A 144,179-nucleotide genomic window follows, 5' to 3' on the forward strand; every position below is an offset into this window, starting at 1 on the left:
ATATTTAATAAAGTTCTGCCATCAATAAAATATGAAGAACCTTTTCAACAGAGTGGCCTATTTTTGTAGCATCTTAAAAAATGAATTCTTGAAAAGTTTGAAACCCATTGCTTGTTAGTAGAAGCAATTTTGGCTGGTCTCTCACATTCTGTCTGGATCAGCTGAAGATCTTTACATTCCCACGCAATAATTTTTTTCTCCAGTGCAAAACATCTGCCATTTGTTCTAAGCTGAAAGCATTTTTTTCCCTAGTCTTAAAAGATGATGAAAACTAGCAAACAAAAAGATTTAGTGCATGGTGCTGGTGATAACGTGTTGCCCACAGTCCCTGTGGGGACTCTGTAGTGATGGTAATGGATAATCTATGAGTTCCAGACTGCTTGAACAGTTTTCATCTGAGTGCCATTGCTGCAAGTGCAGGCATGTGCACTGGTGTATTGATCCAATATCAACAAACAAGTGCAGACATCTACCAGCATCACAGATGAAATATTCAGCACACACCACCAGGGCTGCATTTACAAATTGAAATTTCAGCCCTCTTAATTACTCTGATAGGCCTCAAAATGTCAATCAGTATCCAGGAGGTTTTTGGAGTCTCAAGGCAAAGAGACAGCAGACCTGAGAAGAATGTTTTCTTCATCTGAATTAGCCAAGCAACTCTGAAAGGCTTTAAGACAAAGCTAGACAAGCTACTGCACACTAATACCCTTAAATCTAAGTGCACTAATGAAGTGCATGTATTATTCCAGGCATTGATTAGCTGGTTTACCTACATGAGGTTGCAAGATGTCATCTGGAAAGTAACTGCAAGGACTTTAGCAAAACCATTAGTGTTGATGAACTTGGGGATGAAAAAAACCTTGAGGATAAAGAAAAGACTTTATTATTTTTTTCACTAATTAAGATATAAACAACCTGATGTGTTTTATAGTGTCAGCTAAGCTACCTGTTTGGAAAGCTAGTTGCAAGGGTTTGAGGTCCCTTTATAATGTGGTCCAGAATCAAAGGCAATTGTGTACAGGAAGTTCTAGTACATCATGAGTCACTTCAGGCTGGGGTTTCAAATGTGTTTCACACCTGCAGGAATGCTTTGTGGCATTTGGAAAAATTTATGCAGATATCCAAGTAAAGGATGCCAAGAGGGCACCAGTTAAGCAGCTGGATAACTCTGTTGGCTGTGAATTCTCAAGGTTGGGATTGAAGGCACTTGAGACAGTAGTTCATGTTCCGACTCAGGTGTTTATTATTTCTTATCAGTGAAAAGCCTCACAACCATGAGTTCTGCAGCCTTTCATTAGCAAGGCACAAAATGGCTAACTATCTCTTGTTATAAGGTCTTTTAAGACTAAACTATCTAATTAAGAAAGGACACTTAGATTATTTTCCCTTTTAACCCAATAAATGATCTTTGGAAGCCTGCAATGCAGACTTCTCTCTCCAATTACAAAATACTACCCAAACCCATGAAAAAGGAAGAAGGTAAAGAAGAACAAACTGCCTTCACCCTAAAACCTCCATCTTGCTTTATCTTTATTTCTATATTCTAAAACCCCAAACTTTAAGTTTTCCACCCTGTGATAGTACACACTTCTAACCAACTACACACCTGTAATCCCAGTGCTATTAATCAATTTTGGAAGCCTTCTCCATAGCCTCAGGTCAATTACAGTGTTCTCTTGTGTGCCTTTAAGCACAGAAAGTTTAAAATTCTCAGCATCCAGGGTTCCAACAATTGGCCTCACTTTCTACATTTCTATGACTGAAATAATGCTGATCTGCATCTCATGGGAATGGAAAGTTTGCTGCAACTGATTATTAACAAACAAAAATCTATATACGTTTCACTGCAGAGAAAACTCCTATGGAGTTATCAAACTTTTCCACATCTCTCCTTTCACATGTCCAAAATTATCAGATTGAATTTCAGGACTGACTACAGCTGTGAGTTGATGGGAGACACAAAAGTATGCAGAAAATAAATCTGATTCTAATATCTTCAAATAATAGTTCAACAGTTTTAAGTTAAACTACTGAAAAAAATACAATAGCAATTATTCTTACTTACAGTATAAGCACATTTTGGTATGGTTAATATTCAGCAAGGATTAAAATGAAATTTTGTCTTCTCCATTAGAAGTTTTTTTTTGCTTCCTCTCAGAAAGGGTGTTGAGTCGCAGCCTGTGATTAAACCCCAAGGCTACACCTCGATGCTGAGTAAAATGCTGCCATCTTTTGGCTGCACTCGACGGGAACAGGTAGGAAAATTGCTACAAGATTTTACCTTCAGAAAGATAAGAAACCATTGCTACTTCTGCAGCAGTTGCTCCCAAGGGCATTGTTCATGGTCGCTGTCATGGTCTGTAACTTCATAGGTGCTGAACAAAAAGTGTGCCTTTTTCCTAGATAATGAAAAAAACCTGAAGAAACAATGCAAAAGAAAAACCCCATTAAAAAAAAACCCCAAAACAAACAGATAATGAGGGCAGGGGGGACAGATTCATGGGAGAGTTCATCTAATGGCAGAACACCCTAGGATATAAGGAAAAACACAAGGCTGTGTTTCCTCTCTTTACATTCTGGAATCCAACATCTATTACTTTTATGTTAAGTAAGTCTTTTCTATTGCGCACTATGTCACCTCTCTCTCAGAGATCTGCAGCATGCTACAGCAAAAATATGTTTTCAGAACTCAGTAATCCATAAATCCAGGGGATATTTAAGCACTACCATTTGAATATTTGTTATCCTTTTGCAAAGGAGTGGATAGAAAAAAAATTTAATTGTCCACATTTTGTTAAAATGTAATTGTCAGTTGTAAACTCAGCAGCAGTTAACACCACCCCAGCACATAAATATTTCTCAACCCTCCTTTTACATTCTAATACTGTCAAGGGACTCACTCTGTCAGAAAAACTAAAGCCTATGCTTTGCAAGGATCACTGCTCATTAGGTTAAGGATTATTCCACATGCATATATCTGTATCTGAGGGTCTTGTAGAATTTAGTTTGCTAGTGGTTGGGTTGAATGCATCAGGATTTGACAAATTATCACTGATGAGCCTCCTGAAAGCATTTAGGGATCCTGTAAGGTAAGTTGATATATTTTGAGACAGACTCAGAATAACACTCATCTAGAAAATGTATTCCTTTTAGATATACATAGCTCAGATTTAAACAGGTATTATTCCATGAGTATATCTTGGCCTTGTTCATATTTTTACCAAACATAGCCTAATCTTGGTCATAAAGGCTAAAGTCTACCTTTCCTACTACTGAATCTATAAGTCAGCAAGAGATGTTCCCTCTCAACCCATTTGAGTAGCTATATCCAAAGAACACCCTGTGCCAGGAGGGAATAGATACTGTGCTATGCTTCCATACTCCTGGCAGAAACCTGGCTGAGAGAAGATGTTCTTCCTTCCAGCCCCAGAGCCCAATCCCACTTCCTCCCCTAGCACAGCTCAGTTTCTAGGATAACCACAAAGATGAGATAAATTTCTCTTTTAATATAATGAGTCTAAACCAAACCTCAAATAAATCCATTCTCTTTGATGCTCAAAGTCCAAAGACACCGACATTGTAGTGCTCTGCTGCACTCAAGTCATGGAATCGAAATGAATGGCAGAAGTTGTGGTGTTTGGCACAGTAGTAATACCTGCCTCTGGCACAGTCCTGTTCTCTCAAGTCCCAACAGCCCATCAGGTGACAGGAGTTAAGTTCCATCACTGGTGGAAGTCAAGAAAGCAATATAAGCAGCGCTGAATTTCAGAAACCTCAGAGTCCCAGTCAAGGTGCTTGAGTACCTATTAGTATTTGCAATTTGGGTCATTACTCTGGATTCATCTGAGGACATCCTGAAACATCAGAGCAAACTTGCCATCGCACCTTGTACAGATCCCAGTGCAAGGGACGTGTGTCCTGGCCTTCCACTGGGTCACTGAGGAGACAAGGAGGGAAACATTGGGCATTTCACATGGTGTTAGCCACACAGGTGATCAGGTGGCTGGTTTCCTCAACCAGCCATTTCTACTGTGGATTTGCTGGTTACTGTTAAAGTTATGACACAGGCTTGGCAGACATTTGACAGAGATGTCTGTTCTCATTTTCAGAAAGCGACAATACTAACTATGGAACATGACAAGTATTCAGCAAATTGGTTTTTGCAGAATGTGAATGTGGATCTCATTCAATTATGTTTTTGGCCAGGATTGTCATAAAGCCTCCTAAGTATTCTCTTAGGGATTTGTGATCACTAATGCCAAGAAAAAACAGCTGTCATCCTGCTAAAAAATCTACTGAATTTCGTAAGAAACCTTTGTCTTACGTAACATGGCTGCTCCTGTTGGCAGTGAGAATTACATCTGCTGCAAAACCTTGTTCTACAATTAGATCTAAAGGGAAATAGAAAGCAAATAAATGTTTTACAAATGATGCCTGCTTAAAACATGCTTCTGAATGTGTAACACTCTGAAATGCTGTAACATGGTTATTATGTTTTTTTTCTGTAAATTAAGCATAAATTATGCCTTGGCTACATCTGAGAGATAGATGTGAACTGTGTGGGCAAATGCTGATAGACAATTTGTGTCAAAAGATGAACTTGATGCATAGATATATTTTTCATGAAGAATGAAAGCTAGTGCTAGTTTTATAGGTATTTAATGAAATTGTGGGAGACTGTATATTTCTAATTTTGGAATCAGAGAAATAGCAGCTCTCTCAATTTCTCATAGAGCAAAATGCATGCTTAGCATTGACCAATTAAAACTCACTTTTAATTTAATAAAAATAAAGAGACCATTAGTTTCACTGCTCATCATGTCTTCACTTGTTTGTGACCAGCTGCAACAGGTTTGTGACCACCTACTACAGCTTCACAAACAAGTGATTCAGAAATAAGACAGCTATTGTTTTTCCTGAGTGGTAGAAAATGTCATGGAACTGATGATTTTGTAGGACATAATCTGATGCATTTTTTTCTGAGAGAAATATTCTGAGACTGAAACCATCTTTGTCCTCCATTTCCACCAACTTTATATTTTTATCACTAAACTTTCAGAGGAAAAAAAATTATTTTATTTAGCTAAACTGAAATTTTATCCTGAAAATTGAAAGTCAAGGTTTAGTCCCACTCCATCATGACAGGCTTATAAGATTTGAGATTTTACCTGAAGAAGGATAACACAGAAAGAATAAGGAAAAAAAGTTTGGGAGAGACCTTAGGAGAAAAAAAAGGCAGTGGTAAAGCAACCAAAAGACATATGAGAGATGCATTTTCAAATTCCACTTATAATTTTGACAAGAATGAAATCTTGGACATATTTTTCTAGCAGAGAAGCATTTTGTTGCAGGGAATTGTAAGCAAGGGAGGAATATTTCCATAAGGAGTTCCTTTTTATTTTTTTCCGTAAGGATAGACTGGAGTGCTAAGTACATGAACTGGAAGTGATCAGAATAATGACAATTATGGAGCTGAAAATATTCTTTTTAAATTCTCTGAGATACCAGCTCATAAGGAGTTCAGTTTGTGTTGCACTGGAAATCTTGTTACTATGCTTTGACCGACTGTGCTTTGCTTGAAAACAGATGGAAATAATTTTCATCCTCCAGAAAGCAGAATGTGTTGATGGAAAAACTACCCCTTCAGGACCAAATGCTAAGAAAGAGACAAGAATGGGACAGCCCTTTAGAAAAATTGATTCTGCTCCTGACTTATATAGGAAAATTTACTAGCTGGTAATTTTGAGTCCCTAGCCAGATTTTTAAATATTAATGAAATTCTCAGAATGACATAAAATGTGTCTTTTTATGTGTGTATAAATCAAATGTGTATATCCACTGTTGGGCTTGTTGCACATTGTTCCATTTTAAAACCTATAGTTACTTCAAATTCATTTAACTTCTGAGGCTTCCAGATATACAGAATTTGATTTTCTCTTTATTTAGCTTTTTTTTTTAAAAAGCATCTTATACACAAACAGTAATTTTGAAGCTCTTTTTCTCAACTTTTCATGCCAATTTTAACTGGTTTCGTGCTTGAAGCATCTTTAAATAATTAAAAGCTTTTATAAATGAAAATTTTGATTGTCACAGAACAAAATTAAGCTGGACACTAGAGATTTAGGTAATAAAATGAAAGGAAGAAAAAGGCCCAACACTAAATATCTCCTTTTACTAAGGAAATAATGATAAAAGACTACAGTACTCATCATCAAGAATGCAACCATTAACATTTCCAGAGCACAGGCAATAACAGCTGCTGATAAATTCTAAGGGACAGATCATAAAACATTTGTGCCCTTTATCCCACCATCTCTATGGCTACTCAGTCATGGTATTGACTTGCCTCAGTCCATATCTCAGCCAGTCACTGCTTGCCTTGTGGCTTCTGGATGTCCAGCCCAGGGATATGGAGGGGGTAATTCAGGACAAGAAGCTGATTTTTATGCTTAGTTCTCCTTCCAAACCAAGGTACAGGAGAAGGCAGGAATTGTGAGCTGAGATCTTGTATGGATATTAAGCAAGGTTTATACCCTTGGACCTGACAGCATGGAAGGTGTCTGTGGGTCTGTAGTTTAGACAAATCCAGTGTCCTATACATGTGAGAAAACCTACTGAAATTGAACAGAGCAGCTGTCTGCTCTAAAATGTACCTTAGAGAAATAACAGAACTGTCTTTAAGAGCACAGCATAGGTACCTTCAGCAGTGAAAATATAGCGTCATATATTTCAGAGTTGTACAGAACCAGCATGGCCCAGATAGTTGGTGCCCAAATCAGTGTCTCTTACAAAAAGCTGCTACCAAGAATGCCCAGGAACAAGAGGAAGTATCCACAGGGTACAACTGAGTTTCCCACTCTAATACAAACATTACTTTCCAGCTACCAGATAACCATACTGTGAAACAAATTGAAGACTCTTGCCAGTCTTTCAATACATGTAATTTCATCCTCCTCTGTGATGACCTCTCCCTGATGTGATCTCCTGATCCTTTTCTGCACCCTACTCTATTCTTCTGTGCATCTGATCTTGGTGGGCTCAACACCTGCCTCCTTGCTTTTGCTGAAAACAGTCTGCCAGTTAAAGGAACCAAGTGTCACATCCAGTATGAAATGCATCTACTGAAAAAAAAAAAATTATCTTTGATTCAAAGTAACAGCTAAGCAATTGCAAAGAAAATGAAGATGTAGCACTGCGGCAAGAACATGTTCAGAAATACAAAACAGCACAGAGCTCTACCTTCTCCCTGTGGCAGATCTGACATTTGTGTGCATTGCTAGCTTCAACTGACAAATTGCTCAGTATTTTCCATTAATATTCCTGCTGGCTTGTGTCATAAGTAGGGAGATAACAGATTTCAGCTGAGCTGGAAATAATGCTAGAAAGCAAACTACCTCAGCTCTCTACCAAATTAATGACAAGCTCTGACTGGTACCCAGTTGTCTCAACCACTGGTGGAGGGTAGGATGGCCAGACAGAACAAAGCTAGAGAAAATTAGTGCTTTGCCTTCCTCATCTCAAGGAATGGTTTCTGAATAAGAATCAGGAAACTCACAAGTTTTGTTCCCTTTCTATTGCCCAGGAGAAAACTTTTCCCCAAAGAAAAATCAGATCAGAAAATTTTTCAGGGGTGAATTGGTGTCTTAGGCTTCTGCAGCCTTTTGGGCTTTGATGAGATGAAAGCAAAATTCCTCAAGGTGCAAGAGGGACTGACACAAGAATTTGGGAAGTAGACATGGTTGATGAAAACAACTGTTGGGTTATAGTATGACTATAAAGAAGCAGACATAGTAGAGGCTGTTAAGGAGGCTGTATACTGTTTGGCAATGATTCCTGGGCACACAGTGAACAGATGTGTTTGCAAGAGTTAAATATGCAATGGCAAGCACCACAAATATTCCTCTCTGTTTCTGCCACTCACATGCTTACTCAGACAGACACCTGAAGGTGTGGTGTCCCAGCAGGGCAATGCAAACTGAAACCTGGCTTAAATAACCAGGCCTTCAAAAAGTCCATTTTTTGGACTTGATGATTTTTAGTCTTGATGATTTGGCATACTGTAAAATAACATTCCAAAATCATTCTTGTCTCTGAGCCACCTTTATTGTGTCCAGGCAGTGAAGGAAACAGAAGGTGCCTCTGGGCAACGCTGTGGCCCTCCTGTTTTCCAGTGTGAGTACTGGAAATGGGGGTGCTGACAGAGGGAGGAGGAAGAGAGAAGTGCCTGTAATGTTTTTCTAGGGTATGTGCAGGCAATGAGGCAGGATGGAGAAGATCTCTGGGGGACTTCTGCTGGGGAAGGGGGCTCTCCCAGACAAATCCAAATATGAGGAGTGCAAATGTGCCAGACCTGTCTTTGAGCTTTTTTCCTCTGCTCTTTTATTTTCAATCAGTGTCTGCACTGAATATCTGTATTCTGAGGACCAATGTCAGCAATGTATGCTGTGCCTTCTCTTGGCTTCCATGGGAAAGCATGAGAGATGCCAGCAGTGGTTTGGGGGATGAAACCTGTGCTATACACCAGGCTGTGAAGCATTCCCATCCCTGGTCTGGCTCTGGTCAGCCCTGTTCTTTCTGGATGACAGCAGGTCAGAGAAACACATGATCTCCAGAGGGAACAACAATGTAAGTTTGCTTCCATCTTGCATAAATGTAAGGTACATTGGGTAAAGCCCTAATAGCAAACTGAGCTTCCTCCATAGATCCTTCATAGGTCTTTCTGAACAAGTTCCCTTTGCTGCCTCAGTTTCCCCTTTGCTGCAGCTAAGAATGATGTTCTTTGTACATCCCCCATTACAAAGGGGAAATTAGGCACACATCTGTTACCTGGAGTCTCTTGCCTTCTGGAGTAACTTCTAACCATGTCTGGATTTCTGAGAGCTTTCCTGTGCTGATGGCAGAAGACTCTGGGCATGAGTTGTGCATAGAAAAACATAAAATCTTATTTGACAACTTCAAAATAATCTCTACTAAGCATTTATTCATAGAATTGTTAAGGTTGGAAAGGACCTCTAAGATAATCAAATCCAACTACTAACCCAGCACTGTTACATCCACCACTAAACTACGTCCCCAGGTGCTACATCCACACACCATTTGAATGCTCCAGGGATGGTAATTCCATCAAATTCCATCAGTTCCCTGAGCAGCCTATTCCAATGCCTTTCACCTATTCAGTGAAGGAATTTTTTCTAACATCCAATTTAAACCTCCCCTGGCACAACTTGAGACCGTTTTCTCTTGTCCTGTTGTTGGCTGCCGGAGAGAAGAGGCCAACCCACACCTGGCTAAAGTGTCCTTTCAGGTTGTAGAGAGTGAAAGGGTCACCCCTGACCCTCTGTTTCTCCAGGCCAAACATCCCCTCAGAGGCCTTGTGCTCCAGACCCTTCCCCAGCCCCACTGCCCTTCTCCAGCACCTCAATGTCCTTCTTGTAGTGAAGGGCCCAAAACTCAACACAGAACTTGAGGTGTGGCCTCACCAGTGCTGAGTACAAGGGGACAATCCCTGCCCTGCTCCTGCTGGCCACACTATTGCTGGTCCCAACCAGGATGCCACTGGATTTCTTGGCTGGCAGCTCTGCCAACTCACACTCATCTGGCTGTTGACCAGAAGTTGGCAAAGCAAAGCTACAGGAAGAATAGTTTACATTTACAATAACCCTCAGAAAGAAAGCTAACATAAAGATAAACATTCTAGTCTTACCTAGATATTCTGTGTGGTACCTGGACTTTGGGGTAACTCTCAGCCACATTGAGGGTGAGAGCAATAAAATTGGTTAGAGAAAGAGGAAAGGACATGACCACAACTATTGTTCACACACTGTGAAGTCAGAGAGAAGGTGGATCTATTGTCTAGATCCAGACTCTGCAAAATACTTCTCTGTCTCACAAATTAGATGCCTCTTTGGAATCTTTAGGTAAATTAAATACAAGCTGATCATGATTAGAAACTCAGAGGATGTCCAAAAATGAGAAAGAAGCTCAGGTAGTCATTTCAGAGCCTCATAGAAGCCTGGGAAAAATCATCTCCCAGAAATAAGACATCAACTGAAAGAGCTGGTTCACTGAATGGTCACATTGCTCTTGCTGTGATAGTAAAAAGGCATGTAAGGCAAACTTTCAACACAAAATTTCTAGCGTCTTTTATTAGGCCAGATAATATACTTGGAAAAATAGATAAGCCTTATGTACAGCTTCTAGCCTCTATTACAAATAATATCTTCTATTAGACTGCATTTTGGAGACCCACACTCCTCTGGCTTATCTCCTCTTAGAAAAGAGTTGGATGGGATTTTAAGGACGTCTCAAACACATTAGATATCTCTGTGTGGGTAACTGAACCTAAAAATTGTTTGAAGGTGAAGAAATTTGGCTTTGACTCACAAATTCTTCCTTAGTTTATATGAAATTAAAATGATCTTCTTCCACACTGTTCTGAAGGCATTTCAGAATCTTTTAATAGTGATTTTAGTATGATGTAACATGTTCTTATCTTAATTCCAAAAAAAGAATGATTGCATTTTTATGTATAATCCTAAATTTTAGTGGCTGCTTTCAGTCTTGACTTCATATGATTTCTGCAGAATAAGGAGATTATGAGCAATTTCAATCTTGGGCTCACATCTAGTGTTCTCTCTCCAAATTCACAAACTGTGGAATCTGTGCCATCCAAAACATCTAAATATGTAAGCCAGGCCAATGCATTTGTCATCAGCTGCCATTCTTTATAAGCAATCAATGAGTTGATTTCCTAGGCATAGGCTGTGGGATACTGTGATAAAGCTGAGGATACTTTGGTTTTGCTTCATTGTCAAATGCCATCACATTACTGTGATTATTTTGAGAATTATTAGTGCTTGCAGCTGTGGACAGGCAGAAAAGAAGAGTTTCCCTCCCTTTCCCTACGTTTTCTTCTTATTTTGTTACTGTCATGCAAAACAAAATTATTCCGATGTTATCATGGCAGCTACTTGGCAAAACCATGGAATGCACTCCCACTCTTTAGCATCTTGGGTATGCACAGCATGTCACTGAGCCCAGGAACTGCCCTACAGCATATATTGAGCCAATGAAACCATGATGGCTGATGTCTTTCTTGTAAAAGTAAGGAAAGAATCAGGAACCTTTTTTTCTTTTTAGAATTCCAGAACAGAGGTTACCCCTAATGCTAGGCTGGACTAACTGGGTCTTTTTCAAAGAGCAAAGTTAGAGAGATTATAAATGAGGATACTAAAAGCAGTTCCCACAGAAACATAAGAAAGTAACTTCAAGAACTCTAACATGCTTTCAGGCAACTGGTATCTGGACATAATCTCAACTTCCCTCGTGTTGTACAGATGTAGGTGAACACAACAGCAGATGTTCTCAGTACTGCTCCCCACTTGATTAATTTGCTGTCCCTTCTACTGTATGATATTTGAGACTTCACTAAAAGTCACAATATTTGTTTGAAAGCAAGAGGTAAGCAGGAAATTTATGGAAGATGCTGGAATTTGCTATTTTTTTTAATTAAACCAAAGCAGGAATTAAAATCAAATGCTCATGCTTAATTTCTGAAGCACCACCAGGATGTCAGAATTACAACGCAAATGGACACCATCCAGAGCATGGCAACTCTTCACTGACACACCCTGGCAGTTAGTAACACTGCCAAACTGCTCTGAATCTGTGGCACAAAAGGAGATTCAATGAATGTAAACTGCCTGACAATTTTTTTGTATTGACAAGGTTTTTATTTTGCTGCTACAATCCACTTTTTAAATTCTTCCAAGCTCATAGCAGGTAAGTGAATTTCAAAATAATTTTTATAGTATTTTTAGTAAGCAGTTTTGTCCAACTTTGCACCAGTTAATGAAGTTTACGTTAACACCACATATTTTCATGCTGTTGAAAAATTATTATAAACACGTGCAACCAGTGACTGTGTTTGTTTTTGTCACTAGATACCATAATGGAGAATTTCAGAGGTAGACATTTTACAAGTGATATTTTAAAAAATGAACACTCTTAATTTTAATTTTAAGGCAGCGTCTCTAAAGGAGATACACTCCTGGTCTCTCTCTGAATGTGACATTTGCACAATATTTTTAACTTGGTTGTTTTTGGGTTTTTTTTGTTCTGGGAGAAGCAGTTCTTAGTTTACAGTAGAATTCTAATCAGCAAAATTGTGATACAGGGTGTTTTATGAAAATGATGGTACTAAGTATTTTCCTGATTTATTTCTTCAGAAAATTCTTATTTTATTTAATGAAATAGTTTTATTTAGGCTGTGGAACTGTGGAACAAAATATTAATATTATTATAACTTATGAGGTCTGCTTAGACTTCACTGGGGAAAGATTATATGACTAAACTTCACAGCACTTTTTTTTTTTTTCTGGATTGTTTTTCTATAACAATAGGTGCATTGGCTGGTCTGTCTTGAAGCCAGAGATGGTAAAAAAGCCGCAAGTGTGATCAGATAAGAGGTTAAATCTAGGTGGACTAATATGACTATGATGTTCACTTTACAGGCTTTAACTGTGATCTACAGATTTAAAAGACTCATTAGAACTTCAGCAAGAACCAGAGCTAAGAGACGTTCAACAAAGCAAAGTATACTCTAGCATGTTTTTCTCTCGGCAGTTTTATCCAGCAATTCATTCCCCATGGGCACTTTTTTTTTCCCTCTGTAGAAAGACCAGAGCAGTATGTCTCAAAGAGCAGTATAGTAGTAGGCAGTAGTAGTGACAGGAAGACCTAAACACTACATAGCTTTTCAAGCCACATACTATTTCTGTGATAAACAGACATATTTCTGAAAACATTGGTTTCAGCACACAGCAACCACAGTGCTTGCTCAGTCTGGAAATGCTTAAAATGTAAAGATTTCTGGAAAACACAGACAAAGCAGATGACAAGTTACACTTAAGATATGTCTGGTTTTAGTTTTGTTAAGTCAAACCCGCCACATTTTGACACGTGTTTAAACGGCATTCCTGACCACTGCCGAGCAGGTGCTTATACCTGCTTGCTTAACAAAACCAAAAAAAGTGTTTTCCAGCAGTAAGTGTGAAAAGAGCGCCCAGCCCAAGCTCGCTGCGTGCTGGGTACGGATCGCTGGGCACTGGGTGCCCGCTGTGCCGGGCGCTGGGCGCGGACCGGGAGCGCTGGGTGCGGATCGCGGGGCGCTGGGTGAGGACCGGGGGGCGCTGGGTGCGGACCGGGGGCTCTGGGTGCGGACCGGGGGCGCTGGGTGCCCGTCGTGCCGGGCGCTGGGTGCGGACCGGGAGCGCTGGGTGCGGATCGCGGGGCGCTGGGTGCGGACCGGGGGGCGCTGGGTGCGGACCGGGGGCGCTGGGTGCGGACCGGGGTCGCCGGGTGCCCGTCGTGCCGGGCGCTGGGTGCGGACCGGGGCCGCTGGGTGCCCGCCGTGCCGGGCGCTGGGTGCGGATCGCGGGGCGCTGGGTGCGGACCGGGGGGCGCTGAGTGCGGACCGGGGGGCGCTGGGTGCCCGCCGTGCCGGGCGCTGGGTGCGGACCGGGGGGCGCTGGGTGCGGACCGGGGGCGCTGGGTGCGGACCGGGGGCGCTGGGTGCCCGTCGTACCGGGCGCTGGGTGCGGACCGGGGGGCGCTGGGTGCGGACCGGGGTCGCCGGGTGCCCGTCGTGCCGGGCGCTCGGGCTGCGGCACCGCCCCGGCGCGGGCGGAGCTTGGGGGCCTGCGCCGAGAGCCGCGGGCGGGAGCGGGACAAGATGCGCCTGGCTCCTATTCTTTAACTTAGCAAAGCCATCTGTTCACTCTCCCCCGCCCTCTCGAAGCTGGGTGTCCTCGCAGCCCGCCGGGGAGGGGAGAAGGAGAAGGATGTGTGCGGGCAGGGCGAGCCTGCCGCCTCCATCCCGCGCAGCGTGAGCGCCCTGCGGCTCCGCTCCCGCCTGCCGGCCCCCACCGCCCGGGAAGGCAGCCCGGGTACCGGGGCTCCTGGTGCCGCCGCTCGAGACTTGTTTGCCGCAGACTTGGGTGCGCGTTTTCCCTTTGGGTTGCTGTGGATGAAAGATACAGGTGGGTTCTTCTTCCAGCGTACTGTGCCACCCTCCCCTCCCAAAGAAGTGTAAAAAAGTTAGTGAAGGACGCGGAGGTTGGCTGGAGGGGTTTTTGCTTGGTGCGGTGTTTAGAAGCCTGGGGTGAACCCGGGCATTCGGGAGGTGCTTTCAGTCCTCGCTGCCGCCACGGTCCCGGCTCGGGTTCTGGGACGCTTCTGATGGCTTCAGCCCAGCTCAGGAGTGGGTCTGTCTCATCTACGCGTACCGTAGACGTTTCTGTGCATAAACTTCCTCTTCGTACGTAAGAGGGGTTGCCTTAACTTTCAAAATACTAAATGAAAGTAACTTTTTTTTCAAAAGCATGGGTTTGCCACACTTAGATTTTCCCCTTGAGTAAATAGTACGGCATTCAAACGTGTGAACTTCATCGCACGTGTTCTGTACTTACGTTGTTCTCATTTCCATGTCTGTCTCTGTCGTGAACGTGAACTGCTGAAAGTAAGTCTGCTGATCTCTGTACAGGAGATTCTTGCACAGACAGGAGGTTTTGGGAGCTGGGAGATACCCAAATTTCTGAACCATAGAACCTCCTCTCAGTCTTTTAGCTTAGCTCTAAAGATCTCTCTGGATCTCTTGAAATCTTGCAGTGTGGCTTGGAGCATGGAAAAATAGTCCAGAACAGATGGGAATTCTGACTTCAGTGTTGTGAAGGCCCATGAAGACCCCCATCTTTCAGCTGTGTTTTAAAACAATTGTTTCAGATGTTACCTCTGGTTTTGGATGTTTTCTGTTAAAAACAATTCAGTTTCTCATCTGGAACACAAGGTTAAATGTATGTCAACTTAAAAATACACTACTGCTGTCATAATTCTGTTAGCAGGTCAAAAAAGTGATTCTTCATAAAATTTCATCTGGAATTGTCTTTGAAATGTTATGTAGAGGGGTTTGTTCGAATGTTTTTTCTGTTTGTTTTTTAATTTAACTTTTCATTAGAAATACAAGTTCTTAAATGAAGGAAAACAACTATTTTAAAATTGATTTTTATATGAAGTGAGCAATGAGTTGATTTAGATTATGTGGATGTGTAAACATAAGAGGGTTTTTTATAGCTCCTTTATATCCCAAGAGAACAATGTAGATATGATGGAAAAGGATAAGGTTTTTTACTAATATGAAGTTTGATTTTATTTATTTTATGCCTTTTCTTCAGATTTTAAATATTTAAAGTGAATTAAGCATCATCTTTGGCATGTTGCACAATGTTGCAAGAGAAGATGGTAAAGAATCTCCCAGCTGGAAACCCGTGAAGCTAATGTGTTCAATAAGTTATTTGGTAGAAAAGTGAGAAAGGAGACAAACCAGATTCACTGCCCAAACTAATGCATGGTGTCAAGTGTGAAAAGAAGCCTCTCATTCTCAGTATTAAAGCCTGTGCTCCTAGAAGCTGATCTAACATCTTCTGAAACCTTATTTTTTTCCAACAGACTACTTCAGAGAATATACAAGCAGTGATGGGTATCTGTTTTGCTGTATCTTTAGACTTTTACTGTCAGAACCAGTCAACAGATGCAGGATTTAATTTGTGGTGACATTAAACAAACTTTTGGCCCATTTCACCTGGCCATATGTTTTGTATCACTTTGGGTATGTTTTCCATTCCCTGTCAACTCAGACAAATTCAAGGGGACAAACTGGATGCTCATTTACTTGCCTTGGATGGAATTGTCAGTTTTATTGTTTTGGGGTTCTTAAACATTTTTTGAGAAGCAGAATTGGCAATTTTGCAAGCTCCTAGCATCCTGCTAAGAACTGGGAGGGTTCAGGCTGTCCTTCTAGGTGATGGAGCCCTGGGGAGTGCAGAGTGTCACCTGTAAGACAGGGTTTATAGAGTTCCAGAGTAACCTTTATTAAACCAAGCTATCTCTCTGGAGGAAAAAAAAAAAAAAAAGAAAATCAAATGAACAAAAAAGCTTTGAACACAAAACTCATCTACAAGTGTTTTTCAACAATAATGTGTATTTTTCAGTTAAATGCTAACATTAAGTAAGCTTGGACCCATTCTTCAAGGGATTAGTTATGGGAGTTTAGAAGCTTTTTTGAAATCTGAATTTAGTTTTTTCCTCATCCATAAGTGTAAAAAACTTAGCACTTTATACATGAGCTCCTAAAAAGAGACTGACTCATACATAGCCCAGATCTTCAGATGTCTTCCTCTGCAGACCTTTGTCTCTTAAATTCACCCAAAACTTCTTGAAGCACATCTTTGTGCATTGTGTTTGTCATCTTTTGATATCAAGTAATATTGTTTTAAAATGTGTCTTACACTGAACTTTCAGGACCTGCTCATCTTGCCTGTGCATTAAAGTATAATTTCCCAACACACCAGAGCAGAACTTGCCAAGCTAAAGCTGTGTGAGTGGTGGCCAGTGGAGAAATGACCTGGACACTGGGCTGGACCTGCACACCTGGTGTCACACTGCTAAATTGTAATCAGCTGAGTCCCATCCAGGAGTAAATGTCCTTTTATAAGCACTAAAAATATGAACTCTTGATATGTTTTTAAGAATGCGGGATGACTGTATAATAGACCTATTTATTATTTATATTTTGAGCTGAATTTTTAATCATGGGATCATTTGTGTTGGAACAGACATTTAAAGGTCATCTAGTATAACCCTCCTACAATAAGCAAGGACATCTTCAACTCAATCAGGGTGTTCAGAGCCCTGTCCAACCTTACCTTCAACACTTCCAGGGATGAGCATCTAATATTTCTCTGGGCAACCTGTTCCAGCGTTTCACCTCACCCTGTCATAAAATACTTCTTCATTATTGACCCTAATTTAACCAGTTTTAAACCCTTACCCCTTTGCTACAGGCTCTGCTAAGAAGTTTCTCCCCATTTTTCTCAAATCCCCTTTAAGTACTGAAAGGCTGCAACGAGGTCACTCCAGAGCTTTCTCTTCTCCAGGCTGAACAGTCCCAACTATCTCAGGCTGTTTGCATGGGAGAAATGCTCAGAAGAGTGTTTTTAAGATTTGGTTTTTGTTCCACTAAATTTTCACTCTATTTTTTTAAACACTATATACAATTTTGGGTATATTGATGGTTAGGCCCAGTTAGTTTCCTTCTATAACCTGCAACCAGAATTGGGTAGGAGATTTTTTTTTTTTTTTTTCAAAATTGCAGGAAGAGGACTTAGAAAAGTCCTTTCTCTTACATATGCTACCTGGGACCCTTTCCAACATAAATTATCATGTACCTCCTAAAGGGGAAGGAAAAAAATCAGAAAGCATCAGTGTTTCAGATTCTCAATGACCAAACAGTAGATCTGTGAAGTGTACATAATTTACTCACCAGAAAAAAACCTTAAGACAGTTTGTATATGTTAGACTTTAAAATCACTGTAACATTTAGCACAGTGAATTTGTGAAAGTAGAGAAATAGAAAGACAAAATACTTATTCTAAATTCTTATCATGACACAAAGATATAAAAGAAAAAAGCAAGCAACCTCTGAATCTTCAGTAAACTGAACTCACAATTTTCCAGTTGCTAAATACATGTTTTTCTATGAGACAGTTTCCAGGAAACAACAGTTAGGAGTAATATAGGAGATGCTCCATTTTAACATGTGTGCAATCACTCTAGGAGTACATGACACATGAAAGTGAAGCTTTCAAATTTTTTTAGTCCAGCAAGCTATGAGTATCATAGATTTTGCACTGAGGTGTGGAAATTCATATATATATATATATATATATATATATATATATATATATACACACATACACACACATCTCCATTTTTATGGAAAATTCTGTGCAGGATTTGCCTGCAACCACAGAGAAGGTAGGCTATGTAGTTGTGAATCCATACTAAACACTATTGTTTCACAAAGCACACAAGCAATGTGTTCACTCCATGTGGGTAAAATTTATGCCTGTGATAGGAGAGATGTGAGCCTTTGGGTGTCTGGCTGCTTTGTAAATAATAAAGGAAGACATCTGTTCACTGGTAAATGTGGGAGGAGAGATATTGTTATCACAGATCAGCAAACCTTTGTGTGCACATGAGAGCTTGAGGGACTGCATTTAATATTTTTCTTTCTGGGTAAAGAAATACCTTCTCCTCCTAAATTTGTCATCATTTTAATTAAGGTCAAGCCCAGAATGAAACTTCACTTGGTGTAGATTGACTTAATGTGAAGGAAGATAGAGCTCTCCTCTGGGAAGCTGATGCAAAAGATAAGTTTCAGCATGCATTTGCTCACATGAGGAACTTTGCTAGGAAGGTGCAAACAACCTTCTCCATGCTAAACTGTGAGCTAGGGAAAAATTGGTTAAAACATCCAAGGAAATGTAAACAAACTGATGTTTCTGTTAAAAATCAGAGTAAAAACTGAAAAGAATTTGTTCCAGTTCAAAACAGGAGGAGCTGTTAATAAATTATGTACTTATTTTTTGGTTTTTGTGTGGAAGGAGTTGTTTGGTTTTAACTATTTGTTTTTTCTGTGTTTTCAGAAGGACACCCACTGTCAGAAGGAAGGAGGGTAGCTGCCATTGATAGGGCTGTCCATCTGCTCTGAAGGAGGAAACCATGCTGAAGCATCTTTTTAAGATACCTTCCATTTTGAACATCAAAAAAGATCATCTACTATTATCCTAGGTTTAAGCAAGGAAGATGAATTTGAGGTGATTTTTCACTTGGTTCTGTTGCCCTGGAGTTACTGCAGAGCAGACCCCTGGAAAGACACAGTGCAGGAAAATAGTCCTGTGCTGCAATACAGTGTTTCACACCTGCATAACCATCTAAGAGATATCTCATCTGAGCAAAGATGACAGGGCTTCTGAGAGGATTTAATCTGTGATGGATTGACTTCTGGGAAACTGCTTCAGCAAAGGGCACCCAGCATCTCTGTCCTTACTGATCCATGACAAAGTCCAAAATGAACCACACTTGGATGTATAACCTGAGCTTTGGTGCACCTGCACATCCTCTTGAGCCAAGGGCTGGACTCTCACGAAGTGGGCACACAGTAGTGGCTGTTTTTCTTGGATTAATCTTGTTTTTTGGTTTCTTGAATAACTTGATTGTCCTCATCCTCTTCTGCAAGTTTAAAACGCTGCGTAACCCAGTCAACATGCTTCTCCTGAACATCAGCGTCAGTGACATGTTAGTGTGCATCTCAGGCACTACCCTCAGTTTTGGATCCAACATCCGTGGCAAATGGATCGGAGGGGACCATGCTTGTAGGTGGTATGGCTTTGTCAATTCCTGCTTTGGTAAGAGTTCAATGATTCTTTACTATTCTTTTTAGCACTGATGCACTAAGCAACATGATTAGGGAGCTAAATGCTCTTCTGTGGTGAACAGAAGGATAGTCTTCTGGTCAAGTGACCTGCATAGTTTAAAACATTTTCAAAAAAGACTTTATGAAAGAGTAGCATAGATCTAATAAATATTTCCTAACATATCTCATTCTTCAAAATTACTTATTTCCTAAGAGCTAAAAATGGAATCTAAAAAAAGGCAAGCCACTGGAGAGAGTTTGATTAAGTGTATGAACATTTATAATGCTTCCTTTTTTTTCAGGAAGATCTGTGCCATTGCTGAACTGCAGGTCCTTCAGTGCAGTTTCTGTCATGAACAAAGTCTCCTGAAAGTACTATATTTACCATTTTTAATTATCTCTCAATCTGTAATATGAATTACTCGTGTCCCAGATAGTGAGTTCTTATCATCAGATGATTTCTGTTCTGCAAAGCAAAATATTTGGCTTGCAGCTTCAGTAGAAGATTAAGTTGCAAGAATAGATTTGTCAGAAGTGATGGGAAAAGTATTCGGTATTGTTCTCCTGTCCAGACAAAATGTTTCTGCAACCATCTTTTGCACTGCTAGATGTCAGTGCTGTAACTGGACATTTTTTTAATTATTAAAAGACGATAAAGGACAATGAACAGTCAGAGGGCAGCCTTCATCCCTCCAAGGATGAGGCCTGTTGCATCACCAAGCAGTGACCCTTTCTTCATTTATTCCTACATTCATAAAAAGATCCACTAAAGCATGAACTGGCCTGTGGGTGCATGTCTAGGTGTGACCCTTATCTAACCCAGACCAGGGGATTTGGCACAGCTCCCTCTTGCTCTGCATCCTTGCTTTGGTGCCTCCAGGCCACGAGAGCAGGACAAACGCATTCCTGGCTCTTCTCCAACCCTGGTTTGCAGCACATCTTGTGTAGGCCCTTTGACCCAAGAAGCGCTCCCACAGCTCTTGATGTAAAATCAGGTGCTGAATTCAAACGCATGTTCTCTACCTGAATTATAAACTCTTTGCTACTTCCAATGTTGTGTCTCTGGTACCTGTCCTTTCCTCATATGTGTGCTCCACTCATGACCATTAATTCATCCTGGCAGCTTCCTCTGGGAAACTGCTGCTTTGAACAAAGTGAAGTGTCAGGAGTTAGGAATGCTTGTAATATAAGAGCACTTTGGCCATCCAAAAATAGGCTTTATGGTCAATAGTACCTTGGCTTGTTTTGGTAGGTTGTTTTCAATTTGGTCTGTGCTGAGCAGAATGACATGTCTTTTTCCATGTTTCATTTCCATTTGTGTGTGTTTTATATATTCCAGTATTTCTGTAAGTAGTTTTCTCAGGCAGAAAGAAGCCAGGATGGTTTTTTTTTTCTCCATACTTTGAGCTTTCTTCTTATTATTTACCAGTGGGAGGGAGGAATGACATTTGAAGAGAGGGAAAAAAAGAGGTAGGTGTTCAAGGGCTTAGAAAAAAAGGTATGTTGAAGGTGCCCTTTTGAGCTTGCTGGAACCTGTCTGAATACATGTGAGTTACCATCCCACTGACTGTGGAATTAAACCTGCAAATGGGTAAGTTTCTTCCAGGGTGTTTGTTTGTGGAACAATTCTTCAAAGTCAGATCTACATGAATTGGATGCATGGCAGGAGTGCAGATTTCTGTGCTATTGTGATATCTGTTTTCATGTGATAGGTTCTGCTGTGATTCTTAAAATTGATTAGATCATCAAGGACCACGCAAGCAAACAAAACAGCAAAACCTGGAATGCCAAAGGTGACCTCAGCTCCTCTGAGTGATGTTGTTGCTGTCACTGGGGTATCCTGGGAAGCTGAGGCAGCCTAAATGCAAGTAGTTATTAAACTGTTCATAGTTCATGTGAAAGTCTTGCAGCACTCACATGTGTTCTTTCATTAGTGTGTATAAAGGGCATAATGAAGAAGTTTGCTTGCAGAGTTATAAATAAAAAATATTGATTAGGATATAGCATGAGTAAAAGCAAATAACAATAGAAGATTGCTTAATATTTATGTGTCTTTACAAACAAATTTTATCTGCTAATAAATACAATTATTCATTCTTTAGCTATTCCTAAAAAATCTCATACATTTATTAGCTAAAAAATTGGCTTTCCGTCCTCGATACCTCATGTCTGATTTTGGCCCATCGAAGATAAGAGAAAGGGCACTAAGATCCAGAAAAGAGAAGTGTAATAGGAAAGGTAATTAAGATGAACTGAAGTTCGGCATCAAGGTTGGTAAGAGTAAATGCTTCAAAATTCTTATCTGTTTGGGGTTATTTTTGTAATAGGGTAGATGATCCTTCTAGGATAAATAACAGTATAGGAACATACTGTTAATGATGTTAAGTGTTAATGATGTTAAGTGTTTAGGGATATGGTTTTGGGGTAATGATGGTGGTGCTGGGTTGCTGGTTGGACTAGATAATCTTGAAGGTCTCTTACAATCTTGATGGTTCTGTGATGCTCTAAGTTCAGTGGCCCCACTAGAATTGCACTTTCTTGTACTAAATGAAGATAATGAAGATACGCACCGTTTTTTGGGGTTTTTTTTTTCTAACTGCAGTGTTTTTCTAAATCATGAAGAAACTTTAGGCGGGCAACTAATCTTCATGACTTGGTGATTATTTCATGATCTGTAAGACACACCTAAGCCAAATTCAAACTGTTAAAATATTTATAAATGCACTTCATTCTTGCAAATCTTCTAGCAGGACTGTACTTTTAAGGTAATTTTCCCCCCCATCCCACTTTTTTTATGATACAGTGAAAGCCTCCTTTGTGTTTTAAACCAAATAGAGAGTGAAGGTGTTATCCTTCAGGTCTGTTGGATGAAACCTGAGGGAGTGAAAGTAGAAAGCTGAGATTTGTTTCAAATGTGAACGCAAGATGAGAGATCACTTTTTTAAAAAATCACATGCCTGGGAGGTGATCTGGAGAACACCTCTGATTCCCCTCCCAGCAGTATTGACAGTGCCATGTACGTTGATGTCACTTGGTGGGAAATTGAGTAAGCTGTTTACCAGGCAATCCATTGTCTATCCCAGACACTGAAAAACCATGACCCAAGAATGACCACCAGGAGAAAAAATGATGGACAAAGTGTAGTTTTTTGGTTTAATTACTTGCTGCTATCCCTATATCTGCTTTCTGATTTCAAACCATATGTGGAAAGCATAAGATTTGGAAGCTAATGGGAAGTGCAGATGCTGATCAATAAGCATGTAATGGGGATTTTAAGGAGAAAATCAAATACTGTGAGATCTGCTTTGGAAGTATAAGCTGTTGGGTCTTGATTTGGGGAAGCACCAGGAATGGAGCTAGAGGAGAAACAGCATGGTCTGTTCCCAGAGTAAATGGTTTTACCCTGGTGCTCGTCCTTGATTGCAGCTCTGTTAAGTAGGTCACTGCAGTGGAAATTGCACATCACTGACTTGGGGAAACTGATAGATTTTTAAAATTTGCTGCCATTACACACCACTTCATCATGGTTCGACAGGCTCATGGTTATACATTTAAGCAAACATGGAAAGTGACACAGGGACAGGATCTATTTTCACAGCTGAACTCTCAGTAAACTTTGCAGGCAAGGTGAAAAAAATGTTTAAATATATCATGAAATGACTAAGACTTAGATTTTAATTTAGGAAAAAAATGTAATATTTTTAAGGCATTCCCATAGAGACCACATACACAGGAAGTGATATGCCATCCTAAGATTAGGTTTGTCTTGCAGTTTTGACCATCTCACATGTAATCTCTGCACACTGCCTTATTAAACATTTCAAATCTCTGGACAGATGCAAACTTTCAAAAAAAAATTTCATTTCTCAAGATACTCGGACTAATGTAAACTTTCCAAACATGTAGGACAGGCAGAATTCGAGAATTTGAGAATTTGAACTCCTGGAGTTCATTTTTAGAACCACTACTCTATGCCATGTCATATCAGGATTAAATATTAAGTAGATTGATACATATGAGAAAGACAAAGCTCTCTCTGGCTACAGAAATCCAACACTAGATTCTAATGCTGGAAAAGTTCCAAGGCACATTACTAGCAGGGAAATTTTTGAGCCTGTTGAACTCTTATCTCTTGTTTTTGGATGGTTGTTTTTCTCTTTCTTAACCTTCATGGTGGTTAAAATACCTGGCAGCTTGGCTGAAAAGTTTTTTTCCAATATTTCATCGTAAAAAATGAATTCTGATTAGTGTTGTGTAAAAGAACATCACCATTCTAGAGGAGCCAGAGATGCCTATGTCATACAAAAGCTGTGTGACTTGATGTCTGTGTCTTCCCACAGAGCATCCTGTCAGTCCTGGGTGCAGCAGAGGGTTACAGTCCTCTTTGAACTGAAGTAAGGCATGTAGATGTGTCCTAATGTCCATTGATAACTCAAGGTCATACCTAAATGAGGACTTTAATCTTTTTAGAAACCCTGTACTCAACTCAGTGGCTAGATAATCTTTTCAGTCATATTAAAGCAGTTATCGATTTATTCCCTTGTAAAGTGCCGGAGAGCACAATGAATGAGAAATGGAGCTGCTCATGATTTTGCTTTAAAGTTCAGCTGCCTCGTGACCTTAAACAAATAATTTTTCTTCTTAGTATTTTACCTTGATTTTATATGCTGTGTCTTAGACTCACTGCCTTAAACTAAGGTACTTACATTTAGAGCATAAACTTCCAACATACTGGAAACTCTCTGTTTATGGGATGCAGCTGAGATCTCAGATGTAATAAACAACTCTTCTGTGAAAAGATACGTTTTTTTCCACATAAAAGACACCATCTCACTTGGCTTGATCCTGCAAGAGCTCATCTGATGGTTTCTGAGCTTTGATGCAGCAAGTACTCATCTCCCAGTGCAAAACCACTCTCAGCATCTCCTCACCTGCCCACTCATCGATTGCTCCTTTCCCAGTGGGCTTGGGATGGCATTAAAGGTGATACTTCTATATATGAAGCTGGTAGCAAACACAACTAATCAGTATTGCTTAGGAAAACAGTTCTGCAACAGACCCTGAAAACATTCTCTGTTTGAAGTGCACAGACTCTGTTATGCCTGCAGTCATTGTGACCCATGCAAGCTTTCCTCAGTAGTTGGTCAGTATCAGAAATAATCTGCTGGTTCAAACAGAGAGGGGGAAAAACCAGTGCCTGACTCATGGAAATAAGTCAAAGTATTTACAATCTCTTTATCTAAAAAAAAAAGGAGAAATGCTGTCATGACCTAGGGGGATTTAGTTATTTTAATACAGTGTAACAATTGACGGTTTAGCCTGAATTTTTCTTTGTAATTTCCAGCACTTGATATGTATTTGATTTTTATAGTAATCAAAAATACAAAAGTAGTTATTAAGAAGATATGTGATCTGAATTACTCTTTTGGCATCTCCTCTTTAGAAAAAACGAAGTTAGCCTGCTATACTTTTTTATTTAAATAACTAATCAATGAGGTAAGTGTATATTATTAAATACACTTCTCAGGGCAATACTTACTTGGAAAAAATGAAATGCTTAACCCCTTAGAGACAGATGGGAATTGTCTGACTAAAACTAGACATTTTCCAATCCCCAAGGCTTTTTATAATCAATAGAAAACCAGATCTGTACTGCCAGCATGCACACTGTTCAACACATCTGAGATGTTCTCTTCAGGGAGACATAAGATGTGTCCTCCATGCACTCATTATCTCCATGGACTATGAAAGGAACCCAAGCTCAGGGGTGGATACCTGCTCTGTACCTCTCTGAAGCCATGAGATGACCGTCACAAATGGGGTGTTTATTACTTCTTTTTTCTTTCTCTAATTTTCTTACTTTTGCTTATAGTTCCCTCCCCACTTCAGTTCCCTCCCCACATCCTCTTCCAGGATGTTTCCAGTAATTTCTGTTTCCTACATGCATTAAACACTGTACAAAGTTGAAATTGCCTTGAATAGTTGTGCAAGAGTGAGCATTTTTAAGATGTCTGCTGTGTTTCCATGAAGAGTTGTCCTAGTCCTCTTACCAATTTTACAATCCCAAATTCATAATGTAGGGAAAATGCTGTCAGCTCTTTCTGCAGGAAATTTGTAGAGCATGAGTACTGGACTTCTGCATTCAATTTACATGCTTAAAGTGGGGAGACAACTTGGGCAAAACTTTTGGAAAACGTGATAAAGAAGGAATCATGCCTTGAAGAAGAAAGTGAAAATGGAAGACCTAAAGTCCTACTCTGAATGCTATTTCTAAAATCAGAGACTTCCCTCTGGTATGCACTTTAACGTCTTCTTGAGGTAAGAGAAGGTTTTGCCTTGGTTACAGCAGAGTATCACCCAAGATGTGTGCTGGGCTGGAGGTGAAGCACTGTGCAGCCCCTTGCTCAAGCCCTCCTCTCTTCTCCCTGTGGAATGGGGAGGAGAATCAAAGCAAAAATTTTTGTTGAGATAAGAACAGTTTAATAATTGAAGATAAATAATAATAATGGTAAACAATAACAATGATGACAATATAAGAGGGGAAAAAATTGGTGCACAATGCAGTTTCTCACCACCTGCTGATCAATGTCAGACCCTTACCAGCTGCCTTTCTGGGTAACTCCTCTCAGCTTATATATTGGGCATGTTGTTCTGTGGTCTGAAATATCCTTTTGGTTAGGTCACCTGTTCCAGCTATGCTCCCTCACAGTTTCATTTGTGTGCCTCCTCACTGGCAGACCACGAGACAAGGAAAAAAAACATAGGATAAACATGATTCAGCAAAAACCCCCAAAATATCAGTGTGTTATCAACACCATTCTCATTCTGAATAGAAAACATAGTACTATGAGAGCTATTGAGAAGAAATTAACTCTACCCTAGCTGAAAAGCAGGGCAGTGTCATTCAATGTACCCATTTACAGGGTGTTACAGACTACAACTGTTGATGCTAATGGCATTAAGATCCTGTGGTTAAAAACCCCCAGACTTCTGTCCTCCTCCCCTCTCTCATCTTTCATCGCTGCAGAAATTCAAGCAATGGCTCAAACAGGAGCTGGAGAGTGCTCCAAAAACATCCTCAGGTACCCTCTATTTGCACCAGCAGCCACATGTAGATGGAAACATTTTCTCCTTTAGCTACCATTCTTAATGTTTTCTGACATGTTTTGTTGTATTACCAAATGGAATCTAGAGTCTGTTTTCCTAATGCCTATACAAAAGAAAACAGCAAAAACCATGCAGAAATAATAACAGTGAAGGATGGACAACAGTTTGTGTATGTGTGTCCCTGAAAAGAGGGACAGAAGAACAGAAGAGTTCTGTAAGGAAATCGATCACCCCTTTGGCATTTTTTGTGTACAGATGTCAGTTGTCAGTGCAAAAAAAGTGTTCTGCTTGTGCCCAAGGTCTGTTTCTGTGCATGTGCAAGTGACTACAGATTTCTGCCAGTGTTTGATCCTTTCCAATTGGGGAGTCATCCTGCAGCCCAGTCACATACTTTTGGTTCTATGTTATGGGCACACATAGCAGAATGCTGGAGACTTTATGCAAAGAAATATACAAACAACATCAGTTCACATGGACACCTCAAACAAGAGTTTAAAGGCAAAGACCATGTTGGATTTCTTGCAGAATTATCCTGATGGTGAATTGAGTCTAAAAGGTCATGGCTATAAGCCCTGCTGGAGATGATGAAACAGCATTTCTGTCAGAGTTCAAGTTTAATCATTGATATTCCCAGGCCCTTTTCCCTAATCCTGGGTCATGGCATTAACCCAGACAAGGCTATGCCTGATGCTGGCTTTCTTTTAATTTAGGAAAAGGCAGAAACCAGCTCTGTTGGTAGTCAGGTCACATACATGTGAAAAAATATGTCATTAAAATGTAGCTGGCTTTTTGGTCCCTCGGTGGGTATAATGACATAAAATAGAGGCCAGTAAATAAGCAATATTCAGTCAAAACCACATTAGAGAGCAATGGACTTTGCTTGTGAAGGGCTATTAAATCATATTTTTTAACTATGTGTTTAATAGTGTTTAATAATCTCTAGTGTTTAATAGTGTTTAATAATCTCTAGGAACTGTTAAGACCATCCAAATGCTGACACATCTGAACAGAATTCGGTATTTTTGGAAAACTTTTAAGCTTCCTTTGTAGCCCCTGAAGTATGCCAGAGAGAGTATATTATCTTTGGCTGTTCACATCCAAGTTACACACCTAGTGACCATTTCCTAACTCAAGACATTAATTTTCTATATCTTTTTCCTTTTAGGAAGCATTTAAGCAGAATCTTCCAGTCCAGTAAGCAAATGAAATTCACAGTCTTTTCAGTGATAAAAAGGATACAGAACCATTGGCATAGTTCCAATAATGACATAATAATAGGTGATAGCTATAAAGTTCTTTTTTCCCCTCAGCTGTGGCAAATACTTCATACTTAAAAGTAATTATTAGGGTTTGTATTCTTTTTCCTATTGTTTGGGGCTTTTTTATGTTAGTGTTTCTGCTATGTTTCTAATTTTAAAAGTGCATTAAGTGAGAAAATAATTTTGTTAAATTAGTGTGCTGACACTAAAAAAGAAAAATAAATTTATTTGAAAGCTGAAAGTATTCTGTTTACATTTGTGATTTTCTACATATCAACACTAGCTGAGAAACTGCTTCTGAAATGAAAGATTCAGTAATGTCAATAAACTACATCTCTACTGAGTCACTGGCCACTTAATTGCTTCTGTGGATTTCTCAGCTAACATGATTCACTTCTTAAATAATCCAAATGCCTCCCAATACTGGGAGATTTGTGGATTTGGTTTTGTTATGGGTTGTTTGGGCTTTTTTAAAACTAACTCAAAATTACCTCTGTCTGCTATAGACTTTCCCATAATTGATACAGGCAGGAGGAACATTTGGAATCTGCAGACAGTAAATGCAACGAGTACCACTCTGAGTAGGCATTTCACCCCCATGACATGCCCCCATCCCATTTCTGTGAGATGTCCCTGTGCTTTCCCTCCTGAGCAGTGTGGGACCTGTTTGCCCCTCTCTCCCCTCCATGCTGCGCTGGCCCAGTGAGGATCAGGGGATGCAGTCGGGATCACCCCATGCACAGGTGAAACCTCAGGCTCCTGGGGCTGCTTGACTCCCCAGGCATCTCTCCATGGTCTGGATGGTAATGCCTCAAATCAAGGTCACCTGGGTACCATCTTTTCTACCATTATACCTGACTTCACCTGCTTCAGCTGAAGGTTTCTTGTGCCAGCTATCAGCATCAGGCTCAATTGCTCTGGGCTATTTCAGCCAACAAGTCTTCCCAGCATGTTGTAAAATTATGTTACTTCTCCTGTTTGTAGTTTCTTAAGCCTATTTCAAAGATTCCAGTATGATGAAGTACAATCTTGTCCTGTGGTCAGATACAAACTTCAGCTGTTCCTTAAGAAAGTATAGCAGCCACAAAGCAGGAGGATAGGGACTCACTGGGCTAAGCTGGCAATCCTTACATCTATTTCTCAGTGTTTTATTGGAGGCAGACATACTAATTTTCTAGTGTTGTTTTTCAATTATGTCTTCAATTGTTTCTTTCCCCTGCTCCTATTCTTTGTTTCTGTTGGTTTCACTAATGCAATTAAGAGCAGAAATAGTAGATAACTATGGCAAGAAGGAACCAAGGTCAACAGGCTTCAGATGAATCAAAAGGAGACTTCTTTGTGTTGAATTATTTTTGTAGAGATTTATAACAGTAGAAATTTGTTCAGGACCAAGTGACGATCAGAAAACAAGGTAACAAACAGAAGACTTGATTGTAAAAAAATTTCATAAGGAATAGATCATCTTTACAAATCAAAAGCTATGTAAAACTTTGCTTAGATTAGGACTTTGGTAATTTCTAAAATTCAAAACCATTAGTTATTCACATATATGGCATTTTATTGCTTAATATCTAAGAATTGTCTGAGTCTAGCACAGACCTCTGAGTACTGGAATAGCACGTTAACATCTGGCAAGATTTGCTTTCAGCTAAGAAATGGTATGAATTTTACAAAACCATAGATAATCCCATTGAATTTGACCTTAGGAGAATTTTAGGACACACAACGGTTAGACTTAATCCTTATGTGCATGTGTACACTGAAGCATTATTGTTTGCCAGATTTACAGTTTGGGGGTTGCGTTCTGTGTTCAGGCTGTTTGTGGAGTTACCAGGGGACCTCTTTAGAGTGACTGTTTAATCACCCTAATGAAATTAGGCAAGCTGTTTGGGCACTGCCCAGCAGGCAGCCCAAGGCAGAGCAGGGTGGGTGCTGCTCTCCCCTCCACTGCTGGCAGCAGAGCAGGGCACTGCATGGGAGGCTGATGGCCATCCCTGTCTGCTCAGTGTGAGCTCAGCAGGAGTTAATTAGAAACAGTTCTAGGGTAGGAGTTAATATGGCAGTGAGGACAAGTTACAAATTCTGTCTCTCAGTGAAAGAGTGGAGTATGTACGTGGCATTTGTGTATATATTTTCAATATGTTCTGTACACTGACTATGGTGCACCAAGTAACTCTTCTCCATGTAATTCTTTATAACAAATCACAGCAGTTTGCTCTAATTTATCAAAATGTTGAAATTTTACACTGTTTTTAATTTTACACTGCTCAATTTTCAGAGAAAAAATGTGTGGCAGTGCAAGAGGGCCAAGGTCCAGTAGTGGCTGCATGATTTTGCTGAGGATTGCTTTACTATGTGTACTTCTCAAAATTGAAAATGTATTTCTATTTAATATCCTTGAGAGAGGCAAAGACCACATCACAGGAGTAGGATGAAAGGGTGCCAGATAAATATGTCAGTCAGAATTTAAATAGACTTTTTCTAATGGGTAGAAAGCAGGTTATGAGGCAAGATAAAGCCTTAGCTTAATGTACACTGAGATAAGAGCAGTAGATAGTAGCATATCACCATCTGGTTTGCTTCATGGAGCAATTTCTCTCTATAGGTCAGTGCACCAAGTGGTGTTTAACAAGGAATTTGAGAATGAGTAAGAATTTTACAAATCAATATCTTTTCTAGGGTTGTGGGCACTCAGACCTTTGGAAAATAAATACTGATATCAGATACAAGTAGGTATTAGCCTCTTACTGTGCTGTAATTGTTTTTTCTTATCATTTCAATAAGTTATGCCTTGCAAAGTGTTTTTTGTATAGATATCAAGTATATGCCATTCAAAGTACTTTGCTTAGCTATTCTTCTAGAATACTAAACTTAAAGCTGGGATGATTTTCAGCATCCAATGATATTTTTCCAATATATAGTACCACAGCCTGTGATTTGTGGTGTAGGGACACCTATCTTCCCTGAAGCAGTACTTCTGAATCTAACAGTCTTGCTGTGTTTATCTCCCATTCCCTTGCTCTCAGGAAACCTGCAAAATTTTGGTATGCACAATATAATATATAAAGGAATTCTACTTATTAACTATGTACTAACTATGTACTATGCAAAGAGAAGTACCTTCTCCAGTTTGTTTATTCTGAGTCTGCAACCTGATGATTTAATTTGAAAACCTACTTATTTTACGAAACACTAAATAATCTTTCCCTGTCCACCTTTTCTTTCTTTTCTCTGTTTTCCAGTTCTAATAAGTCCTGATGTTTGCTTTTCTAAAAGTTGCTGAGCATTGCTGCTTAGTGGAAGTGGTTTGTCTGAAGTTCTCTGTCATAATTCTCTTTGCAGAACACTAAGTTAGAAACAATTGCTGTGTATTTAAAGCCAGGTCTGTTTTCTTCCATATATGGCTGTTTACATCAGTACTGCAAATCATCTGCTCCATGGCTCCATTTCATGTGGCTGTGCTGCAGTACTTCACAGTCAGTTTTTGTTGATTTTGAGTAATTCTGTGTAGTACGATCAGAAAACTTGTCACTTTTCTCCATCTTTTCCAGATCATTTATTAATGTGATGAATAGCCTAGGGCCTAGGACAGATCCATGGGCAACTTTGCTGTCCACAGTTTCCACTAAGAAAACTAATTTTTTTCTCCTGTTTTTTATTTCCTACCTCTATTTAATTATTCATTCACATGAAGATATCTGTTATTGCATGGCAGCTTACTATCCTTAAAAGCTTTTTGGCTAGTCAAAGTTGTTTGAAAGTCCAAGTAGGTTTTATCCAAGTAGGCATATCTGCATGGCACTGTCAAGGACCTCTGATGAATTAAGTAAGGTATGGCTTCCCTCCGTGACAGCCACACTTGCTCCAATATGTCACACCTCCACTGCTACACTTTCTAGTGCAATTTCCACCCAGTGTTGAAGATTAGACTAACTGATTGGGTGAAAATGTACTGCAAAGGATTTCTGTCTGCATTGGTTATATTTAATTTTTTAATGGATGTAGCAAAAAATCTCCTCTTTGAGGTCCTTTGGAGGGGTTAAGGAATGGGGAATGCGACTTTGCGTCTTTGCACATCCTTCAGCCATCACAGTGATCTTGGATAGAGACAGGAGCAGCCTTCTCAGCTCACCTCCACACCATGTGAGATTGTGGGGATGTAAAACTGCACAAGAAACTCCCGGCTCAAAGACAGTGTAAAGCCTGGTCATTATATTTTGGGACTGCATTCATAGTATCAGATATGACTATTCATTGACCAGTTAATATCTAATTAGAATAAAAACCAGTTTGACCACCAAACGTTAGGAAAAACTTGACTCAGAAGAGTTAGTATTTGTAGTGTGCACCACCCCTAGGAATGGTAACTGCCAAAGAAACCCCCCAGATTATAGAAAATCTTTACAAATATAGCTTTATTATTAAAAATAAGCAGTTGGGTTCAGTGAAAAAGGAGGGGCTCATTGGAAAGACGCTGGTTGTGTGTTCTGGTGGACACTTTGCTCACTGGCTAGCAGATGCTAACACTGTCATTTCACCTCTTAGCTGATTTGGTGTCATGTCCCACATACAGAACCCCCCTGAGACTGCATGTGATGTATTAAAGCTGTGCACATCCTCGGCATGAAGGAAGGTTCTGGGGATGCCCCCACTTTTCAAAAGGAGCAGTCCTGGCAGGAGATGGGGGCCCTGCAGGATGGTGTGGGCATGGGGGTGCAGCAGTGAATCTGACTGCCATGAGAGCATCCTGCTGCTACATCAGGGCTGCACATCCATTCCTGCTTTTCTCATGCACTCAAGCCCTAAAGATTTTTCGCGAGATGTTGCTGTACAGGAGCTCCATCTAGTGCTGACATTTCTTACTCCGATTCCTTAAGGCAGCAGAATAAATACACTGATATGGAGGCAGCCAAGTCCAGAAGCTGAGTTTGCTGAGGCCAGCCTGCTTTCCAGAATGCAAAGGGGTTCTGCCTAACATATGGAAAGTGAGACAGAAGTGAACATTCAGGGATGTTTCTGTAGTATGCTGGTATCATTAAGATGCAAAAGGGAATTCTTTGCACTGTTTATGCCACTGGGAATTTGTTGTTTGGATGGATAGGCATATTAATAACATTGCAGAAAAATATGTTGGTACTCACTGATGCACATTAAGTCACCAGATACAGCTAGGAATTAAGACCACCTTTAAAGCACAACATAAACACCTTTAAAAATTCAGAAAAGGAGGGGGAAAGAAAGAGGAAAAACCCAAGATATTTTTTTCCTATTAAACGTAATACATGCTGTCTGTATTGAAGATACCACCAAACACAAAGGAAAGGGTATGTTGTACAAAGGATGAAACAGAGAAATGGCCATTGAGAAAAGAGCAAGAAAGATTTATTGAATAGGACCAGTAATGCTCATTGTCATATTTCTCTCAGCAGGGTTGGATCCAACAGAGATTTTTCAGTAATTTTTTTCAAGTGAAATGTTAAACTGTGACTCCCATTAGAGTTACGCAGGAAGACACTTCTTTGGAGAAGGGAATGATTGCCTGTTCTAATGGATTCATGATTCCAAGTCATCTTAACAAAAGAGAACAGATAATTGCAGGCATTAGATAAATGGCAATTGGTGGATTTATTTCTATTCAAATGGAATAGTTGATATCTGAGGTAGCCTGTATTTGGAAAATGGTTGTAACTGCTAACGTTCAACAAATGATTGTGGGAAATATTTTCTCAATTTCAAATAAGTAGAAATGCTTTTAATACATTAAAAAGTCAAAAGGAAATTTTGTTCTGATGACTAATATGTGGCAGCAACTAGAATAAGAGTTTATTAAAGAATATTTAATTTTTTACCATTTATTCTATGTTTATCATATAAATATTTAATAGGCATATCCAAATAAAGCTAATAATGTTCTGAAGCACACCCCATTCTCAGCTGCCTCTGTCAGTTTTTGAGGCATCCATCCACTCCTCTGAAGTTCATATCCTTTATATTAGCCCTGAACTTATCAGTTGTTATATTCACATTGTGGTTTTGCTATATCATAAAAGTTCTGCTGTGATTTCTTTATTCACTGAACTTCAGGCAAGTCAGACTACTACTGGTTGGTTGTCCTCCAATACCAGACCTCACTTTCAGTCCATTCATCTTAACTCTGAAATATCTTCTAGGTTCAGTGGGCTTTCTTTTTAGCTCTGGAAAGGTTTGGGGTCTTCTGCCAAAATCAGTTGGATGTGGGCTCATAAAGTATGTATCTCTTTTTTTTTTTTTTTGTTTGGTACAGAAAAGGAAAAAGTGGACAAAGTTCTGGAGGTTTAGTGAAGAAGGAGCAGTATCTATATATGTCTGCCACTCTCCAGACCTGTCTGAATCTCTTCTCAATATTCATTTTTCTTTCTCATCTCAAAAAATGGAAAAAAAAAAAAACCAAACACCAAACCCCCTCAACAAAAACTAGAACCTTTAATAATAATATTTTGTGAAATCCCTTATTCACAATGTCTCACATGTTTCTCTCTCAGATTTGCTTATTTTATGGTACCTTCCCACTAGCCCTACTGGCAATGAAAATTGCTATCTAACTTAACTGGGTTCTATCAATTTAACTGAATTTGTTTCATTCCAGGCTGTCTATCCCATATTTTGCAGATCAGTCAACATTCTTGCTGCCACTTTTTGGCAATTCCAGTAAAATGCAAAAAGAAGTGTAATCTGTAGAATCTCACTGGAGACTATATATGACATAGTTTTTTCCTTGGCAATGAAATGTCTACCGTGAGACTCAGAGCTAGAAGTCAAAATGGAATTTTAATTTTTATTTAAACAATTAAAAAGTTTTGTTCTTTTTTCCTCTGTGATGCTGTGACTTAGGAGTTTTTCATATTTTAATAAAGTGCATATGTGTCTTGGTTTAGGGCAAATCTGGGAGGAAATCTCCAAAAGGGTCCCTCTAGAAAGCAAATTCAAGCAGCCCCTCCCCGCACTGGTTCAGGAGACATAAATCTCCTTCAAGAAAAGTGGAAAAAAACTGTTGATTCAATGAGCAAAGCATTCACAAACATGAAAAAATTAATAATATTAAATAATGGAACCTCTCATTGTTCTGAAGAGATGGCAAATTCAAAGAGAGTCCTTTTGTAGTTCAGAGTCCTTGTTTGTGGGTGTGTCCTTGCCTTTCTCAGTCTCTCTGGGGCTTGGGTCTCTCTCTCTGGAGCTTGGGCCCAGTGACCCAGGCACAGTGCAGCTTGGGGGGGCCCCCCAGATAATAATCCTGGTGTTCCTGGGATGAACAATGGCTGAACAGTTCCAAAAAAACCTTCTGGCCTAAGCTAACGAGAGAAAAAAAGCAGTGAAAACAGCAAGGGGAAACTCCCTGTCTCTCTGCAGAGCAGAGGACTCTGAGAGCACTGCTTATCTCTGTGTTTTGAATACAGCTGCCAAAAAAATTCCACCGCTTTTCCTTCTCACCCCCTTTGCTCTCAGATCTAGTTTTAAAGATGCAGAACTTTTTACTGGGCTAAACAGACTGAATGGCTAAACAGACGATACAATTCAGCATCTTGAAGTCACCCCAGGACAATACGCTATGAGAAAACCAAGTCAATCAGTCAGCTTTGGAAAGATTCTGCTTTTATCATTATAATATTCTTACCTCCTTGCTTGCAAAGAAATCTCTGATGGCAGCAGCTACTGGAGTGAGTACCACTGTGGTTTTATGGAAGAAATGTATTGATTTTAATGGAAGCAGAGCCCAAGAGTTTTACTTATAAGTATTAACGTGGAGTGGTATATAGAAAATGGAAACAAAGGTGATGATAGACTAGATTGCTCTTACAAAGTCTCTGATGCTGTGGCAATTGTTAGGTAAGATACTTTGGCCCAGAGCAACAAAACTGCAACTGAAGAATAAGCAACCATTAGAAAAAGACTGTTTCTTTTTTTTTTACATCTTGCTGCTTCTAAACCTCTCTTAGGAATACTAGACTTACAAATCGTATTTCATGCATAGTCCCTGGCAGATGATATTAAGATATGTTTTCAGAAAGACTTCTAAGGAGATACAGAAGTACAAATATGTTGGAAATGTCATGACTTTTAAGTTGCTTAAATTTTTTCTGTTTCATTTTCGTGTGTGGAGTATTTTATTTCTGTAGAGAACTATTAGAAATGCTTTCATTTATATTCAGGAAAGTTATTTCCCTTGAAAACAGTACTGAGTCACTGATAAAATGAGCTTTGTATAACTCAATAACGTATTTATGAAATAGCATTCAGTAGAACAACTTGTAATTAAGCTCAAAACTTGAAACTTGAGGTGTTAAGAGGCTTCATTTGAAGAGAGCTGTTTCTTACTGCTGTTCTTTTATGTTTAAGTCCTTGGGCAAGCACAATGAAAGGTATCATCCAGAAAAAAACAGTAGAATACCTCAGCACAGGATTCCCCATTATTCTCAACTTGGGGTGTATCTCCATCTTACTTCCTCCATCTTATTGTGCCACAGACATTTTTAGTATATTGTCCAGCTAATGGAACAGCAGATTTAGCAGCTGAAAAATGAGGGACTAGAAAGAAGGGAACATAGCAATGTTAGGATGCATAACATTTCTGAGAGACCTACCTGTTGCTCCTGTTAGGTACTTACCAGCACAGCATTTGTAAATGGAGACCAGAGCATGCCTCTTCCACCTCTACCAGTGTCCTTCCAGCACATGCTCTTCCTTGCTTCCTGTCTCTCCGAGTTCACCACTGCACAGTGCCTGACTTCAAAAGGAGAGGTGCAACTTTTGGTGGGTCCCAGCCTGCCAGCTGCTGGTTCACATTCCCCTTGCACTTCCAGCTGCTTGATATCCTTCCCGGGTGTCCTGGCTGTGGAAAGAGGGTGCAGCTCAGCACTGTTTGTATGTGTCCAGGTTGCTATTCCATAACACTCACATCATCACTGCAGGCATGGTTTCAGGACAAAGAAAAGGTGAGTGCACTCCTACATGTGTGTCATTTTGTCTCACTCTTCACTGGGGGGATTGCTGGGATCAGCTGTGTGGACCCTGTCCTCTCTTGCCACTGCCTTTCCCCTTCCCAGTTCCTCCAAGACATGGCTTGGAGACGGGGTTCTGAAAAAGTGGCAGCCTTGTCTCCAAGACACTGGGCTGAAAAGCAGTGGCGGGGCAGGAAGCATCTACAGGAAAGAGAGGGGTGGAGAGGAACCTGGTTCCAGCCAAGCTGAGCTAAAAGGAGCAGAGTGGAGCCAGGTGGAGCAGGGTAGAACAGTTCAAAGTGGCCATGTCGCATGGAAATGAAGCAGTGATCTGGAAAAAAACAGGCATCACAGCACAGATTATCCAGCTTTTGGGGGATTTGTCCATCATGGTTTTCATTGTCTCAGGCTTGGGAACAGGAGTGCTCACTGCAGAAAGTGCCCAACAGCTTTTCTTCATCTGGAGAAACCATGTGGTGCTGGGCATGGGAACAGCCACCACCGTGACTTTGTCCTGGCAGCCATGCAAAACTAAGCTGAGCTAACAAACAACTCCTCATGTGTAAAGCACCTTCTCTTTTTGTATACTTTTGTTATTAACATTGCTGCTATTACTGTGCTTTTCTTATTCCATTGCTGTTTGCTTTCAATAAATTATTATCTCTACCTATAGTTCCTGCCTTTGTCCCTCTCTTGCCAGAAGGGTGGAGGGAAGAGGAGTGGCTTATTTAGAGATTCATTTCTGGCTGGTGTTAAATAACCACACCAGGATATTATGTGAAAGCTGCCCCCCAGGAATGGGTGTTACATGCACATACATACATAAATGGAGTCTTGCAAATGTATGAAGCATCATTCTTTTCTCTTCATTCAGCAACACATTGAAGCAGCAATGGTAGGAGTTGCTGTTGGTTAACCTCTGCCACTGGCAGGCCCCTCTGGATTAATTAGAGGGTCATGTAGATGCCATGTGGGAACTTAGTATCACTTACTATCCCTTTGATTTCCCCTCTACATTTTGTACATGGCTGGCAGATGATCAGATGCACCCCCAAGGGTGCTCAGCTTGCACGGTCCTGCAGTGGGGCTCAGTAGCAGAACAGCCAGGTGCACCCTGGTTCCATGCCTTGTACCAGGCTCTCAGCTGCATTTTGCCCTGTCTCTGTCTCAGCAGCTGAGTTTGGGCTGCATGTGGGCTGCAGTGGTACTGGGGCGTGTGTGGACTTGCTGTGGGGTTACTGTAGTGGTTTTTGGTTCGCCAATCTGAGTTTTCCGGACAATGCATCAATTGGTGTAGTGGGTTTAGTGCTGACCAAATGCCAGTGGACCCACTAGAATTATTTACTCATTTCCTGCTGTGAGATATGGGTTAGGAGGAGGGCAGAACAAGCTCAAAACTTTAAAGGATATAAATAAAACTTTATTAACAGAACTAAAAGAAAAGGAGAATAAGAAATCAGAATAAACCTTCAGAACATTTCTCCTCCCCCACACCCTCTCTCCCACTGACAACAAAAAGAGACAATACCTAGAACTTTCAGTCAGTTTACCACCTCTAGGATAGTCTTTCTTCAGTTCTCTTAGGGAGAGGAGTCTCTCTTGCCATGCCACGGAGACTTCTCCACAAGAAACAGTTCTCTCGTGGCTTCAGTGTAACAGTGAATCACCCACGGGGAAAAGGAAAATCTGTTCGCAGAGTTAAAGTCCCTCCCATACCTTGCAGCTTTCCCATAGCTGCTTTCATGGGCTGTGTCAATTTATTGGGGTGCTATTTTAAGAATAAGCTGTTCTAGCATGAAAACAAAAGTTCTCTTCTTTTATCTCTGAGAACACAGGATTTCTTCTTCTATCCCTGGGGCACTATTTCTCATCTCTCTCATCTTTCTCTGTTCAAGCTTCTCAGTGAAATCACGGCTACGACAAGATCTGCTTATTTCAACGCTGGTTCTTCTGCTCACAGCTGTAGTTAGAACACTACATCCCCCCAATGCATTCCACAAATTACTGGGAAAAACAAAGTCTGATATATCAAATATATTTTCACCACAGCGTTACAAAAGAATTTCAGCCCAAGACTAAGGCATCTCCTCAATCCCCTCCCATCTAGCATTTGACTCCTTCTTCGCTGACCTCAGTGTCCCGTGTTGTTTCCTCTACATGTCTTCACCCTTTCCTTCTCCTGATTCAGGAGGGAATTGGTGTTTGTAGGTTCGTTTGTTCTCAAGCTTTATCAATTGAAGCAGTTTTTATGGAGTTCTGCAGTGCTGAAAGGTTGATCTTGTCCAGGCTCTGCAATCAAGGAATTTCTATGTCTTTCCCTGCCGATCCTGTGGTCCCTGCCGGCACTGCACCAGCAAGCCGCGCTGGCTCCCGGCGCCACCCCGCACTTTTCCTGCATGCAGGGTGCCAGGAAAAAAGAAAAAAAGCCTGCTGCCACTGCTTTTGTCTTTCTGTTTGCAGCATAACTGGCTAAAAGCGGCTAAACAAACAAAGTCTTGTGGCAGCCAGGTAGCCACAGCTGTGCAGTGTCGCTCCACTTGCGGCGATTTTGGCCGTGCAGTCCCAGCCACTGCTGCACCGGGCCAGCAGTAGCCACTTCTGACCCTGGCCGCTCCTGGCCTCGGGGCCACCCAGCACTGGCCGCAGGGCCACTCCTGGTGCTTTTACTGGAATAAACAAAGTTCATTTGCAAGCCATGCTGAGAGAGCTGTGGTCACATGGTGCTACCCCAGGCATGCGGATTTCAGCTGAGCAGTCCTGGCCGCATGGCCGCTCCCGGTCTTGGGGCTGCCCCGAGTGCCAGCCACGGGGCCACTCCTGGTGCAGAGTCCTGGCCACTTGATTGCTCGCGGCCTTGGGATAGTCCCAGTGGCATGGCCCAGCATAGTGGCAGCAGAAATCCCAGCTGAGCCACGCACCAACCAGGCCGTGTGGGGCCGGCCCGGCCAGTGCCGCAGCAGAGCCCGGCCAGGCCCTGCTAGACCATGCCCAGTTACCTGTTCAAGGGCTGGAAGCCAGAGAGCTTTTTCCCAGGTTTTGTTCGCTCTTAAATGTGCTTTTCCACAGAGGCGTGTAAAACTCTTTTAAGTGATTTAACCAGGTGTCAATCTTCAAAACTGGCCAGCTGATCAGCTCTGCCAGATCCCCACAGGGAACCACTCCCATAACCCATGGACTTTCCCCCCGAGATGAAAACCAGACGTCGTTAAACCTCGATAGTTACTGAGGTCGGTACAGAGGACGCAGGGTGGGAAAGGGGTTGTAAAGGCCTGAAGACAGCACAGCAGTAGAGTGAAAACAGTTTGTGCAGGTAACAGAGAGCTCTGTTTCCAGCAGTGAAAGGTATTGATTCAGCCAAGCCTGAAGGATTGTGTGCTGATAATAATAGTATTAATACTCATGGGTGGAGGATCCTGCACCCACTGAGAGGAGCATGACCTCAAGGAAATGCCAACAGGGAGCAGCAGTCTTGCCTCAGACGTACAAGACACTTATAGGCAGGATTTGTAAGCAATGAAGGATTTCTGATAGCTGGAGTCTCTTGTTCTCTATGTTGCGCAAAAAGAAATTCTAGACAGGACCTCTTAAGCACAGACCCTGTGGGTGTGAGAGTGTGAGTGAATGAAAACTATGAGACAATGCCTGCGAGTGGGTAAAATCAAACTTCATAGAGGCTGGGTGTGGGAAATCTGTCTTGGGTTTTTGCAAGCACTTGGATTTAGTTTTTCTCCATTAATTTTTTGTTGAAGAAGGTGCTATTGTATCCCTCCATTCTCAGTCTGCCTAAGGTTACCTGTGTTTTCTTTTCATTGCCCTTGCTCAATGTTGATAACTGGAACATAGTGCAGGATATCCCTTTCAACATACAATCAGGACTGCTCCAGGAAGCCCCAGGACTCAAACCATGATGTAGTCTAATGACCTACAGGCCATTTGAGAGGCCAAATATGTCTAAATTAGAAGTCAAAATGTTGATCCAGTGTAGGCTGAATTCCTGGGATTCTCATTTTTTCATAGCCTCCAGACCATGGGTGAGCTGCATCCCCTTTCCAATTACTACATCAGTGAGCAGCATAAACCATCAAAAATGAATAAGAAAATGTAACACTTTTAGCTAGAACCCATGGGAACAAAGTGTAATGATTTGCTGAGCCTTTTACAGCATACTCTCTGCTGTGCTGCCAGGGAGGAATGTACAGATCCTTAAATAAAAGTAAATAATAGATAATGTTTCAGATGATAGGCCTATAAATAGATGTCTGTCCTGGTTTATGACTTGAAATTTAATTTCGTGCACTCTACTCGTTGCACCTAATTGCCATGTAGCAAGGTTTATGCTTCACACCCAGCTAGTATCAAAGTCACTTATTTCCATAGTTAACTTTTGAATAATTATCTATTCCTGTAATGCAATCTGCATACAGGAATTTTTGACATTTTTCAGTACTGTTCAGTGAGAATTTCATTTTCGTTCCTATGTGTACATGAAATGTTGGGGGAGCAAATTACATTTCTCAGTATGATTGACTCCTGTGGAGTTATTTGTCTAGGTATCAGCTTGAGGCTCTAAATGTTTGTTGGAAGCAAATTCCATTTAGATTTGCAATTTGTGAACCTAATTTTGTTGCAGTTCTAGAAAAAATTATTCATTTGAAATTAATATACACAGTCTACACAGTCATAAATGTTACTACTCAATAAATGAAACATTGGCATAAAAATTACAATTATTTTCTTCTTTTTATAGCTTGCATTAATTTTTTTAATTTGTTTTTTTGTAGTTAAGGCTGTGGAGATTGCACTCAAGTCTTTTCTTTTGAGACAATCCTAAAGTATTTAATTGTGTTTTGTTTTTAAGCTGAGATTCTCACTAGTTCCTCTGACTGCAACAGATAGTGCATAAAATAGAATACCAGATAGCTGCAGGATTTCTAACAAAGGTCACAACAGTTAAGTGCACCTGGCATTAAGAAAACTCTGTATGCAAAGCTAGGAGGCATAATGAAAACTGGGAGGCTTTATTCCACTTTAGCCAAAACAGATTACAAGAAGGTCATGAGGAAGGGCTGAGGAAACTACAAGCCTGTTAGTCTAAAATCAGTACCTGGAAAAATTATGGAGAGGATGACACTGGGTGCTAAAGAAAAGCATGTAAAGGACAAGGCAATCATCAGTTTTTTTGCTAGCAGCTCATTCACTGCAAGCTGACAGGTCATGTACACCTGATCCTCATATATTATTTCCAGCCATTGTTAAATTAAGTACTGATCACAAAACCTGGCTTTGCCTTTTTTATGAAATAATGTTGTTTCAGTCCAACACATGAGTATTTGTTATAATTGATGAAAGGATAGTGGTGTATTTCTAGGATTCAGTTATTGAACTAATAAAAGAGTGAGATTTTTTTTTTTAAAACTGTTTGGGGTTTTTTGTTAATTAAAAAGCTGAGAATAGTCTTAGCAACCAGGGACACTGGAGCTGCTCTCTCCCAACATTGCAACAAGGTTACTCTTGATGTAGTTTTGTTTTGATCAGTCTTGGTTTCTGTGTTAAGGTGAAGTGCCCTCCATCAACAAGGTTAGATGGAGATGCATTGTTGGGGCATGTCTTGTGACTTTGTGTTCACTGCCCAATGTCACAGAAGTAAACAGAGAGGGTTACAGAGCCCTCTGTTGTTCCTGTTTCTTCCTCACCTGGGAAATCGGTGTTTTAATTACTCGCAGCCAATTAAACAAAATGTATCTCACTGTTGGAAAAAGCTAGTTGTACTTGTTAATTTTTTATTTGGATTTTGGATTTGAATTTATAGTTTTGTCTTTCAAAGTACCAGTTCTTTCAAAGTAATTCTAATTTTTTCTGAAAAGTTAGTTGGACTTACTAAGTTTGAACCACATAAAGAATGTTGAATTCTTTTATCTCTTATGAACTACCTCTTCTGTATACTCCTCATTTTCCCTTGTCTTGAAAGTAATAGAAGTCAGTGTGTAGTGGTATTAATTGTGGTGCTATTAAAAAGTTCAAACCTTGAAGTCTTACTGTGCCAAACTTAAAAATAATGGATTTTTTTCCTGAACTTTGGTGGTCTGGGATTCCATAAATTACAATTTTTGTCCTCCAGAGAAAAGTGTAATTTGTGTCATGTCAGTGGGACTCAATAATAAGGTGAGCAAAGATGAATTGGCTCCTGCCAAGATGTGCAGTTAAATGTCATGAGTTTTCTTCTGTATAGAGAAGAAAATTATTTTCTATAATTTAAAGGCAACTTTTGTGTGTTTGTCTGATTACTAATATTTGATTTATTCTTGACTGACATCACCATGATCCTAATTTAATATCTGAACATTAGTTCTATGCCGGTGTAAAACAGAACTTTTCTGTGTCTGAAAACAAGTAATCCTGCATTTGTGGTGTAAATGATGCCATAAATCATGACAATACACACCAGAAGAAGCTGCTGGGCAGTGGCACAGCCACAGGGATGAGCAGGCAGAGCTGGAAGCCAGGCTGGACCTGAGAGCCCAGCGGAGAAAGCAGAAATCCAGGAAGCAGGGCCCCAAGCTAGGGAAATCTGAACATCCTGTCTGGGTTTTCCAGGCTGCCCCACACATGCAGGAATGTGGGATATGCTCAACAAAAGTACAGCTCACTTGCTATCTCATCAAAGTAGGGAAAATGCAGTCTCAATTGCCATCAGAGGTACAGTGAGAACAATATCCTTGCTGTACAGAACTCAGCTGGGAAGGGAGAGATTTCTTGTTCCTGAGACAGTTTTCTGTTAGTCCATGATTGTCTAATCTAAAGAACAGAAATAGATCTGTAACACCTGACAGAGGCCTAGGTTTCAAATATAAAATCTGGATTTTTGCCTTAGTTGCCTACATGAGCTAAATGTTTTTAATAGAGAGGAGCTCTTTAGTCAAGCAGATAAAAATATGGAAAGCAGCAATACTAAGAAAGTGAAGATAATTAAGTGTGGGCTGGGAGCATGAAGAGAGCAGTAGATTCTTTGCTTCCGAGTCCAAGGGCTTTCAAAAGGGATGTTATGTAGGAAATCAGATTAGGTGAGGATGGTGAGAAAGTCTCCCTGTCTCTAAAGTAGCCTAGCTTTAAAGCAAGTTTATAAGTCATCTGAATTTAGTGGAGCTATTACAGCTGTAAATCTATCTACTCTTTAGGACTGACTTCCTAGTAATCTTTGGAAAATAATTTAGTAGACTCTTCTCACAAGAAAGACATTTCCTTCTTCAAAAGTTGTCTTCTCCTCACACCCTTTTGCTTTCTTTCCCCCTGAGAAATAAGGCATCCTATCGCAGCAAGCAGTGCTTGCATTTCCCATGGGTCCTTTGCCTACCCAGCTCTGCATTAAGTAACTGCAAATTGTCAGTATGACAGAAATAGCTGTGCCTGCATCCAGTTAACTCAGAAATGAGTCACTGAATTATAAGGAAAAGTGGAGCAAAATGCTGTGCCTGGGGAAAATATCCCACTGTGCCCTGTGTGGGTCTGTGTGTGGGTTTTATTCCCAGGTAGAGTAGTGCTATTCCCAAGGGAAGTCTCTGACTCACCTCTATTCCATGCTTGGGAAGCAGCTATAGGAGAAGCTGACAGTTAAATGGGGAAAATGGATTACAGCTATGGATTCCCCTGAAGAATTCCTTTTCTTTTAACCCATTTGCTGGGAGTAGGTACCACTCAAAAGCAGAGAATTTTGGCAGGCTATATATCTCAGTGCTGCTGTATAGTTGGCTGTTGCTAATAGCAAAGATCAAGAAAAAACTTGTGGAAAGAGCTGGACTGACATTGATCTATTCAGGTTTTTCTTCTTACAGGAGCAAAAGGAAGGGGGCTGGAAAGCATATTGGAAAATATGGTTTTAAAATATGGTTTTAAAGCTCTTCAAACAAGTTCCTTCTGTCATAAGTCCTGGGAGTGGTAGCCAGTGTTTTGTCACACAGAATTTCAAGGAAGCTGCAAGGAGACCAAAACCATAGGAAATAACAAACCCCTCTTCATTGAGCTGTGACTCAGAACCTACCATGGAAAACCATACAGTTTTGAAGAGGGGCTTGGGTCCTAAAACTTGAAAAAGAGAATGGAAATACCCTACAACCAGAATTTTAAAGCCTTTCTCTGCAAGATATAATGAGTTTATGACACCTAGGGCTTAATATTAACCTAAATCACTTTTAAACCTGATTGTGTAATATATGTGTAAATAAAGTTGCAGCTTGCCATATCCCAGTCATGATGTGGTTGTCTGTTTTTTCCATATATGAGTGTTCAAAACTGAAGGTTCATCTAGCTGATGGGGAGAGCAAAAGAAGCAAAAGCTTCTTTCACTTTGGGACTCCCAGTCTTAAATATATGGCTTTTTTTTTTTTTCCCCTGTAAAAGTCAATACACTATTTGAAAATGCTCATGGATTTTAAAAGTTGAATAGTTCTTATCAAGGGAATCTTTCACCATTTTATTATCTCAGATAGAAAATGGATTTCTCCTGAGTAATACTAAAACAGATAAATCTGAAAATCTGACCAGAAGATGAATATCTGTCTAGTGTAAAAATCTTCCAATGTAAAATAAATCCGAGTTAAACAAAATTTGACAGGATGGACAGAGCAACCAGGAACAGTGAGGATTAACACATAGAGGATAATGGAAATAGTTTTCACTGTTGCTTCAAATACATGATAACCAAAAAAAAATCTGCTTTCTTGGGATTTGGAATGGATACATGCAAAATAATGGAATAAGCATTTCTATTGCTTGGTTCATTGCAGGTGTCGTGTCGCTGATCTCCCTGGCTGTGCTGTCCTACGAGCGCTACAGCACTCTCACCCTGTGCCACAAGCGCAGCCATGATTTCCGCAAGGCTCTGCTGGCAGTGGGTGGTTCTTGGATTTATTCCTTGGTCTGGACCGTGCCACCTCTGCTTGGTTGGAGCAGTTATGGGGTAGAAGGTGCAGGCACGAGCTGTTCAGTACGCTGGTCCTCAGAGTCGGCTGAGTCCACGTCCTACATCATCTGTCTGTTCATCTTCTGCTTGGCTGTCCCCGTGATGGTCATGATGTACTGCTACGGGCGCCTCCTGTACGCAGTCAAGCAGGTAAGCAGCTGCCTGCTCTCATAGTGCAGACTGCTCTCAGGCAGGTTTTGCATTTCTATTTTATTTAATTTGGAAGTTCTGGTGGTAGAGAGCAAATCAGCAGGCCAAAATGAAATTGAAAAGACCACAGAAATCCTCAAAGAAGGAGCATGAGGTCTTCAACAATCTTAATTCTCCTGAAGCTCCAGGAGAATTAAGATTGTTTGATTTATTAGTCAAAACAAAGAGATAACAGATACTGATTATACAGATTATACAGAAACAGATAACAGATACTGATCAGTATCATGCAGATACTGATTTTGTCATTGGCAATACTGTGGAAAACAGTATACGGGAAAAACCGCATATCAGAGTGAAGTTTGCATTTGTAATGAAGTAAAAATACAAGTTTACCTGTTTAGGAATTAGAAACCCATGCAAATACTTCCTGGTTTTGGAGTTTAAAATTTAATAATTTCTGCTCCTTAATCTCTGGAATCTCAACTCTACAGTAATATAATTCTACTGTGATTTTTTGAATTATCCCAAGGATCGCCTTCCCCTTGTAATTCTAGGCCACATTTAAATTTTCCTTCTAACTACAACCACCATTACCACTACTACCTACTACTACTACTACTACTACTACTACTTTTACTACTACAATGATACTTCTCTCAGTGGTTTAAGGTGCACTGCAGATATTCCAAAATGAAACAAAAGACCCTGAAAAGGGTGTGGTATTGTGAAGTTTGAATACTCTTGGGACAGTAATGAAATGGTTTAATGATGAATAATGAGAGAGGAATTAATGTATAGGTGTTCTCTATAGAGCAATTCTCTAAAATATTCATATGAATTAACTAAGGGTGTTAAAAGGGAAAAAAAGCAGTAAATCCCTGAATTGAGGCACTCCTACAGAATTAAAGTGAATGTAGTTTGATTTGATTAGTCATAAGGAATTAAGTTTGATTGTTTTACACAATTTGTCAAAACTTTGAGAGCACTTTAAGCCCAAATGGGAAATCTTCTCATCTTTGAGTATTGAGCGGGCCAGTAAAATCCCTTTTATGAATCACACATTAGTACTCTTCTTAAAAGTTGTGCAATATTAATATAGAAAAAAATTCCTGTCATTGTATACCATTCAATTGAAGTATCAGTCCATATCTGATCTCTGGACAGCAGTTTCTTTTGCCATCACCTCAAAGTAAGAAGCAGGATCTTGGAATATGTGGTACTAAAACCATGCAGAAGATACTTGTTTCTTAAAATGTTGGCTGCTCTTTCCTTCAGCCCTCACTGCCCTTGCTGACAACAGTCATCATCCACAGTATACAAATACCTGCATGGATGAAGCTTCTGTAGCACATACCTTAACCTCTAGTGCTAAATGTAGACTTGTGTTATTCCAATCACTTTTTAAAAAAAATTCAATTGTATTTTATATTCAGTTATATCAAGGGTAATCATCCTCTCACTGATCTGCCTGATTGGTCTCAAGAAGCTGTGGCAAACATACTGAGGGAACAAAGTATTATAGAAATGATATATGCACTCTATAGCCATTTTCTATTTGGTCATGAAGATTGGGTAGACTGGGCAGATTAGGTTGATTGATCAATCAGCTGTCCAGATGAATAAAAAAGAGGGGAGGAAGAGCATTTTCCACAATCCCCTCTCCTCCATTCTCCTCGTGCCTTCCACAGTGATCTGCAAGCCTGTGGGGGGTGTTGAGGTTAGAGGATCCTGAGAAATTTTGTAAATGGTGGAAGTGAAAGAAAATTGAACCCAATCTTGCATAACCTGTTGAAGGAACAGGCAAGGAACCAATACTTGTTAAATGCAAAGGCACTTCAGTGAGGATTAGATCATATCTTTAAAGTTGTTATGACTAGGGGTCCTAAGAGCTGCCTGAGTATTTGTCTGCCTGAAGTCTTGAATAGCTAAACCCTAAAATTTTACACAAAATATCTAATGCTTTCCTGGTGCTTATAAAAGATTTTCTTGATAAGTTATATTCACCAAAGAAAATCTCAATCAGAAATCTTACCAGTCCTTAGCTTTCTGTGATGTACCAGGAACTATTTTCACCACCTTAATCTCAAGACCTTGCATTTCATAATTTTTTGTGACATATATATGTACATTTCTAATGAACATAACCATGACGCAGACACTGAAGTATAGTACTTTCCTTTTGATCTGAGGTCCTTTTAGTGTTCTGTAATAAATGGGATAGTTCATGAAATGTCATGTATGTCATGTTTCAAACTAGAGGAAGAGATGAGCAATATGCAAATGAACATATAGTAGTTCTTATATAAAAGTACAAAGAGTAGGTAGGATTATTTAAAAAAGGTCAAGAGAGTTGCATTCATTGTAATGCTGTACCTTTCTGGTGTGGACAAAAAAAAAGAATTATCTTGCCATTTTCTGTCCTTGTAGATTGAAGTCCTTCTGTGACACTCTGTGGTATGTATTTGAAGAATTATGGGAGCATGGCAAACATAGTAGGTGCATTGTCCCAAATTCAGCTCCTTGCTACATTTTCAGACTGCATTTCATAATTTTTCCAGATCTATAGAATTTTTTTATATTAGAGCATTGAAGCAACAATTGTATTGCATCCTGAAATCAAGAGTGCAGGTGTTATGCCATTGTTTAATAGTGCAGTGTAAATTTATTGATGTGGGAGAAATATCTTAAGATATTTGGGATAGCTAATGCAAGAACTGGCACGATGCCTTCATTTTTTCTTTGTGTGGGCAATGATTATAGGTCTGCCTTTCTCTTTTTCTTCCTAAATTTAGTCAGGTGCTGTAGCATTTTGAAGCATCATTAGATCCCATGAAATCAGCTGCAAGCTGACATAATGGTATAAAGGATTTCATTAATACTGGTTTTATGGAAGATCATCTTTTCAAGGAATTAAAAGTCAATGATATCCTTGTATAAATTATGCTAATAGCAAATGCTATTAACAGCATTAAAACACAACTCCACCACTATCTCAGAGCTCTTGCCATTTATCATGCTTGAAGATCCTTAGGAATTACATTTTTCTTTAAAGTTGTGGGGTTTTTTTCCCAGGGTTTTTTCCCTGGCTTTATCTGGATGGTTGAGTCTGATCAAAGGGGCAAAGTTTTCTCTCTCACAAAATTTATTCACATGTATTTTATTAATGCACATTCTACAGCACAAGGGAAGAAAATTGAGGATGGTTTACTTTTCTTTGTACAATCATGGGAATTTTTTTTCAGTTTTTGGCTTATGAGGCTTCTCTGTGACTCTACTCTTTGATTCCCTCTGGAAAAATGTTCTTTCTGAAGTCACTGTCAGTTGTTTACACTTTGAAAAGTGGGTTCCCAAATGTGGAATTACAGAGATTAGCATTGCAATCACTGTAGCACAAAAGACACAATGTGATTAAAATCCTCCACTGAGAGGCCCAGAGAACTCATGTGAACCAGCCTAATGAAAATTAGAAAAACTTTTAAAAAGAGATCTCTTCAGCCTGCATTATCTCCTACTTATACGCAAAAATCCTGCGCAAGAACAAGATGGGTCCCAGAAGGATGTTTCAAGAAAAGTTTTCAGTTTGGTTTTATAAAAGACTCATCTCATTGTCAGTCTTCTTTCATTGAAAGCCATACTTAAACAAAGCTTGGAACTTTTTGTGAAGTGTAGCTAGGATATGGAAAACAAGAAAAAGGACTGTAAGCAGAGCACAAAGGCTTAAACATGCAATTCTTACTCTGCAAGAGACTGTGTGTTGAAGTGGGCAAAGGGACAATGTTTTATGGAGTTCTGGAGTAGATGGACTTACAACATGACCTGATAGTCCTATAGTGTGATGGTTTTTGTTTATTTTTCCTGTCACTATTCCAGTTCTACTTTGAGTTTGTCTTTGAAAAACAAAAACAAAGGAAAACAGAAAAAATACTTAGGGAAAATTTCAAGAACTATATGAGGCAGAAGTTGGCCTTACCAGTATGTCTGGTCCTCCATCCTGTGATGCACCTGTTCTTGCTTAATTCCTCAAAAACATCTAGCTTTAACTAGTGACCAAAATGTGAGTCCACATAGTGGAATTACCCAACTATTTCCCTTTACAGCAATTTTTTTGTTTCTTTTGAAAAGTGCCATATGATTTCGGACTTCCAGATAATATAGGAGACCCAGATAACCTTTTATTGTCCCATCTCCTGACTTTTATAAGTCTTGTCATCTTGTTGGGGAACTGGGCAAGTCACAGTTACACAGTAGAGAGCTGTGTATTCCTCTTTCTCATTCCTTTTCCAGATTTCAAAGTACCAAATTTAACAGAGGAAAAGTGCTTCCATCTCTTATATCAAAAATAATGCCCCAGAGTGAAATTACCACTTGGTTATAAAGGAAATTAATTTTTAAATCTGTATGGTGAGAGTTTGACTCTAGGTTATTTTTTAAGATTTGGTATAAACAGCAGTGGTGGGTTTGAAATCTCCTGTGCCCACAGGAAATCTAAGAGAAAAAGGAATGATGAGAGATAAATTTTTATATTTTCTGATTCCTTAATCTTGTTTTATATCTGTTCTATTTGGAACCGTTAAACAATATCTGTAAAAGCATTTATTGTATTGATATTCATTAAAGTAGTCAGGAAAGGACAACAAAGTGGAAGGACCACGCCTGTGAATGTTTCCAAATTTCCATCTCTTTTGGAAATGATCATTTGGAGGAAGAGAGCGCATTAGGGCAGAATGCTTAATGATTTAAACTGCAAAAAAAATCTTCACATAATATAAAGAATAGGATAGGAATGTAATTATTGTTCCATCATTCCTTCATGTGCTTTATATGCCTATCTATAGAGAAAACTTGATTTTCTAAAAGTTCATATTTATATTTCATGGCACTGAAGTTACAATTTATGTTGAGAAAACTGATAAAGCAATTAGGCAACATTAAATCTTAACTCCTTAAAACTCTAAATAAAACCAGATTTGTAGTCATAGAAGCAAAGTTCAAAATTTTTCTACTTGTTTAATTAAAAAAATAAGTCCTAAGAAAAGTAATTCAGGTGAAGATGATGTAGACCTGGTTGTAGAGTTCCTGTAGATCATCCCTTTCAAATGTGATTAAGTACATTTGCGATTTGACTTGATTATGTCATTGCTATTTAATGCCAGGTCATAACATAAAGTACAAACATAAACATAAATTGAAGAAAAATCTGTAGCATTCTGACCCTAACTTCTGACATTCATACTTTTATAAACAGCAATTTTCAGATGCCAGTAATTCAGGTTTCAGACAGTTGTATCCTTACATTTTTGTTCAAGAATATTTCGGTGGAGAAAGTGCTAATTATTCCTGTTAGCTAATATTTTTTTCATTTTATTTTCATGGGATACCTGTTTGAATAAAAAGTTGCTTTCATTAGCTAGGAAGAAGACTTACTAGCATGCTTAATTTTTAAAGTGGTTAATTAGTCTTGTACTCTTTCATAACTATTATGGTTTTCCCAGGAGTTGAAGTGATTATTAGGTAGCTATCATGAAAACACTGTAAATATAGTATTGATTTTTGGGGTTTTCTGCTTTCAACTCCAAAAAATATTTCAGTTTTGTGCACTACATTTATACCAGTTTTTATTAAAGGATTCTGTCTCAAGGGAATAAAGTTCAGTGTTTACTGTAACAGTGGAGAAAAATGTCAAATCCTGAGAAATAAAGGAGAAAGCTCACATTTTATTTTCTTTGTGTATAGCTGCAAGGCTTATAAGTTCACCATCTCAGCTTTTAGGAGAGTAAAGGTACGGTGAATCAATCCTACCTAAAATACCTTTCAAAGTCTTTAAGGACATCAACAGCTGTACTTGCACAGACACGTCTAGTTCACAAGTGACAGGTACACTCACTCAGGGCCGTTCTCAGCATTTCTGATTAAAAAGTGTCGACCAAATGCTACAGCATGTCATCAGATTCGTCTTTGAGGCCTGATCATGCTGGAAGGGAAGCAGACATGAGAAAAGATTATGATCTTCTTTCCCCTGTGCTTGCAGGAGTATAAATCATTAGTTAATTGTCTGCATTTTGCAGAGAAGCAGTGATAAAACTTAAGTGTAAATCAGGCACTGTACAAATTCGTTGTAAATCAAATTAATGACTGGTCAGAAAATAGGAATTCATTATGTTTGCCACTTTTCATACTTTAGATAAACTAGGGAGAAAATAAGTCTGTCATAATCTTTAATAACAAGCTAATAGAAATTTAAGACCTGATCCATTAATCTCTGGATGCATTATGTCCACAAAAAATAGCTTGTGGTTTAATGAGTCTTTTAGTTTACAGCAAATGGTGTATATCCATGCCAAGTATTCATAACAACTCAGTTCAGGGTATGATATAGTAAAGCTTTTTCCTGATAAGAAAAAGCATAAGGTTTTTCTTGTTTGGTGGGTTTTTTGTTGGTTTTTTCTTTTTTGCTCACCCCTTATAAAACTGGAAAGGTTAAATATACAGAAGGGTGTTTTGTAGTGTAAAACTTGCAGAGTTTTGTACTTACATTTCAGCATGCAAGAACTTAGCTACACTTACTCTTCTGTAGTTTAACTCCACTTCAGAGACTAACTTGTGGCCTCAGGCAAACTCCCTGACTGAAGACTTGGAGGAAATTTAATTGTCCAACGTGTAGCAGCAAGGCAGCATTGTCCCCTAGAGGAACACTTCTGAAGGTCTGTCTGCAGACCAAGGCCAGTGCCTTGGCCACAGCAGAGAATTGGTGCAGTTTGTGGGGGCCAGGTGGTGGCTGATCCTGGACAGGTCTGGGAAAACGCACTGCAGCTTCCAGCAGACTGAAACCCATCCTTGTGAACTATGTAGTACAGAGGCTTCTGAGGTTTTTTAAAATTAAGTACTAACATGTAACTTTTCAAAACTCCTGCTCCTGCTGGAAGAAAAGAGATACAGTTCAGGCACTTTCCAGTTTGCCCCTGACACTTGCTTTATGGGGAGCTTCCTTTAGTGAAGGAGCGCTTGTCCAAACCTTCCCAGGAGAATTGATACCCATCTATAACATCACGTAGACAGTTTCTTCTTATTAGGCAGATGTGTTCTTTTTATTTCACTTCATTGGTAATGCAGTTGTTAGATGAACTCTTCAGCTGCTGAATTATAAAGATCTTCATATTTAAAAGCTCAGGAATCCTTGTGCAGTAAGTCAATATCCCTCTGCACAAGTAAAGGATAGGAAAGAAAAAGATAAGATCTTAATTAGCCAATGTTTCCTTCAGAGAAATATGTATAATGTGCTTTACTCTACTTCTCAAATTATTTTTAATCTGTTGACTCTCCAACTTTTCTATTTCATGCAGTTTTTGTTGTAAGGTAACCACTGTCCCCTTTGTGGTCTTAATTAATTCTTCCCTTGTTATTTCAATGTATAAAACTAAGGAGGTGAACATTCACTCTTAATTTATAGTGTTTAGGGTCCTGAGACTTCACTTCCCTGTTAATTAAGCACCTTTTTCTTTCAATGGTTCTTCTTTTAAAATGTCTACACCATATGCATCTTAAAACAGCAAACAGTGGTCTCTGGCTTGAGGTGGAGTCACCTGGGCTTACAATGAATGGGTGATTATTTGACTTTTAGTAGTACAACTGACATCTGCTAAGCAGCTAAATTAATCACAGATGAGTAGGTGGTAGGGTTGCCTTAGCGTATATTCCAGACCTCCTGTACTTGGGAGTGGTAACCTGAATTTAAATAGGAGACCTGTCAACTAAAAAGCTTCCAAGGTAATAAAAAGCATGTAAGGTATTTCTAAGGGGAATCTCAGCAATATTTGTTTTGTTTCTGGTCACTTACATGGTAGAAGAAGCACAACATTGCAGTTTCAGAAGGCTGTAATTTTAATTTTGTCTGGTAATATTTCACTTGAAACTGCCCCAAACATGGCAGGATAGATTTCCATTTACCTGAAATCTTGCTACTTATATCTGGCCTATTAAAGATTAAATAAAAACGAAGTTTGAATAAAACTGACCTGCACAGAAATTAAAAAGGAAAAAATTAATAAATATTCTGAGACTAAATTAAAAACAATCAGACAAAAATCGTGCAAACACAACCAATAAAGAATGGAGCTTCCCTTACCTAGAGCACACTGAAGTATACACATTTTTTTATGCCCATTAACATACTTAAAAATTTGGTTATATGTCTATAAAACACTGCATACAAGCTCCTGCCTTACACAGAAAATAGAATGAATATTGCCCCTAGTTCCTGGTTGCAGCTGTCCCTGATTAAATACCAGCAGCACTCTGCTCTGCTCTGATGCCCTCAACATGCAGCTGGGCGTTTAAAAACACCTATCTCTGGGAAAGTTCATTTAATGAATTCACCTTGAATAATTTTTGTACTTTCTCTATTGCTATGGCTTGCAAGAGCTCAATAAAAATGCTTAAAGGCTTTACCTGATCCCTGAGCAACTTCAGGATAAATGTTCAGTTCAGATAAAATGTCAGTTGAAAGAATTGACTTTCACATTGCTCTAACTTGGCCTTTCTGCATCAATCTTTAATCTTTTCTGAAGAAAATTTGTAACTTTGGTTGATAATCTGGCCTTGGCCTTTTGTTAATTGCATGCTACTCCTGGAAGAATTTTCTTTTTGTATGTTTTCTTTCATTATTTAGCAGAGTAAATGCTCTTCTGCCCGGCTTATGCTTCTGTGCTCCAGGATGGTCAAGGCTCAGTAGGTGCTTAGCCATGTCAGCCTGGAACATTTTGGATTTTCTCAATATATAATTAAATGGATTTGCTTTGGTCTCCATTGCTTGCCAAGTAAGTTCAGGATGTTAATTCAGTCTAAATGTCAAGTTAAAAGTAATACAATTCCAGCCTGCTGAATCATCTTGTTAACTCATTCTTCTTTTTACTTTGACCTTTCCTTAGGGAGGTACAGGTATTGCTCGATTAGTTTCAGCCTTTCCAGAAGAATGGTGGAATTTTATATGACTACACCATCTCTGAGGTCATTAAATTCACACTGGACAGGTTTTTACTGGCTCTAACTATATCTATCCCTACTTACTCATTGCACTGTGAAGAATTCTTCTGTCCCAAAACTCAGAAATGAAAGTGTTGCTCACAAGTGAGCTGGACTTGCAATATCCTTATTTAATAAATACTGACTTAAAGAGTGTTGGACTTGAACCATTGCTAAAATAGTATATATATCTGAGCACTAATTGTCCCAGATATATTGACCCTATTGAAATTAGAATTAGAAGGAATTCTAGAGAATTATTAAAAACATCGCTGTTGATTTTTCCTGGCTGTAATTGTTTAAAAAAAAAAAAAGCATATCCAAAACAAAATTAGGCTGTAAAAAAATTGCTCTAGTGCCAGTCTCTTCCTTGCAAAATAAAGCATATATCATACAATTGGAAGTAGTATTATTTTGCAGATTGAGAGAGTGAAACACCGATCTGACTGCTTGCCATGTGCAGAATGCCCATCCTTAGTGTGTAACATCCTTAGTAGTTACAGCCCCCTTTAGCAGACTTACAGTAAATATCCATGGAGATGATCAGCTGGGAAGTGAGTTCAGTTGGTTAGGAAAGCAAGGGACAATGGCCAGCAACAACTGTCTGAAGCAGGAAAGCTGAGAACCAGGCATGTGAGTAGCATTGTCAGCAGTGTCACAGGTCAGGGGTGAGGCGGGCAATACCAGGTGGGAACAGCACCTGAGGTACAGTTATTTCTGCAAAGTAACTCTATCATACATCATATATATATACATGTATGATAAGGGGCTCTTGGTTACCACCCTTCAAAGACATGAGTTAGTTTAAGTAATTTAATGAAGAAATCAGTTTTCTATTCATGAAAGTCAAAATAAATGTTAGAAATTGCTAGGAAAGGGATTGAAAGAAACATCCCCTATGTTGTTATACCATTGTATAAACTTGAATATTGCAAGGAATACTAGTCATCCATTTGAAAAGAATACAAGAAAAGAGAAAAGGTGCAAAAAGGGTAAAAAATGCTATCAGAGCTACAGATGTAGTGTTCAAGGAGAGATTAAAAGTGAGAGAAATATCCTCAGCAAACAATATTCAGATATTATCGTCTTTCAAGTATGGTACTACATTTCAGACACTCAAGGTGAAATCCCAGATTCCAAGATTAATTTAATATGATTAATATAATATGATCCAAGCTGGAAAGCATCCTGGCCCATATAGAGTACCACTGAGAATCCTGTGTATATAGGTAGTGTTTCAGAAGAACATGAACTCTAAATATCCAAGTACAACTCCATAAGTGAGCAAGAATTGACTGTATCACACCAATTCCTTCCTTCCCCTGCCCTTAGCATTTTCCTTTCCTTTGCTCCTCCTTTCCCTCCCCACTCCACCATTTTTTCCTTCTCTTCCATCCTCTCCTGTCCTTTTCTCTCCTCCTCATTCCTGTCAATCTCAGCAAGAAGCTTTCTGACAACAATTGTTTTCATCTAAATTAAAACACTCATTAAGGTATAGCTACCTGGTCATGTTTGCTGACTGAACCATTGTAATGGAATCCCTGTATTAGATTACTCTTAGATTGCTCCTGAAAAAATGCAGGATGTATGAACTGATACCTTCTTGGACACAGTCAGTGGCCTTACTCGCAAAAGACCAGTTTGCTATCTCTTCAACTGCCACTTTACTCTTTCAGGATTATAATAGCCACCAAAAAAAAAAAAAAATCAAAACATACTAAAGAATAGCCATCATATTTCATAGTATTTTTCTACTGCACCTTTGTCTGTCCCCTTGGTGTATGTAAGAATGCATGGCAAGTACCTCAAATCAACCATTACAGAGTGATGTTGATTCTTCTGCTTGGATACAAAATTTGGAATCTGTATTGATTGTTTTCAGTTGTCATCAGCACTGTGTTATTCATTGTGTTCCCCTATAACCCAGAAATCTGTGCTACCTGAAGAAATAATTTATAAAAATGCTACCTTTTGTACAGCATCAGAGTAACAGCAATATAGCTCTGTTTGCTATACTGCTCCCCTTCAACAAATGAGAAATGAATTTCAGGGAAAACCAATATTATTTAGAAGTAAAGTTCCAAACCCAAGGTATCTTGTATCCCAGTCATCTTCTAAGAGGTTATTTTGGTCTTTTTCTTACTGAAATTGTTTCTTTGCTGTAATAATACTCTTTTACAGGCTCAGACCTGTCAGGATTCAAAAGAATTTGTAGTATCAAAGCCAATATAACCTGATGGGCTACTGGTATTTTTCACTGTTTTCTTCCAAAGTAAGTATGCCTATCAGGAAGATGTGTTTTACTTTATACATGATTACAGTTCACATATAAAAATGAAATGGAGCTTGCCAACAAACCAAGTTTTGCAAAGTTGCACATATTATTTTTAATGTATAATCTATTTCTCTTCCCTATCAACAGTACAATTCAGCATCAGTATACTTTACAATTGTGTGTCAGCACTATCTGTATTGTGCTCTTTCTCTACAGAGAAATGACAGGGATTTGTCTAAGTCTGGTAAAGTTAACACAGCTCATCACTTTTACAAATGCCTAGTTTTCTCCTAGAAATGCCAGTAAGCTGCCAGCTGGGCTTTTAGTGCTATAAAACTGCCACTTCTTCCTTAAGTGGTGATGGTGACTCTATAAAAATCACTGACCTGCCTTTAAGCAAGCTTGGTGAACTTCATTTCAGTGAGGACCATTGGTAGCCTGCTGCAAAGTCAGCAGAAAATACTCAGTAGATCCCCACTTCTCAGATGAATGCTCTATGGACAATTTTAACACTTACTCAGCATTAACAGGCTTAGTAGTGGCCTACTAATCCTTAGTAGGATTCATAAGAGAAAAGCCTTCTTTTCTATCCATCAGTCTGGCCATTTACTGCAGAAACATCAGGCAAAGATTTTGTTTCATAATGATTCACTACCTGGACATTTCCTGTGACAGTGCTCACAGGGGTCTTTGGATGAGGGAAGAGACAAGGATTTCACTCCATATTTCAGAAGGCTTGATTTATTATTTTATGATATATATATTACATTATAACTATACTAAAAATAATAGAAGGGAAAGCTTCATCTCAGAAGGCTAGCTAAGCTAAGAATAGAAAAGAATGATAACAAAGGCAGCTGGCTCGGACAGAGAGCGAGAGCCAGCTCTGCCGTGACTAGTCACTAAATCCAAACATCCACATGAGATCAATCACAGATCCACCTGTTGCATTCCACAGCAGCAGATAACCATTGTTTACATTTTGTTCCTGGAGCCTCTCAGCTTCTCAGGAAGAAAAAATTCTAAGAAAGGATTTTCATAAAAAGACGTCTGCGACAGTTTCCAATTACTTCCTTTCTATGGACACCCCATTAAGTCACAGTTTGGCAACACCAAACAGGAGGTAGAAGGTGTTTTTTAAAGTGTTTTTTTCCTCTCACTACTCTAAATAGGCTTTGATGTCTTTGTAGTTGAATATTCTGAATCGGAGCTGCCAACATTAGTTGCTCAAAAGTTGGCCAGAATCAACTGTACTCACATTTTGACAGGTAACCTGGTCTAGAGGATAAAAGGGAAGCTAGTCATGATACAGCTCAAGTTCTTTGCACATGACATGCCCTTAGCAACTGTCCTAGAAGACTCCCTTGAAGGTCCCCATTTCATAGAGATCTGTCAAGTGCTTTCAGCACTTTCATTAATAATATTGGTCTATAACTAAAACTCAGTAAACATCAGGATTGGTCAATGCAAGTACAGGGTTTTGCACAATGAGAAATCATACAAGATGAAAAAACACAGGCTGGGAATCAGTTAAGTGTAAAGGATCTAATTTAAATAGTGAGTCCCAAACAATGTGTGGTTTTAGGAACATGATACCTTTGCAAACAGAATTGTGGGACAGGTGAGCAGAGGTGTGAAAAACCTGACCTTGGTTGTGCTCTGTTTTGTCTGCTTGGTTTTGTTAAACCAGGATATGCACGTTTTGGTATGTGAACAGTTTTCAAATGTGAAAACACTGCTACTAAAGAGAAGCAGTTGTGACTTGTGCTTGCATACCCTTACACTAATGGAAGAACACAAAGAAACATTTTCTAGAAATGAAGGTCTAGATAAGATGTTACTAAAATGTTGAAATCATGGAGAAGGTTGTTCAGGGGTATGAAATATCTTTCTATTAGACAGTATACCTCAGGCTGATTGAGGAGTATTTGTCCTGCATTTAGTGCACATGGGGGAAGGGGGAATGAAGGACAACACCAAATCCCTTGAGAATCTTTCCAGCCCTCTGGCTGTAAGATTTTAAATGCATTAAAATTCATGGAATTCCTAATATTTATTTGCAAAGATAGTAAAACCACTTCATCACAGTAACAGGAAATGTATGGTACTAGAGTAGTTTATGACAACATGGAAATGAAATGATAGGAAAGCAGAGAAATTCAGTCCTTTGTCTCCACCAGCTGCTATTTATTTTAATGTGCATCTGACAAAGTAATATAAACTTTCAGAATGCCAGATTTGTGAATATGTAACAACAGCTATAACCCAAAACTCTGCTGACTCTGTCACGTTTGGCATTTGTTTTCACTTAGAGAATATTTTACAGCATGTTTATTGTACTTTGGGATGCATATTTCAGTGTTTCTCTTGCATTAGAAAACATGTACTTTGTTTTCTTTTCAAATATTATGTCCAACTTCAGAAGATAGACAAAGGAAAAAAAATGCTTTAATCTGGAGTTGAACAATCATTTATGCTGGTAAAAGTATAATTCAGAGACATTTTACTAAAAAAGCCCCATACATATATCTGTTTTTTTGCTCTGTTTTCTAACGATGGTGCTGACTCTGCAGGGAAGACATGCAGTTGGCTCCACTTTAGGCCATAATTTGGTGTAAAACTGAAATAAAGAAAAAATGGCATTTATATCCCTGCCTCAGCCATATGTATCTAGAACTTACAAGTTTTCAAGCATCATTGCTTCCACAAATCCAGAGACTTTCATCGGAGAGAATACAGGGGGTAGAAATTGAAGTCTCTCAACAAGCTCATCCATTTGAGCATTTCTAAACATTTGGAAAATTAGAGTGTTTTGAGTTATACAAGAAAGCATCTTATTTTTGTTAGTTTTGTTCAAAATTCTAACACGGAATAGTATCTAAACACAACTGCCCATCTTTTCTCTATTATGTAGGAGTCATAGTGTGTTTTTACATGTCATGCTGCATATCACAAGGTATGGTCAGAACATACAAATGCTGGATCTTGCATGTCTCAGAGTACTGGGCATGGATAAACTCTGGTCAATTCTTTTAGACTGGGCACTCGGGGACTTGTTTCTCTAGTCCATTTCTTTCCATGTCATATTGCTGCCCGCCAGCTGTGTTATGCTGTACCTGACACCTTCAAAGTCTTTCCCTTTATTTACACCCTTTTTTCTTCTGTCACTTTTGGGTATGGCATGTCTTAAATTCCTTTATGAGGTTCCTAAAAATGGAGTTTATGGATCTAGGCAAATAGATCCATATCAGGTTTCTGAAGGCATGATGATTCCGGGTGCTGCAGGCTTGGAGGAGTTGCTCCCATGCAGTTTCCTACATCTTGTTTCCAGTGAAGCAATGTCTGGCTGCCCACAGTGAATGCTCTCCTCTTTAGAGAATGTTTCTGACAGAGTGTGTTCATTCCAACCAAGAGGCTGAACAAGCCCACTACCTTCCCTTTCTTGGTGGACCTGATGTAAAGAGGAATGCTGCTTTGAGGCAATCCTCAAGGTACCATTGGATGGGTAGACAGAGTAGATGTTCCCAGACTGAAGCTGAGGGTTCTCCCAAAAGGCTGCAAGTGCTAGTGGGAAAGGCAGCATCAAGAAAAGGCAGAGTCTGTAGCACCAGACTAGAAAAACCTCTCTGGACAAATCACTAGAAAAGGCCACATATATGCTAGAGAATGGATGTTACTTACTTAATGTCTAATTATTTATTCTTTCCTTACCTATTTCCTGATCTTTTTCTTAGATTCTTTTATGCTGCCTTCACCTTGTAATGTCAAATTTTGGTCTAATGTTAAGTAATACCCCAGCTCCAATGGATTTTTTTTTAATTTTTTTTTTTTTTTTGTGGGAGTAGGAATGAAACTTTCAAAAAAAAAAAAGAATTTTTTTGTTGGGTAGGTTTTGGTTTGGTTTTTATTAACTGTGCTTATTCTAGATAGATGTAAAAATCAGCCAAAGTACTTCATGCTATGGTTATTTCCAGTAGCCACTGATTTTACATAATTTATAAAGGACTGTCTGTAATCCACAAGCTACTGAAAAGGAATTTATCTTCCTTTTCTGTCTTTGAAGATAAATAAATGTTTATGAACACCAGTCTAGGTACAACTCACTAAGCCAATTTCCCTTGCTTACCCTGTCACCTATCAGAGTGAGAGCTAGAGACACCTGACTTCTTCAGGTGCAACACAGTCCTGAGTACCCCTCTCCCAAGGAAAAAAGTGTGTACACCTGAGCTTCAGTCTTACTGATTAAATTTGATTTGTCTAAGTTAGCTATTTACATTAATTTCTAAGTCCAGTTTGTCATTCTGTGTTGAAAAAAGGATTATATGCTGTAGAGTGGGATTTAAAACCAGGAGGGTATTAAGGGTCCTGGTGAGAGGAGAAGAATTGAAGACTTACAGACTTCTCAGAGTTGGGTTTTGTTTTTTTCTGAATACACCTGTGCCATGGCAAGTGTATTAGAATTTGAGGGAAAGCATCTGGAGGAGAACATTTTCAGGGTATTTTTGGTATGATTCCTGTATTTTTCAAGATGTCAGTTAGATGAGAGCTTTGAAAACACTTTGTATTTATATTCTTTGTAGGGTCTATAGGATTTGACAAGCAGATCCAAGCCCATCTATTAGGCCTATTTAAATATAAATAGCTACATGTCAAATCATACTCACACATCCCTAATGATTCCTTGCTTTATGTCAGCAGAAATTTTCAGGAAAGTGGGAGGGGAAACTGTAATTATGATTAGGGGTGCAGCTACCAATCCAGAGGAAAGCAAAGCTCGAGTTCTCACCCACATATGCTAGTCTGGTGAAATGTAGCATTAAATGTGAGTGGGAGCTTACATACCTGCAAAACTGGACCTAGGGGAATAGCCAAGCTCCATTTTCAGGGAAAACATTACCCTGACACTTTTTTTTTTTTAAATTCATGCCCCAGATTCATAGAAAGTATTGATATTTAGAGTAGAAAAGGTTGTGGTTAATTTAATTCATGAGGTAAAGAGGGCAGTGAGTAACACTTGCATCACAACTTGCTTTTTCCTAACTTTCTTCTCCAAACTTGGATGATTCTGGTGTAAAAATTTTCACATAATTACAGAAATATGTATGTGGGTGTGTGTGTATAGAATGAGTGTATTTTTATTTGTAAGATATATAGTGTGTGGTGTGTATATGTTTTTGCATAAAAATACATGTATATGCATATTTCAAAATGTTATTTTTTGTCATTGATTGAAAACATTTTTCCTTTAGGTGCAGGAAAGTGTGCAGTCCATTTTCTATGTAGATGGTAGCATGTTGTAGTTTAGCATAAAGTAGCCTAGAAAGAAACCTGGGAAGAAATTTTACACCTGTCAGCTCATCTGTTGTTGAAGAGTTCAGCTTTATTAGTGATGTTGCATATAAACATTCTACATTTTGCAGTCTCTGGAAGAAAGAACACAGAAACCAAGAAGGAATTAAGGTCTGACATTTTCCCTTCCTGCTTCAGAAATTCTTCAATGCAAAATACATCAAAGTTAGCTTTAATTTTCTTTTCATTTTTCCTTTCCTTTATTGTCAGCTGGGCTGTTCAGTCAGTCAAAGCCATCACAAATGTTTTTGAAACAACAACAACAAAAACCCTAACCCAAACCAGAAGCTGGTTATTAAATTATTGGTTAAAAATATAATTTGTTGGCAAGCTTTTCAAGACGAGGAATTTTAAACTAAATTACTGCCTTGATTTTCTGAAAGCAATCTCATCACTTTCCACCTTTATAATGGCAAGTTGTGTTGCAGAGCAGCAACATATGTAGGAATGTTATAATACAGATTCACATCTTCCTTGAGTTAAGGACTCGAGGGCTGGATGCAGCACTCCAGGTGGGCTCTCATGAGGGCAGAGGAGAGGAGGAAAATCACCTCCCCCGAGCTGCTGTCCAGTCCTCTTTTGATGCAGCCCAGGATGTATTTGGGCTTTCTGGGCTGAGAGTGCACATTGCCAGCTTACATCCAGATTTTCATCTATGAGAACCCTGAATTCCTTTTCTGCAGGGATGGTCTCAAGGACTTTTCTCAGTCTGCATTAATTTTTGAGATTTCCCCAACCTGTGTGCAGAGCCTGGCATTTGGACTTGTTGAATTTCCAAAACTTAGTGTTTGGACAATGCTGTCAGTCATATGGTGTGATTATTGGAGCTGCCCTGTGCAAGAGCTGGAGTTGGACTTTGATGATCCTTTTAAGAGTATCTAATGCACTTCTCTTTCTAAAAACAAACTCTTAATGCAACACAATTGAGAGCAAGCCTTTACACCTTTAATCTTCTCATGCACACTGATGCTGGAAAATCCACAATGAATAAAGAAAGTCAGGTTAAAACATGAATTATCAATGATGAGAGCGACACCATGAGCTCCTTGTTTAATATATGGGAATGTGTTCACTGTGATAGTCAAATTGCTGCTAAAAGCCCTTTAGGAGTAGAAAAAAAATCCTGCATCTAAGAGGATTAAGATGTTCCTTAAGTCTGCCATGGAACTTGGCATGATTTTAGCATCAATAGCAGTTATGCTTTAAGGGCACTGTCAAAGCTGTGAATTTTGTATTTAAAGCATCACTTCACCTTGAGGCATTAAGACAGCTAATTCCCATTTCAATAACAAAAATTTACAATAAAACCAGTTTTCAGCTGATAAAATATCCTTCCTGTGGACTTAAATTCCTACACTTAACAGTGACATAAAATAATTAGCTATATGGCTCCGTGTGTGGTTTTATGGCTTCTGCCTTCTGTATTTTTTGCTATTACCTCATTATGTGACCCCAGCTGAGCAAAATGCTCATGTGCATGTTTAAATCTCAGTTTGCTCACTGAATATATAAGTGTAAATGCTTTGTAGAGTCAAGGCCCATTGAATTCTAAGATGACCCAAAACAGATGTTTCTGTTCACTCTCCATTTCCACAGGACAATACATCTCTTCAGTATTCACTTATTTTGAACTGAGCCACCTAACTGCTAACAAAGGAGGCATTTATTTTTTAAGCCAGTGAACCCTCTTTTTCCAGGATTGCCTATTTTAAACAACAAAGTATTTAATCCCCCTTATTATTAATATGTACAGTACTGGATCTGGGGTGGCTCACACTGAGAAACAGATTATTTGGAGAGTATGTTTCCTACAGCTATTTAGAGCTTTAGAGGTGTGGTTGTTTTTTTTTCTCCTTTTTTTCTTTGTTTTGCCTGAGGACAGAAGATGGAAGAGGAGAAAGCTCATCACAACTGACATTTCAGTCACTGCTTAGTCTGACTGCAAGGTTTAGTAGAGGTTTGTTCATACCAGTAAAACGAGGCCATATCTGATTTTCTTTTTTTGTTGTCTTACTTGACTGGTTCATGATGGAAGAAGAATGATCTTTTTCCGGCTTTTTCCTCTACTGCAGCTTTTGCATAAAAAGTCTAGATGCCTTCTGTTCATTTCAAGAAGCCATAGCAGACTAAATGTTCAAAGATTGGCAGACTTCCCTCAGATGGTAATGAATATTTTACTTATGTCTGGTTTTGGTAGTACTGTCGAATACTTGATCATGTCAAAACAAGCACTTATAGCTGATACTGAAAGATGCTGGTGGCAACAAACACTGCTGCTCATAAATAGCCTTTTCTTCACGGTGCACTTCTGAAGTAGTGAAGTAAACATGGTTATATGAGTGTAAGATGCACAAATACAGATCCAGGAATAATGTATCAGCCGTGATGAAAAAAAGCCCTTTGTGCCCTGTTTCCATATTGCTTGTTTAGAGTGAGCTACATAAAGGATGTTTACAGCACCCACTATTTAGGTACACAGAGTATAGTAACTGATAATATTTTCTGTCTTAATAAATAGCTGGAGAAAGAGAAAGTGACTTGAAGAACAAAACATACAAACAGGATCCCTGGTTTCTAAGATGTTATGATGTACATGGCCCCTGCTTGAAGTGGCTCTGAATGGTGCATATTCTCTCAATCTAGTGGTTAGATGGATGGGGTGCCATATATTCTTCATAACCTTTCAAGATGTTCACAGCTGAAAATGGGTGCAGTTAAAATATGAAGGAAATGCTTTATGAGAAAAAGCACGTAGCTACAATAAGTAAGGAGGAGAGACTAGGGTGGATGTGACAAAGAAAACACAAGGGAATTCAAAACAGTCAGGTTAGATCTTCATCACTGAAGCTTCCCCTTCTTAGCAGCTAACTTTGGCCCAGGTCCTTTGCCTTACATATATAAAAAGGCCCAACTTGCCTATGGGTGATGGGAGTATGATGGACTGACCAGATATGTGCCTCTGGCACTGTTGGCCTTGCAGCTGCCTCCAATCTCTGTGAACAACCATTCAGATCTTTCCTGGCACCTTCTTCTGACTGGATCTAAGTGTGACCAGTATTCCCTTGGTCCCATAAGTCATACCCAGATAAACCCAGAGAGAGCTGAGCAAGGGGCTGCAGTAGGTCAAACTTTTGGCTCTGGAGCACAGGAAGGGGCAGACTGTCCCCTTGGGTAAGGAGCTGCTCAGGGCTCTTCTCCATATGAAGCTGTTTGATGGCTAAAAAAAATATTTAAAGCAGAAAATCCCTGACCAGAGGCAGGTAGCTGCTGTCTTCTTTTGTCTGGGCATGAAAGCTGCAGTGTTTGGCCTGGAAAAAACCCATGGAGTCAGTTGTGGTTGCCAAATGGGCTGCTACCTCAAGGAACAGGCTGACTGAACCTGTTGACTTGGACAGTGATAAGGTCTCAACTGACAGCCACAATGTCTAAATTGAGTAACCAGAACCTGTTACCTTAAAATCATCTCCTATGACCTACAGTCCTATTATTATCTCCCATACCACTGTAAAACAGTGTTTATGTGTTAGGAAGGTTTACTTGTTTTCTGCAAGGACAGACCCATTCTCTTTTCTCTTTAAGGAAAAGACAGACTTGTTCTCCTTAGAGGAAATCAAGATTCCTCTAGGTTATACCTTTTCTGTGGGTCCTTGTGGTGACAGGCCCACACATTTGCCTGCATCCAGTTTAAAGGCTTTTCTCTCTCCTGGCAAATTACCTGTCACAACAGATATTTTGAATCCTTTTATTTAATCTCCAACCTAACAATCTCCACATTTACAGCAAAAGCTCTTTGCATCTCTTTTTAATAAACTCCTCCATGTCCACATTATAAGGTCCCCTTGTCTTTGGTTTACGACCTCTCCAGATTTTCACCAGTGCTGTTGAAATTTTCTATGCTCTCCTCAGAGCTCCCCAATTTGATCTTTTCTAGAACATGGAATAGCAATGCAGCCCATCACTTGGTGAGTAACGTATCTGCTACATCTTGCCAGCTGCAGATGCAGCTTTTGAGGTCAACCAATCAATGTTTCACTTGTCCTCCTTCTGAGGACACTTCTACCATGCCAGCCTCCTCACTGAATGCCACCCTGGCTTCTCCCACACTCTGTGGCCTGTCACATCTAATGTATGTGCACAGCATGCTGCCCTAGTGATCTAAGTAGTGGTATTTTTGTGTCAGATTGACTTGAAAAAAGTGTTGGGTATATGTGAGATGCAGCATGGCTGCAGGGCAAATCCAGACCAGAGCTAATTGTGCCACTGTTACGCTCAGTGCCTGAGATTAGACAAGCTTGCCTCTCGCTGCCTCCAGCTGAGTTCTGAAAAGCAAAACATTTCTGCTACTTCCCAGGATGAAAGTAGGGGAGAAACACAATTTCCTCGTTAAAAACCCCTCAACAACCAATCCCCCAATCTTCTTTTCTTTAAATATAGTGTTTCCCAACCTTTATATTGCTAAATTTGGCAGGAGATGATCTTTGTTTCATAGAAAACAGCTGAATTTACAGCAAATCCTACATAAGTACAATTTGATCCCAATTTTTGGCCAGTATTTCTTGTACCACTTTAAAATGTGATTTGGATCTTCTAAGTATTTTAAATTCATATTATATATATCCTGTATGTTTGCACTTAGACAGAGATTCACAAGCTCAGCTATTCTAGAATATTATTTGAATTTTTTGTTTTTGTCATCACTATCTGATACTCTTCTACCAGCTGGATATCCAGGGAGGCATTTCCATTTGACTACTGAAAATACAGTGTAGTAATTGTAAATTGTCCAGTAGTTTTAAAATAACAAATAGAATTATTTTAATGTTAAAATGTCTACTGCTTTTTCACCTGCAGAAGTGTAATCTTTCTGTAGGTTACATGAACCTGAGGTTGCTGGAGGCTTTCCAGTACCTATAAACAGAGAAATTTTAAAGGTAATGCCTTCTAAAGGTAGGCTGCAAAACTGCAAAGACAATTAAACCAAAAGTGTGAGGACAAATATGGTACATGATTTCAAAATTTCCCTTCCTATATAAATGACCTAAAGATGTGAAAGTGGAAGGATATATGCCAAAATCACATCCATAGCCACTCTACTTTTAGACATCTTTCCTTCCTTCATTTATGGTCTTTATTTTGTCTGTCCAGATGGAAAACTCTTGAAAACTCTTCAAGATACATATCTAAACACAGAGCAAAAATGTGTTGCCTGATCCTTCTGTGTTTGTTGAAGATCTTCAGCTGTGGATGCCATGGCTAACTGGGGCTTTGCATTCCTGGGTTAATATTTAATTTGTAGCATAGCTGCAGCTCACATGGGATTCTTGATTCATCAGTCAGAGAAATTTCCTATTAGTCATTAAAAATTTAGTTGAAATAAGCAATACAGGATTGGACCATTATCTATTATTAATCCTTTTTTCAAGCTAAAGTAATTATAAAATAAACAGGTTGCAGTCTTATAAAAAATGTAGTCCCAAGTCTTCTCAGAAAGGAGAGACTTTATTTTGTTATTGCCTTTTTGTGGAAAAACATTAGAAAAGAGTCAGGAAAAACTTCTTAGTTTTGGGCAGGCAAAGTTAGTGTGTGTTTCATTTACAGGAACATTTCCACTGAAACTCCAGATAGAACCAAGCACTCTAGAAGCCTGGAGTCGTAATGAAATAAAAAGAAACTGTAACCATATTACTTTGCCTTATACAGGCACTATATGTATGTTTAACTCACAATCTGATACATAAACACATACATTATGCAAAAAGACCCATACTACATAGGGGTAGTAAAAGCTCTATTTTCTTGGCATGCACAAGATATGTGTCAGGCAACAGCAAATGACATTTGACTGGGATGGTTGGTGACTTCCACCTTTAACTGTCCTCTATTCATTTACCTGAATCAGTTTAAACCTATTGATTTAAAACTTTTTCTTTATTATTAGATTAAGTGAAGTTTGGATGTGTTCCATTACACAGAGCAGCTTTTTTGCTTATTTGTGTTTGTAGTTTTACATGTGCTTAATTCCCCTGGGTGCAATTTACTCTCAAGTGCTGCATTCAAGAGGCAAAAAGACCTTCAAATGGACATAAATTAGATTTGGCTGAGTACAAGGATCAATCAATATCGTTTGAACATTTGAAGAGTTCCTGAAGTCCTGCTGGCACATCTGGGTTTGCTAAACACACACTGGGGTAAAGCTGAAGAATCAACTATAACCTCAGGAGACCAGTGTGATAAGTTTCATCTAGAGTCAGTGGAGAGTCTCCAAAATTAACCTCCTTGCAGAGTTTGCTTTTGATTTTTAGGGAATGAGCATTCCTCACTGTTTCCACCAATGCACTCAGCTGCCCAAACAATGGAAGAGCATTCTGTAGCTGTCTACAGAAAAATGTATTCACACCAAGGCTTAAAAATAAAAGTTGGGTGTTATTTTAATGTTAAAGCTTTATCTTAGAGCTCTAGATTCCCAAAGGCATGATGCTTCAATCCAGAATAGGTTAAAGGAGAATAAATTTTGAAGCACAGATTATAAATACTTCCACAGCAGATTTGCCCACACACTGTAACTACTCGCAAATTCATGGTTACAAGATAGATTCTTGTACCATCACTTTGAAACTGCCCATTTACATCTGCTTTTCCTGTTTAGCCAATTCTATTCCATTTCCCCGAAAAAACTAATGAACTACAATGAATAAGCATTCAGCACACTTTTTTAAAGAGAACAAAAACCTGTTTCTGATCATTATCAGGAGTGAAGCCCTTTTATCAAAATGGTTGAGTACCTGGAAGAAAAGTCTAGAAGGAATGAATCCTACCACTTAAAACTTGATCAAGTGATTCAGCAAGGCTTCTCTGGTCTCCCACTCCAAGTATGACCATGGCTAACACTATGCCAGGCCAGCTGAGGCTTTATCTAGGGTTGAAAAGATCCAAGGACAGAGATACCAAGCACAGTCCCAGTGTTGCTCTGCTACTTCCACACCCTTTACAGGAAATACTTCTGGTGGTTCAGATGTGCTATGTAAAGCTTCTTAATCTCAAGCAAGTTCTGTGTATCGACAGAATTTGAATGAAAACATGGTACATTTACACAAAATTCCATACCTTAAAAGCAACTGCAGATGACTTAACATTTGTTTAGGACTAGATGCTTTGACACCTTTCTATATTTGCTCCAGCCTCTACTGGGACTCTGGTTTATGCTGGCATGCAGTGTGGTCTCTACAAAGCTTCCCCTAGTGCCTGATGGAGATTATAAGTCTTTTCACTGCATTCAATCACTTTTGGGTTTGCATTTGTTTCGCTTCTGGAACTACAGTGTTGATTGTTATTGCTGATCCAAGACCAATAGTCCCAAGTTGCTCATGCAGTCAATCCAACAGCTCTGCTTGTTAAATTTTATCTCTTTTTAAACCTCTCCTTAGGTTGGGAAAATCCACAAGAATGCTGCCCGCAAAAGAGAATACCACATCCTGTTCATGGTGATCACTACAGTTATCTGTTACCTGGTGTGCTGGATTCCATATGGGGTTATAGCATTACTTGCAACATTTGGCAAGCCGGGTGCTGTGACTCCCATTACAAGCGTCATACCTTCCATCCTAGCAAAAAGCAGCACTGTTTGCAATCCCATTATCTACATACTTATGAATAAGCAGGTAAGACATACATTCTTTTTAAAGTGTATTTTCTTCAGGGTCCATCAGATATTCTTGACCATTGTGACTACCTGTCTTATAGATGTATCTTTAAGGACCTTGAAAGCTTGTGCAAACAATACTACTGTTTGCAAACAACGGCATATTGCTAGAGAGGAAGAACGGAAAAATGTTAAAATTGCTTTCTGAAATTGCTTGTGTTCTTCTGAGGGCACACTGGGTATTAGTTTGTATCCTTTAGAGTTAGTTGCCAAAAGCATTTACAAGAGGAATACTCAAACATTTGGTGAGGTTAAAGAGTAGGGGGAAAAATGGACAAGGAGGCAAAGGGATTTCATGACCTTGAAAACAAAATAAAGGAGACCATTTGCAAATACCATTTTCATGATAGATCTCCTTGAAACTAAATATCATTGCAGTTACTGTTTTTGTGGACATATACATCCTTACTGTTAAATTCACAGTTCAGCTACATGCCAAAATACATAATGAATTTTGTCTCATGAGCACCAAGGCATATTCTAAAATGCCTACATCCAGTTCAGGTCTCTCATTCCTGTAAATGCCATTGTCAGTACTCAAAAGTGAGCCTCCTAATGTTTCTGTGTTGACAAGTCTGACTCTAAAGTTGGATAATGATAGATCTGGACGTTCTAAATTGTTTTGCAGTAGGAAATCTGAAAAAATATGCATAGTTTATGAAAACTTGTTTTTATTAGATTACGTCTTGGAGGTTGTTCTCAGTTTTCTTTCCTCATTGTGTCCATTACAAAGCAAAGAAACACCCTTCATCTTTTCTTGCTCAGTGTATGCTGGAGCCCACCATTAGTATTTATCAACAGCACCAATATATTATCATGGAGCTGAGACAAGGGAAGAGTTAAATGTAACAGCCAAATATATTCAAGTTTTGCCACAGCCTGAGATCATTCTTGGCTGGCTTCATCTAACCTAAATTTCTTAAACAATGAAAGAATCTACTCTTGAAATTTGAGGGGAAAATCTCAAGTAAGCTGTGAAACCTCCTTGAAATCAAAAGGAAAAAGTTCTGTTTCCTTCCCCAGGACCAGGGCTTCATTTCCAATGTCTAGTTTGAGCTGGCATTGAAGTAAATAGAACATTCCATTTGATAAGTGTTAATGCTGAAGAAAACCAGTAACTTTTCCCCCTTTCCTTTTACAATTCTTATGAAAGCTTCTCAACAGCAGCATCTGTCTTGCTTCTTTATTCTCTGAGCACTTTGACTGAGGTCCTTGACTGAGAGATAATCTGATTGTGTGATGATCACTGGAGCAGGTTATATAATATTGATAACAGATACATTTTGGCATTGTCTTAACACATGGAGATGTGATGAGCCCCCCTGAAGGGGAGGCGCTTGGTCAGATTTGGGATAGATACTTTTTACTAATCAAACCAAACTGACAGCTAATGTGCAGCATTAACCTGCAGCTCTCCTCTGCTGTGCCACTGTGTATTAGCAGTGAAAATAATTGTTTTTAACTGACACTGAGAAATGTGCTTTGCTCAAGAAGGTGAAACCCATCCTTTTGTCTGTTCCTTCTTTCAAAACAGGAACAATAGTAACACCCCCATACAATGCATCACTGGTGTTCTTGGCACCTCTGTAGTTGTTCTCACACTTTCCTGTAAATTTAACACCTCAGAAAAAGAAGTTGTTCATCTTCCTGGCACTCATCTTTCCTGGTCTTCATGCTTAGCTGAGAATTGTCACGGAAGGCTGGTGCCTCCCAACAGAGAAATTATCTGGTCTGCAGAAATTATCTGGTCTGCATTTTTCACAGTTCTCTGTTTGCAGATGTGAGGTACCACAGTACAGTATTTACTCCTGCCCCTTTAAAAATACACAGAACATATGGCATAATTTTTAACTCTCTATGTATAAGTCTTTTTGCTCTGGGAAATGCCCCAAAGATTGGAAAATGGTGTTGGTTCACTGCAGTTGTAGTGTTAGCTTCCAGCTGCCATAAATCCAGCTGTCATAAATCTCTGCAGAGTATTGTGGAACCATCAGGCTCTGAGTCAGCTTTAAAACTCATCCTGCAGAGCACATCTTTAAATTAACTCTCAAGCAGTCCCTGAGTCACTTTCATGATCCTGGAAATCTAGAAAAATAGTTTTGTCTTTGGCATTGCCTACTGCACTGACCTGAGGTGGTAAATCACTGAGGAAAATAGTGAGTTTCTTTCCAGCTGCAGGAACTTCCTCAGATGGGATGGCATGAGGAATGCTGCTGTCCTTCTTCCTGTGCTGCATTGTTTAAACTGGAGTGTTACTAGGCTTATAACATGCCAGGCAGACATCAAGATTCACTGACAAAACTAAAGTACTAAACTGCCTGAGACCAAATGATGTTGGGGTGAAGCTGAAAGAGACAAGTAGTGGAGATCCCTTTTTCCCTGTTCTCTCTTTATGGAAGGCTCTTTTGGCCCTTGGCAATATGACTGTTTGTGCCTGGGGCAGCTTCCCCAAGGGTCAGGTCCCAAAAAGGCAGCACACAGCTAAGCAGCTGGGCAAGGTCAGCCTGCACTTTCAGTGCATCAGTCCTTTATCATTATATCATTAATGTAGTTGTGCAGATTTTGTTTCATTTTCTCCTACATCTCTCAGTGTATTTTATTCCCATCACACATCCCTGTCAAGTTCCCATTGTTCAAACTTCCACCCATGCAGCCACCCCAAACAGATTTTTAATGACAGCTCTGACTACCTTCCTTTCACCATGATGGTGCTGACAGAACCCTGCTCTTTCACATGTTCCATGCAAGCAAGTATTAAGCATTCACTCAGGAGATATGGAGTTTCTCTGTAGCCACAGGTTTGCTGCTGAGGAGGTGGTCACTGGGAGAATCCTGCTGTTGTGTGTTCCACAGAACAGCATGGGAACCCCAACATGGAAGTGCTTTCTGGCTGGTATAACTGTGCATGTGGTCACACTGCACTAAGAAACAGGGATTATTAGCTGGATAGCCTAATGGTGTGGCAGCTTCAGAGGTTAACTTGGTTTTTACATACCAGAAATTAATTTTTTATTGACATAGAAGTTAATATACTAATAACAAGTGTTCAAGAAGGTGTGGTTACAGATGAGATCACAATGAGATTGAGTGAATCTCCATTCATTTCACAAAATTTGAAGATGGCACTCAGAGAAAATAGAAATTTGCTGCATTGCTACTGACAGCCAAATTTAAGTTTAAACCTGTATCACTTATAGATCTAGAGAACCAATTGTTTGAAAACCATAGATGAGATTACAAGTCACAATCTTTGCTGAAGCAAAATATCTTTGCTTCCCTGCAGCTCGTGTGCTTTACACTAATTTCTTTCACATTTTTTGTTGCTCAGATATTGCACCTAAGTCTCCCTGGGCTGCTGAAACTCAGGCTAGCACATCTAATACTCTGTTGCGCATTACAATTGGATAAAAGGTCCACTCACACCATGTGATCAGTAAGGTGCTATTTCTGGTGTCAGAAAGTGCCTCTGAGCAAAATAAGGAGGGACAGTGTGAGGAAAGGGATGTATTAAATGTGAATATAAGTCCCTGATTAGTGATTTGATTTCTAGTGTCTGTCTTCTTATATTAAAATCATTGCAATTTTAAAAAATAGGTGACCCTTTCATTTTCCCCAAGGATCTTGAGAAGTGATGCTCAAAAAAATATACACACTTACTTGAAAGTCATTACTACTGTGACCTTTCCAAATTTATCATGTAACAGAGCATGATGGGTAAAGGAGAAATTAAGGAGAAATAATGGTAAAACTAAGATTTTTTTTTTCTGAAGAGATTTGAAAAATAATGATAATGATGTACTTAGGGAGTGTTCCTCAATGGGACCGAGCTCAACATGACACATCAGACACCTCCCAGGTGCCTCTGCTGTGGCTCTGACAGTCCCCAGGAAGCTATGCCACCTCCTCTTACCTAATGACTGCCTTGTTGCTCAGGCCAGCCTCCTCTTCCAGGGCCTTCGTGGAACTTCCCAACTGCCCAACAGATGAATAATAAAGAGATTTTCTGTCCATAATAATAATAATCTATTTGTTCTCTATATATGCAGTTTTCTAGCACCCCTTTTCAATCCTTCTTCATCTTACCTTTTGCACTGAACAGGGAGAAATGCAGATGAGCTTTGAGAAAGGGAGATACACATGACCATGATAAAAAAATTAAATAACCTTAACATTCCTCCACTGGCTGTTATAACAGCTATATTTTCAGTCATTTTTCATGACGTATTTTGCAGTTTTCAATATTTCCAACAAAAGGTAATGGCTAACTTTTAAAGCTGGAGGAATATGTGTGTAAATTAACAGTGTATTTTATAATACACTGCTATCTTGCTCGTTTTCATGTTTGGAAAGATAAGATATTTCAGCTGTGTGAGAATACAGAACTACAGATCCAGAATGACAGTATCCAATTCAGGCACAATTGTGCCAAATTTCATTTTATACACAACTGGGACACATCTGTTAAGTCCTGAAAAGAGTCCTTGTTTGCTTAGTTCAAACCTTTGAGAGGTTTGTGGAGTTACCATAGAATTTATTATCTTGTTATAATTTTTCATTAAAATTCACTTAGATTTCAATACTCGTGATCTGCCTTTTTTTTCCTTCTTTCACTGGTAGCTAAGCTGTCTTTGAGTAATTAATAGTTGAAATAGAATGGCACACCCAAGCTCTTCAGTTGAAAATAGGTCAAGTCAAAATGATCTCTTACTGCAGATTACTCTACTATAGTACAGCTCAGAAATATTTTGACTTTATTTCTCTGCCAACATGTAATGTTATGACTTTCTAAAGCAGAGGGGCAAAGAGAAAAAAGGTCTCAAGGGCACCTTTGCTGCTGTCATAAGGTATAATTGCATTTCACACAGTAAGTTTTAAATTACTTTATGAATTTCTCTTGCTTATGACAAAAAATCAGTTCAGGTAAATAACTTGGGCATTTAACTAGGGCTCCAAGCAACCCCAGCCAGACTTCATGCTGCCCCAGGCTATATCCTTTGGTACATCCTGTCTATGTTGACATGTTCTGCCTGTCCTGGACTGGCTTCAATATCACAGAAGGGTTTAGAACTTTCTTCTTTTAGACCTAGGGCAAAACTAGGAACAGGAAGACAGACCACCTCTTAGGCAAGCAAAATACTGAATAAAGTTGAAAACTAATGCAGGTGAATGATGAAGAGGAATACAGGCTAAGCACGTGTTTTAAACAATATAATGATTTTCACTTTGTGGATAGGGAATGCATTAATGGAAATGAAATCCAGTTAAAATATCCTTTTTCTGGAAGGCAGAGAAAGTGAAGGACAGCAATATCTCTTTAAATCTTATTTTAAACAGGACCTAATATGTTAATGTCCCTTCCTGTATTGATCTTTTAATAGCAAGAGAGATACATGAGGCTTCACAGAAGTGGGAAGAGACCTCCACATTACACCAGGAAAAAAATGGGTCGGAAATCAAGGGGAAAATGCAGTGAGCAGAGTTTGTAGCAAAGATGATGGGAACCTTTTGTGGTCCATATCCACTCTGCAAAAGAAGACAGGCATTTCTGAAAGGAGAAGAGAGGAGACTCCAAAGAGGTTCATCTGAGGTGTTGAATTTGAAGTGACTAGCACAGCAAAAAGAGAGAAGGAGGGCCCAATAATGTTTGGCCTCCTCATCATGGACATAAGAGGATTGCTTGCACCCTCAGATGACACCAAACCAAGTGATGCCCTTTATGTCCTTGAGGGAAGAGATGCCACCCATGGGCATCTTTACAGGCTTGAGGAGTGAGCCTGAGCAAATGCTATGAAGTTGAAAGAGGTCAAGGGCAAGGTCCTGCACCTGGGTCAGGGCAAGCCCCAGTATCCATACAGAATGGGGAATTAATGGACTGAGAGCAGCCCCATGGAGAAGGACTTGGCAGTATTGGGGAGTGAAAAGGTGCACATGACCTGTCAATGTGAGCTTGCAGCCCAGAATCCCAATTGTATCTTGGGCTGCATCCAAAGCAGCATGGCCAGCACGGCCCTCTACCCTGCTCTGCTGAGGCTCTACCTTTGATACTGCAGTCCAGCTCTGGGCTCCCAGCACAGGAAAGACCTGCTGGAGCAAGTCCAGAATAGGGTCATAATAATAGTCAGGGAGCTGAAAGTCTTCCAGTGAAGAAAGACTTGAGTTTGTGTTGCTCAGCATGGAGTAGAGAAGGCTTGGAGGAAATCTTGTGGTTTTTCAATACTTAGAAGGGGCTTATAAGGAAGACAGATGGAGACTTTTCACCTGGGTCTGCAGTGACAGTAAAAGGGGCAATGCTTTTAAACTAAAAGAAGGTAGATTTATACTATATATATATATTTTTTTTTTTTTCATCAAAGAGGATAATAAGACAGGTTTTCAGTGTGGATACCCTGCAGATACCCTGAATTGTTCAAAGCCAGACTGGACAGGGCTTTGAGAAACACAATCCTGTGAAAGATGTCCCTGCCCATGGCAGGGTGGTTGGAACTAGATGATCTTTAAAGGTCCCTTCCAACTCAACCCATGATAACAGTCTGTGATACTGGAAGTAATCTTTTCATATAATATGTGAATAGGTCTTTCTTCCACTTACTCTCTAAACCTGGATGGACTAACCTATTTCTTCAAAGGTTTAAGTGATAAGTGTAATTTAGAATTAGCCCCCTAGATATGATGCAGGTAAGCATTTTGTTGTATTTGGACCAGCCAAATTTCAAAACAAAAGTATAGCTGTATCTCAGTTTAAGAGGTCATGGGCACTCTAGTGCATCTTCATTGTGATTGGCTTAGAGAAGTGTGAACATTGCCTCAACTGCTTCCTGACAACCTTGTAGGCCATGCTGGTCAACAGAAGGGATCAGAGTCACACTAACCCTAGTGGAGACAGGGGAATAAATCAGCATAAACTGCAATGATTGAATGACAGAATATTTACATTGCTGCCTGTTTGAGGGCTAGCAAGGAAGTAGCTGTACGGGAAGACTTGACCTCTAGAGTCATTGTCACTACCTAAAAGGCAACAAAACAACAAACTGTTTAAGGATTCAGATAAATTGTACGGTTACACATCTTAAATTTTTTCCAGTACAGGAAAAACAGCTTCAGTCAAATAGTTTGCCCTTGCCTACCATGATCAGCCTACAGTTGTGCTGGCAGTTTCAGAACTTCATTTACAACCAGCTGTTTTTCATACACTTCCACCTATAACACTAAACCTGATTGATAGATAAATGGAAATTTCCAGTATTCAGAGCTTACTGTAGAGCAAGAAATGTGGTATGTTCACAGCTAAAAGAACATGTGAGGATTTTTGTAAGCAAGGTCCCTTTGTAGTCTCGTTGCTCTTGCAAGTGGAAATCATAGGAAGCTCAGCCAAAGTGGTGTTTCTTTGCTGGCTTCACAGGTACATCTGTCCTCAGGGGAGAGTCTAGATGGTCAAGAGCTCATCCAGTCCTAAGAGAAATACAGGGGGGAAAAGGATGAAATATGAGCAATTGTGCTGTTTCTCACATTCCATTACTTCAGTGCGATCTAGAAGTTGGGTGAAAGCTCTTGGCAGTTAAGTTTTTTTTCTGAACTGATTTCCAAGTTTGGTGTGGACAGTTAAAGTCCTACAAAGGCATATCCACAGGTAATCTAAACTTGAGCTACTCTTTAAAATGGCATTGCCAAGCCACACTGAATGGATGTCACAGGATCTTCTGTTGGAGTGGTCTAAACTGCAATGGCAGTCAGGGATCAGAATCAATTTTAGCCCACATCTTGGTTTGATTAAGGTCAAGCATTTATTTAGCCTCAGGATTCCCCATTTCAATTCTAATATTCCTGGTTTTCTGTAATATGTCTAATGTTATATTTTATACGTAGGACTCCAGTTAAGCATTTGGTACTACTTACCACTTCAAGGCTGAATACAAGCACAGGTCAGGTGAAGAAAACAGAATGCAACATTCTGTAATGCAGTGCAATGCAGCATATTAGATAAACAAAGATTTTAGTTCCTTTATGACAACAATCAAATTCAACAGATGAAAAAATATTGAAAAAGTAAGCGCAACCCTGGCAGTGACAGTCTCTCATTTTCCTCTCCTGTTCAATAATTGAGTAATCTTTTGTCATATGGTAGTGGCATAATACTAAAATTTTATTCAGAGCATGACATTTTTTTCTACATATTGTGTCAATTGAGATTACTTCTCAGAGTTTTACTGTGTGTACCAGGCATATCTTTGCAGTCATGTATCTTTCTAAGAATTGAAGAGACAATTGTTTCAGATTAGATGGACGGAGAAAAACAAAATGGGTTTTCCTAGACAGAGAATATTTTTCAGCATTTATGTAACCTCCACTAAATAAATATTTTTAATTGAGTTAATCCTTGTATCCTTGTGAAGCATATGTTTACCATCATCCTAGTCTTACAGCAGGAGAAATTTGAGGATTAAAAGTTAGATTAGTGCTCAGACCCTCACAAACTTGCTTGACAATTCTAATTCAAATCTGTAAAACTTTATTTTATGATTTTATCCTGATGTCCTTCTTCTTCCAGAGCAAAAAATCTGCTGTACTAAAAGAAATAATCATTGCCACAGTATGGAAAGTACAATATAAAACTGTACTGGTCCTGTAATTCATTAGAATAACCCCCTTTTCTTTATAAATGGCATCATTTAATGCAATTCAGAAATCTGTGTCCAAATGAAAATAAATTTGAAGGACCACTGTCTTTTGAAGTAGAAGCTATTACAGAGCTTTGTTCCCCTGATGTTTAGTATAATAACTGCTCTCAAATTAAATGTATTTGTATCTAGTTTATAAATCTGTATTTTTCAAAAAACCCTTCTTCTTTGGTAGTTGTCTTTTCCTCATACTGGGATACCATAAACAGATCACTTTCTACCCCCACATTGCTAGTGTGAACTAGTTTAGTTCTTTTCATAATTTCATGTTCAAAACCAATATTCAAACTATAATTTTGGTAGTCATGCTTGGAACTGGGTATTTAATTTGGGAAACTTTTTAGGTATTCACTGGATGTTAATAGAGACCAAACACCTCACTGTAGTAGGAGTTATCTTGCTTCTGTCTTGTTTGCAGTGTCTAACTCTCTTGATTATTATTATCATCTTCGGAATCTGAACTGAAAACAAGAACATCGGCTCTTTAGTGGCCTCTTAAATCCCCTTATCTAAATTAGAATCAGATTTTCAGAAATGGGTGTATAGAAATATACACAAGAGGTCTGCTACATAAGGAACAACCATTGCATGCTGTGTACTTTACAGATGACCTTGCTTCAGATGTAATGTTCAAACCCTGTAGGGAAAACACTTACTCAAGACCTTACAACTCACCCAAGGTTTTACAGGACTTCTCTGTTTGCTGGCTTTAGGCCAATAGAAATTCACTACAAGCAGGATTCAAAGGTCAGCTTGCCTTCCTTTTCACCTTCACCACTCTTCACCTCTCTCACAGCAAGCACCAGCTTGGAATCAAGGAATTTCTATGTGAATTAGAAAACAAAAACCAGGCATGTTTGCCACTTGTTAGTCAATTTCATAGTAAAGCATTTTTTCAGCATGAAATGTGGCTTCTTCAATATTAGAGAAGCTGTTAATTTGGCCAATTTTATTTTCAGTGGGAAAAAAAAGGACATTTCAGCCCAGATCTCCATGCTTAAGCTTCTACACCTTGGATCTTGTCAAAAGTATCTACTTTTGAAGAAGAACAGTATCCTTCACCCAGCAGATCAAGCTCTCTTACCAGACTGCATCCCTCATGTGGCTCAGCAGTGGCTCAGTGAGGGGGAGGTAATGCAGTGAAATGGAGTCCAGCCCAGTGATCTAATTTATAGGGGGGCAGTCAGAATGAAGTTGAACTACAGATCCGTAAAGACATCTACATGTAACTGGATATTTTAAGTCTCCAGTTTTGTCTGGAAGTTTTTGATGATTTGTTTTGATTTTGTTCAATATGAAAAAGAAATTACAGAAGAATTAAAAATTCTGTCAGAAGAGAAATTCTGATTTCTCAGCCCAGTGGGTTCTGTTATTGCATTACCCACACATAAAACCAAATGACTGCTACAAAAACACAGTCACAAATCAAGCCCCTCTCGGTAATTTCTAATTCTGCCTTGGGTAAAATCAATACCTAATTGCCTGCAAACCAAGATAAAAGTAAAACCCAGGGAAGACTTAGTCCTCATCCTTTATACCCACCACTTACTGGACTGCAGCTCTCATTTCTTGATCAAGTATTAAGTGCCCTCATCCAGCAGTAGAATGCTTATCTGGCAATTAAAAGGTTCTTCCATCATTCCCATATCAGAGAACTTCCTGTATCTCATTCGTAGCAATTGATGGAAATGTAATTTTGGGCAACAGAAGTAACAGGGCAGGTAGTCAGGAAATCTAGGGGAGGAGGAGGCTTTTAAGGACCTATGTTCTAGCCAGAAGTAGAATTAATTAGTGCCAAGGAAGAAGAATCAGTAGGTAAAATGTCCAAGAGCTGCTGAAGTTTCTGTGTGTGTGTGTGAGTTAAAAGAATGCAAGAGTGACCAACACTCTAGCAAAAAGACACTGAGAAATTCACAAGGGAAGGTAGCCGTTGGTATTTTAGTACAAAAATAACCTCATGGAAAGAACACTTTGGATTTCCTTGTGCAGTGTTCTGGGCTTCAGCCTTAATGAAACTCTGTAGGGAACATCTGGAAGATCTGCTTTCCCTAAATGTGTTACATAGCCAAAGACAGGCAGTTCATAACCTACTCCCCCAAAAAGAAAACCACCCAATCACAAACACCCCCCCCCCCCAACACAATAAGATCACATTTTTACAAATATTTAATAATGTACTATATTCATAGCAAGATTGGGGCAGCAATATACCAGCATAAACCAATCACAGTCAGCTGCAGTCTTCATTTTAATCCATTTGAGCTGATCTAGAGTCCGTGGCTGAAGAATTGAAAATAAAAAAAAAAACTGGGTCAGCAGAACAGCATATTAACTGTAACTAAACAAACACATAGATTTTTCAAGTGTCAAAATACTTCTCATTGTTATGCTTTGAACTTTCAGCAAAATGAGAGTTATTTTAAAATGATCTGGGAATCATTCATCCCATATTATGGTGGTAATAGACCCTTCATTTCTCCTTACAAAGTAGAATGTTACTATAGGGACTGATAAATTTGCTGCTGCTCTGTTATTTAGGATCCATCAATCACACTGCAAAACCCTAAACAATTCTAACTTATGAAATGGGAATAGAAAACAGAGGAACAGAGGGAGGATCCATTTTTTTTCTTTTTTGCTATTCACTGAAGTTCCTCATCTTTCTTTAGGAAACTCTTAAGTTTCTTTTAGGTAGGAGGAATTAACTTCACATGCTTCTTGTACTGTATACTGTATGGGGTTTAGTAACTCTGTTTAAGGCCAGGGAAGAGCATTTATGAGATAAATATGACAACTGGTCTCGTTTTCCTGAAGTGATAAACCCATTGAAAGCAACTATGTGCTGTCTTAAACCAGTGTGCAGAAGACACAGTAGTATTGTTAATATTTGCTTTCATGTGCATAATCAATCCCTTTGAAGTGCAGCAGCCATGCTGATTACACTGAAGTATGGGCAAAGAAAAGTTTCTCCCTGTTTCCTCTGACAAAATAACTATCCCTACTTTATGATCCCTTCAGCTTTGATCTCTCGCTTTGTTAACTTTATATGAGAGCACATGTTTCATGGGGACTTATCTAAAAGGAGTATTTTAAGATAATTATCTGAATACCATGTTATAACCATGAAAATGAGGCAATATTTCTCAGACATGGTATATGCTCTGTTGTTTCTACCTTCCTTGCTTTTCTACCATGGAACAACTTTGTTAATATTATTTTGGTAACAGCTTACACCTTTTCTTGTTATCTCTACTTCTTGGGATGCTACAACTGCTCATTAAAATGCCTAATGTCCTGACAGCTACATTCAGCCCCATGCATTTGTAAAGTCTAAATTAGGCCCATCAGATAGCTTATAATTTCGTTTGTATAGACAAAAGCAACCACTAGAAATAACTGAAAAACAACCCAACACTTCCAAAGAGGAATATTGCTAGGGGAGAAAAGTAATGTTGCTTGATCCAGTTGGAATCATCAGCTAAGACTCCTATCCCTTTTAGTGAAACAGCAGGCTCAGAAACAGGTCCAGAACACAACCTTCCCCACTTTTCCTTTTTGGTCAACTTTCTTCTTCATGCTCAGGATACAGCACTTTATATAAACCTCCTGGCTCATGTGCCTCATGGGCAGTAGGGCTGGGCCTGGGGGTAGACCTCTGGGACTTTCAGCTTGCCCAAGACACATGTTGCATGTTTCTTGCCTTAATTTGCCAAAAATTTTTAATTTGGCAAATGAAAAATTGACTTTTTGCTTGTCTTAGTCCAAAGTGTAGATACTTTAGACTGAGAATGCTGCCTGGTTAGCAGAACATCAGACAACTCACAAGTCATGAACTCTAACTTCTTGGGGCACGTTCATGTTGTGCTTCCTATAACTGCTATCACCAAACAAAAAGATAAAGATAAAAAATTTATCTTAAAAGATAAAACAAAGTATTTTAGATTTACACAAACCAAAACAATCCAGAAATGCCCAAACCTCTTCCATTAACAACATTCCCACCCCGTACCCCAAGGGCCTCACTTCCACAGGAGACATACCTGCTGCACACAGTGGCAGTGCAGGATGCAGCCAGTACAGCCTATCCATCAGTGCTCTAGGAATGAGGGTAGAAAACAACTACTGTTTAGAAGGTGGGGCAGTAAAATATTTTAATCAGGCAGCTCAGTTGCAGTCAGACAACTGACTGGGAGCAAGGTAATTAACAGCAGCTGACACAGCCTGGAGTCAGCACTGGCAGTAGTTTTCCCCTCTGGCTGCTTCCATAAAACCAAGGCACCTGTGATGCCTGCTGTCTGCCCTCAATAACCCTCAGGGTTCTGGAGTCCTCTCACAAGCTTATAAGGAATTATTGCTACAGTAATTATCCCCTACCTGTCAGCATCTTGGAACCAAGTAGAAATTTGATTTGTATTTGTCTGTGTGCAGAAACGGGTCACCAGAGGAAATTAGTTGTCTTATTTCAGTTATCATACAGATGACTATAAGCACAGGGAGGAGGTTGTTCAGAATGTAGCACTGTAACCCTGTTAGTCTTTTCTCAGTTAAATTTATAGGATTAATTTGTTTACAAAGAAGCTGAACTCCAGCAGAAGTCTGTTGTTAGCTCTTTTAAAGATCACATCCCAGCACACTAAACCTGATAACAGCAATACAAGCACCAACAGATGAGTTAGGTTTCTTTCAAGGGTGCAGAAAAAAACATAAGAGAACAAAATGCCGAACCCAAGTGACTATTAGGAAGAAGCAACAGTCCTGCCTATCTGTTATGGTACATCTTCTGTTTCTTTCTGTTTTCTTGGCGTCTTTCATAATTCTTTGTCTCTCTGGACCTCTATTTAATAATCTCTAAGAATCCAGCAATCAGACCAGCAATGATTTCCCCTGTGATCTGTCACAACCTACTTGTGCTGCCAGTCTTCTGCTGGCTATTCTGCCACCAGTTTAAAAAAACCCCTCTATATTACTGCATTATAATACTTCTCAGTTAGTTTAATATAATCAGTTAATATTTTTATCAAACTAAATATGCATTTACTTAGCTTAATTTTAGGAAAAGGAAATAACAGGGCTTACTTGCCTTGGTTATTAAGGCATGAAGACTTGGGGTCAGAGTATACTTCCATAACAGTACTGCCATTTCCTTGAAGTGCAGTCTTTGGAGTAACTTACTGTGTAAGAAAGCAGAATCTAAAAAACAAGGAAGGATACCTATATGGAGTAGACATTGGTAAATTTTGGGGTGCAGCAGATAAATCCATGCTATTCTGATGAAGCAATCAAATTTGTCACCCTGGAAAGACCAAGATACCAGGAAAGCTAGAACAGAAGTCCTGGAAAATAAACCATAGGTGCTAGTGCTCTGTTCACACTGCTTGATGCAGTCCCACAGTAAGATACTGTTTAATCATTGCTGCAGGTACAGTTACCTGCAGAAGATGGTGGATGTGATTATAGTAGAAGACTGAGTCCTCCCTTGCTTGACTAGCTGTTTTTATCACAGTATCACAGAGTAGTTTGGGTTGGAAGGTCACTTTTAAAGCTCTTCTAGTCCTACCCCCCTGAAATTATCAGGACCTTCTTCAACTCAAGTTGTTCAAAATCCCATCCAATCTGACCTTGAATATTTCCAGGCATAGGGCACCTACCACCTCTCTGGACAACCTGTTACAGTGTTCCACCGTGCTCATCATAAAAAATTTCTTTCTTGTATCTAGTCAAAATCTACGCTATTTTAGATTAAAACCATTACTCGTCCTACTGCTACAGGCCCTACTAAAAAGCCTGTCCCATCTCTCTTATAAGTCCACTTTGAATACTGAAAGGCCACAATAAGGTCTCCCCAGAGCCTTCTCCAGGCTGAACAGTCCTAACTGTCTCAGCCTTTCCTCATAAAAGAGGTGCTCAAGACCTCTGACCTCTTTGTGGGCCTCCTCTGGATTTGTTCCAACAAGTCTCCATGTCCTTCTTATGCTGGAGGTCCCAGGTCTGGATGCAGCACACTAACTGGGGTCTCACCAGAGCAGAGGAGAGGGGGAGAATCACTTCAACAAGTTCATGCTGCAGTCAAAACAGCAAGCTGAATTAAAAACCCTGAGATAGGTCTTTCAGCCAGATCACAACAGGCAAGCTAATGATGCAGATAAACAGACCAAAATGCCTGTATGAAGTTTCACCTGTCAATAGAACTATGTCCCTAAGAACTACTGAAGTGAAACACAGCTGGCTTCTATGAGTAAATGAATAAAAGGTACTTCCAATAAAGGTATGTTGTTCAAAAAGGGCAGTACAATTTTGGGAATAAACCTGAAAATGAGTTGCCTCCAAGGCACCCTAAGATACTATCAGAAAGGTAATGTCACACCTCCTCTAGCTGTCCCTGCTGAAGAATGGTGTGTAAGCAAGATGTCCTCTGTACCCCACACAATGTAGTTCATGGATTTACACCTCCTACTGAGGTACAGTTTGAATGCAGTGAGACAAGAATGTCCTCTCTGATGTCACAGACAGTGAAGGTGACTGAGCATTTAATAGACAGTGAATACGGTGATCATATTTTCTTGCTAGTTTTTTAAATAAAATAAGGAAAGTTGCTGGATTTAAAAGGTATCAGTTACTTCAGCTGCTTCATGCATAGGTCCCAGCATTCAGTTTATCCTCTAGAGTGTCTCACTGATGTGAGTTTTCTGAGGGGTGTTACTTGCCTATCATGGCAGTAACTAGCCCCTCAACACTGCCTGTCAGGAGCTGCTGCAATCCACAGGATGAGCTGTGTGATTACTGTCTGCCAGGAGAGTACATGATGGCAATCCAGCTGTTATCATTCCACTAATGTGTAACCAGCTGTCTTGTTGGCATGGGCTCAAGATGAGTCCCTGGGATGAAAACACTGATTAGCACCTCTACTGGCCCAATTCAGGCCCCTGTGTAGTTCAAGCACTACCAAAAAGCAGCAGTATGCCCCACATTTAATGGATGTGAGCAGGCTTGTTGTGGTTGAATTATACAGTACTTATCATAGACTGAAGGGAAAGTTACATTTTCCCTTTGGTAAACTGTTTTTCATTTTAATTAATGATTTATTAAAAAGCTTCTCCCTTAAACATAACAATGTTCTTCTCCCTTAAACACAACACTGGATTCCCTGAATGGGTAGCACAGCCATTTAGCTGAAGTCTATGAGCATTTCAAGTACATCACCAAGTCATCAGAGCACAATCTCCATACCTGACAATCCATGACCTCCTTGCTTGACAATCACCACAAATTTACTGCTCAGAAATTGACTGAGCAGTATGGTGAATACATTGTCCCAGGGAATCCTACCACATCTGCTCGGCTACACATGTTCACTTTAGAATAAAACTGGCTTTACAATATTTGCCTCTTTTCTGTAGTTTACTGTGATACCTCCTTGTCAGATTAGCTGTCCATTTCCATTTGAGATCTCATTGAAATTGTGGGCAGAACTGACAGGCACCTTCCCTGTTTTGTTCCACCTGTATTTCAGTGTCATTCATTTAAGGCAATATGAAAAGACCAGCACTCCTAAACAAATGAAAACAAATGTTTTATTTACAGGAAAAAATCTGTACACTGTGTATACATAAAAATATACAAAATCATAATAGAAAATATAAAAAGTGTTAAAATGTATACAAACACTGCTTAAAAATGTGACTCCTGTAAAATCTTAAGGTTTGTTATTAGAGTACACATTCATTTAAAAAAATCCTCATACAAAATAATTCTCAAAGCTATTAAAAAAGTACACAGTCTATATTTGAATAGTTCAATGACTACATATTTTAAGAGTGATGAGATGATATGGAAAAAAGTAAGGCTTTTACACACAACTCTTATTTCAAGAACAAAATTCTGAATCTGATTGCTAAGCCAGAGAGAAGACATCTGCACTGTCAAAATTCATTAAGTGATTCACGTACCCCTGACATGGGCTACTTTAATTTCAAACAGTTAATTCAGGTATCCTCCTTGTGTGTGAGAGGACAGATGCTGGGAAAGATTCAAATCATTTTAACAGCAGGCTTCTGAATTGCCTACTTCAAAGCAGGATTTCATTTATATATGCATCAACTTTAGAAAGGATGAAGGGGAAAATAGTAACCATTCATTGTTGCAGTCAATGCATTTAATACTCCTTTCATAGTACATCTGTGTCACTGTCCAAATGGCATTTTCCATCCTTAAAAACTTCTGAAGAAAAAAGAAATTAAAAACCCCACTAGGGATTGCTCCACATGTGTTTTGAACTCCTGTTCCATTCAATCAGTCTCTAAAATGACCGTGCTCAGTCTGTGCAACCAGTGAGTGTAGACACTTGTCTTCATTTAAAAAAAAACAACTCTTTTGGTTTTTCTGACTTTGGCAAGAGATTTACAGCAACAAGTTCAGAATTCGGATGACTTCACGAAAGAAAATGTCTTTACCAAAGACAAGAAATGCTTAAATTAAATTTGTACAGAATATATTAGAGTGTTTATATCACCCCTCTCTCTCTCCAAAGGTACATCATGGTGATTTCACTGAATTTACCAGAGTTTCTACAGCATAAAATTGCACAACAAGGTAAAAAAAGATGTAGTAGTTTCATCCAAGGATGGACTGAGCTATGAGTTTATGCTGAGGTAACCTTTAAAACTGTAGAGGAATAGAACAAAATAATGATTTTTTTTTTCTAGTAAAAAGATTTTGGCTCAAAATAAGGCAAAATATTTCATAATTTTTTCTTGATTAAACAAAAGAATACCTTGATTTAACCATCCAAAACTGAATGCATAAAATAATAGAGCACCGCAAGTCAGAAAAGTTATAGAATTCACAGTGGGGAAAGAAGAGCATAATTAAATTCAGCATAAACTCAGTGCATTTCCTTAAACTGCTTCTGTGTTTCTGGTTTGTTCCAGTTAACTTTAACTGTTGTCCACAGCACCAGGGCACAGAAATGAGGCTCGATAGTGTTTGAAGGAAGGCAACTTGTTCCTACTTGTCAGTAAAATTCCAGAAATTTAAAGCCTACAAGTGCAAAGGGACCCAACAGCAGAGGCAATTGCTTGGCTGATGATGCACCTTGAGATGCACCAGGTTTGTGCAAACCTCTTTTGTCTAGGTGCTGTCCCACTCTCTTAGTGTGGGACAGCCACAGGGGAGAGCTATGAAGCCATGCCTGTATCTTTTCCCCAAATGTCCCATGATCTTGGTGAAAAAATACACTTCCTTTCACATTGCTGCATTTAACATGCATCTAAACCCAGCACTCTCACCCATTATTTTTAGAAGAGCTGTGGTTCAGTGTTGTTACACATTGACTGTTTTAAATTTACTGAATGCAGTTCTTTGCGAACATTTCTCAGCCCTCACAAGGGACAGGGAAATGCCCATGAATTCAAAAACACTCTGAGGGCTCTTATGAAAGCCAGAATGCCAATGCCACAGAGAGTAAGAAGAGGTGAGAGGAGCACCTTTGCAGGTCCTCTATGTTTCCCCTTTATTTCTGCCCCTTCCCCCCTTGCAGCAAGTGGAGGGGAGCCCTCAATTAGCAGATCAAACACACTCGCACTTGTGCCACAATCTGAAGGAGGACAAGACAAGGTAGGAGAGAAAATGCTCTTTAAACAACCACATTGTGTTTGAGCAGGCAGACCAGTAAAACAACACAGTGGATACCAGTGTTAGAAAGCCATTCTAGGCTCATTTTTTAAAGGTGGCATCACAGGTTAGTCTTCCTCCTCTGTGAGCAAACGTTTGCAGCACAGCTCTGCAGCATCTTCTGAGGTGATGGTGCTACAACAACTGCATTTGCACTTATGGAAGGAGGACTGACTGCCATACAAAGAAGGATATGGCAAAGAAGAAATTTTGGCTGCAAGGGCTTGAGTATGCAGTCCAGTAAATTAAAAAACATACAGTTCATTATATAACATCTCGGACCTGGTTCTGCATTGGTATATAAATGATGTACTGAGTAGGTATGCTTAGCACTTGTTACATGAAACATTGGAATTTGCCTTGTTCTGTGTAAGCAACAGTTATGTTGATTATTCTGAAAAATTATTGAGAGAATAAATAATACTACATAATCCTGCTGTGAGTGGTTGAGCAATGCAGTTAGTATTTTCTTCTTTGTGAAAATCGAAATTAAAAGTTAGTGGTTGCAGGCCAGTCAAAGTGATTTTTTTTTTCTTTTTGGAACTCTAGAAGGTCCTGCATATTGAAAAGTAGCATCTTCACTAGTCTTAGAAAGCTGAATTCTCTTCCTTTACAGTTATGTCATAGCTAACCCAGGGTACAGCAGAGAGAGACATATTTAATTGCACTGTTCAGACTGCTTATGCTTGCAAACAGGGTATGAAACATATGGAAAAATAGATTAGTTTTGTGTAGGCTATCTATCATCCATGCATTTAAATAAGAATGTTATTAACTTCAAGAATAAAAGTTGCCATCACACATAACATTAAAAAGAAATTGGTATGTAATACATCCAGAGTCCAAGCCCAGTATGAGTAAAATTAATTTTGATATGTACCAAAATGCCTTATGGACATAACTTTCCATACAACACAGAAGTACAGTTATTAGATCATCTACATGATTTCTGTCAACAAGAAGAATCTTAAGATCATCATAAAGCCCAAAAAGAAGACTAAGTCCTATGTAAGACATTTATTCTTCATTTTGAGGAAGGAAAATAATCCTTCCAAAAGATCCTTTCAATACTGCTTCCCAAAGAGCTGAGCAAGAGAAAAAAGATTTTATGATTATCCTTACATTACAGTTGAAGGTGAAATAGTCATTAATGTTGTTTACTTTTCTTTGCCTTTCTGGCAAAAGGCTTTTTGCTTAAATCAAAACACAAAAAACACTTTCCACCACAACCAGTCAGCTATTCTTTTCAATGCCCCTTTCAACTGTCTGCTTTTTTTACTGGAAGGACATGAGTAGGATATACCTGTGCTTTTGTGTACACATATTCCTGCTGAACTTACTCTAAAAGAAAATGTACAGTCAGGTGGGAAAAAAACCAAACCAAACCAAAAAAGAGAAATCCACTGCAGACCATCAACTTTTAGAATTGTCTTAAAGAATATTGTCCTTGTGTGTTATGAATGAAAATATCAAACCATCTCCATATGCAATCTGTTGTCAGGTTTTTTTGCAGGCATTACAGCTTTTCTGGGTTATAGTCTTTCAAGCATTAAGTAAAAAATGCTGATATCATCTTCTTTTGTCAGAAAACTTCTCCTTTCTGAACAGCAAGAACTTGTGAACAAGTGACTTTGATTCAGATACAAATGAAACACCTAAAAATACTGTCTGTATTCCTGAATGCTATCTTTGTTGACAAGTGGTGTGCCCCTCTATGCTTGCTTTTCAGTGTAATGGGTGAATGCTGCACAGCCTCCCTTGGCTTTCTTTGGATCTTTTGTATCTGTGCAGACTGGTGGAAGTCACCATTTCCATCTCACACCTTCCTGATAGTCCTTTTGGGAGAGTTTTTCTTCCTAATTGGGTTACAAATATATTCTTTTTTCTCTAAAGAAATGGTTTCTCTCTTCCCTCTTCAGTCAGTGTGAGCATGGGAGAGTGGCATCCAAAACCACATCCAGTAGTTTAACTGGTTTAGATGTGTACAGCCATCTCTGACTGCAAACACTTCAGGGCAACCCTAAACCCCTGTTCAGTTGGAGGCCTGGAATTGAGCCTGTGTAGGAACAGGCATTAAAGTCTGCTCTAGTGAACGACTGCACAGCTTGGAGTAGCAATTACTTCATTCTGGGACAGTGTGAAAATCCCATGGAGTCACAGGAAATGCTGCATTATTCAACTGGCCACTCTGTACATACATGAACAACGGAGGCTGTTTCACAATGCCAGGTTTGACAGTTAAATAAATTCATTAAAAAAAACTTACAGTCTAGCATATGTGACATGAGACCACCGACAAATTCTGACAGTCACACCAACAATGATACATTATATTTCTGCCTAAGTATGTCCTTTGCACCTTCATGAACTAAGCTTTTGCTTTTTTTCTGTAACTATTTGCAAAGCAGTAATAAATACTCAGGCTCAGAAAAGAAGTATTTCTTATGCCTGCTACTTAATTACAATTTATAGACTCAAGACTAGATTGGTCTAAGATACATTTTTTCAAGTATTCTCTTCTTGTTTATAGTACGACAGTAGTACCTTTATTGCACATTGTTTCTGAAAGACTTACTTCTACAAGTGTGGGAAATGATTTCGTTTGGGGCACTTGACAGCTTTGAACCCTGGCAAAATGACTTTCCCCTTCCGATACAGATCATCCTGCAAACCTTTGTTCATCCTCTGCACCAGGAGCTTCTCATAGAGCAGTGGATGGTAGGCCCCTAAGGTGCAAGCTGCATCGTAGTAGAGTTCATGGTAGTGGCACAGGTCGGTCTGTCGCACTGAAGGGATGTACTCGTACACGTGCACTTCATTACACATGGACATCATGATGAGGATACCTGCAACAAGAAGTGAAAACAAAAGTGAACACCAGCTTTCACTTTTCTTGCAGAAATTTCCCTGCAGTCATCCAATCTATTTTTTCATTCCTTCTTTCCTTCTTTTCTTTGCTGTCACACATCTTAAGTATTCTGTAAAATCATTAAGTGAAGCAATCGTTCCTTTTATTTGAGTAGCTTTCACTTGTCCCTGATATATAAAGATTGTGATCCCTGTAGAGTCAACAGGGTAGGGTAACAGTCATAAAGAAAGAGTGAAAAAGCCTGTAAAGAACTTGAATATCACCATCAGCCTCCTGAGTGAGAAGACTGCTCTTTCCCACCTCCCCTGATTTACTGTATAGACTGTCCACAAAACATTCCTCACAAGAATCCTTGAAAGATCTCCACCTTATTGCAATGTTGGTCTTTCTTAGTCTGAAATTGAACCAATTCCACTTTTCCCATCCACTTGCTTCTCTCTAAGCAGCAACACATGCAGAAGGGCATATAAAGAAACATCACCCGTGAAGTGGTGGCACAGAAGCCTACAGCTTCAGACAAGTCTCATGGAGAGACACCAGAGATGAATTCCTACTTAAAGCAGTGCTGTCATAAGGAAAAGCCCCTCACCACTTCCTTGCTCAGCAAGGAGAAATCCACAAAATGCCAACCCATTTTTCCTGCCACATGCCAATGGCACACTATCATCAGCACCATTCAATTGTGGTCTTTATACCCTTGAAACAAGAGAAACATTGCTGTTGCAGCTGCACATTTTCAGATGGACTAGTACCAGATAATGATCAACTACATTGCGTAACTACAATACTTTCACATCAATCACAGCTCCTGGAAGATTTTTCTGTTTCATAAAGCCATGCAAAAGTGACATGAAGTAAGTTTTGGATGCCATTATTTTTTTTTCATTTAGAAAATAAATTTGTGTAGAAAATGTATTGAGGCACTTGTAGCATTACTGGTATCCCTATCTGTGGAATAGGATTGTCAGCTCTCAGGGGAGGTAGGTGTGTAACTCTGCTCACTTGGCACTTACAGATGAGAATTAATGTAACTGTTGTTTGGGGCTTTTTCCTGCACAACGGATTTGGCATCATCAAAGGTGTTTTGGGTAGATCTCAGAAGTGAAATGAATAAACATAAAAAATTAATTTTGTTTCTTAATTAAGCAAAGCCATTTTCTGAAGTTCACTTTACAGTTTGGGAATGGAGAGATTTCCATGCTTCCTAATAAAAAGAACCCTATGTTCTCCCCGCTGTGTATCATTAGATTATCAAAATGACTTTTCCTGCCTGATGTGTGAAGTAACTGAAAACCAATTACTTCTGTGATTAAATATTTTAGCATAAATTAAAGGTTCTGAAAATATTTTACAATTGTTCTACAGCTTTACACTCTACAGAATCTACAGTGTTAGAAAAGCTAAGCTAAAGTGAAGTTCTCAAATTTGAGTGTACTTTAGTCTTAAGCAGCAAGAAACACATATTCATGGTGAAAAAATATTTAATCCCTATTTGAAAAAAAGTACAATCTTAATAAACCAAGTTTCCTTGCATTGAAGATGTTATAGAGATGTTATAGAGATGCTCTGAACTGTGACCTGCCAAGCAGCTATATCTAGAATTGTTTGGTTTTTTGTTGTTTTAGTTTTACAAATGCTTTCGCCAGCTTTTCCACTGCCAACCTCCTTCCTCCACTGATGGAGAGCCCACCTACCATTCCAAGGTAACCGTTATCCAGCTGGATCAGCGGGCGGATGGTGGAAACATGTGCAATAATGAACCACATCCAGAAACAGACAGTAAAATGACTTCTCTCCTGTGCCCAGAGACAACTTCAAAAGCTATACCACCAACATCTTAGAAAAACTGGCTCTGATGGGAAATACAGCCTTAACCAAAGTGTGTTTTATTATTTCATTCCCACATTACCAAGCTAGCTCTACAAGTAATAAAGGAAGTTGCCATTTGTGTGATTGAAAAACTGTCAAGAACAAAAATTGTGACTCCTTAATAACAGAAAATTAGCCACTTAGCTCCAGATATGGTTCAACCACGACAAAATTTTAAGCAGTATCATTGACTTTCCTGTAAATTAGTTAATGGAGGACTAAGAAGTGGTAGAGTTTTACCTTCTAGTCATCAGTGGTTCAGTGTGCTCCAGAATCAACCAAAAAGGCACGCTGGGCTATTTAATTTAGCTCCTTATTTTTCCTGCCTGGTTCCATCCAGACCATGTATTGGGATCTCAGTCTAGGTTGTTCATAGGTTCTACTTACATTTTTGCTCATGCTGGACAGTGATGTTTTGCAGGAGGAAAGACATTGACTTGGCAGACTATTTTTGAGTGGTAACCACTAAGTTATAGCACATTCTTGTGTTGAAGTCTGAAAGATGAGCTAGAACAACTAGTAGAGATTAGCACACACAGAACTGTCCCTGTGCTAGAGGCTTATCTGTCCTGGTGGAATCAGGAGCACTCCTGGCACTTCCACCAGGCCTTGTGTACATGTCAAATGTTCAAACCCTAGTCTGGGCAAAAACAATGGTCAGTGCCAGGCTGTTCTACCTTTAGCATCTCTAACACTACAGACCTCCAGCCCATGGGACCAACAGTGTGGTACAACCAGGACTTCCATCCAAACCATCTGTGGGTGAGATGCAGGATAACACATGAACCTGAGGAGGTAGGGCCCTCTACTTAGATGGCAGAGCCCCCAGATTCTCCCTTGAAATTATCTGCTCCTGCTGTTCTGCACTGCATTCAAAAAAAAAAAAAACAAAAACAAAAAACAAGAAAACAAGGGGATGGAGAAGGAAGAATTCAAAAAAAAAAGGTTCTCTTTGGAAAGGAAGCCATCTTTTTTGTACAAATACAGTTGTCTGTAAAATAAGAGAAGAAATGGTTTCATTTCTGCCTCATGCCTTGGAGTATGCGAAACCCCTCCACAGGGGACAGCCCTAGTGTTGTAGAGCCATTACTGCAAACTCAGTTTACAAAAAATGTTAATTAACGTCTTTAAAAGAATAGCAGCAATATAGACCACTAGGACATTTACATCAGCCCATATACTAAGATATATTCAGGTTTTATTCTATGTTTTTTCTAATGCCATGTGTCTAGGTTGTTTTTCCTAAGTCCCTAAAACAGCACTGCCAACAAAGCTCCCTGGACTACAGATCTCACATTCCATCCCATACTTTTTCATACCACTCTTTAACTCCATTCCTCCTTTTGCTTAGTTTTAACATTGCAGGGGGCTACTGGCATCTTTATCCAGCAGATATAAGTGTGCCAAGCTGTCTATATTTTCATCTACCTTCCCTTCTCTCCTCCATTTAGCTTCAGGGATATACATTTTTTAAATCACCAATTGCTTTGTGCCAGTTACACGACCCCCAAAATATTTTTTACATTGTGTTTGAACTTTAATGTTTTGGTTGCAGTCTCAAAGCTAAAGAAGAGGAATGCGCCTAACTGCTTTCAGACTTAATCTTGGTTTCATTAATTCATTTTGCTTGCCTCTCTATTCTGAGAAGTCCAAAGTTGCTTCCCAATTGTTATCTTTACACATTTCTGTCAGTATTACTGCTTTCTAAGTTTCTCTTTTGTGGCTGAATTTCTTGGCATTTTCTCCCACACCTGTAGTGCCAAAGTGTGCCTTGTTTATGTCCTGTCCCTGCACTGTCCTCTGAGTATGTCTTTACACTTATTTCTTTTGTCTGTGTACTTTTCACATCACTGCCCAATTCAACATCATCTGCATCGACTTTGTTCCATATCTCAACACTCCTCCAGGACTCTCAGTATGAATGAAAACCTCATTGTTTGATAGCCTGTAAGGTGAAGAATTGCCATATGATACACTTCAATATTTGTCTTTGCTAACAGTCATAAAACAATTTTCAGGTCAATGCACAATTATTATATATATAAAACAGCACAGACTATCTTACATATGACCTAAGGAGCTATTAATAAACAGGATGGACAGTCATTGTCCCAACACAATACAGAGTCTGGACAGAATTAATCTTACTGAGTTGTGCATGCCCATCTCTGACCTTGCTGATTTAAAGCATTCTTTACAGACAATGCAGGAGACAGGGCAAAACTCATCTGACTTATTTCAGATATCTCCTTTAGGAGGTGTTGAATAGTTCACTTATAGAGAACTGTCCTTTTAGTGTTGTTTCTCTCCACTGGCTTGAAACCAAAAATAAGAGTCTGGTACTTGGCTATCAAGAACCTTCTCCTCTACTCTCCTGTGTAATTAGAGCATAATGAAAAATAATATAATCTTTTGTGCTTCTTTTCCAGAAGCACAATGAGAAGAAATCAAAACAAGGCATGATCAAATGTGCCCCTGGTGCAGTATCACAGGCTCCCTTGCTGTCAGCACAAGAAAGTGGGCACTTTTAAGAAGCAGTGCATGTCTAATGGATCATACAAGCCATTCCCCAGAAGCTCCTGGTTTTTTTCTGTTGGCTGTAGGAGAAGCCTGAGCAGCAGTATGGATAGCTGCACTCCCAGTATGGGATGAAAATTTCACATGTTGAGGACAATTATATTGTCCTCAATATCACAGTAATATTTAAGAGGTACCTATTTTTGCTCTAATAATTCTGAGGGTGACTAACACAAATCCAGACCTGCACTGGAACCAGCTGAAGTCAGGAAGCATAAATCCTTCTCTCTGACTGACCCAGACATGGACCATACAGATACAGCAAATTTATGTGCAAGGATTAAGCTGATGGGAGATGTGGGGTGTTTTTTTTCCCACCACTCATAAATACTAAGGTATGGGAATAGGAGTAAAAACAGAGAATTAAAAAGTATTTAGGGAAGGCTAGTAGACATGCACAACTTGAGAAAACGCAAAACCTGAAAGGGAAAGCCTATAGGCTGTCTATAGCATCTAAATATAAAAAAGCTTTTTAGATCTTAAATATCCAATCCATGTTTCACATTAATGAAAAGGTCAGGGTATCCAGCCTGATTTTAGTTTTGACAAACATAACTGGTGCTACCAGACATTCAAAATCACAACTGAAGATAATTCTGCATAGGCCACTCTAATCTAATTCTAATACCCTTGCTTGATTTTTCAAAGTCCCATTTGGATTACAATTGTAAAAATGGAAAAATGCAAAATAATTCTGTTTTGTGGTAGAACATTCAAAGGTGTGCTTTGTGAATGTTTTATAATTGAATGGCAATGTTCATGAACACCCAACTGAACATTTTAAAAAAAGAAAGGAAAAAAAAGAATTGTGAGCATAGAATAATACTCTTTTAGAAATACTATAAAATTTATTATTCCAAAGAAATTATGTGGTTGTCAGAGAAACAGTCAAATGCAACTTTGCTACAACAGTGCAACTGTAGATGCTAAAATGGTATTACGGATTTTGAAATATTATATATTAGTATTTCAAAATTCTTAAAAAAGTGTGTTATCTCCTTCTTGGCATTTTGGTTAAGATCAACTGTAGTGTAGTAATTTTATTTTTTCCTATTTGGAAGATACCCTTAGTGTTAGGAAGTGTTTGGTATAGTTTAAACTCAGTCCAAATGGCACAAATAAACATAGCTTTTACAATCTGCACTGAGGATATTTAAACCAGAATTATATGAAGATTAAATTCCTTGCATGGGTGGTTTTTACAAATGAACATGTTCTATGGATTCTAATCATAAGGAGAAAATGTTTTTTTTTTATTTGTTCTTGGCAATTTGAATAATTCCAAAGGTTTTGATTTTCCAACGTGAATATTGTATGGTACAATTAAGCATTGTGGTTAGCACTCTAATTTAAAAAAGAATGTTTTCTAGTTTACAAATAAATTAAATATAGTTTAATATATCTCAATCAACAGATGCTGTATGAAAGCATCTAGAATTACAAGTGTAACTCAAACATTCATCATGAACACAGAATCAGTATAACATAATGAAAGAGATGTTGAAAACATTTAAATATACATAATCTGATTCATTCCCATAATGTATCATTTCACACACATTGTAAATTCAGTTACAGAAAATAATTTGGCTGTATATACTAGTAAGTTGGTGTATTTGAAAGCATTACAAATAAGCATAAAGCATTTAGAAGGTATAATCTTCTATATGATAGTCTACTACTATAGTGTCTCTTGACTGGATTGCAGATACCACAGGAAACTCCTTGAAACTGGGCCAAATGTGCCTCAGTTATTCTTTGGTAATGCAGTAAAAATAGCTCTGGCTTTTTAAAACACTTTGTTTCTTTAAAAGGGTTCTCTCACCTCTGTTTAGTTCATGAACTATGTGAAAAATATAAAGCACAAGAAAAACAAATTATTTATCAAAGCATTGTCACCAAATGGCCCTGTGCCTAAGCTTAATAATTTGTGCAGTACTTGTCATCTTTGATGTATAGATACTAGCATTACATAGTAGACCTTGAAAATTACATGTTTATAACTTGGTGAATGCAAAAAGCTCTACATTAATCACAATAATACATTCTGTAATATGAGCATAGACTGGAAAATACTGACCAGTAATATAATGTAATTCTAAATGTATTGTTTAATTTTGGGTGATACACTAGAATAATAAATTTTTAAATGTGATTTGAGATGAGAGTTTGCTCTTTTATGTCTCCATTTTGAGAAGTGGAAGATAGTCAAATTTCAGTGTGCTTTTTATTAGAGTAAGAATAAATTGAGGCTTGTGTATTGGAGGTATTAATTATTTGTGGGCTAATACTTGAACACTGAGCTGGCAAGAGTGAGCACTATTCTGTTCCTGCACCAACTGCTGTTAAAACAACTGAATTACAGCAACAAAGGCAACTCTTAATATGTCCATTTGTTTCTTTCAGTCCATGAAAGTGCATTTTTTTCCTAGGCAGAGCTGGAGATCAGCTGTATACTGCTATGCAACATGCTCTCCAGAGCTGTTTTAAATTTAAGTTCTTAGACATACAACAACCTGCTAATGTTGCAGTGCAATGATAGCCTTGCTTGTACTATTGTCTTGCATGCAAATGAAGATTAAAATAATGTTATCGACTATTACTGATGCACAACTGTTAAAACTGGAATGTCAACTGTAAAGCCTCAAACAACATTTCCCTTCTCCCAACAATAAAGTAATCTGGGCTTAGTTATTTTGTGTTCAGTGGACTGTATGTTATGCTAAAATTTCTAGCACATATCAAAACTACCACCTACAGAGACAACCTAAAATGTAGGAATCTACACAGGTCATGTTTTGATTGAAAACAAACCAAAATACTGCAGTTACAGCTTTCAGCTAGCTTTAAAAAGATAAAAGTCACTGCTCTCTAACAGTACATAAATGTGAATTTCAATTAAAGTCACCTCTGAAGAGGTAAATCATGAAAGTGTACTGATGGACTATGGTAAGTAGGAATTTATAGAAAATCCACTAAGTAAACAGTCAACAGGAGCAAAATCTGCACAGAAAAGCCTTTTTATGATCTCGACATTATTAAAAAGCTCTCAGAATTTCCAAATGCTAATGTACCGTCCCATCCAATGAGCACAGAATGCTGCTCTTTGGAAACTGCAGTTTTACTCCTGGTCTTCAGATGACAAAAAATTTAAGGTCAGAAAAAGCTGTTTACATTGGCTACCAAAGAGGGTACAGGAACAGTCAGTTCTTACAGCAGAATGGTAACAGTAGAGACTGACACTTTATATACTATCAGATTCAATTAAAAACTGAGCTTTGATATGTACAGAAAGAAGGGAGGAAGACTGAGTTCCCATTTCACAATGAAAGACTTATTTACAGGAAGTGAGAGGTGACTTACTTCTCTTGCCAAAAGGTAGGGCAAATCCTTCCCTAGTAACAGTGTTAATTTAGGATTTGCCAGTGGAATCCGAGTTTGAGGTTTGATGGTTGGAAGCTTATCTATCTTCTGAGAAAAATGGCATAGATCCAAGTCCAAGATGAGATGTAAACATATCAATACTCATTTAGCAAACTTATTTTCAGCCAAATGTGAACCAACAACTTTAACTGTGAAAAGCCACCATGGCAATTGCCTAATGCTAATGCAAGATTATGAGAATACTGTGCAGAAATTTGTTTAGAAGCGTGAAGGCAGCAGCTGCAAAAGCAATGCAAAAATATGAAGGAATGACTTCTCAAAGCTCTTATAAGGATTAGACTAGGAAGACAAAGAAATGGTTTATTGTGAGGAGTGGCATTAGCCAAGCTATGACATGTGACATAAGGCAAAGTTGTAAGCCAGCTAAAGTCCATGCTCGTGTCTCAGGAAACAAACCAAAAGAGACTCCCAGATTAAAATCAAAAGGTTGGTTTACCCTGTTGGACCTTTACCCACAAACCATCTCCCCAACCAATCCTGCTCTTCCCATCCTCTTATTTCCCCTCCACAGCTGGGACATACCCTGTGCTTCCCTCACCCAGCCACCAGCTATCAAATGCTGCTGCCTCTCCTCAGCAACACTGAGCTGGTGCAGAGCTGACCTAGCAGGGTTTGAGGGAGGCAGGGGGTCCAGGCAGAATTTATGCAGATGCAGGGCAGCCCATACCCAAAGGAAGTGCAAAAACCATTATTTTCCCTAACTCCCACGGAGTGAAAAAAACAGGGGAGAAGTTCTACCTCTTCTGTCTCTCTCTCATTCCTCTAAAATCAAAGCACGTGAGAGACTGCCTCTTCCCCACTGGCTCCCTTTCTGAGAGATTTAATAATATTGTGATTTAAGTACTGCAATACCGTTATTAACGATGTTAAAAGATTCCCCTGACATAAGTCACTGTGGAAGGATGCTGACTCATTGCTGCAGAAGAACACCTTGAGGACACATTCCACCAACATCCTCCCTTTGGCAAGATTCAGTTTCTTATAAATAGTGCTAAGCAGCAGGAATAATTACAATTGTAATTACTGAAGAAACAGTGTAAGACCATGCTAAAACATTCTTGACATTTGTGAAAAGAAATATTCTGATGTTTCCATGTTTTAATTCATACATTTGTCCAATTTTGTAAATTGGGCCTAGTGGAAGCTAAAAAGCTTGGAACAAAAGTGCTTCACTTGACTCAGAACCATTTTTGTAATCTTTTCTATATGATTAAAATCATCATAGTCCTTGCTAGAAATTGCTCACATTCAGGAATGTATATATCTGTAAAAATTCATACCCCCTATTTAACAACAATCTATTTCCTTCATATAGCTGTTTTAAGTACAGTGGCATTTAGTAGTGTGGTAATTTAATAAATTGTTTTCTCTTCTTGAAATTAAGACACTCATATTTTATGAAGGCCATCACTTACTCAATCTTTCTACTAATTCTATAGGAAATAATTTTGTATATTTTGTAAGATCAGGTAGAAGCTCAATATTCAGCATTCCTCTTTCATACAGGTACACTAGTTGTGTCTGCCAGCTTCAGTTCCAACAGGATTATTTGCTGCATGAGTGATTAAGATACCTGAACTGAAGACCAACATGACTTTTCAGCTTTCTGCCAAGCTGCATTGCATTTTTTTTATGCTTTATCTTACCCTTTTTGTCCCTGACAATATGCATTTGCTCTTTCTGTGCTACCTCTGTATTTAGATTATGTTACATGTGCAATACATGGACATTAATGCGATAAGGTTATCAAAACAGGAAGACTGTCCCTAATAAAATATGTAAAATACATCTATCAGAACAGTAGCTGGTTATGAAATGGGGTGGATATGACATCCAATAAGTTCCTCTTAATACCTTGGTTCTTTAAAGTTAGTAACAGCCTACCAAAAAGCACTGTTCCTTGGAAAAGAACAATATAAATAAAATTCCCACTAGAGAAGAAGGCAAATTTACATCTGCACACAGAGTATATTTATCTGTACAGCTTTTGTTGTTAAAATTTTGCTTGTTTAATAGTTTATATTTTCAAAGCTTTCTCTGCTTGAAGGGTATTTTTTGTAACTAACATTTATATTTGGGATTGAAGATTGCTGCTCTAGTCTCATAGTGAAATTATTTCCATTTCTTCAAAGAAAGCTTTTAAAGTGTTTTTTATGTATGGTGGAAGTACAGATTGACAGCACAATGATCCTCTTCAATATTCTTACAATCAGCAGCTGTTAACCTATTTTTATCAACAGCTTCATTGCTACAAGAAACACTTTTGCAAAATGCAGCTGGTGAGATCATTTCACATGAACTGTCTTCTCCCTGTGAATTTTTACAAGCAGGTTCCAAAAAACCTCACTTCAAGAAGTAAGTAACCAACAGCCAAGGCTCCCTCCAACAACACACCAGGCCTCCTTTACCTTCCACTCATGTTCCAAGTATGCACAATCCACTCAAGGGAAAGATGAGCATCTCCCAGAAACCTTTGTATTCTCCCTCTGGGAGCTTCTGCACCCTCTCTAAGGCCTTTGGTGTGCTCCAAAGGTGACCTAGGAAGCCACTACTGCATACAGAACCCAAGATAAATGTTCAGAACTGGTTTTCCCATATCAGATGCAATCTCAGGTGTCTTTGCTTTCAGATTCAAATACAAAGAAAAAAACCAAACCATTTTCTGACTGCAGCAAATACCTAGATCAATATCACAATGTCAGTGAGGAAAGGATGGAGTTTCCAAAGCAGAAGATGGTATTTGAAGCTCTACTGCCCTCTGAGTCTAGAAGCATAAGCCAGGATGACCCTGACTCAGCCTTGCCACGCTGCCTACTTGCATCCTTTAGACCTGTCCACGCTCAGGACCTGCTGTGGGCAGAGTGCCAAAGTGTACCCTCAGAAATACTAAGGAAAGACCAAAAAAATACAGTGAAATTCTATTGCTTCCAGTGAAGAAGTGCTCAGATTGAGCACTAGAAGCCCTTGGCCTATGTAGGGAATATAGCTCAGCCTGCCATTGATTTCATCCTGTCTACATGATCTGCCATCTGCTTTCATTTGTTGTCTGAGGATTCTCTGCTCTATGATCCCAATGAGGAACTTCAGAATTGACTAGGTCCTCAAAATATATATTAATATGGAATAATACAAATTTCTCATAGATATATGCATGTTTTATAGATATGGTAGACATACTATGGATGTGAAGGGCAAGAAAGCAGAACATCAAATTCACTCAGCTATTTTCTAGTTCTCATGCTGTGTGGTTTTTTTAGTCACTGATTCTGTATAGAGCACACAGTACACATTTATGGACTTGATCCTCATGCAATGTATACGTTTGAAATTATTTTTTTAATCTAACATGTCTACTGGGACCATCTTTGGTACACCTACCAATAAACCCTGAAGAAGGAGGGTTGGGCTGTATCTTCTCTTTAGTGTTCTCCTGAATGATGTCCCAGAGCTGCCATATAAACTTTGGATGGAGGATGTAGAATGGCTGGGTTGGATTCTTCCTGCGATGCTGTACGTAGGGAGTGAACAGATTGTAGTCTGGCTTCTTATACCACTGGGAGGAAAAAAGTCACATGTTTTTTAATAGTAAGAAACATGTTTTGAACACTACATGTACAATACCATAAACTGGCATCATTTGGGTTCTGCAGAACAGAAGCAAAGGTAGCAAAGCAGCCTGCACTGGTGGATGCTTCTGCTAGAAAGGCATTCCTCACTCTGGGCTATTCTGTTTCTTCTCTTCATGCAGAAACTCCCAATAAGTAATTGAGTGCTGTGGGATGAGCCAAGACCATTTTTCCCTCACGGATCCACATTAAAGAAGAGGTTCAAAGAGCTTTGGCATGATATCTGGGCCTGGGGGTGAATGTTCCTCTTAAAGCGTGCCTGTCCCTGACGGAGGCAGCAGCAGCCGTGACGCAGGCTGATGGCAGCCTGCGTGGGAGCAGGCAGCCCCTGGCATCTGTTGCTAAGGGAGTTCAGCAGATGAAGGTTTACTTGCTACTCTGCAGCCTGCTCAGCTCCGAGCTCCCTGTGCCAAAAGCCATCAGATCAACTTGTCTGCTGGAGCTGCAGCAACAGCCAAAGTAGAGACTCCCCCAGTGACAAGCAGATGGACATCTGCTGCTCTCAGTGAGGGAGTGGACGGCAGGGCACAGATGGCTGTGGGACAGTGGACATAAAGGGAATGCTGGTGGGGAGAGGAGGCCCGAGAAATGGGGAAGGCACCCAGAGAGATTTTCACTAGGATGTTGTATTTTGTCTGGGAAGGCAGAGGGGAAGATGGGGAAAAATTGATGCAGTTTTTCATCTTTCCTGATAAAACCTACTTCTGAAATCTAGCAATGTTCCTTCCTTGGCAAACACAGAGAAAACTCACTGTTATGTGAAAATAGCAATGTGTTATCAAACAAATGCCACCATTCATCTATGCTAGCATCTCAGAACGGTCTCTTCCAGTATAATTGCTGGCTACTAAAAAGTTTTTGACCAATAAACCAATTTTGACCAATTCCTATAGACATAGCATTCTCCACTCAGATACAGAAAGAACCTGAGGCTCATGGTGAAAAGGGAGAACCAGGACACTAAAGTAGTAAATTAATTTTCTCCAGTACTTTCAAGTAATTGGGAAGAAAGGTCTAAATGGATATCTTACCACATTCAGATTTGCAGAGTAGGGAGCAGGATCCCAGGCTACTAAAATAACATCTTTATACAAGGAGCTGTCGACAAAGTGATGGTTGGGATTGGTGAGAATCTGCAAACACAAATGCAAAGAATTCCACAGTATTAAAAGCAAGTGGGATCCAGGAAAATGGCAAAATCCTTCTCTCAAGTGAACAGTCCTACCCACGCTGCTGTTTGTTATGCTTCAGTTCTGGTTGATTTTATGCATCTTGTTTTGTTAAAAAAATATACAAAAAAAGCTTAGCCATAAACAGCACTCATGACAGTCTGAAGTAGCAGTATGCTGAATTACTCTCCATCTGTGAGGGTTGTGATGGTACCACTTGGGATGCTGTGATACTGTGTATCAACATTACCGTGTACTCTGGAACTTGAAAATGAGACAGTATTTCAGATCACCTGTGGGATACCCTTGGACACAGAGCAGCTTTCTTTGAAGGGCTACAGCCCCCAAGGGTAATGTCTTTCTGTGTCACCCATCCCCAACCACCTTTTTCAAGGTTTTCTCATTTTAACAGAAAATCAGTGTCATTTCAATGAAAAAAATGCAAATTAGGCCATGACTGTACAAATTGGAATACCTAGAGAAACAATTCCAACAACAGGCAGCTTACACATATTATAGGGCTATTTTTGAAGGAATTGTTATTTTGCCCTAATCTACTACACTCATATAACTCCTTCCTGCATCTCCCAGTACATCCCACCACAGTGGAAGTCTACTCTTCACTCCTGCTGGCTCACCCCTTCCAGAACCCTCCATGTCTAAATAGAACTCTTTGATTCCTGGTGCATCCAATGCCAGGCAGTTCAGCATTGGTCAAAACAGCATGAATTTTCTTCCAGCTGTTAAAATAATCAACATTCCAGACAAATAAATTCATAATAATTTTCATTTCCCTTTAGGATCCAATGAGCCATATTTAATTATGCATATTTTTCTTCAGAAAAATAATATTGTTGCCATAGCAATATTCTTCCTACCATAAACTTTGAGTTTAATGATTTCCATCAGCCCTCTACAGTAAGAACAGAATTAGTCATGCTGCTATCAGCATCCCCAACTTAATGTCTCAGAACAATTTTCACCTCAGAATGTAAACACCTTTTTTGAGTATTGAACAAAATTGAACAAATTGACCAAAAGGCCAAGATTTTAAAAGCTTGGTTCCACACTTGCCACACAAAGGAGATCTTACTTGCCTTTCAGTAAGCAAAAGTCCTCTGGAGGTGCTGTCCACACAAATTTCACTTTCAGTGATTCTGCATTCATACCTGTGAGTTTTTACTGCAATAACAGTATCTATTAATACTGTTATTGCTGCCACTGCACAGGCTTCCTTCATGTCCTTAGGGCTTTCGCAGTGGAGAATATGAAGGAAGAAGGAGCCACAGCAGCCTTTAATTAAGTGAATGCAGGAGTTTCCAACAGTGAGGAGGGGAGGAAGGTCAGTAAACCTGTACAGGTAACCCAGCTACAGCACAGGTACGGAAAGCAACTTCCATCAAGTGGAAGTTGTGCAGATTTCAGTCTCAGAGAGGGAAAGGCTAATTTCTCACCAGGTGGACAGACCACCATGGATGGTTTTTAACCTCTTTGGAGAAGCACAAAGCTGGTGGGAATACAAACACTTGTGAGGAAGCCATGTGAGCTCACCTGGGCAGAACTTTGCTCTCTGTTTTCTTGAGAGGTCTTATGGGGAGCAAGCCTTACACAGGGCAGAAGACCATGGGACCTTCCACTGCCATCCCAGTGGGAATGTACTGTAGCAGCTCTGGCAGCCAGGAGACTCCAGTCTGCCCTGCATGGGGAGTAGCTAATTTAACCACAATCTCTCTGAATGTCCTGGGGAGCTAAAAAGCTCAGATCACTCCCTGAGAACATTTCTCTCTTCTACAGGAAGCCTACTGAATCTAGCAAACTATAAAGAGTTTCTAAACCTTTATCCTTGCCCAGTTCAGGAGTTCAGGCGTGGTCAATGTCAGGACATTTTGGCTAACAGTAAAATGGAGAATCATCAAAGAAAAGGAAAAAAACCAACAAAGCCAAAAAAAGTAAAATAAAATACACGAAAATCCATGTTCCCTGATACACTGATTACAGCACTTAAGGCAGAATAAGATATTTCTTCTTTCTTCTTGCAAACAAAAGAAAGGGGGCATATTTAACCCAAATCACTTCAAAGATCTAGTCTGTTCTGCAGCCTCACAAATACCTACAAAATGAATGTAAAGGGAACAACAGTGAACAGTCCTCTTTTTGATGGCAAAGAACATGAACTTCTTCACATAAAAAACACACCCACCAAGAACAGACTTAGCATGGGCAGCCACTCAAAGCAAAAGAAAAAATGAACTCAAAAACATTACAGTAACTGGAAATTTTGCTATCCTTTAACAAGAATCAATATGTGCAGAGCATACTACATGGCCAACCATACTCCTGGTGTTGACTGAGTACACTCATTTCAGTGTGTCATAAAATTTCATAGAAATTCTCTTGCTGATTTTCATCTGCATTTCATGAAGAGCAAAGAGGTTTGGTTTGCCCAAGACAGGAACTCAGGCAATAGCATTTTTGAACTTGAAAAACTAATCTCAACCATAAGGTGTCACTGTAGCTCAAGTCACAATTATTTATTTACACCCTTACACAGAAAATCCCATTTTCTCTTGTTTCCATTCAGATGAACAAACTCACCTGATGTGTAATACCCAGTACACACTAAAGTTTTTACTAGTTCTTTCCAAATTTTTAAACCATGATGACTTGCCTAGTGTTACACAACTCAGTTCCCATTTATTTTGCCTTCCAGCAAGGAAATAATTGGGGAACTGGAAAATATGAGAAAACAGCTTTGGAATCACCACAGCCTGAGCTCCATGAAAATTCTGGAGGCAATGGCTTCTCCAGGAGGTCAAGGTCTTCTGTACTGACAGCTCTCTGGCATCCTGCAGAGCCTTTACAGATTAGTTCACACGAGAATCTTAACAAACTGGTTCTCTGAAACGAGGCTATCGAGCCACTCTACACTGACAGCAGTGCTAACATTCCTGTAAGGGAAAGCTTTCACCTTCTCTGCATCACAACTGTTTAATCACTACCTGCTTCCCATATTACCCAACACTTTTTCAGAGGTTATTAACTTCCTGTCCTATTGTACAGAAGAGACATTGACTTGAACTCTGAAAAGGAAGATCTTACCTGAGAATTAATGATCCGCATGGTTGTTTTATTGCCAACATCTTTTTCATAGCCACGTGTTGGAGCAGAATTAAATCTTAAAACAGCATCATGAGAATCTAGAAGCACAAATGAGGGGGTAACTCTTTTTTCTTAGTATACAGAACAGTAAGATAAAACCAGTTATCTAAACTAATACAATGCTTACACATTTGTCCTAATCTGGATATTCTAAGGATGATGAATGTTCTGCTATGCACAAACAGAAATCCTCTTGCATCTGCCATATGTTATTAACATAAAAGCCCACTGGGAAAAAAGTTCAGATTCATCTATTAATTTAGCATGCAATACTAAAATACTTATCTTAATTGGATAGACTTACTATGGGAAGACTATTAGCACACCCAGTACACACAATTGCTCACTACTTCTATCACAAAATTTACAGAGAATTACTCCATGGAAAAGCATGTAAACTGCAAGGATATCTAATTGCACATTTGAATGAACAACAATGCTTAACTACAAGATTGTGCTTCACAGTATTTTATAATACCTGAAAATCTCAGACTACCCCAAATCTATTAATCATACTGTGTACTTACTCTCAAGCTCAGTACAAATCTTGAAGAGCCTCTGTATGGAAGCCAGCCCACACATCTGCTCACACAAAGAAACCTCAGGATCCCTTGGTAGCAAAGATCTAACAGAGCTGAACTGTCAAAGTTACTGCACAAGCAGTTGACCTTGGAGTCATGGAGAAGAGAAAGCAGCTCTAGGTTAAGTAGGGGTCAAGGGTAGACACCACATGCAAGCCTCCATTGGATAAGAGATAATCACCCTCCAAGTGCTTCTTTTAAGGGGATCTCAAAGCCCAAAAGGTGTGAAGGAGAGCAAGACATTTTATCCACTGTCTAGAAACAATGGCCCCTGCTGGTAGGTGGTATTTGGTCCATTTTTATCCCTTATATCCATGGAAGCTGAGAATATGAAATGCCTTAACCCACAGGTAGTCTGTGTAGCTGCTCATCTCTAGTCATTTAAAATGTGTTCTCTGTAGCTCAAAAACTGGAAGAGGCAAAAGTCTCCAAAGATAACCAACATGCTTCAATGGAGTCTTGGCTTGCTCCTATCAAACTGGGATCTTTCATCTTTTCCCTCCTTTACTCTGCACTTCTTGTACTCCATACAGGGAAACACGGGGTGGCATACAGCCAGCAGTCTGATCTCAGACATACATGTTAGCATTAATATGTCATGTCTGAAAAGAGGGATTTTGCCAGATGCCCACCAAACCCAATTCTTCAGAACCTAAGGAGTGGAAGTTTTTTCTGTGTCCCATGCAGGGACAGCCCTACCCTCAACACTTAGACTTCATCTACCAAGCATCTTGATTGTGCAGGAACTAAAGGAAATGAACACAATCTGCAGGTACTTCACATACTTGGAGAAGGAAAAGGAAAACACAAGCTTGTTGTAATGAATTTAAGAACATAAATTTGGACCCGTGATTGACAATTTTTAGACAATCTGTTGACTGAGAACTGGATTATGAAATGGGAATTGTATGATTTGCAGCTTAATTGAGAGACAGCGTGATGCATTTCCAACAACACTCATGCTGATTCTTCATATACAGATGAAAAACTTCTTTGCCAAAAATAGCTGGTTTTAAATAAACTGATTTTAATCTTAGTATGTGTTTGTAGATAAGCATTTTAAAGATCAAAAAAAGTTTGGGGTTTGATCACAGGTCCCTGTTACTTCCTGTGATGCCAAAAATAATTCATTCTCTCAATTAATAGCATGATCACAATGGGAGTGTTTGCTATACTTGCACAGTATTTCAATGCCTACTGTCATTTAAAAACAGTCAGGGGGTGGGGGAGAGGAGGGTAAAAGGCAGAACACAAATTAACATTTTTGCTTGTGTTTCTAATAGGAACACAGAAGAGGGAGCTAAAGGCCTATGAAGGGAAATGTCCTTCACTTCTTTCATAGGCATTTTTTTTTTCTCTCTTGGGAGAATAAACCATAGAATCACAGAATGGTTTGGGTGGGGAGGGACCTTTAAGACCATCTAGTTCCAACCACCCTGCCATAGGCAGGAACACTTCCACTGGACCAGGTTGCTCAGAGCTCCATCCAACCCGGCCTTGAACATTTCCAGGGACAGGGCACCCACAATTTCTGTGGACAATCTGTTCCAGGGTTTCACCACCCTCACTGTAAAGAATTTCTTCCTAACATTTAGTCTAAGCCTCCTCTCTTTTAGCTTAAAATTGCTCTCCCTTGTCTACCATTGCTGTAAGCAGTCACTTGCCCCCTTCCCCCCAGTCTGGGCCAAATCCTCTCCCCAGTCACTGGTATCTGCCCTGAGAGAGTCTTATAAAAAAACTTCTGTGATTGCTGGTGCCCCAACATCTCCTTGCCCAACATGTATGAGATCTGAAAATTCTATGTGGGCTTTTTCAAACCCAATCTTCCTCCCTCCCTTTAGGTGGCGTCAGATGACAATTTCCCATTTAAATCCAAAGTTCTTCTGTAGGAAATGACATAAGCTTCTGTGCCCAGAAGCTTCCTAAGAAAATGGGTACACTCAGGAGCAAGCAGGCCCCAGGTACCATGGCAAGCACCCAAGTCCATGCCTGGGCTGCACCTGAGTCTGCAAATATGACTTGAAACATGCTGTATATGTGATTATGTAAATATGTCACAATGTGCTACGGATTCTACAGTACAGCACTAATCCGTACTGGTGTAAACTGGTTTTACTGGGGAACACTAACAGAAAATTTTGTTTCAGTCAAAGATAACATGCTGGAGAAGGTAGGAACTGCTAAGCTTTTTCACCCCAAAGATTTCTACATCAGTGAGGCTTCCTATGGAATTAGGGGTTACCCTGGTGTGATTTTAGCTGCAGGCTAGCTGGGCACTTCTGCTGTGCTGGAAGCCTATTGCAGGAGTTTGATAATCCTAGAAGCTCCAACATGTACCAGAGATTTAAAGAAAACCTATCTGTGTCAAAGAGATGATCCAGACTGATGAGGCAAGTATTGGGATGTGAAGTCCTGGAAGATGGGAGGATTAATGAATGAACATCAAAAGGTTTTTTATGGAGTGCTGAAGGAGATAACTCTTCTTGTTTCAGAAACAAGTTCTGAAACCTTTCATTCTTCTTTCAACACTCTTAGCATACTGCACATGTACTACTAAAATGAAGAACTACTGAGACACTAACACAGGTAGTAGCAATATTTGAAAAGAAAAAATAGAAGTCACCGGGATTAGTTTTATGGTCCCACCATCCTTTTCTGAATAGCTACTACAAAACTCCCACCTGAGGTGGGGGATTCTGAGTGACACTGACATCTCAGCACACCTGTAACCTCACTGACTCAGTGTGGCAATGGGAAAACAATGGGTGAACACACTTGAACTCATTTAAATTCAGTCTCAGAAGAGAGGCCAGGGGACTTGATCTCAGTGCATGAAGCTACCCAAGGGTCTGAATTCTTTATGTCTGTGAACTCTAAACTAGCAAGAGATGAAGAGGACACTCTACTGCTTCTTGACATGGAGACAAATGTCTCGGCCAACCACACAACAGCAGTTGTGAGCTACTGCAAAATAAAGACCAGTATAACACAGCTTTGCAGAATAAAACCTGAACATAGCTCTAATCTGCTGAAGAAATAAACACATGTTGCACACAAATGTTGAACATGGCAGATCTGATGTAACCAGTTCTGCTCCCTACTACAAGCTATAATATGATAAGAAAGCATCATTGTTTTCTTTAAATTAGATTATGACATCAGGCCTGATTTTCCTTTCAGTTATATTGTTCTGAAAGGGAACAGCCTCACTGAAGTCCATTAGTTTACATTCATGTAACTCTAGTGAGAGAGAACAACCAGACTTTACAAATCTGTGCTTGAGAAACATGAACCTTTTGAAGTTTAAACATGAACACGCACATCTACGTATATATACACACACAAATAGATGCATTTCACCCACCTATTTCATCCCCTAGAGAGGAGTTCAGTATTGCACCAGCAGACATAACTACTGCACAGCTCCCAAAGCCATGTGTATATAATTTGACCAGTGGAATTTGGGGAACGTGCTTTTCCCATCCAAGAGTGGAGAAGGGAGCCTCCTTGCCATCTATTGTTTTCACATTCACTCTTTCTTTTAGCTCACAGAATAGCTGGTCTCCTGTCAACTTGGAGTTTCGCTTCCCCTTGAACCGCACCCCGTGCTTATTGGTACTCAAATAATCTTTCATCGCCTTCTGCAGTCGAGGGTTTAGCATCTTGGAAGAGACATCCCCTTTCCAAAGCTTGTAAAGAAAGGATTTCGACATTGTGGAATACAGCCCATCCCAGTCATCAGATTCATCAAGCATCTGGCCTCTCCTATGCTTTGTGCTCCTTCTCCTCATTCTTCTCTGATGGCTCCAGTTGTTCTGTAAAATATTTCCTTTTGGATTAATCACGTCAGCCGAAATGAATTTTTCTATCTCTTGAAGGTGATTGAGTGACTGAGGCTGACCAGCAGCAAATAAATAATCATCATTCACTTGATAGAAAGCACTTTTTGATTTTCTTCCTAACTGGGGTGGAAAAAACTCATCTTCATTTCTAAAGGCCTCTTCCAATACAGTCCATTTCTTAGAATTTCCAGTCCCCGATTTAAAAGTACCTAGGAGATCTTCATTAAGAAGCACCTCATTGCCATCAATGGTTTCAGAGAATGATGGGTCATGAATGGCTCCCATGATGACTCTCTGTTTGCCCTGAAGGGGCAGAAGTCTCTTAGCTTCAATGTAAGAAAAGGAACTTGGAACTGGTTCAGCAGTGTTGCTATCTGTAAAATAGATGAATATCACCAAGAAAAGCAGGCCCCATGCAAAGATACCAAAAAGCATGAGTTGTTTCCATTGCTTCAAGTTAGGTTTCATGGCAATGCCTTTACCAGCAGCTCTGTGCCTTGAAGTATTGATGAAGGAAAATGAAACCTGTAGAGAACATCAAATGCTATTAACAATCGTTCAAAAAATAAATACAACTAGAAGTCTCTTAACACATATTGATAGATGGTGCAGAATTAATCTCCAGGCAGTAGCACAAAAGATTCAGTAGCAGAAACACACTCCAGAGCCCGCAGACACTGTAGGAGTGACACACTTTGGCTGAAACCACACCGTGACAGCTGCTAGCTACAAAAGAAGCTGGTGGCCAGTTTCTAAAGTAACACTGGATCCTGCCTTCGGGGAGATCATGTGCCTGCCTGCTTCTGCTATACCCAGCGTAGCATTAAGAGAGCAAAAGCAAAGCCCTTGCCTGGCTGCATGCACAGAAGCTGTCTTCTCTTTACCACTGAAAGTCCTCACACAGGGGAACTGTGAGCAAGCCTGTCTCCAAAGGGACCAGGCAAGGAGCACAAGCTCTACGTTGCAGCCCTCCTCTGCCCACAGCCTGGAAATGATGATGTTCTGTGCATATCATCAGGGGGTGAAGGGTAGAGCATCACACAAATGGGTCCGAGGGGAGCCTCCTCCTCAGCTGGTATGAATGAGCCTCAGTGGCTGCATCATTTCTTGCCTAGTATCAGACCTGAGTAAAAACAACTCCTGTACCTCTGCTACAGATGCTGCATGCACACTGAAGTGGCATGAAGGAGTTGTGCACATCAAGGTGTCAGGGGGTTTATATTTCCCAAAAAGGAGAATGGGTGGCACAACCATCTAAATACATTCCTTTAGGATAAGATTGAGATTTACAAAAAGGGAGTGGGTAGAGAATGTCAGACCTAGTCCTGGAAATATGTGCCCTATTAATACCTGGGGGTTTTGGACAGCTTGTGCATTAGTGGAGGGATGCATGGTCCAAATGAAACAAAGTTTGACTGAGGGGGCTGTGTTCCAAGGAAAATACATACCACATTGCTAGACCATCGAGCACACTATGCCCTTACACAAACTCACTTGCTTAATCAAGTGGTGTGACTATCAGTTACAAGCCTGACTGAAGCAAATCCCCACCATAAGCCTTACCATTCACCTCCCTGCATCACAGTCATCATGAGTGTAACTCAGTGTACTAATTAGGGACAGATCACTCCCCTGATCCAAATTAAAAATGAACCAAGCCCCTTCTTCTGGAGTTTTCTTTCTAACCCATTTGTTTGGATGGCAACTTAATGGTGGGATTTTAAAAAAGCCACTTGTACCAGCCAGCTGTGATCAGCAAAGGGGAATGGGAGCAGGGGCAAGCTTGGATTTCATTACCAGCCTGCGCCTCAGGAGCCACCATCTCATCACATCACATCCAAACAGCTTACACGCCTGTGATAACACACTGCCTGCTCACCCTGGCCATCAGGAGGGACCAAAACCACAGTCACCACACGCTATCACCTTTCTGCAAGCTGCTAAAGTACATCAAAGCTGAGTGCAAAGTTTAAACTGAAGCTGTAACTAAGACTGCGTTTTCACATGAGAAAGAAGCCAGTAGTAACACCAGTGTAAGACGTTCTCTTTCTGTCCTTCATTCCTGCATTGTGCCTCTCTGCTGCCAACACCCCCGTGTGTGGAACTGATACAGTAGGGAAATACATGTTAGAGGGTTTTCTTGGTTTTTTGGTTTTTTTGTTTTTTTTTTTTTTTCCTGGGTCAGGGTCAGCCCCTTTATCCACTTCAGTGTGGTCACACATCCAGTTGTTCCAGCACAAATGGGGAAATCACCCACCACAATGCAGGGGCGAGAACAAACCGCAGGTGGTATTAGCAGAGATACTCAGGCTGTGTTTCTGCTGACCTCCTGAGAATGTGAGACTGCACTATTATATTTCCAAACAGTCTATTTTAATGATCTTGACAAAGACAGTTGACTCTGGGGCTCAAGGCAGTGTCCAGCCAGAGGGAGGATTCATAGAGTTACCCTTGGATGACCAAATTTCATTGCAATTTCTAATACACAGGAGGAAAAAAAATCATGACTGTGATAACCCAGTGCTCCACATATGTTTGGCTTGGCTCAGCTCACAGAAACCACACGGAAGAAAGCTATTACTCCAACTGACCCATTTCCTACTAGCACTCTGCTGCTGCAAGATTGCTCTCTGCAGTACCTCAACACTCCCACACCTTCCAATATTAAATCACTGCAGGTGATGTCCTGTGGGAGTTGCCTTACATTATATGGCTGTTGTGCCAGTTAGGTCTGCCCTGAAGTTATTGCAACCTGCCCACTCATCAGTGTTCAGATGGTTCGCATTTTAAAATCAGCATTCTTCACCCATCTGAACTGCTTTCATCTCTTTTTATCATTTTCCCTGATGTGTTTCCCCAGCACTTTTCAACATGTGGCTTCCAAACCACTGTGTAAGTTAGTCTTTGCTCAGTCAGATGTTTCTCCTGCTGAATATACATTTCTTACAAGATCTGCAATGGAAGCATCTCGCATGATCTTTTTAACAGATAAGCTTGCAGGAAGCCAAAGTCACAAAGGAAGAGGTCACTAATATTTTGCACTGAGTCACGTAGCAAGTCCAGACACAATTTAATCTATAAATGTTACAATTTACTCATTCCCCCCAGTTTTGTTATATCTTATAACCGGAAGTTGCTAAGAAATAGAAAGGTTTAGCCCTAAATCAGGTGTGAGACTACAAATTTCTAATTGTCTGTGATCATATGTTTGGCACAGCAGACTGCCACAGCATAGGAAGTCAAGACTCGGTACTCAGCCTAAAATCTGAAAAAGGACTGAGATGAATTAATTATTTTTAAATTAAAGCAAACAAAAATCTACCCTCAAGCCCTCCACAACACTTATGTCATGAAAGCACACTCATCTTGGTCAGCATGCCCATATTTGCATGCATATGATTAGCTTCTTTGTGCAGCAAAAAAATACCCACATAAAACAAAAAAACAGCACCCAACAATATATTTGTCAACACTACAAGCAAAAGGAGAGGCACCAGTGAGAATAAATCCAAAAACTTTACACATTAACTACTGCAGAAGCTTATCTGCAATTCCTTGTTGCAAGTGGGGCCTCAGAAAGGATACTCAAATCTCTTGAAAACTGGAGCTATGCAGGCAAATCTCTGTGCTGCTTTAATGTTTTTTGCTCAAAAGAAATGCCTTGTCCTCCAGCAGTACAGCTGAGCTGGAAGCAAATTCAAGGTCATTACTGTATTAGCTGCAAGAGGACCTCTACAACCTCACAGGATCTTGAAGGCTGTGTGTCGAAAGCTGCACGAATTTCAGAGAAATATCAGTTTATCTTATCTCCCTCTACAATAAACATCCAGTCCTCTCCCCCTCAGCGCTTGCAGCTTCTCACACCTCACAGTCCCTGTCTTTGAAAATGTTGGGGAGGAGAGGGCAGTACTTCCACATGCTCCCCACCATCCTCCTGCTGGCAGCAGACCCCTCCACTGCTCAGGGGGTACCTTCCTCAGCACCATTTGTGTAGGAAACCAGAAATGACGATTGCAACAAATTACACTGGTTAAATAAATAAAAACAGGTGGTTTCATGGGTGCAATTACTGAAGTCCACTGGATGCTTCAGGATAAGTTTCATCTTTTTTACCTATGCTTAACATACAGCTTTTGAACTGTTAAAGCAATTCTACACAAGTTTTTAAATTATCATTAGCATTTCTTATTGTCTCCAACTTCACCCCCCCCCCCGCTGTAATAATCTCCTTACTTACAGACTGCTGGAGTCAAAGCTACTGCAGAGGAGGAACAGAGGAATAAGTCTACCCCTGGGGGAAACACTGGAGACTTAACCCAACCCAGCTTCCTCTCCAGCAGAAGTGATAAGCCTGTTTTGCCCCAGAGGCTGAAGACCTCATTTTCCTATGTATCTCCCTTCTGATGGGCTTCTTCAATCATTAACTGATTTAAGTTCCAACTACCACATGGAGAATGGCTTTTTTCCTTTCCCAGTCTGGCCATTCACACAAAAGCCCTGGAAAACATGAGGCAAGGTACAAACCAATGAAGTGGGCAAAAAGGGAAGACTTTCTTATTTGCTTAATAGAAGTCTTAGCAGCAGCTATGAAAAAGAAAGGCAAACCCTAATGGTGTCTTTGAGGCATCCCAGGAAATAAAGGCAATTCCCCAGTGGAAATTAAAGGCTGATTTTCCAGAAGCAGCACCCACTTGTGGGAAATTTCATCTTGCCAAGCTCAGATGCAAGAAACTAAAGAGTTCCTCCTCCCTTTATAAAGCCCATTGTTTTGCAACAAGGAGCACTTTTCATTTTTCTAAAGTAGGCCTCCTGACTATTTCTTAAATGAGAAGAGATGGATAAGGGAGATTTTTTTAATTCCTTTGAAACATTCCTTCCTTTCAACACTGTCTATTGTTAAAATTAATTTGTACAGACCCTGGCAGCTCAGAGGTCAGGATGGTTCAAGTTGATGTGCTAAGATGTGCACTGTTATGTTAAACAGGGTTTTTCTTGGCTGCAGCTTTGCAGCAAAGGTCACCACAGGGTTATTTGGGGTAGCAAATGTTAGCTGTGGGCAACCATTCCCAAAGGGCTGAGAATCAAACCAAAGTTTATTTGATGGAAAGCTTAGGCAGCCTGAACAGATAGCAAATGCTCTGTTAGTTTGCTGCATCTCTTAGTCAGCTAATTCCAGAGTATTAAGAAACCTCTGGCATAGGGCAAGACAGCTGGAGGCTGCATTTCCAGGGTGGGGAATACACTCGTCCTCTCATGTGGAAAGTGCCAAATTGGTTTTAGTGTTATCACATCATTTCTGCGGTGGAAGCCATACAGTAGGCAGCAACAGACAGACAAGCCTGTGGGGAGTGGTGCCTGCCAAAAGATGTATATTAGTCTGTGGATGGCCTGTGCATTTGTCTTATTGGCTCTGATTAGGCCTCCTAATTAATGAATCTCTTTTGGACAACTTCCTTGTTAGTCCCAATAAATCTGGCCCTTTCCCTCAGAGGAGTCAAGCTGCATTCAGTAATTTTTGTGGCAACCTAAGACACTATCTTCTGAAATAAAGAAAAAACACCCAAAGAAATCTGAAGTAGGATTTTTCTTCCATTATTGTCTTTTAAACCTATATTTAATTATCTACTTGGAGAAAATTCCTTGAGAGTTATTCAAATAATGGTATTGCTAACCTGAATTACCTACTAAATGTGAGCCAAGCGTCCTGAATCAGAGCATTTGGAAAGACCAGTCTCAGGTTCTTACTTCTGAGGATGCAGGCAGTGTGCCTATTCCTCAGTCCTCAGATAAAACCTAGGATTTCAAGTCAAAGGGGGTGGGAGTGAAGCAACTTTTTTATTTATTTTTACTAATGACCCATTTCCAGGAGCTTACGCTGTAAGAAAATTGCCAAATATAGTGAAACTTGCAGTGAAACTCACTCAAGCTGGCAACCCGGCAGCTGGAGAAATGCTCAGTGGGGTTTCTGCCAAGGAACGCGTCCTAGATTATTATGTAGGAGCACGGAGGCTTAGATGCATCAGTCTCTGGGGCTTAGTGGAAGGTCAAAGTTATTTTCTATGCACCTGATACGTAGTCTCCATGCTCCATCATCAAGTTCAAGCTTCCTGGCATTGAAGCCAGCTATCACTTTCCCACAGCCCACAGACCACATACAGGTTGTCTGAGTGTGGGCTGACAGGAGGGAAGTAAAAATAGAAAAGAAAAGCTGCACCAGCTCTGATCCTTCACATGCAGACCTTCCCACCACCAGTGGAAATGTTTAACAGAGCAACAATTGTCAGGGAGAACCTGATTTCCCAGTGACTGACTGCACCTTGCAGGTGAACCTCCACCTACCCAACCTGCAGCAGCTTTTCTCAGGAGCCATGAGAGGAGCTCTCATTCTGACATGCCCTGAGATTCACCACTCCAGCCATGATTTCCTCACTAATTTCAGGTCAGGGGAGAAAAGTGAATCTCTGTCTTTTCCAGAGAGGTATGAGTTGACCAGAGTCTTGTTATTCTAACTGAGGGTTTCTATAGAAATGTAGTACACACCACTTCATGTAGGATTCGGTACAACTTTAGTGTAAATCACTTCCAGGCTCTTTAATCAAAACTACAAAGGGGCAGAAGTGTCACAGAGTTGTGTGAAGACAAGCAGTTTTCACAACATAAATCACCCCCATAGCCTCTCAAGGAGTTTCTCACAGAGCCCTGTACTACCTGTACTCAGCCTTATCTACTTCTGACCCCTTTTTTTGCCCTTTGCTCTTGCCACACCTTTGCTGTTTCCTGGTCCTGATCACAGCAAGATGCAAAGGTTCAAGGCTGCTTAAGTTGCTGCAATTGCCAACGGAGCTTGGTTCCACCACAGCACAGAGGTGCAGAAACCACCACTTTGGCCACAGTCCCTAGCATGCCCTCACACACATTAAAGAAGCAAATGAAGTATTTTCACTGCCCTTGCAGATCTACCAGCTGGGTGTTTTGGCTGGGTTTTGGTCATATTTCAGCTGCCACAGCACTGTCTCTTGATCCAGATAGCAGGGGAAAAAAATCCACTTGTACCTACACCAATATAAAACCACTGCAAATATCCAAAACAGTGCAAGTCACTTTTCCAAAGTGAAATTCAGTATGGCACTGCACAGACATGGAGAGATCTAAGTCTGCACAAACACCATCCCAGCAGGCTCCACTCTTCCACCTCAGTGTTCCTCTGCAGATTGAACCACAGAGCTGCGTGTGGCTTTTCTGTGCTACCTCTGTGCAGCTCTCCTCCCTCTCACAAACTGCAGGATGCAGAGGAACTGCAGTTGTTCCCAGGGCATCTGATCACCATGAAGGTCCTAGGAAGCTGAATGCTGTGCAGACTGAAAGATCAAGCTGGCTGGAGATAAAAGCCATGTGTGGAAACAAGGTGACCAGACTGATGGCCATCACTTACTTGTGCATCCTGCACTCACATATCACCACTTTATTAAAGTATTTAGTTTTATTGCTGCAGTGAGGCCAATGAGGAGGAAGTGAGTTGTACACCAATACAGGGAGGAAGAAGCAGGGGCTGGGGGAGGCTGTGGCACTGGGCCAAGAAAGAAGGAAGCGTGGCTGCAGGGCAACAGAGAGGGCAGGAAGGCAGAGAGACTGAAAATAAACTACACCCATAGTGCTAGTGGAGGAGCAAAACAACACCTGCCAGAGAGGCAGCAACACCTCAGCACCACAGGGATGAGAACTGGAAGTGAAAACTTCCTCCCACCAGAGTGATCACATCCTTCCCTTTGGGGAAGCAGCATGAGAGCCTTGCTACTGCTGAGGGAAGGCTCTGGACTTGAGCATCCTACCCTGTTCCTCCCAAGATGGGGAAGAGGCTGCCACGTTCCTTCAGCAGATGGGAAGCCTGGGTGAGTGGCAGGACCCACGCTGTGTCTTCCCCCCTTATTCTGGATGGCCACTCCCAGGTCAGTGTGCCACTTCCTGCCACCCCTGTGACTGGGAAAGGGGACCCTGGAGCACTGACCCTGGTCCTCGCAGGTGGAGCACAACCCTTTCACCAGGGCACTTTCAGACTGATGGATCAGCACCCAAAAGAGTTGCACATGTTTCTGCTGTGAAGGTTGCACATATTTCCCCTGTGAAGGTTACTTTACATCCCATGCAGGGATGCTCCAACATACAGGCACAGATGGTGCCTGAGGACACACAACATGAGCAGGAGTTTATGCCCATCTTTGGCACAGCCTGGCTTTCTGTGTGACTTATTCCCACCCACAGAGTAAGGTTTTAATCCCAATCCCCCCTGCAAAAGCGGAGTTTAGGAGCAGCCTGTGCTTATGTTCTGCTTTCATGTGTAACTGAACAGGATGGCAGGAACCTCTTAATGCACCAAAACAAGACAGAGAGGCACAGAGAAATGGATAATACTACTCAGTGTCTAATAAAACAGAAGAAAAAAATCCAGCCAACATACATAACTGTATTGGGTTCCCCTCCCTCTTTTTAAGGGACAGCTTTTGATACCGTACTTGCAAAAACACATAATTCAAAAAAGGAAGGAAGTGCTTTGAGGGTTTTTATTTAAAGCTTGACAGGATAAACGAATCACATTCTCATTAAATCACACAAATCTCAGGCTGCACACAAGACTAAACCACGAGAAATAGGACGTTACAAATCCTCATGCAGTTCTACACTTCCAGCACAACAGCTCATTTTATTTCTGCTCTTGGCAAGGTTAGAATAAAAGGCTTCTTTTCTTTGCTCCATAAATGTTTTTAGACGCTATATTACGTGAACTTAACACAGCAGTAATTGCCCTGAGAAAGGGCAATCTGAAATGCATCCTTAAAGAAGGCAACATTTATAATAACACACACGAACAGAGAGTACAGTTACAAAAGACCTGTTTCAATCTCATCACAAAAACTTGACCAAAATCACTCATTCTTCCAGGCAGAAGTGATTGGGGAATTTTGATTTTTCACTCTAAAGCAACATTTCTGAGATGTACTAGTTATCCCCATCTCTGTGTACCAGTGTATTTTTCATCTGCCAAGTATGTTCTTACTGTATGTTTCTAACACTGTAGGCACTGTTTCACTTTCCTTTCAATTACTAACTTCTTTATTGGACTGTAGTTTGTCTTTTTACATTTTTTTCAGAAAGCAACCAACTCAGCCCTTGTTTAAAAACACTAATATATAACAATGTTAAACAAATTGTTCCCTGTTTCTCAGCTCTATCTCAGTGCCAGTTCCCATTTGTTTATGTTAGCAAAATAATTGAAGGAGGATACTTAGAAAATTATCATTGTTAACATCTCATTTCTGTATATTCATATATATACATACAAACAACATGCCTTCTATGTGCTTATTTGCCTTAGTCTAAAAGCTTGAGTAAAAAATTTCACCCTGGAAGAAGGCTTGCCAAACTGAAGGATGAAATCAGTTCAGCCCTTTGTTACATTACAATCTAAAAATGAAATTTCCTGGACTGAAACAATTTTCCCCTCTTTTTTGTATATTTTAATACTTAACATGATTATGCTGATAATAAGCCAATCTACACTAGCTGGGGTATTTTGGTTGGCTTCCTAAAACAAAATGAAGTGGTATTAGTATTTTCCACCCCCCCCCACCACTTTCTTTCTCTCTCCATTCTGGCACTGTTTTATGCATGGCTGTGGGCAAAATTAGTTTAAACTATGACTAGCTCAACAGAAATCTCTTCTGTGGGGGATACAGCTGTTTCTAACCTGACATGAACCACTGGAACCTGAATCCTATCTGTCTGGAAACTTTACAGAGAAACAGGATCTCTAACAACTACCAGCATGAAACTAGCATGAGCAATTGTGACAAACCAAGGTTGCTGGCTGGGTGCTTCATCCCCTTTGTCAATCATTGATGCCCATGTGCAACACACAAGATGTCTTTTCCCCCGGCACTTGCCATCCACTCCCTACAAATACAACTGACTTTTACAAGATGGAAGGTAGCTCAAAAAGGATGAGGTTCTCTGAAAGCTCTGACACCATTAAAACAATGAGACACAGAGGTAAGAGAGAGGCAAGATAGAGCTGGCTAGCCCCCAAGATTATTTACATTAGTTGTTTTTGTTAAAAAAGTTAGAAGGATGGGATAAGATTGACACCATCCTCACTGGATATAACTGTGGAATTACCATTTGATGGTAATTTTCACCATCATAAGAGACAACTAAACCTAAAATCTTGTATTTTGAGACCTACAGGCTACTATATGAGTATGTGAAAGACTAAATACTCTACTTTCCAAGATACTTGGTAGAGGGGTTTTCTTTTGGTGCCTTTATCTCTAGAGTAAAGTCTCAATTTAAATACTGACTTTAAAACCTGAAGCTAACCAGTATATATGCAATATATTCTCTTCCTTTGATTGTTCAACAGGTGGCATAATCAAAATTTTAATTAAAATATTTCTTAGTATTTCAAATATCAGCTATACATTTCTTGATTTTCAGCCAACAGGAAGGCCTTTGAAATACCACCAATTTCATTAAAAAGCCCTCTTTCTAACACTGTCTTTAAGTAGCCAAGACATGCAAACCCCTGCTTGCCTTTTGCACACTCTGTTTAGAAGATGTAGACTCATCTGCTGAGAAGGTGCTGATGAAGTGCATCCTCTTGCCCAGCACAAAGCACAGCCATCCTCTCATCAAGATGTCATCAAGAAACACTTGAAACTCTCCTTCTCCTCTCCTCTCCTGCTGCACACTGACAACTCAGCATCTATGGGAACAGCCACACAGAACCAGACCTGCAGCGAGGGGCACGTGGGGTGTGCCCACCCTGCCCTAGCAAACCCTGCTTCCTTTCCCAGGGAACTCCTCTGAGACAGTGCTTGCTTCTCTTCTGGCTCGTGCCCTTCCCAGGAAACAGGAGTCTTCCCTCACCATGCCACCATTTACCATTTAGGAAACCTACTGGCAGCACTCAAACCAGCCACTGGGAGAATTAGGAAAAAGGTTTGCAATGGTGGAGATGAAACATTCATGTGATTTTAACCCTTGCCTAGGATAATACAACCTCAACCCTTGCCTGCAGCTTTTAAGTGCTAAAGGCACGAGGTAAGCAATAAAGTAAAGCCAATTCACTGCCCTAAATCAATCAGAAGAAGGTTTTCTCTACCAACATGAAAAGAGACTTGTGAAAAAGAAATCCTTGTTTTAAATAGATTGATTCCTCAGCAACATCCAATCCTGTCAAACATATTCTGCTAATGGGGTTTAGTCTTCCTTCAATCCCATTCAGACAGTAAAAAAATGGGGGAAAACATTAGTCTGATCTAAAAACTAATGCTTAAGATTTCTAAAATTTTCAGGATTTTTGCTTTTATTTTCTGATTTATATCTATACTTCTAGTCAGCATGTTAGAGATGTTTTACTAACAGTTAAAACTACTATAGCAGATATAGACTATATTACACAGGATGACTGCAAGCAAAGCAAAATTTTCCTACTTTCATCACACTGGATTGTTAGGTCCTTTTAAATGTTGGAGAAAAACGCATTGAAGTTCATACTAAAGATGAGTATAAAGATGCAAATAGATATATGAGTAGCAATCATAAATGATGTCAAGCAGTGACAAGACTCTTGTTCTGGTGTTCAGCTGTGTTCAATCTGCTCCAAACTCTTCCAAAATTTTCAGTATCTATGCAAAAACAGTCTGTTGTGCTTGCTTTGCTCCAGGAAAAGAGCAGAGTTCTTACAAATCAGTATTTGGACATGCAGCAGTACAGAAAGGTGCTGGCAATCAAGCAGGACACCTGCTACCAGTAGTAAACCTATCAATCACCAAACCTGGATTGGTGAATTAATTAAAACAAATTTACTATTCCAATAAAGCAGAAGGAAATCTATATGGGAACAGTAATGTTTTAATCCATTTCAATGCATTGTATAATTTCATAATACTTCCAGTAACTGTAGTGATTCTTATTATATAAACCCTCCAAATGTGAAACCTGATAATAGATCCAACACACCCTGGAGGGTCATGAGAGACACCTGGTTATTCCCAGGGGGCAATGGCAGAACTCTGTGTGCTCCCAGTACCCCACCAGTGCATTGATGCAAAGCTACAGGAGAATTCTGTAGCATCTCACAATTCACAATTTTAGGTAGGCATATACAAAGATTTTAAGATGAATTCAGGAGCAGCTGTTGGCCAGTCTACTTACAAACCACATTTATTCAAACATTTCTTGTACCTAAAATTCTGCTTTTCTACTTTAAGAGCCCAAAGCTGTGAACAGTAACAGCCACATAACCTGGGATTTTTGACTTCAGCATAAGAAAATTAGTACCACTGAGCTTTTCTTAAAGAAGAAGGCAGACAATATGTTATGCCCAACAAGAACCAAAAGAAATATTGTTTGAAGCTAGATGGGGAGTGAGGAGTGAATACTCACACCCACAAATCTGAGGTTCAGCTCTGGACCCAGAACTCCACTAACAACATTTGCACACAAGCAAGACCTCACAATCTGGATACTGTCAAAATTTTGTCCAAATATGCTGTGCTATTACAGATTTTCTTCTATTTTAGCTACTTTTTCAGATTCCCAAACCCTTTCAGATTGCTCCAAAAGCAGCAGAAACTATTAAGAGTAAATTAATTTATGATGAAATGGACTTATCATACTAACTAGAGATAATTTTTTAAACTTTAATTGTTCAGATTTGATACAGCTCTTTAAGAATCCTATCCAATGTGCTTTCACAAATCTCAATGGATAATATTTATCTGACTTATTTACTAATTACTTCCAAATTACAAATGTCCCTCAGGTCTGAATCATTTCTGATGAAAGAATGAGCAGACTTTTATACCATGAGGGAAGAGAAATTAAAGGAGAAGAATTTGTATGGTTCAGATCAGGCTAATGGCAAGTTTGATTTCTTTAAAGTGTTTTCTAACTTTATCACCACATGCAGTTAACAATCTGTATTTGCCAAGCCTTCTATGCAACTGCCTTGCCTAGATCTCCTAGGGTTTTATTTAGTAAAAGGAGATAATCATTAAAAGCTATGGCAAAAGCAGCATTCCAGACTGCAGATACTGTAAATGTCACAGTCTCCATAAACAAACTGAGCGTGGACAAGCACATGAGGAACAACTACATATTTTCAAGACACTTAAACAGAACATGCCCAAGGGCACAGTGTAGATGAGCCCATGTTTCCATCAGTGGGTAACATATACAGTCTCTTTTCCAGGAGCTGAAGAATCCAAGTTTATGTGAATTCTAATGCATCATTTCTCTGCCAAGCACACTTGTACAAAACAGGCACACTTCAGTTTAAAATCAATTCACTTGGCTTGGGCATCAGAGAATCAGGGGAAAAAATAGACTTTTAGTGTACAATATTAGCTTTCTAAAAGCATTATCTTTCTTGGAAAAAATAATGTTGTTAATATAATAAATACTTTATGTACTCTATGTACTTTATTTACTGCTACTATTTCTCCAGCATTTCAGCCAGTGACTGAAAACTCCAGATAACAGCAGTGTGTCTCCTCCGGCATCACCATATCACTATAATCAACTTGATTTCCAAAATTCAGAAGTAGTACCTCTATTCTGAACTCCAAAACCTACAAATCAGTCACATTGCTATAAGTCTTGACCCAATTTCTCTTTCTCTTGATGACACTTTTATTTAGCATGACTCTTTCCAAGTCACTTGACATTTTCCATATGTACTTTGCATACATGGGACTTGCAACTGTCTTCTTTTGTAACCTCACTTCAGATTGGCAGAAAATAAATGAGGGGAACCTTTTGCTCTAAAAGATATTACATTTCATAGAACATTTTGTTTAGGAACTCTAAATGAAAGAAATATGAAAAATATTCTTTAGAAAATAAGTAAGAAAAATCAGAAAGAGTGTTAAAGCAACTCAGTCAAAAAGCAAACTGCTGTGGGAAGATGCCTTTACTTTCTTGAGCTGGATCAGATGTCTATCTTAGCTGTGCTGAATTTCTCAGCAGTCAAGGCTATGAATTACTATTGGCTGCTTGACTGATTAACCATGGTGCTGGTATGCCTGAGACCTTCCAAACACAGCAGGGTTATTGCAGCAGTAGACAATACTATAATATTGCAGCATTACAGGCTTTGCAGTTTTCTGTTCCTACTCTCAGCTTGTGCAACGGGTTTATAACATTCCTTGGAAACTTTCATCTGGGAGCACGGGATGGAGCAGCACCAGTAGTAACTCAAAGCTTTGCAGCCCTACAGCCTGAAGAGTGCAGATATACTATTTCTAGAAAGACCAAGAAGATAAAAATTCCTTGGGGTGACCTCCTCCTTCAAGGTCCTGCTTACCAAAGAAATCATGCAGAGAGTCACCATGCAGGCACTCCAATGCCATGCAGTGATACATATCTGAGCTAACTTAGGAACCAAAGATGCATCCTCATATCCACATATTTTGCTTTGCATTTCCCCTTTGATGGCTCTGGTTTTGGTGCTATCATCACCTGAAGAATTCTCAGGGCACTTTCAACTGCAACTAGTTATTGTTTCACAAAAATAAAGAGCCTAATGTCACACAGGACAGAAGCAAAGTTCCACGTATACAGTGTGCTCAACCCAGTGCTAGTGTCCCTATTTATCTCATGATGACCTTGCAAGAGCAATATATATTTCAGAGACTGCAAGACTTAATTATTTTAATTCTGTGGTCCAGGAGTTTTCCATAGGGTTTCTCTCATGCTCGAAGCTTTTGCAGACAATAGTGGTATCACTGGTTTAAGTAGCTGTGATCACATTACCTGCACCCTTCTCAGTGGCTGCCCATATAGAGGCACACTGATTTTTAGCTGACTCTGTTGGTCTTTTCAGTGCTCCTAATCATAAAAGGCCTGAGCAAATAGAAAACCTACTGATCGCTATTTTATGCAGATACCCTTTTACAGGAATTGACCCATTGTAAACTAATGTAGGAATTGTATTTTTGGTGTGGGGTGTGTTAGGCAAGAAGCAGGAATGCCCCTCTGCTACAGCTCCCACCCAGTAGCAGCACAGATGGCAAACAGGACAAAGCCTGGCCTTGCACAGACACACAGAGCACCTCCTGGCCCCACTGACTGCAGAGCTGGGCAGGTGCTGAGTGATCCAGCCTAAAAGGCAGCCCTAGCAAACAGTGATGTACAGCACCCTGTCTCATCAGGAGCAGCACCTCCTGACTTCTGCCAAGTCTCTCCTGGAGCTTTATAACTTAAGCCCCAGAAAGAAAAATACAGACAAGCAGTGACTTCAAACACTCTCAGCCCGTGCCTCAGGGTGAGGGCTCGTTCCAGCCTGACATCTGTTCCAGCCCTGCTTGCTCTGTCTATACAGTGGCTCAATCAAACTAATTCAATGTCATGAAATACAGCATATTTAGAGACCTTTGCTCATTTGGCTCTATCCAGCAATAACAAGTAACTGCAATAGCATGCTGTGGTCTTCTCATCATTCAGAAAACAGCAGTCAGAGCAGAGGAAAGGGCTGGTGCACAACCAAGTCTCACCCTGGTACAGAAGTCACTGCTAAGGTGCCTCTAAGTGGAAAAATAAAAGGCACTTCCAGGCCCACAAACATTTTCTCTCCGTTTTCTAATTCCTCTCTGAAATCTTGCAATTTTGAAAGCTAAACATTTCAGCCTACAGATTTTTAGACACAAAGAAGAGCAGCTCAAAAGCACACATGGAGAATACTGATCCCCATCTTAGGCCACTGCCACCCTCACAGCTTTCCACAGCAGGAGCTGCCACTAGGGAAACCCTAAATGCCAAGCCGGCCATCAATCAGAAACATTTTTTGCCTCGAGGTCAGAGTATAACTAGGCCAACAGAGATACTCTCTTCGACCGAGCAGAGAGGGAAAAGCTGTACTAAATAGTGATCTCTCAAACCAGACACTCCAAAAAGCTTTCAGTGACAGTATGGTGGCAGTAGGACTCCAAGTGCAAATCCTTCTCCAGCAGGTACAGAGCTAATGCTTTTGCCTTACCACATGGGCCTAAAGCCAGCCATGCACACTTTGGCTCCAACCTACACTGCTCTGAACTTACCCTTGAAAAAAAACCAACCCTGAAATAAATAGCAAAAAATAGAATCAGTCTGAACAAGCAGTGAACAATGACGATGGAATGAATATTAAACATGGACAAATATTTCTAATGGAGAGATTAGCTTTCTATAACAAACTCTGGTTTTAACCTTCATAACTTCAACAAAGTAAAACCAGTCACATGAAATTTCAGTTGTGGTCTCATGCCAAGGAAAGCTCCTCTGGAAAGTTTGAGGTAGATCAGCCAAGGCATCTTGAAGATATGAGAGTTCCTGAAAAGTGAGGTGTTCTCCATTTCTTGGACTGTTCCTAATTTTTTTTGGCCCACCATAACTTAAAAATGGTTGGCTTACACATTCCAAATTTGCTTGGCTACTACTGGTGCCTTTGACTAGTTGCAGGCTATTTTATTACTGAATGTGGGTTTGTGCAAACTCTGAGTGCTGCAGTTGTTAACACAATACGTTGGCTTGTGCGTGCTGCAGGCAAGCCAGCCTGGCCTGCTGCAGGCTCCTCCATCACCTCATCAGCTGTGCTCAGGAGGCAGCCCAGAAACCCAGGACCCTTCCCTCAGGTCCAGCTGGGTGTAAGAACTTGGCTGGAGTTCACAGATTCCATGGGGAGACATTCTGTCAAGCTGGAGAGGAACAGTCCTGAGGTGCTTCCCATCCTTGCCAGTACCAAAGTGCCTCTCTTGGAAAGGTGAGCAAACACCAGACCCAGATAGTTTCCTCCCCTTAGTCTTGTCCTTTTCCTACTCCTTAAATCCATACTCAGCCTTACTCTCTGATGAACCCAAAAATTTTCTCAGTGAACATCCACATAGTTCCCACCCCTTTCCTCCATGGATTACGGATCCAATCTATTTCCCATTTCCATGCTGATTGCAGAATCTGCGCTGGGGTCTAGGTGCTTCTTCTGCAGCAGATTTCCCCTCTCTGCTCCACTCTCTTGATCTCCAAGGCCCTCTTCTAGACTAGGAGCCTTGTACACATAGACACAACATAGGGCATAAGACTTCTGGACAGGAACACCCAGGGGGAACATTTCAGCCCTCAAGAAGCAAATTTGCTCCCCTGAGCAAACTTCTAATTTGCCTGATGAACCCTGGAGAGACTGTGGGTAAGGAATTCACCCCTGATGGGGACTGTTCTGTTCACAATCTTGATTCTGATAACAGATACTATGGCAACCACATGTATCACTTGACACAGCTTTCAGCATGGTCAAGTACTTTAAACAATTCTCCTTAGTGTTTGATATTTCCTTTGACAATGACTATCACCTGCTACCTTGCCAGGAAAACAAGCAGTGCACAGCTGACTGGTGGTGGGAAACATTAGGCTATTAAAACACTTCCTGGTGAAGTATGTTTCTACATGGAAACAGTGTTACAAAGAGACCTATTCTTTTTGAGATGCACACATGCATGACTCCCATTCACAGGAGCTACAGAGTGAATCCAGAGTAAAATAGGCTCAAAAGTGTCTACATCTACCAAACACTGATCCCACACAGAAAGCACCTTTTAAGAATGACATTTCCTTTGACCTTCTGCATCTTACTTTTGCTCTTCAAAAACAAAAGACTTTGCAATGACCACGACCCCTACATTATAAACCAAAACCAGTACTATAATCACCAAAAACACGCATAAAATAACAATCATCTACCTAATAGACAGCAAGAACAGAGGGGTTTTTTTCCACATTTCTTATCCAATTAGAGATTTATCAGAGCTCTTTAATTTGTACCAACTTCAAATATCTGCTCTTTCACCTTTAAAATGCAGATAATCTAACTCAGAGGTGTGCTGTTCTCAGCAGAGACCACACAATGCTCAATCAAGTTTTACAAAATACATAGGCCTGTGCTGGGCCAGCACAAACCTGTGGAGCACCAAGGAAAGGCTAAAGGAGGAGAACTTCTCTCAGTCTCTCCCAGAGCTCCAGCCTCCACTGCCCTTTGGGAAGGGTGCTTCCCAGCTCCAGCCCGCCTGCCGCCCTGTGTGCTAATGAAAAGAGCATGAGCAGGATCCGTAGGCACTTTCCTCCCCCTCTCAATCCACAAAGGGTGACTCACAGTCTGACCCTAACTTAACACTCAGGCTGTAAACTTACTTAACACTTGTAGAAGAATTTATTTTTTTTCAAACATACTGATGGCAGCATATGGCCCATCGACAGGTTTATTATTATAAGACACTTTTTCCACCAGGTTATAGTCTTTTTTATAAACATATGTTTCAGCACATAATAAAACCCCTAAGAACTGTTTCTGAAATGTGCAGGCACAGAAACTACTTTTCAAGGTTTGTCAAGACAATGAAAGAAACAATGTTTAAAGAGACTTCCATTTTTCTAAAGGTCTCTCTCTAAATGCCTTTTAAATCCAAGGGTGCTTGAGAGTTATGCATGTTTAAAAAAACAAAAGAAAGAAAAAGAAAAATTGGTTCTCTTTGTTAATGCCACATTCTTCTCTATTTTGTCAAAGATATCGTTTTTATACTTAGTAAAACTTCTTCCACTAAATAGACCTTTTAAATACGCTTTATATCAGAATGTGTGGTTTATAGGTGAATGATAAGATTCTGAAAATTAGGTGGCATATCACAAAGAAAATGTCAACACCACACTGCTACAGTCACACAAACTCATTGCTGCAAAGCCACCCTTGATACTCTGTGCCGTTCAGCTGTGCTAATAAAGATGTGAGCGTGGAGTCAAGGTGGTTTGATCACAAACTTCCATCCATCTGCAAGACTGGATCCAAGTTAAATGCCTAAAAACAAGTCACGGCTTGATTTTCCCATAGGACGCATTTGTATTCTTAAGAAAGAAGGCTTCTTGTCTATGCAGCTATAATGCAATTTCTGTGCTAGCACCACACTCTTCAGGGAGAGAAAAAAAAAGCCACATAGTGTACGCTGCTTTATTCAAACAAATCCTACACTCCTCTTATTCTTAATGCTTTCTCCCTAATAGCTCACAATATATTTAGCCCGAGCATGCTTGATTTTAAAAGCACCTTCCTCAATACATCAAAACATGACCCAACCCAGGTATGTTTGCTAGCAGCTTTGTTTCCTACCACCCAATTTCAGAGTGTCCTGTTAAGAGGAGCCTGCAGCTAGAACACAAACGAGGATTCACTGGGGTCTAGACCCTCAGCTCACTTAAAGATGATACCAAAACTTTCACTAGTTTTATGGGAGTGGATATTAGACCTGTGGTTCACTGAAGACATTAGAGGCGTTACAGAATGTATGATACCATATATTAAATACTCCTTAGAACTAAGAAGGAATTTTGCAATCACTTTGAACATTTCATTGATATTTAGGGTATTTTGGGAAAGAAAGAGCGCTTCTTTTCTATGTGTGTTTGTCCCCTTCCCCCAGTGATACTCCCCACAAAAGGCAGATGTTTTAAGACACTGGAAAAAGTAATCATACACAATTAGGTTTGAAGCTTAAAGAATAAAAATCTCTAATTTTATCATAGGCATACTGTTATAATTGTCATGCATGGGCTTGCATTCAAAGAAAACTCATTTGTTAAAATTAATCACTGACTTCTCAGCCAATTTGTCAGCTAACTACTACCACGTCTGGACATGATTAGCTAGCTTCACTGGGAGATAAAGGGTGCCCTCTATAATGCTTCCACAGGATGAAATCCTAAACCCAGTAAAGCCTTTGAACATTTTGCAAGGAACTTATTCACGTGGAGCCAGGACCTCATAGATGCTGCTGTAGGCTCTACTTTTTTCTGCTTTCACAGCTTAAGCCTTTCTAGGAGAGAAAGGCCAACAGCTTCGACAATAAACACACTCTTCCTCCACCAGCAGACAGAGCAATCCCGGGTCCCTGGGCTGTGTTTGGAAACACTTAACTGGCAGGATTGGTCTGAGGCAAAGATGTGGCATGATGAACGAGGCTTCTGACAAGGGGGCTGGCTCTACTCATCTAATTGCAGTTGCTGCTCCTATGATGTGGAAACCTGCCTATTAGAAATCACATTTCACAGGTGACTGAGCAGCCATCAGATGGTAACAGCTTTCATTTGTTACTGACCTCCCTTCCCTGACACAGCGAAAGGGTGAACGGCCTGATATTCCATTGTCAGTCCAGAGCCAAACACCTCCTGCTTTGTACAGTGAATTATAAAATATCTGCATTTTCCAGATTGTTTTGAAACATCATTCTTAACTAGCATTTTCTCATCTAGGCATCAGCCTCATAAGAGAATGGCAAATTCTTCACTACTCAATTATGCAAAGTTTGAGGGCATTTTGGACTAGGATTGTAGAGTACATCACTACATTTTTATACACAGAAGATATTTACTCAGAACATTGTGAGCAGATGTGACTTGGTATTTCAGAGACAGGATCAGAGCCTTTGCTGAGACCCCGATACGACAGTGACTAGACCAAAAGTAGTCCTTCCAGTGATGGACAGAAAGACAACTCCACTACCAAAATTACATACAGAACTTAGCACAGTTACTCTAAACTGAGGATGCTATAAAGAGACTTCATCAAACTTTACACCCTCCAGACCTCTGGCTCCATCAATGACATAAAGGATTCAGAAAGTGACAGAACAAATCTCTCCATCTTGCTAAGCCTTCTGTATCTGGTTGGCCACATATCTTCCAGCCAGACAAATACACATCACATGTGAAGAAGAAACTTTCCAAAGTTAACGGCCATTTGGTTATTACAAAGATTTTGTGATCATACCTCAGAGTACTCATGGTCATTTCACAACCCCAGCTATGTAACACCCTACTCTGGGATAGCATTGGTGCAATTTAATACAATAAACAGGAGACTGCACAAAACCCACGGTGAATCCCTCTCTGATGACAACTGCAGAGCTATGCAATGAATAACATTTACTTTTAATTTACATTAGATTTCTTAAGCACACCTTCCAGAAAACACAGTGTGCTAACACACACACAACCAGCTGTACGGCTGCATCTCCAGAGAAATGTACCAGCAATCCAGGCTGCCACACCTCTCAGCTAAGCTCTGTTCCACCTCCTCAGCTCCTCCAAGCCTCTGGCCATCTTCAGCAGCACGGAAGAACTGGCCTCTCCAAAGTGACAGGTGTCAAAGAGGGCTTTGAAGGTCTGCAGACCAATAAGGTCTGCCAGAGCATCTGTCCCCTGCGAGTTCCAAGGTCAAGGACCCTCATGAAGAACACTGGTAACCACTCCCTGATATTAAACTCTTCAAGAGTTTATCGTTCTGGAAAGAGACAATCTCTGAGAGATGCATACAGCAAACAGAATGATTTTGGCATGCTTTGCCCTTGAGGCCAACTACTGAAGCACTGATTCTAGTCTATGTAAAATTTTCAGACCAGATAAAAAGAAATCTGAATTACTTTACAAGATTATTTTTTTAGAAGTGTTACAGATCAAGAAAATCAGTTTTCAATGGTTGGACCTTAGAAAAAACTGGATCTAAAATACAAAATGTTCACAAACCCAGTAACAAGTATCAGGGGTTTTTATCAGGTATAATGTGGTAGCTGTACTCAGCTTTTCACACGATCTTGCATTCTAAATATGACACCATGAGTTCTAGTAGAGGAAGATGGCATTTATTGTGAAATTAATATACATAATTAAGCACATGAAGAAGGGCTTGCTGAATCCGAACCCTTTATTGTAAATCCTTTGTGGTGCTGATTTCATCCCATTCCACTCCTTTCACAATTTTAACATAATTTTCAATACATACAATGTCACTGGAAGAAATACTTTTAACTCCAGTCACAATTTAAAAATTTAAAAAAAAATATTACAACTTTCCCATTTGTGTCATGGATTGACTGATACCTAAATATGAATTAGAGAATTTTAAGGAAGCTTAAAACACATTAACATACGAATGGCATGCAGAAAAATTGCTCTGAATTGCTACCAGCAAAATCAAAACACAACTGCTTTTAGTTACGCAAATGAAAATGTAGTGTCAGGACTGCAGAGAGCCTAAGAAGTGCAAAGTTCAGGGAAAAGCCATGTATGCAGCTGCTCCAAAAATAACCATAGTCAGATAAAAGTCTGAAAGCAATTATTTGGGGTGAATATTGTACACAGACCACTGCACTAAGCTTCTATAATTAAACAAGGCAAAAGTTCAGATGGCGCCCAATAAGCCATTTACTACATTAATTATATTCAAGTGTGGCAGTCTAATGCTTGGTAATAACTAACAACAAGGGAAATAATTTAAAGAAACTATCTGATGTTGTAAATTTCTCTCTTTTTCATTCATCAGTACCAATGTTGCCAGCCAGCCTTTCTAACATACTTGAAACACATCAAAGGGATACTGCTTAGTGTCAGGAAGAGCTATTTAAGGGTTGTAAACCTTTAGGCTGAGGAAGCCAACAGCCTTACTCAACAAAAATGATCCCTTCACTACAAAAGTAGCAGTAAAGTCAGATTTTCCTTTCCTTGAAACAAGTCCCTATGTCTTTGTTCCAAAGTTACAATGCCACAGGAGCAAACATTTTTTTGTAGGAAGAGCAGCATCTTAGAAGACCTTTGCAGACCTTATTCCCTGTATTTGCCTCCACACTGATCACACTGCCCTTGTACACATCTGTGATTTTAATAGTATTTTCAGTGAATTCTTAACAAGATAATTAATATTAGAGAGGTATTTAATGTATTTTGGCTTATTTTAATGCCACTAGTAGCTAAATAGATGGAAAATTAGCCTATACCATATGCCCAAGTACTTCTCTGCAGACTGCTAGCCAATTCCCTAGCAAGTACAGAGAAGTTTCCAAATCACAATCTGAAAATTACTGCAGAGAGATTTGCATCCTATTTCTGATGGGCCAGTAGCATTCCAACAACTCATGTAAAAGTCAGCATGCCCCAATAGTTTATGCAGTAAGCAGCACACACAGCATCAATTCACAATTCAATTGTTAGGATGCTACCACCAGGATGTTGTTGTATGTTATTTAACTAATCTGCAATTAGAAAAAAAATCTGAAGTATGACATTTATTTTTTAATTTTGCTTTCTTGATTTTAAATTATGCACAAATTATCCTTTCTGATTTTACTTATGCACAAGTCTACATTTAACCTAAGAGGGCATGTAGCAATCATTTTGCACATTCCAAAGAACAAGAGATTAGGTGAACATACAACTTCATCCATGACGTCTTTCCACTATGACGTTTACATATGCAACCCTAGCATCTCTTTAAGCTCCCCTTAAAAAGTTTTTGTAACATTTTCCCTATTGTTTGGCCTTTCTTTTCACGTCATTGGTAGAAAACACATAACAAACCATAGATGCAGAACTCTGTAACCTTGCAAGAAACCTCTAACATTTGTATATATCTTCCAACTCTGAATGTGCAGTGAGTGTGTACAATGATGGGAAATCCTGTCCTCTGCCCAGATGAAGTGTAGAATAGAAAAGAGTTCTCTGACTACCACACCAGGAGTTTTAGACATCCTAAACTCAATCAGAGAAGACTTCTGCCTACAAATAGTTTGAAGTCTTCACTTACAAGATCTCAAATCCAGCACTTCCACAGCAAATGGCAAGAGGAGCCTGCCTCCTACAGTACAGGTGTCCACAAAGTTGTCAGTTGCAGAAATCAGTGTTGAGTCCTTGGGTTTGAGTACATGGATGGGACTTCACCTCCAGACCCTTTATCACAGCTTCTCATTCAGCAAATACAGCACATATTCTCCAAATAGTGCTGCAGTTGGTCTTAGCAAGATACATACAAAATTAGTAGGTATCCATGGCAGGATTTCCATGAAAGGGTATTTTAATCAGAAACTGCCCATCAGCAACCTCCAAACCATACTTCAGATTCACAAAAATGATAAAACCCCCTTAAAAAAAAAAAAGCAAAACCACAAAAAACGAAAAACTGCAAGAGCTCCATCTTTAAATGGAAAAAATGTGGTAATTCTTTCCCCATACCCAACAGCCCCACACTATACAAACCAGTTGAATCATTTTCACCTAAGTTTTCCAAACAAGAAAAAGATATATACATATACATGTATTAACAGTACCTGGATGCAGATGCCACTCCTGGAAAGTTTCATTGCAAAAGGGTTAAAGTTCAGAAAGTTTGAAAGACTGAAAAAGGAAAATCAAATTTAAAAATGTGCAAAAACCTAAACCTTGAGGTTTGCCACTGCCTTCTGCCTTTCTCTTAGCATTTCCCTCCACATCTGAAATGACTAAACGTTCCTCCAAGTTACCAACTAAATTACTTGAATGAGTAACCCAACCATCTTTTTCTAGTACCAAAAGAAACACATTGCCATAACAAAATAAACTAGAAATGGTAGTTGAGCATTAGAGACTATAACATTCCCCATAAATTATAAAACCAGAACAAGAAGTGATCCACACCGCTTAGCAAAGGTGAATTCGCCGAGACTTTCTTTTTTCCTTTGAGAAGATCGATTTTTATATGCTACCACAGCTGCCTAACTATTGATAAGAGCAATCTGCAAAAGCAAATATAGAACTAACAGAACAGCCTCAAAAAGCAACCACAAAAAAAGGGTCTCATTTAAATTCCTGGAAAGCGCTGCTTCTCTAAACGTATCTATTCAAGCTCTCTTGAGCAGTCGAGCCCTCCTAAAACACACCCTGCTCACTCCCCGCCCGAAAACTGTTAAGCCAAGAAGCCACTAAGCCATGCTTAGAGAACCCATATGGCTTCACCTACAGGGTTTTCCTTCCAGCAAACGCTGCACAGTAGAAATCCTCCCCTTCACCATCACCACCCACCTCCCAGAAACAAACAAAAAAAGAAATACCCCAAAAATCCCAAAAGAATAACAATAAAAGGGAGAAGCTCTCCGCCCGGGGTCGCCCCTACGTACCGCCGGGCGCTCAGGGCTCTCTGGGGGCCCTGCCCCCCGAGGTGCAGCAGCCGGGGCGGCGCGGGCGCTCCGCCTCGCCGCGTCCCACGCGGAGCCGCTCCCCCCGCATGCTGCCGCTGCTGCCGCCGCCGCTGCTGCTGCCCGCCGCACGCACAAAGCGCAGGGCAGCGGCCGGGCCGGGCCGGGCGGCACCGCGGCGCGGCCGGATCGCGGCGGCACGGGCGGCACGGCACGGGCGGCACGGCTCGGCTCGGCTCGGCTCGGCTCGGCACGGCACGGCACGGGCGGCACGGCTCGGCTCGGCTCGGCACGGCTCGGCACGGCACCGCCCCCGGGAGCCGCCCCCCGCACACGGCCGAGCGCCCCCCGCGCCGCCGCCCGGCCCCTCCCGGGATGGGGGTGCCCCCGCCCCCGGTACCTCGCGGGCGGAGCCGGGCGCTACGGCGGCGGGGCGGGAGGCTGCGCTCCCGGCGGGCGGAGTGGGCCGGGCGGACATGCCGGGGTTGCCCCGGGGCCGTGCCGCGCTGTCCCGGCTCATTGTTCGGGAAGGGCAGCGGCGGGAGGGGCGGGAGCTGCGGCGGGAGGGGGTCACCCCGGCGGCGGGGGGACTGCCACGCTTTCCGCCGCACGGGCAGGGGCTGGGGACAGCCCTGCATCTTCGCCGCGTGGGGGGAGTGCGTGGGGCCGGCGGCAGCGGGGCATCTTCCTCCGCGCCGGCGGGGACGGGGGGATGCTCGGGGATGGGGCGCTGGCGCTGCGCCTTCCCCTGGCGTGGCGCGGCGTGCTGGGGCCGCGCTGCACCTTCGGGATCTGTGCTGGAGAAGTTCAAAGCGGCAGGGAAGGGTGCGAGGGGCGCGGGCGAGGGGCCGGCAGCTTTCTCGCCTTGTCTCTGTGACCCCCGCCTGCCGAGCGCGGAGAGCCCCGGAGCTTTCCGGCTCCAGCGGGACTCCGGGGGCCGGCCGGGGACACGGGGTGTGTCTCTCTGTGACCGGTCCGGCAAGTTGAAGGCATGGTCCTTTCCTCAGCATCCCCCGTGAGCCGGGGCGGTGAGATTCCCGCACTCACGCCGTGTGGAAGCGCCGCAGCCAGCTTTGGCTCTTTAGGATTAGGCTCCGTTAATTAAAGAAATATTTTAAGCTTAAAGGTCTCCTGAGAACAAACACATTAACTCGCTAATAAAGCGGGTAGAAAAACAATGCGAAACAGGGCTGTTGGATCAGCGATCACAAAGGAGAGGAGAGATCAGAGAGATGCTACCCGAGCGCGGTAAATGCGCGGTCCCGCCGCCGGACCCACACGGCGCTGATCGCTCCGCTGGGTCTTCCAGTGTCTGTCCAGAGGCAAAGGAAAAGGGAAATGTTTTCCGTGCAGTCGTTGGTGTGCTTTCTCAGCTTGCTGAAAGGCTAGAAATACCTTAAAGCATGTTTTACTTCTGGTTCAAATTTAATAGTAGTTTACTTTGCAAATAGTCTAAGTAAGTCGTCACTTACAAATAATTAGGATAATGACAGATAACCTTTTTTTTTGTGCCGAGTCTGTGCTCCAAGATAAGCATCTGTGTAAATGCATCTGAGACTGAAGCTTCTTTGTGCCCATATTTGTAAGGTGTAAGCTGATCGGAGCAGCATGCCTGCAAAAGGCACGCCTTCTAAGCTGTGAAACAAGTGTCGAAGTAAAAGCCATTAGAACTAAAGGAAAAAAGGTGCCATTTCCTAAATTAAGAGGTGGCATCACAAGGATGTGAAAGGCAAAGCACAATCAAGAATAGGTTAACAGGTTAAAAAATATGATTGATTGAAATGATAGCACTTAATGCCAAAAGCAAATAACGTTTCTAAATTCTAGGTAAGTTCTGCACTTATTTATTCCATTTTGAGGAATTTCATGAATAGCAAAGCAATTAATGAATAAAAAAGATCATATTTTCCCCCAGTGTAGGACATTTTGAAAACAAATTTCAAACTTAGAGCTAATTCAGAAAAATAAAAATCATTGTTTATCAGTGTGATAGGAGAGCTTGTCTTACATACATAAAGACAGCAAAAATTCTATTCAGGGACACTGTGATGTAGATATATCCACAAACTGGTTTTTTTTGGGCAACAGTGCTGCTTGAGGAATAGCCCTGTATAGCATTAATTCAAAAATCTAAATTTATAAATATAGTTAGCAGTTAAGGAATAGATATTTCCCCAGTAATTTTATTTTTTTTTTGTGCCTAGACTTGCTGCATCTGTCTACAAAATGATATTATATTGCATGCTGGCTCATAGAATAAACTATAAACACATGTTTCAAGAAACAAAGTGAAAGGTGGATACTGCTTACTCAATTTTTTAAAAGTATATAATTAAAGTAGGAATCTAAATCTGTACAACTCTACAGACATATCCATCTGTTACTATTTTAAAATGCACCATTCTTTAGTATACTCATTTTAATATGCCAGTGAAATAGAACTTCAATTTGGAATAGAATGTAAATGAATAGCATAAATTAGGTGAGTATTTCAGGGAAGCTGATAAAGCTACGAGATTCTACGTGAGAATCTGAGACAGTTTAAACACAGTATCAGGAATTCTTGTTGCCTGAAGACTCCCCTTTTTTCAGCCAAGCACTTACAGAATGGGCAGTTGGGTTGGTGATAAATAACACTGGATGAGCATAATTTTTATTGACTGCAGTGGGAGTCTCCCCTATGCATCTAAATGTAAAATTTATCTGCAGAAGGCAGAAGGAGTTATTCTGCAATCCAATAAGGTTTGCTTCAGCCTTTGACATTCTGCTTTTGGCTTAGACTCTGAACTCCAAAATGGAAGAACTCTGCATCCTGTGTATTTCTGATCACTGGCCTGATTCTGCCTTCAATTTCAGCAGAGTAATAAAGAACAGCTTCTCTGGAAGCCAGAAGGTGAATTGGGATAAGGTCTGTGAGATCAACATCAGGTCTCCATGATGTGGGAGCTGCCTGGGGAAGGATTTTAGATCAGAGGACATAGTAATAGCTGGAAGTCCAGAATGGTAAAGAATTTACTTTCACATGTTTGCAGCTTGAAGAATTTGTCTTTTATATAAATTGATAGCAATAGGGTAAAGTTACACACAGTTGCTGTTGCTTTGTTACTGAGTTTGATGGCTGGTATAGATGTATCTATCACTTTGGTTTGTTACTGTGTTAGAGCAGTGCATATAAATAAAAGGGATAAATAACCTAATTTACTACGAGCAAGAGTCACAGTATATTAAAAACAGTGGCACAGAGAAAGCTTTTGCCTCTCCTGGAAAAAGTTTTATAACAGATCTTTGCAGTCATCATTTAAACTGGCAGGTACAGTACACAAAGATCCTTAAAGCCCAGGCACAAGCTTATTTAACCTTTTCAGAATATATTCTTAGCTAATATGACTCCAGTGATGGAAAAGAGAATTTTTGTCTTGACTCTACCAAAACTGAGTTTCACCCAAGTAATTGCAATTTTATTTTAGAACTTTTTTGGTTTTGAACAAATAACTGCTATTAAGGTTACATGAATGAGTAAGCTCTGGGTGTCCACAGATTGTGCACCTCCCACTTCTCATGGTTCCCTGAGGTATTTTTCTGTTATCACTTCCAAAGGGGCCTGTTCACTTCAAAAGGGACTTGTTAGGTGGGGTCCCACTGCCTTCTGCAAACCCTCAAACATCTTGGGGAAGTGTGCTTTCCCTCCTAGGGGTGGGAAGGAAGAAACATGCTTCAGACTGGTCCCTTTAGCAATGAGGTGGTGAATCTCCAGCAGTGCTGCCTCTGGGTGAGGCTCTTTTGGCCTGGCATTTGTATCCTGCTGCACCAGGAGGGACCTGCAGTTATCACACACCATGATTTTTGTTAGTGCAGACCTGCATTTTGCTTCTAGTCATCAAGCAGATTTTTAATAAGCTGAAGATACTGTTGTTGATTTCTGCACACATCAGATGCATTTCAGTGTTGCAGTTGTTCTGTTGTCTATGTGGATTTAGGATTGTAACCCAAAGACCTCAATTAACAGCTCTCCCTTAGGAGAGAGAGTGGCCTGGTTTCTTTTTCTCATCATCTCATGGCAGATGATTGGCAGAATTGCCTCCTCTCCCAAGCAAGCTGTTTCTCTGCCCTTCAGGAACATCGTGACAAAATTCTCCCTGACTCATTGGCGAGGTGGTTTAGTTTCAGAGGTGTATGCACATTTGGCTGTGCTCACAAGGCTTGTTACATCCTTGCTGATGGATGTCTGCATAAAGTTACATCCTTGTTCTGTGGGTGCACAAAGTTTTTCCAAGGACTCTTTTTGCTTGCATGGAGCTGGCAGGGGAAAAAAGAAGGGAAGAAATAGCATTTGCCAGCATGGCATAGATGATGTCAGGAAGAATTCTGTGTATGTCCTGTTGCCTGTGTGTCTGAAGAGCCAGCCCAGTTGCTGGCTAATGTTCTTTATGTCTGGGCAAGGTGCAGTAGGAAACAGAATTGATTACAAATCCAGAGTCTGGTCACCAAGTGTGAGCTACATCATCTCTGAAGCAGCCCGGGGACTCAAAGGTATAATGGACACAATTTTTTTCCAGTTTTCCCTGGTCTTGAAAGAAAGTGCTAACTTACTGCTGACCTGACCTGTATTAATGACTAATTCTTATCCTTCAGTGCTGGCTCAGATGTGGAAGCCAATAAGCAGAATCAGAGCCTGTTCTTTGCTTTTCTCTCCCTTATATTTGCCTTAGAAAGAAATATGGACTTCCATGAACTTTTAACAGCTACGGTCACCTGTCCATTTACTCCATGATCCATGCATGTCACCTCTCTGACTTCTCATCAAGTCAGTTTCATAAGAAACAGCAAAGAGCTGAAATGAAAAGCCAAAGGTACCAGAGCTACCTTCAGCTTGGGTTTTTTTGCTAGTTGTTGCATTATTGCAGAAGTCATCCCCAAGCTGTGAAAAAAGGCAGACTTCAGCTGCATTCGTAAAACAGAGTAACAGGGTTGGGACTTCAAAATAAGCAGGGCCAGGAGCTCCCTGCTGTTGCCTCTGGTGCTCTGTCCCACTGACCTCACAGTCATCCTCCAGCCAGTGTTTTCATGGCACTGAACAAGCATTATAGGCAGAGTCACCCAGCTAAAATCACAAATGTCATAAATCTCAGTTTGTCATGTTAACAAGCTCAAAAATCCTACACAAGCAAAAGACTAGCAGCATCCTAAAGACATGGGCAGTAAAATGTTCCTAAAACCTGACTGCTTTGATGAACTTGAACAATGTTCTCATCCAATTTTCTGCTGAAGCACAGGAACTTTCTGTCCATTTTTCCCACTGTTATTTATTACTACTGGCAGCACTCATTGCGTACTATGTGCCTTGACTCCTTGTCAACTTCTACTGGAAGACGAAGATGCTAAAATAATTTGTAGTGTTTGGGGAATTTTTATTAAAAATCAGTCAGTGCTGGAATTCAAACCCTGGATATTCTGTATACGTAAATAAATATCTGGAGACAGATGAGTTTTGGAGCAAATTTTATACACAAAATTACATTGAATTAATCTCTGCCTGCACTCTGAGTGGTTGTGATGTATGGAGGCATTACTGAAGTGAGCAGGCTTTTTGGGTGGAAAGGTTAACTGAAATAAACATGGGTTTATGTAGCAGCTTTTTGAAGAAAAATAATGTGCCTTATCTTCTGAATCATCAAGATGGGAGAATGGAGAAAAAATTGTGTTTGGAATCAGAGTTTTCTCAATGTACAGTGGAATACTTCCTTCCAAAGAAGAAATACATATTTGCCTGGATGGTGTTATCAGTAGGAAGACAGACACATATTCACTTCCCAAAACTTTTGCAGGCAGAGGGGCTGCTCTGCCCAGCCTGGCCAGGGCAGCAGGCACTGGCTCAGAGGCAGCCCAGCCTATCAGAGTGAGTTACCCCTGCAATCCAGGCAGAGCAGGGCAGCACAGCAGAGTGTGCACCTGCCTGGAGGAGAAGTTCTCTCCTGTTCTGCCATCTCTTCTCCTTCTCTGACCTCCTGCTGACCCCTGTGAAGTCTGATTTAGGGCATTTGTACCTGAAGGGATCTAGAAGATCCTTCCGTCTGTCCTGATCACCACGACCAGCCTTCATCTCCTTAAATTAAGGGTTTATCAGACATAACCAAAAAGTCAAAAAGAGTACCCTGATACCACTTGATCAGAAGGCACTCATGAATTCATCCTTAGTGCCTGCTCCCCCTGCGAGTGTCCCTCCTGCAAGTGTTGTCTGGCCAACAGCATTTGCAGTTCCAGGCCAACGTGTTGCATTCCTGCGGATGGGATTCATAGACTCAAGTGGAATTGTGGCTTTGCAGAAGTCCCATACACTGGCTTTGCCTGGGTAGGAACTGCTGAAGAAAGTTAGTTTTCTTACAGGAATGACTTTATTCTTTAAAAATGGGTCATCATTTTCTTCTTGATTTAAAATGCAAGGGCTTCTTCCCAGGAGTAACTTGGATGCTGGCTGTTCTTTGCTCCAGAGCTAGTTATTGCTAGTTTGTTACTACTCTGTTTCATGTAACTTTGCATCTGGCCTGGGAAATGCTGCCTTGGTTTCTGCTGTACACAGCCTGAAAAAGCCCCCTGGCATTGTCTCTGCTGCAAGGGAGTGCAGATAGATCAGTGGAGCAAAGCTGCTCTCATCATGCATACTTTCCTAATGCTTTAAGACAAGTAAAGAAACATGAAGAGTGCTGTGGTTTAATGGTGGTTTGCATACATACAGGCTATGTATCATACATTAAATATGCAGATACATTTTTAAGACAGTTAAAACCACAACTAAAGTACAGGGAGGTTTAGCCAATTAGTGTCACAAAGTGAGTCAGCAACTTTTAGCCTCCACTGTTAATAGGAAGAGTTGGCAAAACCTGTTCCTACCTTGCTTTGGTATTTTCAGTTCGGAACTTTACAGTACAAACATTACCCGGGTTGTTTAAACAACAAAGGCGGGAGTTCTGATGTCAATATGGGAAAACAACTCTTAGGCTAATTGATCTTGTATTCCTCACTTTTTTGGATACACCAAGTACACCACAGAATTTTATCCTACTTTACCGGGCTCTTGACTTTACTGGCTTTTAACTTGTATTGCAGTCACTTTTGCAATGATATTAAATATGTTGCTGAAATTGTTCAAATAGAATCTATTGTATAAAAATGAGAAAGCAAATAGAGGCATATGAGAAAAGCTGAGTTTTGAAATGGTGCCACTTTTCTACAAGGAATAGGCATTGAAAAGACAACTTTAATTAAAGTCTTTATTTTCCAGCATATTTCACAGTTTAAAGATAGTAAACAGTAAGCACTGTTTTATCACCCATTTGGTGATAAAATGTAGTCTTTTCCTGAAAAAAAAATATTGTGGCCATTTAGTGCAGAGAATCCTCTCTTCCTGTAGATAGCACCAGGTATACATACACAGGAGGAGTTTTGTCCTGCCATCAGTAGCTAGGTGGCATCCGGGCACCTGTCACCATGGCTGTAAGATCATGTCCCTTTTCCTGATTCCTTTGCCCATCTGACATTGCTTCAGTCCCTGTCTCACCCAGGTCTTTCTGCACAGAATTGGACTT

The 144,179-nt window shown here is 40.0% G+C and overlaps 2 protein-coding genes across 2 annotated transcripts; one reads left to right on the forward strand and one right to left on the reverse strand.

The window, feature by feature from the left end:
* Positions 1-18,955: 18,955 nt before the first annotated feature.
* On the forward strand, positions 18,956-93,160 carry LOC136553611 (pinopsin-like). The gene is made up of 4 exons (XM_066545263.1): positions 18,956-19,307; positions 45,437-45,762; positions 69,832-70,065; positions 92,945-93,160. The coding sequence occupies exons 1-4, from the start codon at positions 18,956-18,958 to the stop codon at positions 93,158-93,160; spliced, it is 1,128 nt and encodes a 375-aa protein (XP_066401360.1).
* ST6GAL2 (ST6 beta-galactoside alpha-2,6-sialyltransferase 2) lies at positions 86,331-112,069 on the reverse strand. The gene is made up of 5 exons (XM_066545264.1): positions 111,109-112,069; positions 107,104-107,201; positions 103,867-103,968; positions 102,588-102,762; positions 86,331-91,296 (listed from the first exon to the last, which is right to left on the reverse strand). Exons 1-5 carry the CDS (start codon positions 112,052-112,054, stop codon positions 91,028-91,030), a joined length of 1,590 nt encoding a protein of 529 aa, XP_066401361.1. The 5' UTR covers positions 112,055-112,069; the 3' UTR covers positions 86,331-91,027.
* Positions 112,070-144,179: the final 32,110 nt, after the last annotated feature.

Source organism: Molothrus aeneus, chromosome 2 (assembly GCF_037042795.1).
Source record: "Molothrus aeneus isolate 106 chromosome 2, BPBGC_Maene_1.0, whole genome shotgun sequence".
NCBI classification, from domain to species: domain Eukaryota; kingdom Metazoa; phylum Chordata; class Aves; order Passeriformes; family Icteridae; genus Molothrus; species Molothrus aeneus.

Coding starts and splice junctions, on each gene's coding strand:
- LOC136553611 (XM_066545263.1), top strand. CDS start 18,956: ATGACAAAGTCCAAAATGAACCACACTTGGATGTATAACCTGAGCTTT. Junction 19,308..45,436: donor CTTTGTCAATTCCTGCTTTG/GTAAGAGTTCAA, acceptor GGTTCATTGCAG/GTGTCGTGTCGCTGATCTCC. Junction 70,066..92,944: donor ACATACTTATGAATAAGCAG/GTAAGACATACA, acceptor TTGTTGTTTTAG/TTTTACAAATGCTTTCGCCA.
- ST6GAL2 (XM_066545264.1), bottom strand. CDS start 112,054: ATGAAACCTAACTTGAAGCAATGGAAACAACTCATGCTTTTTGGTATC. Junction 107,202..111,108: donor CTCTCTAGGGGATGAAATAG/GTGGGTGAAATG, acceptor TTGTGCTTCTAG/ATTCTCATGATGCTGTTTTA. Junction 91,297..102,587: donor TCCTTCTTCAGGGTTTATTG/GTAGGTGTACCA, acceptor TTCTTGTTGCAG/GTATCCTCATCATGATGTCC.